At 43.3% G+C, this 144,179-nt stretch overlaps 1 protein-coding gene across 3 annotated transcripts; it reads left to right on the forward strand.

The window, feature by feature from the left end:
• The first annotated feature begins 18,863 nt into the window (after window positions 1-18,863).
• ZBTB40 (zinc finger and BTB domain containing 40) lies at window positions 18,864-119,844 on the forward strand. Of its 3 annotated transcripts, none has more exons than XR_008996921.1 (19): window positions 18,864-19,181; window positions 69,715-70,487; window positions 70,954-71,087; window positions 80,086-80,278; window positions 80,896-81,038; window positions 84,620-84,812; window positions 92,864-93,000; window positions 93,556-93,757; window positions 94,115-94,248; window positions 95,832-96,000; window positions 96,317-96,784; window positions 97,571-97,777; window positions 107,886-108,050; window positions 110,516-110,730; window positions 111,903-112,065; window positions 112,761-112,847; window positions 114,045-114,271; window positions 116,050-117,184; window positions 118,410-119,844. XR_008996921.1 is itself a non-coding variant. In XM_036914625.2 (19 exons), the coding sequence occupies exons 2-19, from the start codon at window positions 69,794-69,796 to the stop codon at window positions 117,053-117,055; spliced, it is 3,726 nt and encodes a 1,241-aa protein (XP_036770520.2). In that variant the 5' UTR covers window positions 18,864-19,181; window positions 69,715-69,793; the 3' UTR covers window positions 117,056-119,844. The 3 variants fall into 3 exon arrangements, 2 of the variants coding, with proteins under 2 accessions (XP_036770520.2, XP_036770518.2); XM_036914625.2 differs by having other exon boundaries at window positions 116,050-116,240; window positions 117,052-119,844; XM_036914623.2 differs by having other exon boundaries at window positions 116,050-119,844.
• The last annotated feature ends 24,335 nt before the right edge of the window (window positions 119,845-144,179 follow it).

Here is a 144,179-nt window from a genome sequence, read left to right on the forward strand (position 1 = left end):
TTAGGAGGGAAGAAGAAAAGCTATAGAAGTAGCAGGCGGAAGAAAACATGGGAAGATTGATTATTTCTTTGATATATCTTCTTGTAGAGTAACTTCAGCATGTATAGGTTTTAAGCTACTACTTAAATTGCACACACACATTAACATAATAGGAGTATAGTTACATAACCAAAGCATATCTGTAATTACCAGCCATCTGCAGTGAAACCAAGAAAACCAGTTAGGCACCTTAGGCATTTGTGAAAACTTATCTATGATATGGTGGATATTGTCCAAATGAACTTGAACAGTCTGAGAGAAATCAGACAAATTAAAACAACCCATTCCTGGGGACTGTTCACATTCCATATGTTCTTTTAACAATAAATAGTTTGTAGTTGTAAGACTTTGGAGCGCTACAATTTGCACTTCTCCAAATTCTTGGTTGAGTTCCAACAGTATAGATCCAGTCCAATTTTGTTGTTTTACTGTATGCACAGGCCAGCTTAGATATCTCCTTCCTCATTCCCATGGCAGGTCCAGGAACTGGTGGGATGAGTGCATCTACAGCTGTAGCAGTGCGTGGATCTTTGTTGGGGTTTTTTGATGATCATCTTCTGGCATGAGTCTTCCAGAGGGTGCAGATGTTGGAAGTTCTTTTTCATATCGTATCTTAGTTAATTTTCGGGGTAGCCCAATTAGGCTTTGATCCTCTGTATAAACACAAACAGACCCTTTGCCTACACTTTTATATGCCCTTTATACCCTTGTGTAGAACTCGTTGGAGGTTACCACACAGGAACTGCCCTTTTTTTTTTTTTTTTTTTTTGCTATCACTAATCTACACTTACATGACGAATATTATGTTTACTAGGCTCTCCCCTATACCAGGTCTCCCCTATAAACCCCTTTACAGTCACTGTCCATCAGCATAGCAAAATGTTGTAGAATCACTACTTGCCTTCTCTGTGTTGTACAGCCCTCCCTTTTCTCCTACCCCCCCATGCATGTTAATCTTAATACCCCCCTACTTCTCCCCCCCTTATCTCTCCCTACCCACCCATCCTCCCCAGTCCCTTTCCCTTTGGTACCTGTTAGTCCATTCTTGAGTTCTGTGATTCTGCTGCTGTTTTGTTCCTTCAGTTTTTCCTTTGTTCTTATATTCCACAGATAAGTGAAATCATTTGGTATTTCTCTTTCTCCGCTTGGCTTGTTTCACTGAGCATAATACCCTCCAGCTCCATCCATGTTGCTGCAAATGATTGGATTTGCCCTTTTCTTATAGCTGAGTAGTATTCCATTGTGTATATGTACCACATCTTCTTTATCCATTCATCTATTGATGGACATTTAGGTTGCTTCCAATTCTTGGCTATTGTGAATAGTGCTGCAATAAACATAGGGGTGCATCTGTCTTTCTCAAACTTGATTGCTGCATTCTTAGGGTAAATTCCTAGGAGTGGAATTCCTGGGTCAAATGGTAAGTCTGTTTTGAGCATTTTGATGTACCTCCATACTGCTTTCCACAATGGTTGAACTAACTTACATTCCCACCAGCAGTGTAGGAGGGTTCCCCTTTCTCCACAGCCTCGCCAACATTTGTTGTTGTTTGTCTTTTGGATGGCAGCCATCCTTACTGGTGTGAGGTGATACCTCATTGTAGTTTTAATTTGCATTTCTCTGATAATTAGCGATGTGGAGCATCTTTTCATGTGTCTGTTGGCCATCTGTATTTCTTTTTTGGAGAACTGTCTGTTCAGTTCCTCTGCCCATTTTTTAATTGGGTTATTTGTTTTTTGTTTGTTGAGGCGTGAGAGCTCCTTATATATTCTGGACGTCAAGCCTTTATCGGATGTGTCATTTTCAAATATATTCTCCCATACTGTAGGGATCCTTCTTGTTCTATTGATGGTGTCTTTTGCTGTACAGAAGCTTTTCAGCTTAATATAGTCCCACTTACTCATTTTTGCTGTTGTTTTCCTTGCCCGGGGAGATATGTTCAAGAAGAGGTCACTCATGTTTATGTCTAAGAGGTTTTCGCCTATGTTTTCTTCCAGGAGTTTAATGGTTTCCTGGCTTACATTCAGGTCTTTGATCCATTTTGAGTTTACTTTTGTATATGGGGTTAGACAATGGTCCAGTTTCATTCTCCTACATGTAGCTGTCCAGTTTTGCCAGCACCACCTGTTGAAGAGACTGTCATTTCGCCATTGTATGTCCATGGCTCCTTTATCAAATATTAATTGACCATATATGTCTGGGTTAATGTCTGGATTCTCTAGTCTGTTCCATTGGTCTGTGGCTCTGCTCTTGTGCCAGTACCAAATTGTCTTGATTACTATGGCTTTATAGTAGAGCTTGAAGTTGGGGAGTGAGATCCCCCCTACTTTATTCTTCTTTCTCAGGATTGCTTTGGCTATTCGGGGTCTTTGGTGTTTCCATATGAATTTTTGAATTATTTGTTCCAGTTCATTGAAGAATGTTGCTGGTAGTTTCATAGGGATTGCATCAAATCTGTATATTGCTTTGGGCAGGATGGCCATTTTAACGATATTAATTCTTCCTAGCCACGAGCATGGGATGAGTTTCCATCTGTTAGTGTCCCCTTTAATTTCTCTTAAGAGTGACTTGTAGTTTTCAGAGTATAAGTCTTTCACTTCTTTGGTTAGGTTTATTCCTAGGTATTTTATTTTTTTTGATGCAATTGTGAATGGAGTTGTTTTCCTGATTTCTCTCTCTGTTGGTTCATTGTTAGTATATAGGAAAGCCACAGATTTCTGTGTGTTGATTTTGTATCCTGCAACTTTGCTGTATTCCGATATCAGTTCTAGTAGTTTTGGGGTGGAGTCTTTAGGGTTTTTTATGTACAGTATCATGTCATCTGCAAATAGTGACAGTTTAACTTCTTCTTTACCAATCTGGATTCCTTGTATTTCTTTATTTTGTCTGATTGCCGTGGCTAGGACCTCCAGTACTATGTTAAATAACAGTGGAGAGAGTGGGCATCCCTGTCTAGTTCCCGATCTCAGAGGAAATGCTTTCAGCTTCTCGCTGTTCAATATAATGTTGGCTGTGGGTTTATCATAGATGGCCTTTATTATGTTGAGGTACTTGCCCTCTATTCCCATTTTGCTGAGAGTTTTTAACATGAATGGATGTTGAACTTTGTCAAATGCTTTTTCAGCATCTATGGAGATGATCATGTGGTTTTTGTCTTTCTTTTTGTTGATGTGGTGGATGATGTTGATGGACTTTCGAATGTTGTACCATCCTTGCATCCCTGGAATGAATCCCACTTGGTCATGGTGTATGATCCTTTTGATGTATTTTTGAATTCGGTTTGCTAATATTTTGTTGAGTATTTTTGCATCTACGTTCATCAGGGATATTGGTCTGTAGTTTTCTTTTTTGGTGGGGTCTTTGCCTGGTTTTGGTATTAGGGTGATGTTAGCTTCATAGAATGAGTTTGGGAGTATCCCCTCCTCCTCTATTTTTTGGAAGACTTTAAGGAGAATGGGTATTATGTCTTCCCTGTATGTCTGATAAAATTCCGAGGTAAATCCATCTGGCCCGGGGGTTTTGTTCTTTGGTAGTTTTTTGATTACCTCTTCAATTTCATTGCTGGTAATTGGTCTGTTTAGATTTTCTGTTTCTTCCTGGGTCAATCTTGGAAGGTTATATTTTTCTAGGAAGTTGTCCATTTCTCCTAGGTTTCCCAGCTTGTTAGCATATAGGTTTTCATAGTATTCTCCAATAATTCTTTGCATTTCCGTGGGGTCCGTCGTGATTTTTCCTTTCTCGTTTCTGATACTGTTGATTTGTGTTGACTCTCTTTTCTTCTTAATAAGTCTGGCTAGAGGCTTATCTATTTTGTTTATTTTCTCGAAGAACCAGCTCTTGGTTTCATTGATTTTTGCTATTGTTTTATTCTTCTCAATTTTATTTATTTCTTCTCTGATCTTTATTATGTCCCTCCTTCTGCTGACCTTAGGCCTCATCTGTTCTTCTTTTTCCAATTTCGATAATTGTGACATTAGACCATTCATTTGGGATTGCTCTTCCTTTTTTAAATATGCTTGGATTGCTATATACTTTCCTCTTAAGACTGCTTTTGCTGTGTCCCACAGAAGTTGGGGCTTAGTGTTGTTGTTGTCATTTGTTTCCATATATTGCTGGATCTCCATTTTGATTTGGTCATTGATCCATTGATTATTTAGGAGCGTGTTGTTAAGCCTCCATGTGTTTGTGAGCCTCTTTGCTTTCTTTGTACAGTTTATTTCTAGTTTTATGCCTTTGTGGTCTGAAAAGTTGGTTGGTAGGATTTCAATCTTTTGGAATTTTCTGAGGCTCTTTTTGTGGCCTAGTATGTGGTCTATTCTGGAGAATGTTCCATGTGCACTTGAGAAGAATGTATATCCCGCTGCTTTTGGATGTAGAGTTCTATAGATGTCTATTAGGTCCATCTGCTCTACTGTGTTGTTCAGTGCTTCCGTGTCCTTACTTATTTTCTGCCCAGTGGATCTATCCTTTGGGGTGAGTGGTGTGTTGAAGTCTCCTAGAATGAATGCATTGCAGTCTATATCCCCCTTTAGTTCTGTTAGTATTTGTTTCACATATGCTGGTGCTCCTGTGTTGGGTGCATATATATTTAGAATGGTTATATCCTCTTGTTTGACTGAGCCCTTTATCATTATGTAGTGTCCTTCTTTATCTCTTGTTACTTTCTTTGTTTTGAAGTCTATTTTGTCTGATATTAGTACTGCAACCCCTGCTTTCTTCTCACTGTTGTTTGCTTGAAATATGTTTTTCCATCCCTTGACTTTTAGTCTGTACATGTCTTTGGGTTTGAGGTGAGTTTCTTGTAAGCAGCATATAGATGGGTCTTGCTTTTTTATCCATTCTGTTACTCTGTGTCTTTTGATTGGTGCATTCAACCCATTAACATTTAGGGTGACTATTGAAAGATATGTACTTATTGCCATTGCAGGCTTTAAATTCGTGGTTACCAAAGGTTCAAGGTTAGCCTCTTTAGTATCTTACTGCCTAACTTAGCTCGCTTATTGAGCTGTTATATACACTGTCTGGAGATTCTTTTCTTCTCTCCCTTCTTGTTCCTCCTCCTCGATTCTTCATATGTTGGGTGTTTTGTGCTGTGCTCTTTCTAGGAGTGCTCCCATCTAGAGCAGTCCCTGTAAGATGTTCTGTAGAGGTGGTTTGTGGAAAGCAAATTCCCTCAGCTTTTGTTTGTCTGGGACTTGTTTAATCCCACCGTCATATTTGAATGATAGTCGTGCTGGATACAGTATCCTTGGTTCAAGGCCCTTCTGTTTCATTGTATTAAATATATCATGCCATTCTCTTCTGGCCTGTAGGGTTTCTGTTGAGAAATCTGACGTTAGCCTGATGGGTTTCCCTTTATAGGTGACCTTTTTCTCTCTAGCTGCCTTTAACACTCTTTCCTTGTCCTTGATCTTTGCCATTTTAATTATTATGTGTCTTGGTGTTGCCCTTCTTGGATCCTTTCTGTTGGGGGTTCTGTGTATTTCCATGGTCTGTTTGATTACTTCCTCCCCCAGTGTGGGGAAGTTTTCAGCAATTATTTCTTCTAAGATACTTTCCATCTCTTTGCCTCTCTCTTCTTCTTCTGGGACCCCTATAATACGGATATTGCTCCTTTTAGATTGGTCACACAGTTCTCTTAATATTGTTTCATTCCTGGAGATCCTTTTGTCTCTCTCTATGTCAGCTTCCATGCGTTCCTGTTCTCTGATTTCAATTCCATCAATGGCCTCTTGCATTCTATCCATTCTGCTTATAAACCCTTCCAGAGTTTGTTTCATTTCTGCGATCTCCTTTCTGGCATCTGTGATCTCTTTCCGGACTTCATCCCATTTTTCTTGCGTATTTCTCTGCATCTCTGTCAGCATGTTTATGATTCTTATTTTGAATTCTTTGTCAGGAAGACTGGTTAGGTCTGTCTCCTTCTCTGGTGTTGTCTCTGTGATCTTTGTCTGCCTGTAGCTTTGCCTTTTCATGGTGATAGGAATAGTCTGCAGAACTGGGACGAGTGACGGCTGGAAGGACTTCCTTTCTTGTTGGTTTGTGGCCCTCCTCTCCTGGGAGAACAGCGGCCTCTAGTGGCTTGTGCTGCGCAGCTGCGCGCAGACAGAGTTTCTGCTTCCTGCCCGGCTGCTATGGAGTTAATCTCCGCTGTTGCTGTGGGCGTGGCCTGGCTCGGGCAGCTACTCCAAAATGGTGGAGTCGCGTTGGAGCAGGAGCTGCTGGGAGGCTATTTATCTCCGTAAGGGGCCTCCCTGCTCCCTGCAGCCCAGGGGTTAGGGTGCCCAGAGGTCCCGGATTCCCTACCTCTGGATTAAGTGGCCCGCCCTGCCCCTTTAAGACTTCCAAAAAGCACCCGCCAAAACAAAACAACGACCACAAAAAAAAACAAGAAAAAAAATTTTTTTAATTAAAAAAAAAAATTTTTTTTAATTAAAAAAAAAAAGGTGGTCGTTCGTTTTTCTTTATTCTCCGGTGCCAGCCTCAGGCCTCTGCTCACCGGTCTTTCTGCCCTGTTTCCCTAATATTGGGGTCCCTGTCCCTTTAAGACTTCCAAACAGCGCTCGCCAAAACAGAGCAGCAAAAAAGCAAAAAAAAAAAAAATGGTCGCGCGCTTTTCTTATGTCCTCTGTCGCCCAGCCTCCAGTGCCTGCTCACTGTTCTTGCTGCCCTGTTTTCCCAGTATCGAGGGCCCTACACTCTGGCCCGGATGGCTGGGGCTGGGTGTTCGGCAGCCCTGGGCTCCGTCTCCCTCCCGCTCTGCCTGCTCTTCTCCCGCCGGGAGCTGGGGGGAGGGGCGCTCGGCTCCCGCGGGGCCGGGGCTTGTATCTTACCCCCTTCGCGAGGCGCTGGGTTCTCTCAGGTGCGGATGTGGTCTGGATATTGTCCTGTGTCCTCTGGTCTTTATTCTAGGAAGGGTTGTCTTTGTTATATTTTCATAGATATATGTTGTTTTGGGAGGAGATTTCCGCTGCTCTACTCACGCCGCCATCTTCCGCCCCCTCTGATCATGTTTTTTAACAGTACTTAGCACTTAATACTCACTCAGTAATTATTTATTGAATGAATAAGTGAATATTTTATGCAAAAGTGTTTCTTCTTGTGTCAATGGGAAAATTTCCTATTTTTCCATGAACTTACGTATTTTGCTTGTTTTCAAAAAATGTTTGGCATAAAGTTGTTCATAACAATAGCAGACACTCTTGACTGCCTCTCTATCAGTCATTTCACTATCCCTCTATTTTTCTCTGCTGGATCATAGATTTCAGGAGAGTACAGCCCATCCCAGCCTCAGAGAGTGATTTGTAGAGTGATCCAGATTTGGCCAGTGCCAAACATAGTGGTTCCCTTTTCCTTGTCACTGATTAACTTAGATGTGAGTATATGATGCAATTAGGCAGAAGAGCATATGGTAGAGGATGAGGGGCTTTGGGGAAAGATTTTTTTCTTTGACAAAATAGAAAACACAGAAAGAAACATTCTGCCTATAATTGTAGTTGTGATAATGTGAAGCCTGGGGCTGCTACAACTATCTTGTGTCTAGAAGGGGAGCTAGTCTGTGGATGAGTCTGATGCCCTGAGGATAAAAAAGTAGGGAGATAGAAAGAAACTTGACTTTGATGATTTAATGAAGGTACAGTTAACCAGTCCTTGATTTATCCTACATTTGTGCTTCTTGTTATGTTAAGATAATAAATTTCTTATTCTTAAAATTGGTTTCAGATAGATTTCTTTTTTACTGTTTGTAGCCCCAAACATCTTGATACAACAAAACTCTTTTATGTTTTTTTGTATTTTTAAAGTTGTATTTTAATAGCTTTAAAATTAAATTAAAATTTCTATTTTTGCTGTAGCTATGCTTATGTATTCTTTTTTTTTTTTTTTGCTTTTTTTTATTTTTTATTGAAGGGTAGTTGACACACAGTATTACATTAGTTTCAGGTGTACAACGCAGTGATTCAACATTTATATACATGATAATTCTAGGTACCAGCTATCACCATACCAAGTTGTTACAATATTTTGACTATATTCCTTATGCTATACATTACATCCTGGTTACTTATTTATTTTACAATTGGAAGTGTTTATATATATATATATATATATTTTTTTTTTTTTGTGAGGGCATCTCTCATATTATTGATCGAATAGTTGTTAACAACAATAAAATTCTGTATAGGGGGGTCAATACCCAATGCACAATCATTAATCCACCCCAAGCCTAATTTTCGTCAGTCTCCAATCTTCTGATGCATAACGAACAAGTTCTTACATGGAGTACAAATTCTTACATAGTGAATAAGTTACATGGTGAACATTACAAGGGCAGCCATCACAGAAGCTTTCGGTTTTGTTCATGCATTATGAACTATAAACAGTCAGTTCAAATATGAATATTCATTTGATTTTTATACTTGATTTATATGTGGATACCACATTTCTCTCTTTATTATTATTATTATTTTTAATAAAATGCTGAAGTGGTAGGTAGATACGAGATAAAGGTAGAAAACAGAGTTTAGTGTTGTAAGAGAGCAAATGTAGATGATCAGGTGTGTGCCTGTAGACTATGTGTTAATCCGAGCTAGACGAGGGCAATAAAACATCCACGTATGCAGAAGATTTCTCTCAGAACATAAGGGGGGAGGTTCTAAGCCTCACCTCTGCTGATGTATTCATTTTTATTATGTAATTTATTTGTTCTGTCTTTGCAAAGAGTTTGCCTATCTTTGTTTTAGGGTTCTTTTCTTTAAAAAGCAAATTTCAGTTTTGTTAATTGACTCCTTCCCTCATTTAATTGGCATTTGCTTTTGTATATGATTCCCTTTATTCTTCAGGGAGTTTACTCTGTTATTTATTTTTTTAGCTTCTTTAATATTTACCTCACTTTATTCGCACTTTCTTGTTTTCTAAGAAAGACATTCAAATATATTATTTTCCTAATAAGAAAGGCTTTAGCAGCATCTCACTGATTATATATATATATATATATCTGTCTTTAATATCAAGTATTTCTTAATTTCCCTTGTTATGTCATCTTTACTCCTTTAGTTATTTAGAGGTATGATTTTATTTTAAATTTTCAAACATGTGGACTTTTTTTTTCAGCTCTCCTTTTTGTTATTAATTTTATTTCTATTGCATTTGATTTAGATAACTGATCTTTATGATGTCAATTCTTAGGAACTTACTAATAATCCCTTTGTAGCTTAGTATGTTATCCATTTTATATTTCATGTGATTAGAATAATTTGTACTCTGTGTTTGTGGATGCATTTATTCATATTAGCCTATACTCATTAATTGTTCAAATGTTATATATGCTTGCTTTTGTTCTCTCTGCTTTATCAGTTTCTAAGAGAGGTGTATTAATATTTCCAACTACCACTGTAAATTTACCCACTTTGCCTTGTAAGTCTATCAGTACTTTAATGTATTTGTAGGTTACATTATTAGGTGCATATATGTTTTTAATTGTTATGTTTTCTCAGCATAAAGTTCTTTTTACTGATATATGTGGCCCTTTTTGTGGGTATGGATGTTTTGTTGTCCTAGCTTTCTTTGGATTTATATTTGCTTGGATTACATTTTTCATCTTGTTTTTAATTTGTTGAGTAATATGTTTACATGACTCAAACTCAAAATAATATTTAAAGATAAACAGTGAAAAGTTTTGCTCCTACCCAGTTACCATCCATCCTGGGCCAGTTATCATTTTTTGCCTCTCAGCTCCAAATTTGCTCTTCTTTATGTTGCTCTGTGACACCAGAACTTGACCCTATCAACATTTCTCCTTTAGCAGATGGAATAATGCTAGACCTTGGCAGTAGAGGGCAAGAAGAAGGGGCTTGTAAACTGCAAGAAGAAGGGGCTTGTCTTCTGGTATCGTGCTTTTCTTTCTGGCTTCTATAGTGTGGCTGCCAGCAGATGGCTTTCTTACTAGCAGGCAGCTTCTCTGTCAAAGGTATGCAGGAAACCCAGTGATACACACACTCCAGCATCCTATGGGCTACAGCCACACCCTCTCCAATGAGGTGGGCATCTTAGCTTTGAGGGATGAGGGGCCTTTCCAAGTTTGTTCCTCCCTGAGTACACTCCCTCAGCCTTAGTAGCAGCTACTCCCCAGATCGATGCCCAGTGTGGTAGCCACTAGCCGATTTAAATATATATTAATTAAAATAAACTAAAAAATTCAGTCCCTCAGTCACACTAGCTACATTTCAACAGTTTAATAGCCACATGTGGCAAACAACTACTGCACTGGGCAGTGCAGACACGGAAATGTGTCCATCATTGCAGAACATTCTATTGGACAACACTGCTTTAGAGGTTTCTCTATTCTTCTTAGGAGTTAATCTCCTTTATTAGTTAATAATTCTTTACGTTGTACTAGCTAATAAATCTTTATATTAAAGTTTCCCTGTTCAAATGTTCATTGTTTTGTCTCCTGATTGGCCCCTGACTGAAGCACACTCTGTTTTTCACATGTATCTTTCCAATGTTTTTATACAAATACAAGGAAAACCAAATATATATTCTTATCTCTCCCAACACATACATACACCCATTTAAACAAAAATAGCAAACTACATACACAGTGCAGAAGTTTGACAAACTACTGCCAGCAGGCCAAATCTGTCTGCACCCATTTGTTCACATGTTGTCTATGATTCCTTTCGTGCTACAATGGTTGCATGGCAAGTGGAGTAGTTGCAACAAAGGTTATATGGCCTAAAAAGCTGAAAATATTTAATGTGGCCCTACAAAAAAGGTTTGTTGAACCCTGTTCTAGACATGGCGTTTTCAATTTAGCCATATATATTATAGTTCTTTCCCTATTAGGATGTTAAAGCACCTCACTTAAAAAACTTTTAAGCTGCCTCATGTTTCACTGAATGGACACATCACAATATACCAAGGGTCCTTTGGTGTGAATTCCATTTTGTTCCTATTTTAAGAATTATTTCAGAATAACCTTATATAAGCATCATTTTGTACACATGAAGTACATATAGAAAATTAATGCCCAGAGTGAAATTATTGGGTCAATGGGAAAATGCATTTTTAAATCATTATAAATATTGTTAATCTACATAGGAATTGTACTAATTTGTATGCCAAAGAGCAAAGAATGAAAGTGCCTGTTTACCATCAGATCGTTGAATTTCTAGAATTTTCTCCAGTTTGATAGGTTAAAAAAATATATTTCAGGGTAGTTTTAATTTGCATTCCTCATGTTACAAATAGGTGTTCATGCATTTATAGACCATCTTCATGTCTGTGTGTGTGTGAAATACCTTTTCATGTCTCTGCCCGTTTTTCTAAGATTTCCAATAGACTTTTTTTGGTCTTGTTCTTATGAACTTCTAGGAGCTCTTAATGTATTAGGGAAATTAATCTTTTGTAATATGAATTGTAAGTATATTTTCCCAAGTTGTCATTTGTACTTAGACCTTGTTTATAGTTTTCTTAAATGTGGTTAAATTGATCATTCTTAAATTGATCAATCTTTTCTTGTTTGGTTTTTGGATTTTGACTCAATTAGAAAGAACTTTACTATTAATGTGTACAATTTTTTAGCTTTAAATCTTTGATCTATTTTTAATTTATCCTAGTATACGATGTGAGGTATAGATGAAACTTCTTTCTCAAATTATTATTCATTTATCCCTGAACTATGAATTATAAAGTTTATCTTTACTCTCAAACCTTTAGGGTAAACTAAATATCTATATGTATTTTAGTCTATTCCTGGACTTATTTTGTTTCTTTGGTTTGGTTGTTTATTCATGTGCTCATTACTCATATTAATTGTTGAGGTTTTTGAATACAATGTCTGATAAGGCTGCTTCTCCATATTCTTGGTTGTTTATTTTTTTATTTAAACTTTATAATCGGCTTCTTAGTTGCAGGGGGGAAAAAGCCTGTTGATGTGCTTGCTGAGAATTAGTATTTTTATGATGTTTAGTCTTCTTCTTTAAGAAATTGTATGTCTTTACAGATGGCCAACAGGCACATGCAAAGATGCTCCACATTGCTACTCATCAGGGAAATGCAAACCAAAATCACAATAAGGTGTTACTTCACACCAGTCAGAATGGCCACTATCCAAAAGACAAGAAATAACAAGTGTTGACAAGAATGTGGAGAAAAGGGAACCTTCCTACACTGTTGGTGGAAATGTCAATTGGTATAGTCAGTATGGAAAGCATTATGGAGGTTCCACAAAAAAACTAAAAATGGAAATACCATATGGCCCAACAACTCCACTTCTAGGAATTTACCCAAAAACAAAATCTCTGCTCTGAAAAAATTATGTTATATATACCTATGTTTATTGTCACATTATTTACAATAGCCAAGATATGGACAAAAGTGTCCATCAATAGATGATGGATAAAGAAGAGGTGGTACATATACACAATGGAATATTATTCAGCCCTAACAAGGAAAGAAATATTACCATTTGTGACAACATGGATGGACCTAGAGGGTATTGTGCTAAATGAAACAATCCAGGCAGAGAAAGACAAATGCCATATGATTTCACTTATAAGTAGAATCTAAAGACAAAACCAACAAAATAGCAATAGACTCATAGACACTGAGAAGTGACTGATGGTTGTCAAGGGGAGGGGGTTATTGGGGTGGGTGGGTGAAAAAGGTGAAGGGGATAAAGAGGCACAAAATGTCAATCATAATATGACATGTGGCAACTGAAATGTGGCAAAAGGAGCAAAAACAATACAACAGCAAAAATACCTTCAACAAATGGTGCTGGGACAACTGGGCATCTTTATGCAAAAGAATTCATCTAGACACAGACATTTCATCATGGGGATGAAAGTACAGCATAGAAAATATAGTCAATAATTCTCTAATATCTTTATATGCTGACAGTAACTACACTAGTTGGGGTAAGCATCTAATCATGTAGATAACTGTCATAACGCTTATGTTGTATACTTGACACCAATATAATTTGTATATCAACTATGTTTTAATAAAAAATATTAAATATTATACTGAAAAAATGAAATGGTATGTTTTACTGCTCAAGTTTTCTGTTGTATCTTTCACCAATATTTTAAGCTTATACATTGGTATTTTATCTTTTGTTGCTATTTTATATACAGTCATTCTTCCATTATTTCTTTTAATGGCTTCTGTATAAAACTTATATATTGATGCATTAGTCAGGGTTCTCCAGAGAAACAGAACCAATAGCATAGATATGGATATAGATATAGATATAGATACAGATATAGATATAGATAGATAGATAGATATGTAAGAAGAGATGTATTATAGGAATTGGCTCTTGCAATAACAGAGGCTGAGATATGCCATGATATGCCATTGGCAAAGCTGAAGACCCAGGAAAGCCAGTGGTATAATTCAGAGTCCGAAGGTCTGAGAACTGATTGGATGGAAGAAATAAAAATGCCTTTTTTACAAGTGACATGACTGTCTGTTTAGGAGCTCTGAAACAATCAACCAAAAAACACTAGAACTAGTAAGTAATTACAACAAGTTTGCAGGATACAAAGTTAATATACAGAAGTCAATTACTTTCCTATATGTCATCAATGACAGTTGAAATCTGAAATTTAAAATCCAATACCATTTACCTTTTATATGAGTACCCCCCAAGATGAAATATTTACATATAAACCTAACAGAACATTTACAAAATCTATATGAGGAAAACTGCAAGAGTCTGATAAAAGAAATCATGGAACTAAATAAATGGAGGGAAATTCCATATGAAGACTCAATATTTTCAAGATATCAGTTCTTACCAACTTGATCTATAGATTCAATGCAATACCAATGAAAAGCCCAGCAAGTTATTTTGTGAATTTTGAAAAACTGATTCAAAAGTTTACATAGAGAGGCAAAAGACCCAGAAAGAGCCAACACAATATTGCAGGAAAAGAATAGGGTTGGAGGGCTGACACTACTCAATTTCAAGACTTCTGTAAAGCTACAGTAATCAAGTCTGTGATATTAGCAAAAGAAGAGATCAATAGAACAGAATAGAGGGGCCAGAAAAATCCACATAGATAAAGTCAACTGACATGTGGCAAAAGGAGCAAAAACAATACAACGGAGCAAAAATACCTTCAACAAATGGTGCTGGAACAACTGAGCATCTTCATGCAAAAGAATTCATCTAGACATAGACATTACTCTTCACAAAATTAAGTCCAAATGAATCACAGACCTAAGTGTAAAATTGAAAGTGCAAAACTTTTGGAAAATAACATAGGAGAAAATCTAGATGAGCTTGGGTATAATGAAGCCTTTAAGACACAACAAAAAAGGCATAATTCATGAAAGAATCGATAAGCTGGGCTCATTAAAGTTAAACTTCTCTGCTCTATGAAAGACGCTATCTAAAGAATGAGAAGACAAACCACAGGCTGGGAGAAAATATTTGCAAAAGACAAACATAATAAAAGACCATTATACAAAAAATACAAAGAAATCTTGAAACTCAACAATAAGAAAACAAACAACCTGATTTAAAAATAAGCTGAAGACCTTAGCAGACCCCTCCCCAGAGGAGATATACAGATGGCAAGAAAGCACGTGAAAAGATGCTCCACATCATATGTTATCACAGAAATGCAAATTAAAGTAACAACGAGATATCACTACACACCTATTAGAATGGCCAAAATTCAAAACACTGACAACACTTAATGCTGGTGGGGATGTGGGCCAACAGAGTTCTCATTCACTGCTGGTGAGAATGCAAAATAGTTTTCTCTTGGAAGACTGTCAGTTTCTTACAAAACTAAATGTATTTGTACCATATGATCCAGCAGTTGTGCTTCTTGGTATTTACTCCAATGAATTAAAAACTTAAGTCCACACAATAGCCTGCACACAGATGTTTAAAGCAGCTCTATTTATAATTGCCCAAACTGGGAAGCAACCAAGATGTCCTTCAGTAGGTGAATGGATAACTATACTGGGGCACATCCAGACCCCCAGTAAATATCCCAGTAAATGGAATATTATTCAGGGCTAAAAAGAAATGAGCTATCAAGCCATTACGAGACATGGTAGAAACTAAATTGCTCATTACCAAGTGAGAGAAGCCCATCTGCAAAGGCTACATACTCTAAGACTCCAACTACGACATTTGGAAAAAGGCAAAACTATGGTGATGGTTAAAAAGTCAGTGCTTGCCAGGGGTTATGGGAAGGAAGATAAATAGGTGGGACATAGGACTTTTAGAGCAGTACATACTCTGCTCTAATAACTGCCAAAACTCCACTTTAAATGAATAAATTTTCTTGTATGTAAATTATATTTAACAAAGTTGATTCTAAATGATGTGAAAGACTATGCTGGCTTTCTGTCTGCAGAACAAAGTAAACGATTTCAAAAGAAGCTGCAGAAGGAGGATATTACAGGAAGTGAGAGGTAAAATTCAATTGGTTTTTTGCTATGGAAATGCAGAGAGTATATTAAAGTTAAAATCAACAGGCCCTGGTGACTGGTGAATGACAGAAGCATCAAGAACAACTCCCAGGTGTCTGACCTGAGCATTGGTAGGTGGACTGTCCTCTCTGAGCTAGGGAGCTGGACAGAAGTAGGTTTAGCTGGAAAATCATAGCTTCTGTGGCTTTTCCATCTCCATGGAGATATTGATTTCATCATTCTAAGTGCAAGAATGCTTTTTGTCTCAGGGGAAACTGAGGCAAGGGATTTATTCACATACAAGAAACTGGTAGGGCCAGACTTAGAGAAGTGCCCAAGACTCCAACGTCTGGGCGGCCCGTTGAAGTGAGGCAGTCTCCTCCTCCAGGTCTTTTGTCATCCCGAACAGATGAGCAGGCGGCAGACCTTTCTGAGCCATTCAGCAAATTCCAACGGCATTCTCGTCTGAGACTCTAGTCTCCACTGGGCAACATCTGAAGACCAAGCTTCATTTGGATTTGAGGAAAGGGTAGTGAAATTCTAGCACTTAGACAGCCAGGAAAAAGAATGCCAAGGCCCAGATCCTACCTAACAAATAAAAAGCATACGCTGAGCCTCTAGCAAACTTCACTTCTACAAATACCAGCACTGCCCTGGGGAACAGCAGAGACATTTGACCAGGCAGCAGCTGTGCAGAGGGTGCTATTTAAAGACTCCGTTTTTGCAGCCCAAGGACTCTGGGCTTAGGATTTGATTGGAAGGCGAAGAGAAGATAGCAAAGACTGAGGAAAGAACCAGAGTTGGGGAAAAACACCACCAGGTGGTTGGCTGTTGATGTGACCCCTGACTATGTTAAATGGGCTCATTTTAATAAAATTATGTCTTTCTATCTCTTTCTGAGTGAATGAAATGCGTTAATTCATGGAAAGCGCTTGGAATAATGTCCAGCACATAGTACTTACAGGGGGACTGTCATTATCATTATTATCTCTCCATCTACCTATCTACATATATATGCCCAGAGATGGAGAAACGCTCATCTATAATGACATGTTACTGCTAAGTGGTAGGATTTATAGTGATTCTGTTTTTAAATCTCCTTTGTATTTTTCTATAATCTCTGAATTCTTTATCATGAACGTGTTTTGTAAAAACTGCAAGACGTTATTACAGGGGAGAAAGTGAAGACTCAGGAGCCAGGCTTCTAGGTTTAAACCTCAATTCTGCGGCTTGTGTCACCTTGAGCAAATTATTTACCCTCTCTGAGTCTGTTTTCTCCTGTGTTAAAGAGAGTAATAATGTTACCTATCTCATTGGGTGGCTATCTGAATTAAATGAGATAATCTAGGTAGGGTTGGCATGATATCTGGCAGACAGAGCAAGATATATGATGCCCGTGTTATTAGCAGTAGAAGTTGTCGTGGCTGTGTTGTTTCCTCCTGGGGCAGGGGCCGTGTTCTAGTCACCCCAGTGGTCCCGGCACATAGTAGTTACTCCAGAAACAGTTGCTTGTTAAGCTGAAGCTACCTCAGGAATTAGTCTGGAAACATTCTCTGTCAAGGTAGGAAAAAGTAGAAAAAGTTCTCAAGTACCATTCCCCTGAAGATCAGGACTGAGTCTTTCTGGTGACTGGGAAGCACAACTTATTTCTCCAAGACCCTTGAGGGTCTCCTGAGAGATGAGATCCTTAGAGGATCCAGTCATTTTCTTGTTCTCCCAGATGATGGCCAGCCAAAAGTCAGAGCCATTGGTCCTATGACCCTATGCTGTTCTTCATGAATCACAGGCAAGTCAGTTCCTTGGGAATGCTTCATAATGCAAAACCTCAAGTAAACAATTATGGAGAAACTGCAGCCATTGACCCTTTGACTGTGTGTGTGTGTGTTTTGGGTGAGTGTTGAGGGTTGTCATTCCTTGTTATGTCTCAAACCACCCTCAGAAGGAAAGAGTTCTTCCTATATTTTCTGAATGCTTTGCAAGAAACATGTATTCCTTTTAAAATAAGAAATGCAGAATTTAAAAAATCCTATTCTTTGTAACCATGGTCCCAGGAATTCAGTGTATGTGGTAGCCACATTTCCCACACTTTGTCTTTCTCATCCTTATAGGGTATAGAGCCTTCTTAAGTGAAACAGGGAGGACAGATTGTGCCTGCCAACTTATTCCTATTGTTTGACACTGGTGAACCTCAAGCCACCCACATTTACATGCAGTATATTGGCAATAAAACTGTGTTTTAAAAGATCCATTAATGTGATAAATATTTTTTGAGCACCTACTGTGTGCCAAGCACCATTCTAGGTATTTGCTAAATTTGGCAGCCTCTCTAAAGGAGAATGCAGAGCTAATGGAAACAGCTGTGGTGTGGATCCATGACTACAAAAGAGACCCAACGTCAGCTACAGTGTCTGGCCCCGAATGTGACAGTGATGTGTGAGAATAGTGAAAGTGACTAATTGGGCAGCAACAAGGACAGCTGTGTACCCAGTAGGGGCCTGCTAAATATTGGCTTGACTATGTGGCAGTGAAAGTAGCTGAATGACAACGACAGTGAAAACAACCCAAAGGGTGACAGCTGGGCACAGAATCCAATTGCTACATTGTACAGAACTGTTTGAAGTTTGTGGTCATTGACAGTGGTCGCACATCAGACAGTGACAGTAAAAAATGATGGAACGAATGACAGTAACAATGCAAGTGACAGTTCTGCCCAGATTGAATTTGTGATTAAAAACGGTGACAGAGGGGGAGTCAGTCTGACGGTGACAGCTCTCAGAACGACTGAATGGTTGACACTGTGGATGTAACAGCTGTAACCACAGAGGGAATTCGGTGTTGTACCGAGACAACTGGATTTGGGCGGCATGACTGGCAGTGACAGAAAAAATTGGCTGCGTGTCAGTGACAGACTGACTGTGAGATTCAGTGGGCTAGCACTGATGTGACTTATTTTGTCTGATACTATCTGGATCTGACTTAATCTATTTGACTGTATAAAGGCTGCAAGAGGAGCTCCAATGCGCAACGCAGTGTGCTACCGACTGGGGGAGGAAAACTGAGCAAAAGGCTGCGAATCGTTTACGCCCCAAAACCTCTAAATCCTAAAAGTGGGAGGAGGGAAAGGCGGGATCAAAATGCCTTAAAGCATCACGATTGGCTGATATGAGTCTGTTAGCCTATCACTTCCGAGCGGCGCCAAACCTCCCCACCAATGAGAATGCTTCTGGGGACGCGGCTTCGGTCACGTCTCCGCTTTGCAGGTGAACATGGTTTGGGAGAAATGTGAAGAACGCTTTTGGGTCTTGTAACAAGAGCCTAACGCTAGGCTGCCCCGGAGAGGGGCCGTGGAACCCCATTAGAACTTTCCTAAGGGAGTGCGGGGAGCGGACGGAGTGCTAAGGGTCAGAGGTCAGAAAGCAGGCCAGCTCCCCGCTGCCCCAGCACCCTAACATGGGCGCAGAGAGCGCGGGACGTAGGGCCCACCCCCAAGGGCCACGCCCCCAGCACGTGACTTCGGCGCGCGGGGCAGGCCGGGCCACCGCCTCCCCTCTATAACCCTTCCGCGCCGGCCCCAAAATGGCCGCTTTCTGGCGTCTCTGGGGCTGTTGAATGGAGAAAGCTTTATTGTTCCCTTCGGGCAGGAGTGTTCGTGTCCTCTATGGCGCTGTCAATAAAGAACGGCAGTTTGAATCGGTGCTGAACAGGTAACCATAGAAACAGGGCTGGGACTCAACGTGGAGACCCTTTTTGTAGCTGAGGCCCGAGAGGCGCCCCAAATGAGGGGCGCGCGGAGACCCTCTGCGTGGCGAACTCTATAGGGCTCTCCCAGGTCCCAGCCGCCTCTCCCCGCCCCGGGACTAGGACCCCTAGGGACGGCCCCCACCCCTAGAGCGGTCTCGGCCGCTGTCTCTGGCGGGGAGAGGCCGCTGGGCCCCCACTGGGCCGCCCGGCCTGTTCCCTGCCTGGGGCCTGCGCTCGCCCCGCACCGCCTGCTCGGCGCGATCGGGGGCCAGTCCTCACGGCTGCTCGCGGTCTCCCTTCCCTGTCCTGCCAAAGCCCTACACCAGGCGTCGGTAAACTGGCCTTGGGCCACCCCCCGCACACCCCAACAACACGTTTTTTCTGCTGGGAACTAACAATGGTTTTTACATTTTTAAATGGTTGGGGTGAGGAGGGAACATTTCATGTAATTTGTGAAAATTGTAGGAACTCAAATTTCAGTGTCTACCGGTGAAGTTTTATTGGAACACAGCCACGTTCATTTTATGCATTGTCTACTTAAAAATAAGTAGGCTGCCTTCCTACCAAAGGGGCAAAGTGGAGTAGTTGCGACAGATATCTCATGGCTTGGATCGCATGGCCCACAAAGCCAAAAATATTTGGCTCTTCGCAGAAGTGTGCCGACCCCTGCTTTAGACCCAAGTAGACTAGGCCAGTGTTGTCCAGCGACTCTTCTGGTCACGTCTCACGGAATGGGGAACTCGAGTTACAAGTGCCCTGTGCGGCTAAAGTTCTTTAGTGACAAAACACTCTGGCTTTCATTGTCTCTTCTGGTCTTATTTATCTGTTACTCAAAGTGGGAATTGTTTCCCCTCTTTGAATAATAATAATGCCATCCACCCAATTCCTATACTAAGCCAGATGCTTTATTTGTATTTGGACCCAGCATATTCGTGCTGCTTACAACTGTATATAAATCACTGGTCTTGTTTCTTCTACTTAAGAGGAGGAAGCCCAGAGTCCCAGAGATTAAGCTGTTTAAGGGTGTACCAGATTATAAATCTGGCAAATTGTGCTCATTCCTGGGAACCCTCTGCCTGGTGACTGGGACTTTATTCTAAGTCTCAACTTGGGGCTTACTGGTTCTTCCTTGAAATTGTATCCAAATCTTTGTATGGTTTATGGAGATTGAATTACGACCCCAAAGTAAAATTTTTCTCTACTTGGCTAAGTCATCAAATTTCTACCACAGCCCACTTTCTAATTCAGGTGCCTTTCATCTCGGGCATTAGTTCACAAACCCGACTATTCGTCACTTTAACGAACAAGTGGTTTCTGAACACCCCATGCTTGCATGCATGCATTCAGAACCATTTAGTATTTGTTGAGCACTACTGGAATACTAGGGATGGTCCCTGGAAATACAGTGATGGATAAGATCAGCATGATTTTTGCCCTTCAACAGAATTTAAATTCCATAGGGCCTTGGGTGGATGGTATACAGGTAAACATCTTACTTAAGGGGCACTTGTCATTGCATCCCAATCATAAAATTAGTTAATATTTATGGAATGATTCCTACCTGCCAAGGACTGCACTCTGTGTTATTTACATGGGCTATCATTAAATCTTCAAACCAACACCGTGACGTACGTAGTACCCTGCCATTTAAAGATGAGGAACTGAAATGCAGGAGAGATGTCCAGAGTTACACAGTTAATGCATAAGGGAGCTGGGAATATGAACCTAAACGATTACACTTCCCTCCCTGTATTCCATCTTCATATTTTCTTTTCTACCTGATAAGGAGGTCCTAAAGGGCAGGAACCATACTTTACCTGTTTTTGTTTCAGCAGCTAGCCAGTGTCCACAATCTGGCATCTGGTAAACATTAAATAAACAAATCCAGGCCATTTATTGAGCAAATATTTGAGTGCCTGCTGTGTACCAGGCACCACTGTGCTAGGCTCTGTGATTACCAGGGTGAGCAAAATGGACCTAATATCTAGTGTCTTAAGACAGTAAAGAAATGACAGTCATTTCCAGTTGTGGCACCTGCTATGAAAGAAACAGTGCTAATCTGGGAGACCCCTTTTACCAGGATGGCCCTGACACACCTTCCTTTAGAAGGGTAGTTTAAAGCTAAAAAATTTTTTTGAGTGACAATAATCCAGCTCAGCAAGAAGGGGAAGGAGAGAGAAGTGGGGAGGAAGAACTCAGTTGGATCAGAGCCTGCGAAGTGGCAAGAATTGGGGGTGTTGGAGGACTGAAAGAAGCAAGTGCTTGTGCTGTGTTTCACAGCCCTGTGCTCTCGAGTCCCTGGCCCTGAACTTGGCTTTACTGCTGACAGAGCTGCATACTCTTGAACCAGTTACAGATTAACTGTCTAATCAGTGAGTGGTATCTCCTCAAAGCTTTGTTGTGTGGATTAAGTGAGACAAATGTAATAATAGCTTTGGTGTTTTCTTCTTGTTACACATGTTGCTGAATTCCAGTTAGAGAAAACTAAGTTTGGCTCCAAGTGGAAACTTATTTTCAGTGCTACATAGTAACAAAAACTCAGTGTTACAAAATTGAGGGTTCCTTTGTATATGTTTCCCTCTTTTGAGGGGAGAACAGATCTTCTTTTTTCTTAGTGTTTCTCTTAAGAGGGGAACTTTTCCAAACAGCTTTTAATTTTTCTACCGAATTATACAACTGTCTACTCAGAGCATTTTTCATCATTTTAAGTATTTTAAACTTGAAATCATATGTATTCCTCTAGCAGGCAATTGTACTTTTTTAAGGCATTCTAAGAAAATTACAGGGTTCTTCTAGTTAGTGGTCATTTCAAAATTTGTTTGCAAATAACTTTGGGTTTCCTCTAAAAGTTTTTAAAATAATATTGCATGCTTTAAGCAGGACACCAAATGCTCTAAAGCAAGCAGCAGACTTTTTGAATAGATAAAAATAAGATGACGTTTGGGCTCATGAACATGAAAAATTACAGAGGCAGTAATAAATCGAGCGAACTATATAAGATCAGCAATGTCAAGTTTTGCTTTAAACTGTATCCAGTAACCAGATTGCACATGTCATCAGAAGATGTAATCCAGCCCAGCAAATGGAGCAAAGAACTGGACAAAAAGTGGCATGTTAATGCAATGTTAAACAACAAGCCCTGAATTAAATAGCTATTTTAGGTTTGGGTGGGACCTTCACATTTAAAGTATTGCACTTTTACTCTGTGATTTGGGTCTGTTGGGTTCCAGTAAAGAGTAGGTGGTAACACTAGCTTTGAAGGATAATATAAAACTGCAGGAAGAGCCAGGGCATACCAATTTGTTTTCCAATCTATTTTATTTCAGTTCACAGCATCATTGCAGACAGGCAGCACAGGAAAGCGAGCCATACTTTGGCAATATTCAGCTGTTTTGGAGATTGAGGAAGACTGAATATAACCAAAGTGTGGCTTGTTTTCTTGGACTGTCTGCAAAGAAGCTTTGAACTGAAATAAAATAGATTGAAAAACAAATTGGTATGCCCTGTTGCCTCATACTGAGTATTTACATTAGCCTTCCGGAGTACTGCCTGTACCAGTGCCCTGGGGGAAGGCAGTGACCCCTCAGCCGTTTTCAACTCTTCAAGAGAGTGAGCTCTTTGATTTTCACAAGGAAATTGAATTGGAATTTATGGTTTTCTGGATCTCCAATAGCCTGCTTTCTAAAGCCATCATCTTGATAATGTGGAGAAAGCAAGCTATAACTACATAGAGAAAAGAATGAAATATTAAGGGCATTTAAATTCAGAGTGGAGATTGTCACTTTCTTTAACTCATGCAGAGGGTGCAATATTTCGTTTGCAGAAAGCATGCAGTTTTGAGACTTCTGTAACCCTCGACGGAGAGAAGGGTTAGGAAGGAAAGCTAACTTTCCTTACATTTCTCTAATGTTGTTACTTAACACAAAATCATGACACTGAGTATTTCATTGCCTTAGATGAAGTAACTACATTATAGCTGGTTCACGTAAGGCAGGGATTGTTAATCTAGGGTAAATGGTTGAGTTGCAGGGGATCCACGAATCTTTTGAATTTGCCTGCAAATTTGTGTGAATGTCATTTTTCTGGGGAGAGAGCTGATTTCTTTAATCAGATCTCAGAGGGGTCCTTGATCCTTAAAAAGATACAGAGGCAACAATGAAATGTCACATAATACCACTGACTCCAAGTAGTAATGAGAGTCCCCCTGAAATCAGTTATTCCTACTGCTCTGTGGCCTTGACCTCAGAGTTTTGAAAGTAAAGGCCTTGTGTCCTATCTGAAGTGGTCAAGCATAGTTGAATGTTCATGTATAACAGAGATACCTACCCAATGAGGTGCTTTCGAGATGCCTTAGAGATCTTTGTCATTATTTTACACGAGGCTGGTGAAATGGGGCATCTTGTCTCTGCAACCTGGTTAGCAGGTACCATATTTATTTCTTCTGACTGGTGGCAGGAAGAGTTCTAGAAGCCTAATTCTTTGGCTGTATGCACCAACTTCTTGCAGGTAGAGTCAGTTTTTCAGAGTTAGGAAAAAGGAGGAGAGGGATAGACTCAAGGAGGCAGAGACTGAGGAGTAAAGGAAAAGAGATGCTTCCCCTGCATTTGTCTTGGTCTCCCTGTATCTGTGAAAATAAAGAGCTTCTATTTTGAAACTACATTTATCTCAGAACTTATCTAATACTAGGAGCTCTGAAAAAGTCAATTTATAGATGTAATTTCTAGTTTTATTAGTGCCCAAAAGGAAATAAAAGGAAGGAAAGAAATAGCTTTTAAATCTTCATCTTAGAATATTTGTGGAAATGGGACTTCAGTAGAAAACCACTGCAGACCACAGTTTATTTGGCCCATATAGTGTTTAACAATTAGTTGCTTACATTTAAACATCAGAGATTTTATGTGTGTAATTGCATGAATGAACTCTGCTATAGACCCAGGAGTCTGGTTCTGGGAAAAACAATAGGGTGTATTATGAAGGAAAGGGCCAAGAAGGATGAAGGATATTAGAAACAAAGGATTGCAAGTGTAAGTAATGGCTTTTGAGGCTCCAAATATTAATTACTTGAATTTTTTAACTATAAAAGCAAAGTGAACAGTATGTGATTCTATTTCTGACTTTGAGAAAATATTTCAAGAGCTAATCTAACCCACTGATTTCATCTCTGTTTCTCAGCTTACTTGGGCTGCCGCCTGACCATTGGGTCTTCCTTCTTGATTCCTTTAGCTCCTTGTCCCTACTAGCTCTGAAAGATGATGTCAGGTGCTCTGGCAGCAGTCAGCTTGCCATTTTCCTTCCATCTGGTTCTTCTCTTAGGTTCTTAGTCTCACTGCACCATCCCACAGAGTTGCCAAAGGCAGAAACCTGAGAGTTGCTCCATGTTCTTCCCCTGCTCTCAACCTGCCACCCCTCTTCTACTCACTACCCACTAATAGCACACATTTATTTAGGCTACAAACCTGTTGATGTCCCCTTGCTCTTTTGGTTAAAGCTGCTATAATCTCCTGTCCTGGATTACTGCAACAGCATTGTAGCTGGCCAGCTGGCTTCTGGCTTTGCTCTTCTCCAATCTGTTTTCTACACTGTTGTCAGTGATCTTTATAAAGCCTGGATCTGAACATGTCACTCCCATGCTTTAAACTCCTGGATGGCTTGCCTGTCCTCAGGATAGTGCACTTGCTTGACTTGGCTTGTGCTGCTCTCAAGCTCTGACTGCTCCTGTCCCAGGCCTCACCTCTTAGCAGTCGCTCCTCTCCCTTCTCCCCCTTATACTGGAGCACCAGTCGGCAACACTCAGTGGGCCACAGAACTTCTTCCTTCCCAGGACAAGTGGGCCACACTCTTTGAGGCTGCTGGATTTCCCTGGCAGTGTTATTAACCACTCCAGTAGCAGTGCCATTCTACACATGGACCATTAGATTACTGAATGTTGTTTTAGTTTTCTAGGTTATTCTTTTGCCCTTAGACTGTATGCTACTTGAGATGTATAGTCAAATACTGTCCTTAAGGCACTTGATGTAATTATTTTCTCTGTGTAGTGATGCCACCAACTTGATAAACTTTTAAACAGGCTCACTGGTTTCCCATTCTCAGTACCGGGCTCTGTGTACTGTGTACATATTTGCTGAATGGACGAATAAAGCTGCAAGGGGAAAATGAAAGTGGATGAAAGAGTCAGAAGCCTGTAAGACCTGTATTTGGAAAGGCTGTCCTATTGTCCAGACATTGAGATATTATTCCCCAAGTCTTCCATCTGCAGCCATTTACTAGTTCATAGTATTTTGTTCTCTTCCTTATCCTCATCCCAGAACTTTAAAAAATACCGTGTAGATGATGATAGTTATCATTTATTGAATACCTAAAAAGTGCCAGGCACTGTCCTAGGTGTTTTACATAATTATTTCTTGTAATCCTCACAGCAGATATGCAATGGGTACTAGAATCCCCATTAAAAAAATTATTACGTAAATATCAAACATATAAAGTGGTCATACGTAGCATTATGACCTCCCATACACGTTATCTCCATTTTACATTTGAGAAAACAGATTTTGAAAGGTTAAGTGACTCAAGGTTACAAAGCTAAAGTCAGCCTTAGAACCCAACTCTTTTTAGCTCCTTATTAAGATTGTTTTTCAAATTTTAAACTCCTAACTGGCTAGGGAAAAACAGAAGCAAAAGAGACAGTCAGAAGCTACTCTTCAAAGCTCCAGCTGGTCGTAGTGTATTTGTCTTTTAGTTCACATCACAAATATTTTTTTCCCTTTACTATCTGCAAACAGTAAGCTCTCGTGTCCGCCTTTTTACTGTCTTTCTTACGTGCTCTGCTCTTGCTTTGCCTTCTCTGTCTAGTTTGATTAGAGCAATCCCATATTAGTTGTTTTTTAAAGGCCTGCCACTGCTTTGACTACCCAGCTCCTGGCATGATGTTGGGAACATAGTATGAACTTATGAACTTAAATAACAGTAAAATTTGCTGTTCTTACTCATTTAGCCACGGGTTTGGTGGGACAATCTAACTTTCAAATGATGCCTTGAAATCCTGGCAGTCATTAAATCTGACCACCCTGGTTACAAGCTGCTCGTGTAGCTGGCACTCTGCTGTCAGCTGTCTTCAGTTCCAGTCAGGTTCACACCAGAGGGAGACTTTCTAAGGTCAGAGTCCAAGACAGCAGAATAATTGGCCCCTAGAGTTCTAGATTTTTTTCCTGGGCAGCAGAACGTTCAGGATGAAATTTTCCTTTGAACATTTTTGAGCAAATAGTGTGGAATCCCATAGGCTCTTTCCCAAAGTTAAAGGCAATAGAAGAGTTATTATCCTCTTTTGCATTTTTTTTTTGTTAGCTCCTTAAATTAACCCACTTGTCCTACTCCCTGATGGTGGACGAAAGAAATAATAGAGATGAAAATAATTCCCCCTTCTTCAAAGATAGAAGAAAAAGCTTCAAGCAGTAGGAGGAAGGAGAATGGAGTTCATCTCTGAAATGTACACAGAGGTGGCCTCAAAGTTGGGTGATCTGAGTAGTGTAATAGAAGAGTAATGCAGCAAGTTGGAGGTCCATAGTGTCTGCAGTGCTTCTGCTACTTCACGGCAAAGGTATAGGAAAAGAAGGCTTTAAGCTGAAAGTCACCTCTTCTTCCTAGCTGTGCCATAAGCTCTTTGAAAGCTGGAATTTTGCTGAATTTTTCTCTGTGTAGTGCCAAGCCTCAGTTAAGGGCATTCAGCTGAGCTCAGTAAGACCTGCTAGACAGTCAAGCAGACACTGACTAGGCTGTGAAATGGAGCCTTGAAAACCATGCTAGGGCTGCATGGACTCTGCGTCCCCCAGGGCACCATTATTAGTTTCATGGTCTTGGACAAGTCGGGGAGCTTGAGGAATGTGTGTATGGTGCCTCATTTAGCATGGCATAAGTGGGTTCTAAATAAATGTCACCTGCTCTTACTTAAAAAACTTTTTTGTATCTTTGCCTCTGAATAGAGAAATTACAAAAATAAAGTAGGAGAAAGACTCAAGGATCAAGAGCTTCATTGCTTTTTAAAATCTCAAGCTTGGACGGTACCTAGTGGTAAGGGTTCTGGCTCTGTAGTCAGACAGTGTGGGTTCATTCATGGACTCTACCACTTACTGGCTTTGTGATCTGGGGCAAGTCATTTAATCGCTCTAGGCCTCCAGTTTCTCAGTTGAAAGTAGAATATAATAGTAACTACCTCACAGGTTTTGCAAAAATTATATAAGGCCACCATGCAAAGTGCTTGGCACAATGCCTGGCATATAATAAATATTCAGTTTATTCACTCAGTAATGTTACCTGCTGTTGTTAGGTCGCTCTCTTAACCCTTCTGAACTGTATCTCTTCCCCCTTTCCAAAATATCTTCCTCATTGCTTTCCACTAAAAAAAGATAATTAAGATGTAGGGAACAAACAGGAAGAGCCTCATTTCTGTCATTAGTGAACTGGAAGATCTTAAAACACTTAAGCTCTTAATGTCTCGGTTTTCTTGTCTACAAAAGTGGGAATTGGTCCAGGTGATTTCAAAAGTCCTTTATATCTCCTACTAATTTTCAATGAGTTTAAGGCTTTGTATGAATTCTCCCAGAATATAGTCCAGCACTCTGTTATGAGAGGCCTAACCCACCCTATTTTCTCTCCCTTTGCTAGCTGATTTCCACTCCAGACCAGCTCTGTGAAAAGGGGAATGCTGTTTTCTATAAACTCATTTCTTTTAAAAAAAATATGAAATATTTGACACATATAAGATACATATGTAACTTATAGAAGTGGAGAGGCAGAATGATTTTTTTAAATTCAGGTATCATTAATATACAATCTTATGAAGGTTTCACATGAGCAACATTGTGGTTACAACATTCACCCATATTATCAAGTCCCCCCACCATATACCCCATTACAGTCACTGTCCATCAGTGTAGAAAGATGCTATAGAGTCATTACTTGTCTTCTCCGTGCTGAACTGCCTTCCCCATGACCTAACTATATTGTGTGTGCTAATCATAATGCCCCTTAAACCCCTTCTCTCTCCCTCCCAACCCCTTCCCTTTGGGAACCGCTTGTCCCTTTTCAGAGTCTGTGATTCTGCTGCTGTTTTGTTCCTTCAGCTTTGCTTTGTTGTTATACTCCACAAATGAGTGAAATCATTTGGTACTTGTCTTTCTCTGCCTGGCTTATTTCACTGAGCATAATACCCTCTAGCTCCGTTCATGTTGCAAATCGTAGGATTTGTTTTCTTACGGCTGAATAATAATCTACTGTGTATATGTACCACATCTTTATCCATTCATCTACTGTTGGACACTTAGGTTTCTTCCATTTCTTGGCTATTGTAAATAGTGCTGTGATAAACAGGGGTGCATGTGTCATTTTGAATCAGGGAGCTTGTTTTCTTCAGGTAAATTGCTAGCAGTGGAATTCCTGGGTCAAATTGTATTTCTATTTTTAGGTTTTTGAGAAACCTCCATACTGCTTTCCACAATGGTTGAACTAATTTACATTCCCACCAGCAGTGTAGGAGGGTTCCCCTTTCTCCACATTCTCCCAGCGTTTGTTGTTCCTTGTCTTTTGGATGTTGGCAGTTCTAACTGTGTGAGGTGATATCTCATTGTGATTTTAATTTGCATTTCTCTGACAATTAGCAATGTGGAGCATCTTTTCGTGTGCCTGTTGGCCATCTGAATTTCTTCTTTGGAGAAGTGTCTGTTCATATCCTCCGCCCATTTTTAAATCAGATTATTTGTTTTTTGGGTGTTGAGGTGTGTGAGTTCTTTATATATTTTGGATGTTAACCTCTTGTCAAATATGTCATTTACAAATATATTCTCTCATACTGTAGGATGCCTTTCTGTTCTACTGATGGTGTCCTTCGCTACACAGAAGCTTATTAGTTTGATGTAGTCCCATTTGTTCGTTTTTGCTTTTGTTTCCCTTGCCCAAGGAGATGTGTTCAGGAAAAAGTTGCTCATGTTTATGTTCAAGAGAGTTTTGCCTATGTTCTCTTCTAAGAGTTTTATGGTTTCATGACTTACATTCAGGTCTTTGATCCATTTTGAGTTTACTTTTGTGTATGGAGTTAGACAGTAATCCAGTTTCATTCTCTTACATGTAGCTGTCCAGTTTTGCCAATACCAGTTGTTGAAGAGGCTGTCATTTCCCTATCGTATATCCATGGCTCCTTTATTTTATATTAATTGGCCATATATGTGTGGGTTTATATCTGGGCCCTCTAGTCTTTCCACTGATATATGGGTCTGTTCTTGTGGCAATACCAAATTGTTTTGATTACTGTGGCTTTGTAGTAGAGCTTGAAGTTGGGGAGCATAATCCCCCCAGCCTTATTCTTCCTTCTTAGGATTGCTTTGGCTCTTCGGGGTCTTTTGTGGTTCCATATGAACTTTAGAACTATTTGTTCTAGTTTGTTGAAGAATGTTGTTGGTATTTTGATAGAGATTGCATCAGTGATTTTGTGTGTGTGTGTGTGTGTGTGTGTGTGTGTGTATGTGTGTGTGTGTGTGTTCATTTATTTATTTATTTATTTTTTCCTCGATAATTATTTTTTATTGAAGGGTAGTTGACACACAGTATTACATTAGTTTCAGGTGTACAACACAGTGATTCAACATTTATATACATGATAATTCTAGGTACCAGCTATCACCATACTAAGTTGTTACAATATTTTGACTATATTCCTTATGCTATACATTACATCCCGGTTACTTACTTATTTTACAATTGGAAGTGTGTTTATATAAATATATATATATATATTTTTTTGTGAGGGCATCTCTCATATTTATTGATCAAATGGTTGTTAACAACAATAAAATTCTGTATAGGGGGGTCAATACTCAATGCACAATCATTAATCCACCCCAAGCCTAATTTTCGTCAGTCTCCAATCTTCTGATGCATCAGTGATTTTTAAAAAATCCGTCTGTGAACTGACTACCCAAACTAAGAACTGAGAAACACATATTTTGGGAGGTGTATTTTATGATACTTTTTAACATTTAATGAATGTTTACAGTGTTATAGGCAATGTCCTTTATATGTATTGACTCATTTACATGCAGTGGCTTATTTATGCATTCAAACTCCTCCATGAGATAAACACTAATATTATCCCCATTTTACAGTTGAGAAAACCTCCCCAGAGAATTAAGCAACTTGCTTCAAGTCGTACAGCTAATAAAAGGGGAAGAGCTGTGATTCACCCTCTAGGCTGTCTATCTCTAGAGCCTGTGCTCCAGACCTTTACTGTTAAGCTTACAGTCTCTGGAGTCAAAAGGCCTGGTTTGGTATTCTTTAGTTGCCTACCTCTTACATTTTTACATTAGATGGATATCTTTGAATTTGCTATTTGGTACTGTGTTACTATGTGGTCCAGATTTATGTCCTGTGGAAGAAAAGTGGATTCTTATAATCAAGTTGATGAAAACTCAGAACTCATCCATATTTTCAGGTCAGAGCAAAATGGCTATCGTAGCAGTGTCAAAGCCAAGGGTCCTTAAAGAGTTTGGATATGAAGGCACTGAAGTGATGATTGCTTGTTGAGACTCTTGGCTCTAGGATGGAAGAGTTGCATTAGGTGTAATGCAGTTACAATCGCCAGTCACTCATTAGATGAATGTGTTGCTTAGGAGATTTTGCGGTTTGGTCTGTGAAGAGTCATCTTGGATGAACTGCTGGATCAGAGCAGCATGGGCCGGAAAGGCAGAAAAGTCTCTCAAAGCCTCCTTCCATTATAATAACCTTGAAAAATCACTTGTTTCTATGAATTAGTCAGAAGATAAGAGGACACAGCAGTTTGTTGGGCCGAACATTTTGATGTTTTGCCTCATTGGATTTTATAGCACACCTTAAAAGGAGAGTTTCATTAGAAATTGAGAGATTCTGGAAAAAGAAATTAGTTTAATTTAATGGTTATTTTAGGCTTATTAAGAATCAGATGCTAGCTGCCACTTTTGAGATGTGGAAAACAGCCTAGTGGTCCTTACTCTGCTCCCTCTCTACCTTGAGAATCTGGTGGTGAGGTGATAGTAGTGGTGATGATGATGGCAGCTACATGTAATTAATTTATGGAGCATTTACTGTGTCCCTAGTGTATAGCACTGTTGGTTTAAATATGTTGACCGTTTAATCTTCCAACAACCCAATGAGAGAGGTTATTATTATCCTTATTTGTTGGATGAGGAAACTGCCTCACGCAGATTAGGTAATTTTCCCAAGATCACACCGTTTGCAATTAGACATTCAAGCTTCATACCCAGCTAGTCTGGCTCCAATGCCAGCCTTTAACCACTGAGCTACACGGCTGCTCATGACAGTTGTGGACCCTCTCCCCAAGAAATGTGCAGTTTGACAACATTGCATTTAATTTAAAGAGACTATGAGTCCTCTCCCCCTTCCCAGTACATGGACTCGGGTTCAAATCTCACCCTACACCTAAGATAAATCCCTTGTGGGCAGAGTTTATATCTTATTTAATTTTGCTTGGTACATAGTAGGAGCTAAATAAAACTTTAATGGGTGAATGGTATGGAAATTGGAAATGACACTAGTTTTGAAACCAGACAGACTTACTTAGGTTTCTATTTTTAAGTTTCCTGGTTAAAAATATATAGTGCATGTTTACTACAGAAAAATTTGAAATGTATGAAGAATCTAAGTCTCCTGTAATGATACCACCTAGAGATAACCACTATTAGCAATTTGATATATTTTCTGTCTTAAAATGTAAATGTATACATGCATGTACATATATTTTAAAACTAAATTGGAGTTATATATACACAGTTGCATGTTGTTTTTTTCCTCCTAGTATATTGAGAACTTTTCCCCATGTTATTAAAAATATTCAAGAGCCTAATTTAAAAAATTGAGATATAATTCACTGTTTTAAAGTATATAATTCAAATGTTACCATCACCACTTTCTAATTCTAGAACATTTCCATCACTCCAAAAAAAAAAAAGCTCTGTATGCATTAACATTCACTCCCAATCCCTGCCCCTCCCAGCCTCTGGCAACCACTGATCTACTTTCTATCTCTATGGATTTACCTATTCTGGACACTTCATATTAGTGCAGTCATCCTGTGTGGCCTTTTGTGTCAGACTTCTTTCACTTGTCATATTTTCAAGGTTCATCCATGTTGTAGCAGGTATTGCTACTTCATTCCTTTCTATGGCTGAATAATACTCTTTGTATGTATATATAACATTTTTGCCCATTTTCCAGTTCATGGACATTTGGATTGTTTCCCCTTTTTGACTGTTATGTGTAATGCTCCAATGGACATTTATGTACAAGTATTTGTGTGGACACATATTTTCATTTCTCGTGGGTGTATACCTAGGAATGGAATTGCTGGGTCATATGTATCTGTGTTTAACTTTTTGAAGAACTGCCAAGCTGTTTTCCATAGTGGCTGCACCATTTTACATTCCTACCAGCAGTGTATAAGGGTTCTAATTTCTCACATCCTCAGCAACACTTGTATTTCCTGTGTTTGTTTATTTTATTATAGCATCCTAATGGGTATGGAGGGTATCTCATTGTGGTTTTGATCTTCATTTCTCTAATGACTTCTGATGTGGAGCATCTTTCATGTGCTTATTGGCCATTTTGTATATCTTCTTTGGAAAGATGTCTATTCAAATTCTTTGCCCATTTTTTAATTGGTTTCTTTGTCCTTTTATTGTTGAGTTGTAAGAGTTCTGGATACCATATTCTTACATACTGTATATATTTGTTCTGGATATTAGACCCTTATCAGATATATGAGTCCAGTTAACTGTGAGACTTACAGGATAGGGTGTTGGTATCTGCAAGATTGACAACCAGACTAGACCTTTTGGTAACAAAGTTGAAGCCATCGAGGGAAGTCTCTTGGCAACTAGCTAGCCATCTGGCCTAACCCAACAGTTCTCTTTCCCAGATACATCTCCATCCATCTGCTGGGACCAACAGAGGAAACATGGTGCCTCAAATGCAGGGGTTACTATCAGGCCATCCAGCATGAGCACGTCTCTGTCTATGAGAGAGGTTGAGGAAGGATAGCATTGAGCCCACAAATCCTCTCAAGACTAAGGTAGTAGTTAAGAACAGGAAGCCAGAAAGATCTGCACTGGAACTCTGCTCAGACCTATTAGCTGTGTGGTCTTGGGCAAGTTGCATTACCTGTTGGACATAAATTTCCTCATCTGTACTTTAGAGATAATAGTGGTATCTGCCTCACAAGGATGTAAGGGAAATTATATGGGAAAGTATTTTGGACAGGGCTTAGCAGAAGCCTGGACATTATTACCATCACAGAGCAGTTGATGACCTTGCCAAAGGCATTCAAGAGATTCAAGAATATAGAAAAAAGCAGAGACCAATGGTGGATTGGGCAAAAAGATGTTTTAATCACCTCCTCTTCACCCTGTAGATGAGGGAGGGATTTCTACTCTGGGGGTACGGGAATGGCTGAACACATAACACTGAACTCTGGTGGATGAGATTGACAGCAGTTTATTAGTATACTCAACAGCCTGCCACTCAGTGCCACATGGGGTTGTACTCAGGAACAGAGCAAACAACCAGGGTCAGTGGGAGATAGGTTTTGTAGTATCAAGAGGATGGGGTGCCTCCTGGTTTCTGCCAGAGGGTATGATTGGTGCCTTGCCAGTGGGTTTCAGCCTTGGGCAAATTCTCTATGGATTCAGTAAGACTGAGTAATGACAGTGGAACATTCTTGCAGTGAAAGGTTTATTACCTGGTTTGTTCACCCTGCGATAGGTCAAGCACTAGAATTACATCTGTACCCAACAGTCTGCAGGTCTGTAATCCTCCGTTGTCTCTGCCTCCACACAGAGCTTCATATAGTGACTCAGTCAATAATAGCTAATTGCCTACAGGTGTGGAAGCAGTCGCCTAGCAGCAGGCCCAGTTACATCATCAAGTAGTTTAGGTTCAAGTGAGGATCCTGGCCATAGGAACCTTCACTTTATCCACAATTGGCTCGTGTTGGAATAATTTGAGGGGCCAGCAGGAAACTGAAACCCACTAAGGGATAAGCAGGAGCTGTACCTGGTTCCTTTGATAAGTAGGATTGTCTGGCTAGGGGACCTTGTCCACAGGAGCAGAGTGGGTAGTGGAATTTACGGTTAGTCCATATAAGGCCCTCCTGATTTTACCAGATGTCAAGGCAACATATAATACTGAGTCTTAATTTTAGACTTTATACCACAAAAAAGAATTCAAGCCTTACAATGGTGTTTAATACAACTTCAGGGGATCTGAGTGGAAGGCTTTGGAAGATAAGTGGAGTCTGATTCTATGGGAGAAGATAAATGGTGTAGTGACTAGAAAGGAAATGTCACAGTAGGTCATATACAGTGTTATGAGCCAAGATCTCTTCACTGTATTCAGTTCAGCATGCAATTATTGATTGACTGTATCATGGTAGGCCCTTTCAAGCTTAACCAGATGCAGTTGACCACATCACTATGGAAGCAGTTTGACCTCTAGTTACTTTGGCAGCAGCCAGGAAAGCTGAGCAAGCCTGGGAAGAGCAGGTTGCTGAAATGCATTCTAAAAGAGTTTGGCTTGGTGCCAGGCCATTCACGTAAGGCCTGGTTATTAGGATTCTCTATGTTTTGTAGGTTTTATTCCCAGAGCTATTATGAAGTTGGTATTTCTGACTGGAGCTAAGACAAGTGCAAAAGGGAAGGATTTGAGGATGACTTGAGACTTTATAGAGGTGAAGAGTTGCTTAAAACATTTTGAATAATAATTAGGTGTAAAAATATGTGATTTGAGAATAGTGTCATACTGGGCTTTGCAGAGAGGGTTCCTTGGACCAACAGCATCTGTATCACCTGGAGCTTAGAAATGCAGACTTTAGGCCCAACCTCAGAGCTTTTGGATCAGAATCTTTTCTTTGACAAGATCCCCAAGATGATTCTGATTCTTATGCTTGTTAAAATTGGAAAATGAGTTCTAGTAAATAGAAAGGCATCAGATTTAGGTCCAGGAAGATTGGATTAAACTTTCAGCTCCTCTGCTGATTTGCTGTGGGATTCTGGGTCTGCCACTTTACTTCTCCATTATTGGGACTTATTTATAAATTGGGTTTAACTATTTTGCTGGGTTGTTAATATTTGTCTTGCCAATGCGTTTCAGCCCTGGGCAAGTTCGCTATGGATTCAATGTGACCAAAGAAAATGACAGCAAATATTCTTTGGGGTGGAAGGGTTTATTACCCGGCCTGTTCTCCTGGCAGTAGGTTGAGCAACTATCGTCTCTGCCTCTGCCCAGAGCACTGGGCCAAGCTCTCATATAGTGCAGTAATAGCTTATTGCCTAAAGATGTGGAAGTGGTAGCCTACCAGCAGGCCAGTTACATCATCAGGTGGTTTAAGTTCAGTGAGGATCCTGGCCATAGGAACCCCAACTTCCCCACACTCCACCTGTGGATAAAATGAGAGTTCCTGTGGCCAGGATTCTCACCTGGCCCTGGTTGACTAGGTCACTGCACACCTGTTGGCAATATATTGCTGTTAACTCTACATAAAGAGCTCTGCCCAGTGCTCTGGGCATGACACTGTGGCAGGGCTGCAAGGCTGCAGGAGAGCAGAGCAGAGGCTGGAGTGGTGGCAGCGCCGAGGACAGAGGCCCAGAGGACGGCTGTGTGGGACGGCTGTGCAGGCAGAGAGGCCCAGAGGATGGCTGTGCAGACAGAGGGGCCCAGAGGATGGCTGTGTGGGATGACTGTGCAGAGAGGCCCAGAGGATGGCTGTGTGGGCGGCTGTGCAGGCAGAGAGGCCCAGAGGATGGCTGTGCAGACAGAGGGGCCCAGAGGCAGAGACCGGCTTGCTGCATGCAGGCTTGCTCTGAGTGAACAGGATTTTAGTGACTGACCTGCCACCTGGAAATAAAGTTGGGTATAACCCTTTCACCCCAAGAACATTTTGCTATCAATTTCTTTGGTCATATTGAATCCATAGTGAACTTGCCCAGGGCTGAAACCCATTGGCAAGACACCACCTCTCCAGGATTCTGGCCTTGCAATCTACACACTTTCAGTCTTCCACATGATCCCTGTGCAAGAAAGCTGGAGCATTGTAACCAGATTCCACAACAGCAACAGAGGATAACAACAACTTAGAGATAATTACAAAAATTAAGATACAACAAGATTTTGATACAAGTAACAAAAATTATAATAATCCTCAAGCCAGAGGAAGTTCCCAATACACAAAGACCTTAGGGACGATAAGACACATGTTTTAATGACAGCAACATAGGCAAATCTTGTCCTTCAGGTAGGATGCATGCAAGAGAGTGGTCCTGTGATAGGACTGTAGCAGGAACAGGGTCCCTTCCAGGTTTAGTATACCATACTTTTACTCCTTTCCCCATGGGGGTTACTGAAGGGTCTATGTATAGTGCTACTGGAGGTGCATGCACTGGCCATAATGATAAAACAAAACTCCCTGGTAAGATGCTCCTACCTTCTCGCCATTCAGGATATACTACTGTAACCTTTGGGGGCCACTCTGCTGTTATTCCAGGAATACACAGAAGGCCAGCTTCCAGGCCTTGTCCCCAAGGTGCCAGGAGAGCCAGCCATTGTTGGTCCATGTGTCAAAAGGTCTAAGGCCACGTCTACTCAATGGAGTCTCCCAGGGTTCAGTGCAGTTGGTGCTGGCAGCAAGATATTATTCTGATGGCCAAACCTTGATTTCAGTGATTCTTCCTTGGTTTGTACTTGCAGTTGTATAGGGGAGGCAGCCATATGTGTTAACATGTCTCTGGGGCTCTGGGCTCCCTTTCAGGGTTTCTCATCCAAATGCCATAGCACGGTCCATAAGCAGACTGACCATCACCGCAGACTATTGGTATCTGACTTTAGTCAGAATTTTAACAATCCATTGTGCTTCTCTATCATGCCTGCTGTGGTAGGATTGTATGGCACATGAAACTTCCATTTGATTCCCAGCTGTTGCACCCGTTCTTGCAGTGTATGTCCAGTAAAATGGGTGCCCTGATCACTCTCAATTACCTGTGGTCAGCCATAGGTGGCAAAGAGATGCTCCAGGCCTCTTTTGGTCATCTGCTGGTTTGCACAACGGGTAGAAAAAACAACCAGAGTTCAGTAGCTGTGTCCACACAAGTCAATGCATACCAATATCCTCTGACACAGGTAGAGGCCCAATATAGTCTATCTGCCACCTGATGAGGGGTATAGACCCCTTAGCTATTGTCCCATGTTGCTGTGGAACTCAGTGTAAGTCCCTTTTGGAGCACATGACACATTCCTGCTGGGCTCTACTAACTTCTTCAAAGGTCAAAGGCAAGCCCCACCGACAGGCTACAGCCCACATTGTCTTTTGCCCTGCATGCAACAAACGCTGATGTAACCATTGGGCTATATCAGAGGCAGGCTTTTCTTCTAACCAATGCATCTGGGCCAATTTATCTGCTGCATCATTTCCTGGGGATGCCAATGGCAAATGACCTGTCACATTGTATACTGTAATTATTTTAGTCTGACCACAGGCCCATAAGTCTTGCCATAGTTCTTGCCCCCAAAGGGGTCAGTGACCAACCAGCCAGTTGACACAGTACCAGGTTGGTATCCACAGGGACAAGCCCTGATAGATAGCCTAGCTGTCAGTACAGACAACTATAGGGGTGGGCTCCTGGTTGATCACAAGCCACACGGCCCACAACTCTGCTCATTGGCTACTCTTTCCCTCACCATCTTCCATCCATATTGTCTCAGTTCTTGGATGGAAAGCTATGGCCCTCCATTTTGGGGGCTGCCCATGGCTGGAGCCATCTGTGTACCATGCATCTTCAGGTATAAGGGCTCTTCCCTCCCAATAGGGAGTCTCTGCTACTAATGGTTCAAAAGCAGGTTCTTCCTGCTTTTCACTAGTATATGTCACTGGCCCCAATAAGCATTGGAGTTCTTCACTGAAGAGGCTACTAGAGAGGGCACTACACTGCTGTAGGTAAGCACCCCATTGGCCAGTGTGGGTGTTTGTGCCACACCACTCCTTGGCTTTTGGGTCCAGTCTCGTACCCACCCCAAGATGGGATAGGTGGTTATTACGTTTTTCGGGGCCATTCCAGTGATGGGTTCTGTAGCCAGCAAGGTGTGATACATGGCAGCCAGTTGTTTTTCTATCAGCGTGTATTGTACCTCTGCCCCTTTCCAGAGTTGTGACCAGAATCTCAATAGGTTGGCGAGTTCCTTCAAGCTGCTGCCAGAAACCTCAGCCATAACCGTCTTCAGTCACATAAACATCCAGCTCACAGGGCCTTGATGGGTCTGTCACACTCAAGGCCTGCACGGCCTTGACTGCCCATTTTGCTGTAGTAAAGGCAGATGCACATGTCTCATCCCAGTCCCACCTGATACCCTTTTGTACTAACCAGTATAAGGGCTTCAGAATTTGTGCCAAGTGTGGGATAAACACTCTCCAATAGCCTAGAAGACCCAGAAACTCCTGTAGCAATGCTACAGTTGTAGGGGTAGGAAAGGCCTGGACTTTACCTATAACTGCTTCTGGTATAACTTTGGCCTTACCCGACCAGATGACCCGCAAGAATTTGACAGGCAAACCAGGTCCCTGAACCTTGGTACTGTTCACAGCCCATCCTTTCTCCTGCAAATGTTGCAGCAGTCTAGGTGCTGCACCTTCTAGATCTGAAAGAGAATTGGATGTGAGCATGACATCATCAATATAACGGTACAGCTGCACCATTGGTGGTTTATCCCCTGTAGCCAAGTCCTGGGCTGCAAGTCCATGACAGATGGTGGGGCTGTGGAGGTATCCCTGTGGGAGGACGGTGAAAGTCCATTGCCGTCCTTCCCACGTGAAGGCAAACTGTTGCTGACTTTCCTGCTCAATGTCAATGGAAAAGAAGGCATTAGCAAGATCTATCACATAATGGTATGTTCCTAGTTCATGGCTGAGGGTATCCATCAGGCCTGCAATAGAGGGGACAGCAGCATGCATAGGGGGTATGACTTTATTCAATTCTCTGTAATCCACAGTCATATGCCAGGAGCCATCTGGCTTTTTTACTGGCCACACTGGAGAATTGAAAGGACTATGGGTGAGCTTTATAATACCCACCTTTTCCAGCTCCTGGAGAGTTTCTCCAATCTCTTTATGCCCTCCAGGCAGTTTGTATTGTTTGGTATTAGTTACCCGCTGAGGCACAGGCAAAGCTGTGGGCAGCTGCCTCGCATGTCCCCTCAGAACTGCCTTCACCACACATACTCTCAGTCTGAACTCACCTGCAGTGGTCTGCAACCATAGACCCTGCGGGATATCAATCCCCAAAATATACTCAGGGATAGGAGATATATACACAGTATATTCTTTTGGGGGTAGATGCCCTATTCCCAAAGGGATTTGGGCTTGTTTCACTCTGATAGCCTTACCCCCGTATCCATCTATGATAGTGGGGTTCCCGGGGAACTGCCCAGGGTTACCATGAATCAGTGAACATTCGGCCCCTATGTCCACCAGAGCCAGGACATATTGTATGTTCACTGGGGACCAAGGGATAGCTATTTCAACATGTGGCCTCTGGTCCCCTCTCCCCCACCCCACCCCGGTCCCTCAGGTCAGATACCTTGACCTTCCCCTCAGTCAAACCATGTTCCCCGATCATCTTCCTGTGTGGGCTCAAGTGAGGTTGACTCACTCTCCAGCAGGAAGGAAGTCTTGCAAACAAACAGACTGGACTATGGCTCTGTCTCTGACCTCTGCCTCTTTGGTCTTAATGGCTGGAACTACTGCTCTGGTTTCAGGTGTTGCCATAGCTCTAGTAAGTTCCTATTTGACTTCCTGTCTAATTTCCTTCCATTTGCTCCTGCCTGTATTAAATCAACCCACATCTGGATGCTCGTAACCTTCATGGGGTCCTTTAAATTCTTCTTGTGAGTAGCAGACCTTATTTCTTTCCGTGTTCTCATTGCTTCAGCCTCTCCTAAGTCTGCTACTGTATGTGTCACCTCACTTATGGGCTGCCCTAAGTGAGGGGAAAGAATGGCCACTAGAGACCCAAAGAGGGATGTGGGAGCTGTTTGAAGCACAATATTTCTCATCCCAGTAGTGAAAATCTCTTCATCTGGACCATAATTCTCTGGACTATAGATGGCATTTTTTATGCCTAGCTCTCATAACACCTGTTGGAGCTCAGCATAGGTCTGCCATCTAACAGGAGAGGATGGTAGATCACCCTGATTGAACCACACAGCACGAAATGCAGCCATAAGCCAGGCGAGGAGGGAGTGACTCCCTGGGGTCTGATGTGAATTTTGTAATTGCTGCCTCAAGGCAGGCTGCACTGTCAGGGAAGCCAGCTGTCCCATCTCTGATCCCAGCAGAACAATTCCATCCACCCCTAAGTCCCACAGATGCAGGAGCCAAGCTGATCTTGACTCCAAGGGCTTCTGCCTAAACCAGGAGCCCAAATCCACCAGCTCAGCCTGAGTATAGAGTGCTCCATGACCTGGGGAGGGGGCTGCTCTTCTCCTTGGGGAACTTTGAGCTGCTGGGTCTTTATTTTCTTTACAATCACTGGGTGTGCTTTCAATACAGGAGGGCTCAGTGCCTCTGGCACCGCCCCTTCATCCTTCCCCAGCTCCCCCATTTCCAGGACTGATGGCAGCTTTCTCTCCCCTCTCCTGTGCCTCCTCTGCCACAACCTTTACCTCTTCTATCATGCCTTGCAGTGATGCCAGCTCAGTCTTCAGCAGCTCTCTTACCTTCACCTCAGTGCTTCGCAGCTGGCGTTCTTGTGCCATCTCCACCTGTGCTTCCCTCAGGAGTTCGTCTTTTTCCTTGATGGCCTTTCCTCCTCCAAAGCACCTGGTAGCGCTGCCTTCTTGTTCTGTAAGGAATCTTTTACCTCTTCAATGGTACCTCTCTACCAGTGTTCTTGTGCTCCCTCCCCTCACGTCAATGCCATTTTCTTCTTCAGGGAATCCGCAGAAGTTTGCAGCTTGCGTTCTCGTGCTGCCATTTCTTGGGTCTTTTTCAGGAGCATGTCCTTCTCTTCTGTAGACTTTTTCAGTACTGTGAGAAGCAGCCAAACCACAGTCCCCGCTGCCTCACAGGCACTCTATCTCTCAAAAGACCTACTTACTATACCAAGGGCCACCCCTACTGCCTCAGGTATCACCTCCACTTGCTTCCAGTCCTGGCGTGGGGCCCAGTCCTCTAGGAGGCAAGCCACCTCAAACCACATACCCATTGGGGGACAATCCACTGTCTCCCCATTCACAGGGGCAGCCCGCTGAAGTGCCCCTCCCATAAGGGCAGCCTGTCTTTTTCCTTGGTCAACAATGAACCCTGCTGACTTCTGCCAATTGTCTTGCCAGTGGGTTTCAGCCCCGGGCAAGTTCCCTATGGATTCAATTTGACCAAAGAAAATGACAGTAAAATTCTTTGGGGTGAAAGGGTTCATTACCCGGGCTGTTATTCCAGTGGTAGGTCGAGCACTAGCATCTCTGCCTCTGCCTAGAGCACTGGGCCGAACTCTCTATATAGCGCAATAATAGCTTATTGCCTGAAGGTGTGGAAGTGGTAGCCTAGCAACAGGCCAGTTACATCATCAGGTGGTTTAAGTTCAATGAGAATCCTGGCTATAGGAACCCCAACTTCCCCACAATATTAAAAGAGGTAACATGTAAAAAGTGCTTAGAAACACAATAAGGTATTTAATTCTTAGTAGCTTTTATTAGTGGTTATTTGATAAATAATATCCTTATATAATTTGATGGAATATGAAAAGAGAGCAGAGGGCTACTCTGTCATAAGATGTGAATTGGTAGTTGAGAAAAATATGGTCTCCTCAGCCAGTGGCGCAGTGGATGTGGTTGGCTCACTAACCAGTTCCCTCAGGGTGAGACCATAAGTTTACTTGTTAAGTAACCAAGAGTTGACAGCAATACTTCTTAATGGCTGTTGAGCTCTGGGAAGGGAGAATTATCTGCAGAAGTGGGAGCTGAGTCTTGGCATTCATTGAGAGCTTTGCATTATAGAGGAAGGAACCAAGTCTCGAGAATTGAGACACAGACTCAGTTCTGTCCCTTATTAGCTTCTGGCCCTTAACAAGGCACTTAACATCTGTGAGTCTTAGTCATCATCTGTAAAATATGGATAAGTGGGATGATGAGGTATAAGTCCCAGTACACAAGCAAGTCCCAGCATCATCCCTACTTGGTATCTACCATAAAGCTCACTAGACAGCCTTCTGAATGGCCAAAGGTGTATTTTATGCCCCATTCAGCAGCTTTAGAAGCTTTAGTACTGGAGTTCTTTACAGCTGTTCTGGCTACCCAGATTTCCTAATGACCAGAATGTACCTTAGGAAAGCACAGAGACCATTCAAGTATTGCCACAAATCTCAAAGACTGAACAGTAGTAGACCAGCATTTGGGTTGGAATGATGATGATGATGGTAATGATAGCTTTAGAAAAACAATGTCAATACGTATGAAAAGATACTACCATGAACCCAGGAATGTCAAATATGTAATTCTCCATCCCTTACACTATACGTTGCTGCCTTTCAGCCTTTAGTGTTAAGAGACCATATGACTGCTGCTTTTGAACTTGAGAAATCTGGGCCCGCTAAAAGCTATAGTCACCCTTTTCTAACCTCACCAATCCTCCTTGCATTCTCAGAAATAATTGCTAGTGGTTCTCTTTTAACTTAGCCAATTCCTTAGATACCTTACATTTTAAATCATCTTTTTGTGTGTAACAAGCGCCCCATTTCTTGTTTCTGAATGTGTGATCTTTGCTCTAATTATGTTGAGAGTGCCTGTTATTTCACCTGACTCTGGTTGTTTGTGAGATACTAAATAGCCATGGGGTTAAAGCCGACTCAGATCAAAGAGCAACTCAGCCTCTCAGGACCTCAGTTTCCTCCCTTAAAAGGGAAGAGATTGGACTAAGGTCATTTGGTCATGCGACAAGAGTATGTGATAGATAAAGTAATGAACTTCTGTTTGCTGAAAGCAATGAATAGGGCTCTCCAAGGTCTCTTCCAGCTCTCTGGCTCCAGCAGAGCCCAGGCATCAAGACAGAAGTAAAGATTTTATTCAGGAGATAGGGATTTCCAATAGCAACTGTAAAAAAAAAAAAAATACTTTCAGCAGATAAAGTTACATTGAACCTGACCTTAAAGAGAGATGTTTCAGACCATAAGATAGATGGGCCCATAGGAGATGTTCGGGGAACCAGAATAGAGGACCCTTGATCAAGTAGTTGAATGGCTTTTCTCTCTTGGATATTGGAATACAGAAATCCAGGCACAGGTGGGTCCAGTGTCTCCATAGAACTCCAATTGTTAACTGGTAGACAATACGTATAGGATACCTGTTCTTCCCATTGCTAGTCACTTTTCTTGATTAGTCTATCACCTGTCACTGGTGAAGCTCTGCTTTAATTGTGCTATTTCTATTTCAGAAGCTCCTTCCTCAAAGCAGGTGTAAATTCCTCTACTCATTTTCTGGCCTACCTAACCTTAGGCAGCCTTGCGCTCTACTTCCTCTTACATGGGTGTTTTCAGAGACTCACCCTAGCCAGCCCAGCATCCATAATAATGAGGGCAGCTACTTCTTGGATATCTTTCCAGGGCTAGGTGCAGTGCCAGTTGCCTACACACATACATTATTTCCAGCATACATACCAGGTATACCTCTTCTGCAACTGGGTTCACAGTTCTCCCTATCTGAAATTCTTTCCCTTTTCAACCTTGCCTGTTGAAATTATACATAACTTGCACCTACCAGCTACAGCCTTTTCCCTTTCCATGTCACTTAATGGAATTGGTCTGTTTTCCTCCCCTCCTTTCTCTTCTTTTCCTTCTTCTTGTCTCTTGTGGATTGAGTCCTTTTAAGAGTTCTTTTTTCCATCCTTCCAGTGTTGGGTCAGTTTTATCACAAATTTCCTATGGACAAGGATCTTGTTTTATATTTCACTTGGTTCCCACACAGCACCTAGCAGTGTGCTGAGTAAATAGTACCCAGATTGACCCATAAATAGTTATTGGTTGACATGTGTGCATTGCTGGCTGAAGACTTACAGGAAAATAAGTACAGTAAATTGGGGAATGGCAGGTCTAGTTCTTTTTTTTTTTTTTAAGGTATGATTGATATGTACTCTTATGAAGGTTTCACATGAAAAAACAATGTGGTTACTACATTTACCCATACTATCAAGTCCCCACCCATACCCCAATGCAGTCACTGTCCATCAGTGCAGCAAGTTGGCAGGTCTAGTTCTTCAGGAATTGAACAGAGCCTCTCACTTTCCAGTAGTGGCAGCAAAGGCCTTTGTTTGACTGCTTTGCTGAGAACATTGCCAACAGTTGTGGATTTCAGAGCATCTATTCTATTTAATTAATAATGCATATTGAGACTGTAGGTCTGTGTGTCTAATTTCTCCTCGTTCATGAAAGGGATTCCATGTTTCCTACCAATATGACTTAGTTCTTACTTTTCTTTTTCTGGTTTTCCTCCCACGTGTGACTCTTGTTTCTTTGTAATTTAAGAATCTTCAAACTTTCAAATCCTTTTTGGAAATAGACAGTGAAAATGTAAATAAATAAATAAATATTCTTGTGCTCCTTTTAGAAAGCTGGCCTAGTTTCCACTTTGTGTTGAATTCCCATTTGTGTTGTGGGTCGTTATGCAGTACTTGGTTCAGCCAATTAAGTTTTTTCTTCTTAAGTATCTTTATTCTATATAAGTATAGTCTTTTCTTGAGGCTTTCATATAGTTCCTTTGAGGGACATCCATCTTTCTCATGCTCTTTTGTTGCTTAAATGTTCTTCCTTCAGGACCTTTAGCAGTTCTCCAAAGCCTAGTGATTTCAGTAAGTGCTTAATAACATAATTTAGATAGTCTCTATACAGAAATCTGCAGGACTTAACTCTGAGATTCCAGCATGCAATGTTCCACTATAGTTTCTTAACTCTGAAAAGCGCTGCACTTTCATGACATTATACCTACTGCTATATTCTGTCTCCTTGATTGAACTTCCTTGCAAAGAGACTTAGGGGGAAACACAGTAAAAATAGATACTAGAGGCCTTTACATTTTAGTTGTGAGATCAGCAAAGTATAGTTTAGCTTCTCTGTATAGTACATTTCAAGGCCCCCAAATCACTAGTGTTTCCCTCGTGATTATATATTAGATTTATTTAATAACAGTATTTCTGTACCTGAAAGTTGTCTACAAAGATTATATGGTTTAATTGTTTCTTCACAGATACTTCAGCTGTCATGTCAGATAGCTAGTTTCAAAACAGAGTGATTCACAGTTTCTCTTGGTAGTAACAGCTAACACATGTAGTGTTCACTATGTGCTAGGCACTGTTTTAGGTGTAAACACACCCACACATTAATCCTCTTACAAGCAACATATAGCTGTTTTTTAAAAATACCTGATCAGAGAATCTCTACCTTTTAACGAGAAAGTTTAATCTGCTTCTTTATTGTGATTGCTAATACATTTGGATTTATTTCTACCATCTTATGTTGTTTTCAGTGTACTATGCCTTCTTTGTCTTCCTTTTTCCACTTGCTATTTAATAACGTTTTCTTTATTGCCTTTTATATCTGGTTGGCAGGTATTTATTTAGCTTCTTTTCCCGTACATCCTTACCTATTAACATACATACTTCACTTGGGCTAAAAAGGCTAAAGTTAGTCATTATTCTTGTCATCCTCTTGACTCTTAGACACCCTAACTCTAGTTTGCCTTTTCTCATATTCCATGTCGTTGTTGATTTTTAATTTCAGAGGGGCAGTGAATTTTTAAACACAGACCTCAGAGCCAGACTGTCTTGAGTTTGGACCCCAGCTCTGCCACACACTAATTGTGTAACCTTCGGTATGTTATGTACCTCTCCGTGTCACAATATTCTTATCTGTAATTGGGTTGATAAGAGTACCTACTTCATAGAGTTGTTGAAAGGATTAAATGAGTTAATATATACAAAGCATTTAGAACAGTGCCTGGCACATAGTAAACATTCAATAAAATGGTTCTCATTATTCTGCTTTATTTTTAACCTCCCCTTCCCATACCATTTTTTTAAACAGTCAGTGCATTGTAGGTATACCAATGTATTCCTTAATTCCTTTTTTATTGAGATATAATTAACATACAATACAATGAGCTTAGGTACTCAATTTGAAGAGTTTTGACAAATGTCTACTGTTTAACCACCACAGAAAATAAGCTTAGAATATTTCCCTTCACCCAGAAAGTTCTTGTTTCTCTTTCCATTCATTTTCTGTCCCCACACCACTCCCACAATCTCTATAACCATTATTTTATTTTTATCACAGTAGATTAGTTTTGCCTGTATTTCTGTATAAATTGAGTCATATATATGTACAATTTTGTGCCTTTTTTGACTTGACATAATAGTTTTAAGGTATATCCATATTGTTGCATGTATCACTAGTTCATTCTTTTATCATAAGAACTTCCATATAATTCTCCCAAGTAGTTGTACCATTTTACACTTACACCAGCAGTGTATGAGACTCCTAGTCACTCCATATCTTTAGCAACATTTGGTGTTATCAGTCCTTTTGATTTTAACTTTTCTGGTGTATATGTGTAGCAATTTCTTTGTTTGCTGCTTGCTATTTTTTCTTACATCCTATCCCTTTTTTCTTGTTCAATTTCCTCTTGCAGTAATTCTTTCAGTGACAGTCTCTGTTTTCTTTGTTAGAAGATGATTTTACTTCAGCCTAGATATAGATACTTAGTTGATTGTTATTTTCCTTAATATTTGAAAACTGTTACTCCATTTTCTTCTAACATCTGTTGTGATTAAATAGGAACTCTATCAGTCCAGTTGTTCTCTTGTAATATTTTTTCTTGTGTTTCTTACAATTTATTTTTCTCTGTGTTGTTACTTGAAGTTTTCATTCTGAGGATTCATGTCTGTCTACAATTCTAGAAAATTCTCAGAAATTATACCTTCTAATTGCTTCTCCCATATGTTCTCCATCGTCTCTATCTGGAACACCTATTAGATGCATGTGCAGTCTTCTCATTCTGTCTTCCAGGCCCTTTAACCTCTCATATTTCTGTTGTTTTAAATACTCTGTTACCTTCTGAGTAATTTTCTCAGTATTCTCTTCTTAGTCACTAATTTTCTCTTTAGCTCTATCTAGTCTAATTCATCAATGAATGAATTTCAGTGACTTAATTTTTTATTCCTAGAAGTTCTCTTGGTTCTTTTTCACATCTGCCTATCCTTTTTTCACATTATCTTGTTTTTTCATCATGACTTCTCTTCACATTTCTCATAGTATTCTGCAATTTTTATGGTTTTCAATTCTTGGGGATGCTCTTTGTGCTGTTTCCTACATCTATTGTCTTGTCTTCATAGTGATTCATTGCCTCATGTGGCTTTATTTTTACTTTTTGCCTTTTTGGGGTGGTTTAGGGAGCCTCTTCATCTGTGGCACATTAGCGTTTCTTGGGGTAAGGTCCACTTTTTTTGTTTAATTTTATTTTTTTCTCCTATACCACCAACTCCTATTTCCATCTTCCACTAGGCACCCACTCCCATATATTTGATAAAGTATCTTTGGCTACATATAATGTTTTATTTTATTTATATTATCTAATATATAATATTGTTTTGATTAAGTGTTTTTAACTTATGTAAATGGTATGCTCTGGATCTTATTCTGGTTGTTATTTTTTCATTCAACACTCCATATTAAGATCTATCCATGTTTCTGACTGAAGAGCCAGTTATTGCTTCTTTCCAATACACTCTATTCCTGAGTATACATCCTATACATTTACATACATTCTTTTAGTGATAGCATCTAAATTGCCTCTTACCTTTCTAGTACCAAAAATAATGCCCAGTGATCATGTGGGCCATACTTCCCTATGGATTTATGTGAGAAATTTTCTAGGATATGTACCCAGGAGTATGATTCCTGGGTCACAAGGTATATGTGCACAGAATATTTCACTAAATATTACAGAATGTTTTTTCAAAACAGCTGTATCTATTTATATACCCCACAGTGGTACCCTAGATTCAAATTCATGTTCTACCACATGTTACTGTGAGACTTTGGAGAAATTGTACAACCTCTCTGGGCCTTAGTCTCATTAGTAAAAAGGGGATAATAACAGCATCTGCCTTATTATCAGCTTGTTAAGAGGATAAAATGAGTTAATATATGTAAAGCATATGCCTGAATATAATAAGTACTTCATTAATACAATAGCCATTAAATAAGTGTTAGTTGATTTTACTGGCATTATAAGAACTACTGTTACTACTTGTTAGCAATTGTAAGCTTCTCCTTGGAATTGCCTAGTTATATCATTTGCCCATTCTCCCCCTGCCCCCACCTCCACCTTGGATTTTTTTTTCCCCCCTAAGATTTGCTGGAATTTCTTACTTATTCTTGATATTAATCCTTTTGCCTTTAAACTGCAAATATTATCTCCTGGTTCTACCATTTGTCCATTGTCTGTTAATCATGTCTAGAGCTCTTTGACAGAAACCTTTAATGTAAGTATAGTGAAACTCATTCCCTCTGCCCTTTTTTTTGTGGCGGGGGGCTCTTAGAGCATTGTTTAAGAAATTTCCCTACCTCTGCTTGAAAGATCCCCTCTGATATTTTCTACTGTAAGCTTTTATAGGTTTACCTTTCATATTTGGATCTTCCTCATATGATTTGCAATACTGAGCTCTTTTCTGTGTTTTCCTTTTTCCCTGTGTGAATCTCTGTGCCTTGGGTTATGAAAGTATCCTGTTTTTTTTCTTCTGCATGTCAAAGACCAGTTTTTATGTTAATTTCTCAGCTTAGGATTCCTATAAGATAGAGAGAATGAATTTGGATCCTACCACCCCTGTATGGTAGGCCTACATTTTAGACTTCTTGTGGGTACCCTTGGCCTTTTTCAAGGCCTATCTATCCCTGAGCTAGTGGATAGAGATTTTCAGACTGCATATCAAGGACAGATAGGTATTCTAGGCTTTGTACAAGGGTCTTAGTTCCAACTCCCCCACTTTCTACCTGTCTGAAGATATTTTCAGTCTCCAAGTAAGGATTAATGCTTTCTCCTCCAAGCCCATGGCCTGTATTGGAGTTTGAAACCCATTTAGGCCATCATGGTCTCAATTCCCACTTACAGTTACAGCTTTAATATTGATGTCTTTCATTTCAGGTATGTGGAATTCCCTTTTTTTTTTTTTTAACTTGACTATATATTTTTAATGCATTTTTATTGTATTTAATTTTTATCCAGCATTTCTACGTGGGTAAAGTGGGAGAAACGGTCTATTTACATCAGCTCTGTGTACCATTTGCCAAAAGTCTGTTTTTTAATTAGCATTCCTATCAGTCAGTAAAATTTCAACTTTCAGCATTGTCAACTTATATTCATTAAGTAGCCCTTGATCATCCTTGAATATTTTCTGCCTTAACTACCCCAAGTCTTCTTTTATTGCTCAAGTTTATAAGCATGTTTTTAGTATCTATTCGTAAGCCATATAGTTTGGTTCAATTTTTTAACCTTGTTCAGTTGCTTATTTTGCTACCGTTATTTTATTATTTTCTTATCTAATTTAGTTGTTACCAAAAATATAAAAAAGTTCTGACCACAAGGTCCTGTAGTTGATGCTCAAATACTCCCCTCTGGATCATTGATGAATTTTCTTATTTATTTATTTAGTTTATTATTATTATTATTATTATTAAGGTATTATTGATATACACTCTTATGAAGGTTTCACATGAAAAACAATGTGGTTACTACATTCACCCATATTATTGAGTCCCCCCCACACCACATTGCAGTCACTGTCCATCAGTGTAGTAAGATGCCACAGAGGCACTACTTGTCTTCTCTGTGCTACGCTGTCTTCCCCATGAACCCCCCACACCATGTGTACCAGTCATAATACCCCTCAATCCACTTCTCCCTCTCTCCCCACCCGCCCTCCTCCACCCCTCCACTTTGGTAACTGTTAGTCCCTTCTTAGAGTCTCTGAGTCTGCTGCTGTTTTGTTCCTTCAGTTTTGCTTCGTTGTTACACTCTACAAATGAGGGAATCATTTGGTACTTGTCTTTCTCTGCCTGGCTTATTTCACTGAGCATAATACCCTCCAGCTCCATCCATGTTGTTGCAAATGGTAACATTCGTTTCTTTCTTATGGCTGAATAGTATTCCATTGTGTATATGTACCACACCTTCTTTATCCATTCATCTACTGATGGACACTTAGGTTGCTTCCATTTCTTGGCTATTGTAAATAGTGCTGTGATAAACATAGGGGTGCATCTGTCTTTGAATCTGAGAACTTGTACTCTTTGGGTAAATTCCTAGGAGTAGAATTCCTGGGTCGAATGGTAATTCTATTTTTTAGTTTTTTGAGAAACCCCCATACTGCTTTCCACAATGGTTGAACTAATTTACATTCCCACCAGCAGCGTAGGGGGGTTCCCCCTTCCCTGCATCCTCACCAGCATTTGTTGTTCCTTGTCTTTTCAATGCTGGCCATCCTAACTGGTGTGAGGTGATACCTCGTTGTGGTTTTAATTTGTATTTCCCTGATAATTAGTGATGTGAAGCATCTTTTCATGTGCCTCTTGACCATCTGTATTTCTTCTTTGGAGAATTGTCTGTTCATATCCTCCTCCCATTTTTTAATTGGGTTATTTGCTGTTTGGTTGTTGAGGCATGTGAGTTCTTTATATATTTTGAATGTTAACCCCTTGTTGAATATATCATTTACAAATATATTCTCCCATACTGTAGGATGCCTTTTTGTTCTGCTGATGGTGTCCTTTGCTGTACAGAAGCTTTTTAACTTGATGTAGGAACCTTATTTTTTAATTTGATGAAAGATTGTGGGTATTCTTTCCAGAAAACTGACTGAAAAACATTTTAAGTAAGTTTTAGTTTGTCCTGAAAATATAATCACAATCACTTGTTTCTTACTACTAAGAAGGTTTAAAAAGATCTAATGTATGTCCAGATAAGTATTTTGATTTACTATAATGTATTATAAGGCCTATATCTTAGGAAAAATAACATATTCTGTTGATCTAATTTGTTCTTTAGAAAAACCACATCAATGCCTGGTTAGTAGTTTATACTTTGTGTTATTTGTAAGTTGAATTCTTGTTTTCATTTTTTCTCAGCTGTTAATTTACATATTTTCAGAATTATCTCCTTTTTCTAAAGCTGCCTCCTACTTTTGCCTGTTTTAAAGTTAAAGGATTTTTTTTTCTTTCTGCTTTCCACAAATATCAGGAGGTACAGCTTTCAGTCCTGCTCCAGTTGTTACTGCTATTGCAACAAGTCAACTAGCTCCTAGGCTACAGTTTATCTGTTTTAAAAAGTATGCATTTTTATAATACAGTTATTAAAACAAACTGTACTCAAATAGTAGGGCTAGATGTACTCAAAGATATTATTTGAGTAAACTAAAAAAATTATATGAATTCATGAATGCCCCACAGTGTTAGATATCATGGTATAGATAGCATTTGAGGTGAATAGAACTGAAAACTACATTCATTTTAGGAATTTTTTTTTTTTTACATAAATGAGCTTTATTTTTAGAGCAGTTCTAGGTTCACAGCAAATTGGTAATGGAGAGTTCCTGTATAACCCTGTCCCCATACAACCTCCCCCACTATCCCACAAGCCAAAACAATACTGAATTGTCACAATAAGTGAACCTGTGTTGATAAATCATTATCACCCAGAGTCCATAGTTTTTATTAGGGTTCACTTTTGGTATTTACATTCTGTGAGTTTTGACAAATGTATAATACAAGCACCCACCCTTGTTTTATCATACAGAATAGTTTCAGTGCCCCAAAAACCTTTTGTGCTTTCTTTGCCTGTCACTCCCCCCTCCTCCTAGCCATTGGCGACCACTCATCTTTTGACTGACTGCATTGTTTTGCCCCTTCCAGAATTTCATGTAGTTGGATTCATATGTACCCTTTTCATATTGGCTTCTTTCACTTAGTAATATTAATATGTATTTAAGTTTACACCATGTCTTCTCATGGCTTGATAGCTTATTTCTTTGGTAGCTAATTTCTTTTTTTTTTTTAATTAATTAATTAATTAATTAATTTTGTTGTCATTAATCTACAATTACATGAAGAATATTATGTTTATTAGGGTCCCCCCTTCACCAAATCCCCCCCCCACAAGCCCCATTACAGTACTGTCCATCAGCGTAGTAAGATGCTGTAAAATCACTACTTGTCTTCTCTGTGTTGCACAGCCCTCCCCATGCACCACCCCCACATTATACATGCTAATCGTAATGTCCCCTTTCTTTTTCTCCACCCTTATCCCTCCCTTCCCTCCCTTTCTCTCCAGTCCCTTTCCCTTTGATAACTGTTAGTCCATTCTTAGGTTCTATGATTCTGCTGCTATTTTGTTCCTTCAGTCTTTCTTCTTTCCTATAGTCTTTGGGTTTGAGGTGAGTCTCTTGTAAGCAGCATAGAGATGGGTCTTACTTTTTTATCCATTCTACTATTCTGTGTCTTTTGATTGGTGCATTCAGTCCATTTACATTTAGGGTGATTCTTGAAAGATATGTACTTATTGCCATTGCAGGCTTTAGATTCGTGGTTGCCAAAGGTTCAAGGTTAGCTTCTTTAGTATCTTACTGTCTAACTTAACTTACTTATTGAGCTATTTTAAACACAGTCTGGTCATTCTTTATTTTTCTCCCTTCTTATTCCTCCTCCTCCGTTCTTTATATGTTGGTTGTTTTATTCTGTGCTCTTTTGTGCTTCCTTTATCTGCTTTTGTGGGTAGTTGATTTTATTTTTTGTCTTTAGTTAGTATTTGGTTGGTCTGCTTTCTTTGCTGTGATTTTATTTTCTCTGGTGACATCTATTTAGTCTTAGGAGTGCTCCCATCTAGAGCAGTCCCTCTAAAATACCCTGTAGAAGAGGTTAGTGGGAGGCAAATTCCCTCAACTTTTGCTTGTCTGGGAATTGTTTAATCCTTCCTTCATATTTAAATGATAGTCGTGCTGGATACAGTATTCTTGGTTCAAGGCCCTTCTCTTTCATTGCATTAAATATATCATGCCATTCTCTTCTGGCCTGTAAGGTTTCGGTTGAGAAGTCTGATGATAGCCTGATGGGTTTTCCTTTGTAGGTGACCATTTTCCTCTCTCTAGCTGTCTTTAAAACTCTGTCCTTGTCTTTGATCTTTGCCATTTTAATTATTATGTGTCTTGGTGTTGTCCTCCTTGGGTCCTTTCTGTTGGGAGTTCTGTACATTTCCATGGTCTGTTCGATTATTTCCTCCCCCAGTTTGGGGAAGTTTTCAGCAATTATTTCTTCAAAGACACTTTCTATCCCTTTTTCTCTCTCTTCTTCTTCTGGTACCCCTAAAATGCAGATATTGTTCCTTTTGAATTGGTCACACAGTTCTCTTAATATTGTTTCATTCCTGGAGATCCTTTTATCTCTCTCTGCGTCAGCTTCTATGTGTTCCTGTTCTCTGGTTTCTATTCCATCAATGGCCTCTTGCATCTTATCCATTCTGTTTATAAATCCTTCCAGAGATTGTTTCATTTCTGTAATGTCCTTCCAGACATCATCCCTTAGCTCTTACATATTTCTCTGCAGCTCCATCAGCATGGTTATGAGCTTCATTTTTAATTCTTTTTCAGGAAGACTGGTTAGGTCTATCTCCTTCTCAGGGCTTGCCTCTGTGATCTTGGTCTGTATCAATTTCTTCTGCCTTTTCATGGTGATAGATATATTTGTGGGGAGCTGGTGCGTGTGTTGGGTAAGAGAAAGTCCCTTCTTGCCAGTTTGTGGCCTTCTTCTCCTGGGAGAACAGCAGCCTCTAGCGGCTTATGCTGGGCAGCTGCGTGCAGACAGAGCTTCTGATCTTGCCCGGCCGCTATGGAGTTTATTTAGCTCTGCAGTTGCTGTGGGCGTGGCCTGCCTCAGGCTGCTTCTCCAATATGGCGGAGCTGCGTCGGAGGGGAAACAGGGGGAGGCTGTTTATCACGGTGAGGGGCCTCCAAGCTGCGCTGCGGGGGTACGGGCGCCCAGAGTTCCCCGGGATTCCCAGCTGCTGGGCTAAGTGTCCTGGGGCACTTCCGTCCAGCTGTGCGGTCCCTGTCCCTTTAAGACTTTCAAAAAGCACTTGCTTTTCTTTGTCCCGGGTGCGCCGGCTGCGGGGACCCACTCACAGGTCTTACTGTCCTGTTTCCCTTGTTTCCAGCACCCCACGCACACACTGTTGTGTCTGCGGTCCGGTGCGGATGGCTGGGGCTGGGTGTTCAGCAGTCCTGGGCTCCCTCTCCCTCCCCGCTCCGACTCCTCTCCTCCCGCCAGGAGCTGGGGTGAGGGGTGCTCAGGTCCTGCCGGGCCGGGGCTTGTATCTTACCCCCTTCACGAGGGCGCTGGGTTCTCGTGGGTGTGGACATAGTCTGGCTGTTGTCCTATGTCTTCTGGTCTCTCTTTTAGGATTAGTTGTATTTGTTGTATTTTCAAAAATATATATGGTTTTGGGAGGAGATTTCCGCTGCTCTACTCATGCCGCCATCTTGGTTCTCTCCGGTAGCTAATTTCTTATATTCTGTTGTCTGGATGTGCCACCGTGTATCCATTTGCCTACTGAAAGACATTTTGATTCTTTCCAAGTTTTAAAAGTTATAAATAGAGCCACTCAAATAGCTAAATGTGTGTTTTTATGTGGACAGAAGTTTTCAGTTCATTTGGGTAAATACTGAGGAGCACGATTGTTGGATTTTGTGATAAGGGTACAGTTAGTCTTTATAAGAAACTGCTAATCTGTCCTCCAGAGTGGCTGTACCATGTATGGTTTTGCATTCTCACCAGCAGTAAATAGGAGTTCCTATTGCAGTGCTTCCTCACTATGTTAGGTGTTGTCGGTGTTGTGGATTTTGGCCATTCTGATAGGTTGCTTTAATTTGCAATTCCCTTAGAACATATGATGTTGGGCATATTTTCATATGCTTACTTGCTATGTGTATCTCTTCTTTGGTGAGATGTCTGTTAAGGTCTTTGGCTCATTTTTAAATCAGGTTGGCTGTTTTCTTGCTGAGTTTTAAATTTTTTGTGTATTTTGGATGATAGTTCTTTAACATATATGTCTTTTGCAAATATTTTCACCTAGTCTGTGGTTTGTCTTCTCAAATCCTTTACATCATCTTTCACAGCATAAGGGTTGTTTTGTTTTGTTTTTCTTTTTTAATGAAGTCCATCTCGTCAGTTATTTCTTTCAGGGATTATGCCTTTGGTGTTGTATCTAAAAACTCATACCCAAGTTTATCTAGGTTTTCTCTTATGTTATTTGCAAGGAGATTTATAGTTGTTTGTTTTACATTTAGGTCTGTGATCCGTTTTCAGTTAAATTTGTAAAGGCTCTGAGCTCTGTGTCTAGATTTATTTTTTTACATGTGGATATACAGATGTGCCAGCAGCATTTGTTGGAAATACTCTTTGCTCCATTGTATTGTCTTTGCTCCTTTGTCAAAGATCAGGTGACTCTATTTTTGTGGGTTTATTTATCTATTTCACCAATATACTTTATTGGTTACTGTAGCTTTGTAACAGGTCTTTAAGTTGAGTAGTGTCAGTCCTCCAACTTTGTTCTTCTCCTTCAATATTTAGTTAGCTAATCTAGGTCTTTTGCCTCTCCATATAAACTTTAGAATCAGTTTGTCAATGTCCACAAAAAGTCTTGCTGAGATTTTTATCAGGATTGTGTTGACTCAATAGATCAAGTTGAGAAGACCTGAAATCTTAACAGTACTAAATCTTCCTATCCATGAATGTAGAATATTTCTCTATTTACTTAATCTTCCTTTGCTATCACTCCTCAGAGTTTTGTGGATTTCCTCATATACATCTTGTACATATTTTGCTAGGCTTATCCCAAAGTATTTCATTTTTTGGGGTGCTAATTAAATGGTAACGTTTTAATTTCCACTTGTTCATTGCTGATATATAGGAGAGTGATTAACTTTTGTATATTTACCTCCTGTTCTGCAACATTGCTGTAATAACTTAGTAGGTTCTTTTGTTGTTGATTTTGGATTTTCAACACAAACTATCATATCATCTGTCAACAAAGGCTGTTTTATTCCTTTCTTCCCAATCTGTGTGTCTTTTGTTTCCTGTCTTATTAATTAGCTAACACTTCAGTACAATGTTGTAAAGAAGATATGAGAGGGGATATACTTGGCTTGTTCCTGATCTTAGAAAGAATGCTTTAGATTTTTCACTATTAACTATAGTGTTAGCTGTTGGTTTTTTGTAGATGTTCATCATCACATTGAGGAACTCCTCTTCTATTTTTAGTTTACTGAGAGTTTTTTATCATGAATGGATATTGGATTTTGTTAAGTACCTTTCCTACATCTATTGATACTCATGTGGTTTTGTTTTCTTTAGCCTGTTTATGTGATGCATTACATCGTTAATTTTCAAATATTGAACCAGCTCTACATAGTGAAATAAATTCTGCTTCATCATGGTGTATAATTCTTTTTATGTACTGTTGAATTTAATTTGCAAATATTTTTTTAAGGACTTTTGTATCAATGTTCATGAGGGTTCTGTAGTTTTCTTGTAATCTGTTTGTCTGGTTTTGGTATTACTGTAATGCTGGCCTTATAGAATGAATTAAGAAGTATTTCCTTTGCTTCTATGTCCTGGAAGAGACTGTAGATGCTTGGTATAATTTCCTCCTCAAATGTTTGGTAGAATTCACCAGTGAACCCATCTGTGCATGGTACTTAGAGTGTTGGGAAGTTATTAATTGACTCAGTATCTTTGATAGATATAGGCCTATTCATACTGTCTATTTCTTGTGTGAGTTTTGGCAGATCGTATCTTTGAAGGAATTGATGCATTTCATCATATTTATCAGATTTGTGGGCATAAAGTTATTCATAATATTTCTTTATTATCCTTTTACTGTAAGTATTTTTGTGCTGATATCCCCTCTTTAATTTCTGATATTAGTAATTTGTGTCCTTTCTTTTTTCTTAGCCTGACTGGAGGCTTATCAGTTTTATTGATCTTTTCAAAGAGACTACTTTGAGTTTTGTTGATTTTTCTCTGTTGATTTACTCTTTGCAGTTTCATTTATTTCTCCTCTAATTATTTTTTTCTACTGCTTAATTGGATTAGTTCTTCATCTTCTTCTAGTATCCCAAGGTGGAGGCTTAAATTATTAGTTTTAGAACTTTGTTCTTTTCTAATATATGCATATAATACTGTAAATGTCCCTGTAAGCACTGTTGTTGCTGCATCCCACACATTTTGGTAAGTTGTATTTACATTTTCATTTAGTTTTGAGTATTTTTAAATTCCTCTTGAGATTTCTTCCTTGACCTATGTGTTATTTAGAAGTGTGTTATTTAATCTCCAAATATTTTGGGATTTTCCACCTGTCTTTTTGCCATTGATTTCTAGTTTAATTCCACTGTGGTCTGAGAGCAGAGATTGTATGATTTCTATTCTTTTCAATTTGTTGAGGCTGTTTTGTGACTCAGAATGTGGTCAGTCTTGGTGAATGTTCCATGTGACCTGAGAAGAATGTGTAAGCTATTGTTGGATGAAGTAGTCTACATAGATGCCTATTATGTCCAGTTGATTGATGGTGCTGTTGACTTCAACTGTGTCCTTACTGATTTTTCTGCCTGATGAATCTGTCCATTTCTGACATAGGGATGTTTAAAGTCTCCAACTATAACAGTTGTTTCTTGGTTCATCTGTTTCTCTTTGCAGTTTCTTTCAGTTTGTCTTACATATTTTCATGCTCTTTTGTTAGGCACATAAACATTGAGAATTATTATGTCTTCTTGAGGTATTAACCCCTTTTTCATTATGTAATGCCCCTCTTCATCCCTGATAATCTTCGTTACTTGCAAGTCTGCTTTGTCTGAAATTTATAGAGCTACCCTTGCTTTCTTTTGATTAGTATTAGCATGGTGTATCTTTCTCCATGCATTTACTTTTATCTATCTGTGTCTTAATAGGTAAAGTTGTGTCTTATAGACAACAGAGTTGGACCCTGTTATTTGATCTACTCTAACAATCTGTCTTTTAATTGGCATATTTAGACCATTGATATTTGATGTGATTATTGAGATAGGTGGAATAATAGCTACTGTATTTGTTAATGTTGTCTACACTTTGCCCTTGTTTTTTGTTTCTGTTTTTGTCTTCCACACTTTTTCATTCTTTTGTGGTTTTAATGAGTATTTGACATGATTCAATTTTCACTCCTTTCTTATTAGGATATCAGTTATACTTAAAACTTTTTTTAGTGGTTCTGTAGTTCACAATAAACATTTACAAGTAATCAGAGTCCACTTTCAAATGACACTGTACTTTTTTTCTTGCTTTTCTTATTCTTTATTTTCTTTTCGGTGAATATAAGTTAACATGTCAATAGAATAGTTACGACATTTAGACCACATCTCCAGTTGTGTTAATTAACATTTGCACTCAAACAGTTGTTTGCTTGAAGTATAATATAGCCTACATTTTTTTTTTGTTTTGATATCTTTAATATAAAATCACATGGACAACATTGTGGTTACTAGATTCCCCCCATTATCAAGTCCCCACCACATACCCCATTACAGTCACTGTCCATCAGTGTAATAAGATGCTATAGAGTCATTACTTGTGTTCTCTGATCAAATGACACTATACTATTTTGCAGGTAGTGCAAATCCCTTATGGTAACAAAATGATCCTAATTTTTCCCTTCCATCCTTTGTGTCATTGCTGTCACTCATTTCACCTACACATTTGTATAAACTTAAGCATACATACCAAATATTTTGTTACTGTTATTATTTTGAACAAATGGTTATCTGTTGTATCAATTACGAATGAAGAAAAATTATTTTACCTTTCCCTATTTATTCTCCAAAGCTCTTTCTTTCTTTATATGGATCCAAATCTCTGTACTTTATCATTCTCCTATCTGAAGAACTTCTTTAACGTTTCTTGCAAGTCAGGTCTACTGGTAACCAAGTCTCTCGGTTTTCCTTGTCTGAGAAAGTATTCATTTCTCCTTCACTTTTGAAGGATAATTTTGAAAGGTACAGAATTCTAGGTTTGGTAGGTTTCTTTTTTCTCTCACTTTAAATATTTTCCTCCACTTTCTTCTTGCTTGCATGGTTTCTGAGGACAAATCAGATATAATTCTTACCTTTCTTTATAGGTAAGGCATTTTTTTCGGCTGACTTTTTTTTTTTTTGGTATCATTAATCTACAATTACATGAGGAACATTATGTTTACTAGACTCCCCCCATCACCAAGTCCCCCCCACAAACCCCATTACAGTCACTGTCCATCAGCGCAGTAAGATGCTGTAGAATCTCCCCTGACTTTTTTCAAAAAATTTTTTAACTTTGAATATGCCCAAGTGTTTTATTTGGCATTTATCCTGCTTAGTCTTCTCTAAGCTTCCTAGACCTGTCGTTTGGTATCTGACATTAATTTGGGGCATTTCTCAAAATTAATTGGCTCAAATAATGCTTCTGTTCCTTTCTTCTCCATCAGATATTCTCATTATGTGAATGTTTCACCTTTTGTAGTTGTCTTACAGTTCTTAGATATTCTGTTCTGTGTTTTTCAGTCTTTTCACTTTTCATTTTGTAAGTTTCTATTTTACTCTCAAGCTCAGAGATTCCTTCTTCAACTGTTTTCAGTCTACTAATGAGCACAACCAAGGCATTCTTCATTTCTGTTAATCTTTTTGACCTCTAACATTTCTTTTTCACTCTTTCTTAGAATTTTCACCCTCTTCTTACATTGTCCATCTGTTCTTGCATGTTGTCTACATTTACCATTAAAGCCCTTAGCATATTAATCATATTTTTAAACATTTCCGGTCTGAGAATTCCTGACATACCTGACTGTGGTTCTGATGCTTGCTCAGTCTCTTCAAACTGTGTTTTTTGTCTTGACATAAAGTACTTCATGAAAGGAACTGTGGTAAATAGGCCTATAGTGAGGGGGTAGTAAGGTATGGGGGGAGGAAGTGTTTTATAGAACTATGGTTAGTTCTCAGGCTTTTGGTGAGCCTGTGCTCTAGGACTGTGAACTCTACCAGTGCTTTTCAGTGCCCACCCTCTACCTTAGGTGGTATAGAATAGCTATATAGTGGGTTGAAATTGGGCATTCTCTTTACCCCAGTTAGGTTAGACCCTGGTAAAATAGTTTTTCCTGATGTTGGGCCTTGTTAAGAAGAACAGAATGCTCTGGTATATTTCAAACTGATTATTGCCCTCTTCTCATTGCCAGATGCAGGAGGGAATTTTTTTCCATATTTACTGTTAACTGTGAGAACCCGGTAGAGCTCCCAGAGGGGAAAACTAAAAAAATTATGACTTGGTCCCTCTGGAGTTTTTAATTCTCAGACTTGTCCACCCAGAGCCTCCAGTAATTCATCAGTTTTAGTTTAGTTGTCCTGCTCTGGTGCTGGTTCCTGTGGAGGTTTCCCTTGGTGGGTTTCTGCTCTGAGAAGTTGTGATTCTCTGTGTCTGCCTGTCTATTTCTCCAATTTTGGGGGCAGCAGTTTTGCCCTATGATGTCACTTCTCTGATGGATCATAAAAGTTGTTGATTTTTCCATTCAGTTTTTTACTTGTTGTCACGATAGAATGGTGACTTCTGAGCTCCTTACATGCCAGACCAAGAATCAGAACTTGGAAATATTTTTATTTCTGTTGGTAACTGTTGATTTCAAATGTGGGAAAATAAAGAAATAGTGGTGGAGTGGAAAGGGGATCGCCCATAATCTCGCTTATGAATGTAGCCAGTGTTATTTTGACATATTCTGCCCTCTTCTTAGTGTATTTTTTTCTTTCTACAAGTGACTTATAAGATTCTCAAACCCAGAACTGATCTAGGTATCTCCTTACCTAAGCTATCTATTTCTTGTATTATCTGGATCATCTCTTTATCTACCCCCACTCACCAAACCAAGAACCAGAGTTGTCTCTCTCTCTTCTCTCACATCCATTCAGACTCTAAATCATGACAGTTACAGTTTTGAAATATTTTTGGTTATCTCTTCCTCTGTTCTATTACCGTTTCTCCTCACTGAAGCCCTCCTTGATTTTCCCCCAAATACCTGCAATAATACAGTCTGTTTCTATCATTATCTGCCTCAAATTCTGTACAAATGTCACTTAGATTATATATTTAAAATGTGTATCTGACCATGTGATTTTCCTTCTTAAAGCCCTTGAGACTCTCCAGTGGCTCTTCATTGCCTTTATAATAAATCCAGGCTCCTAAGCATGGCCTCTCTCTCTCTCTCTCTCTGTGGCCAGAACCCCTGTTTGTCTCTCCAGATTCATCTCCAACACTCCTTGTCCCCTACTTTATGTTCCAGTATCACTGAACTGCTTATAAACCACCTCCTAATCCCCCTACCTCCCCTATCTGATGTTTTCTTATCTGTGTGCCTCATGCAGCCTTCCTTGCCTGGGATGACTCTTTTCTCCCACTCTTTCCACCTTGTCAGTGCCCTCTGATTTATTCAGACAGGTCAGCTGTTAGCTCTTCTGGGAAACCTTACTCTAACTTCTGGACACCCTATTCCTCAAACTGGGTTTCTAGGTGAAAATTTCCATCATTACATTTCCTTCCATTCATTTGGAAAGAACTAATTTTTGTGTTAGGCCCAGATAGGATTAAAGATGGCAGCATGAGAGGTGAGACAGAGGCTTTCTCCTAAAACCACAGATAATATGAAAATATAATTAATACAACTAATCCTGAAAGAGCAACAGGAAAGAGGACTGCACCAAACTGCATATACCTAGAGAAAAGAATAAACCTCACAGAACAGGGTAACATACCAAAGCCGTGGCATGGTAGGACCCAAGCCCCTCTCCCACCCCAGCTCACCAACAGGAGGAAGAGAAATGGAGCGGGGAGGGAGTGAAGGCCTGGGACTGCTGAATACCTAGCTCCAGAGATCTGCTCTGGGAGCACAAACCTACATTTCATGGTGCTTTCATGGTACTCTCATGATTAGGGGGTTGGAAAGCTAAGAAAGGCAGAATACCTGGAGAGACTGAGTATCCAGCCGCTTGTGGAAAGCACAGATCCATATCCAGCTGCTCTGGGACAAAAGAAAGGCGGGCAGTCTGAGAGACTTCCTAACAGCGAGAGGGCTGCTAAAGGGGCAAGAATTGCACAGAGCTTACTGCTCAGGAGAAAGGATAGGTAGACAAAATTGTCCAGGTGCACTCTGCCCAGCAGGTTGGGAACTTTCATGATCTTCAGGCCCTCCAGCTCCCTGGCTGGCTACACAGCTCCAAGGACCCCCTGCATGATATGCAGCCTACTGCGTATTTCTCCTGGCCAGCCCCACCTGGCTCACAAACTGGCAAACCCTACCCTGGCCTTAGGCTAGCCAGAGGGAAGCACCATCTACAGCAACTACAAACACAAAGTATAGAGGCTTATACCTGTGTGCTCGGCCCACTTGTTCTGGCAGTGGAGGCAGGCATAGCAGCCGGAAGCAGGAAACAGCTCTCTCCTCCCCCCAGGCACCAATACCGCTCCCCAGTGACCCCTGACATTGCTTATGGGCACTAGAGGGCGCCATATACAGATATGAAATGCCAAAGGAACCTGGTTCAAAGGAAAATTATGAATACAACACCTGAGAAAGATTCAAATAAAATAGACCTCATGAATCTTCCTGAAAGGGATTTCAAAATAAAAATCATTAACATGCTCATGGAGGTACAGAAAAATATTCAGGAACTCAGGAATGAATTCTGGTCGGAGATCCAGTCATTGAAGAGCACAATGGAGGGTATAAAAAGCAGATACGGTGGAGGAGATGATGAATGAAACAGAAATTAGAGAAGAGGAATACAAAGAAGCTGAGGCACAGAGAGTAAAAAGAATCTCTAAGAATGAAAGAATATTGAGAGAACGGTGTGAACAATCCAAACGGAACAATATTCGCATTATAGGGGTACCAGAAGAAGAAGAGAGAGAAAAGGATAGAAAGTGTCTTTGAGGAGGTAGTTGCTGAAAACTTCCCCAAGCTGGGGAAGGAGATAGTCTCTCAGGCCATGGAGGTGCACAGATCTCCCAACACAAGGGACCCAAGGAAGACAACACCAAGACATAGAGTAATTAAAATGGCAAAGATCAAGGATAAGGACAGACTATTAAAAGCAGCCAGAGAGAGAAATAAGATCACATACAAAGGAAAGCCCATTAGGCTATCATCAGACTTCTCAGCAAGCAGAAACCTTACAGGCCAGAAGGGAGTGGCATGATGTATTTAATGCAATGAAGCAGAAGGGCCTCGAACCAATAATACTTTATTCGGTAAGATTATCATTTAAATTTGAAGGAGAGATTAAACAGTTCCCAATAAGCAAAAGCTGAGAGAATTTACTTCCCACAAACCGTCTCTACAGTGTATTTTGGAGGGACTGCTATAGATGGAAGTGTTCCTAAGGTTTAATAGCTGTCAGCAGAGGTAATAAAACCACAGTAAAGAAAGTAAAACAGTTGATTACTAACCAAAAGCAAAATTAAATCAACTATCCCCAAAGTCAAATCAAGGAATAGAGAAAGAGTACAGAATATGATACCTAATATATAAAGAATGGAGGAGGAAGAAAAAGGGGGAGAAAAAAAGAATCTTTAGAATGTGTAATAGCATATTAAGTGAGTTAAGTTAGACTCTTAGATAGTAAGGAAGTTAACCTTGAACCTCTGGTACCACGAATCTAAAGCCTGCAATGGCAATAAGTACATAACTATTGGTAATCACCCTAAATGTAAACGTTCTGAATGCACCAATCAAAAAACATAGAGTCACTGAATGGATAAAAATACAGGATCCATCTATATGCTGCCTACAAGAGACTCACTTTAAACTCAAAGACATACACAGACTAAAAGTGAAGGGATGGAAAAGATATTTCATGCAACTAATAGGGAGAAAAAAGCAGGAGTTGCAGCACTTGTATCAGACAAAATAGACTTCAAAACAAAGAAAGTCACAAGAGACAAGGAAGGACATTACATAACGATTAAGGGGTCAATCCAACAAGAAGATATAACCATTGTAAATATCTATGCACAGGAGCACCTACATATGTGAAACAAATACTAACAGGATTAAAAGGGGAAATAGAATGCAATGCATTCATTCTAGGAGACTTCAACACTCCAGTCACTCCAAAGGACAGATCAACCAGACAGAAAATAAGTAAGGAGACAGAGGCACTGAACAACACCTTAGAACAGATGGACCTAGCAGATATCTACAGAACTCTGCACCCAAAAGCAGCAGGATACACATTCTTTTCAAGTGCACATGGAACATTTTGAAGAGTAGATCATATACTAGGCCACAAAAAGAGCCTCGGTAAATTCAAAAGATTGAAACTGTACCAACCAGTTTCTCAGACCACATAGGTATGAAACTAGAAATAAATTACGCAAAAAAAAGAGAAAAACCCCACAAACACATGGAGTCTTCAAAACATGCTCCTAAATAACCAATGGATCAATGACCAAATAAAAATAGAGATCAAGCAATATATGGAGACAAATGATAACAATAATTCAACACCGCAAAATCTGTGGGATGCAGCGAAGGCCGTGCTAAGAGGAAAGATATTGCAATACAGGCCTACCTCAGGAAAGAAGAAGAATACAATATAAGCAGTCTAAACTCACAATTAATGAAACTAGAAAAAGAAGAACAAATAAGGCCCAAAGTCAGTAGAAGGAGTGACATAATAAAGATCAGAGCATAAATAAATAAAATCGAGAAAAATAATACAATAGAAAGAATCAATGAAAGTAAGAGCTGGTTCTTTGAGAAAATTAACAAAATAGATAAACCCCTAGCCAGACTTACCAAGAAAAAAAGAGAGTCTACACACATAAACAGAATCAGAAATGAGAAAGGAAAAATCACTATGAACACCACAGAAATACAAAGAATTATTAGAGAATACTATGAAAAATTATATGGTAACAAACTGGATAACCTAGAAGAAATGGACAACTTTCTAGAAAAATACAACCTTCCAAGGCTGACCCAGAAAGAAACAGAAAATCTGAACCGACGAATTACCAGCAATGAAATTGAATTGATAATCAAAAAACTACCTAAGAACAAAACCCCTGGACAAGATGGCTTCACCTCTGAATTTTATCACATTTAGTGAAGACCTAAAACCCATCCTCCTTAAAGTTTTCCAAAGAGTAGAAGAGAAGGGAATAGTTCCAAACTCATTCTTTGAGGCTAGCATCACTCTAATATCAAAACCAGGCAAAGACACCACAAAAAGAGAAAACTACAGACCAATATCACTGAAGTACAAAGATGCAAAAATACTCAACAAAATATTAGCAAACCGAATTCAAAAATACATGAAAAAGATCATCATCATGATCAAGTAGGATTTATTCCAGGGATGCAAGGATGGTACAACGTTTGAAAATCCATCAACAACATCCACCACATCAACAAAAAGAAGGACAAAAACCACATGATCATCTCCACAGATGCTGAAAAAGCATTTGACAAATTTCAACATCCATTCATGATAAAAACTCTCAGCCAAATGGGTATAGAGGGCAACTGTCTCAACATAATAAAGGCCATATGTGACAAACCCACCACCAACATTATACTTAACAGCAAGAAACTGAAAGCTTTTTCTTTAAAATCAGGAACAAGACAAGGATGCCCACTCTCCCCACTTCTATTCAACATAGTACTGGAGGTCCTAGCCATGGCAATCAGACAGCAAAGAAATAAAAGGCATCCAGATTGGCAAGGAGGAAGTTAAAGTGTCCCTGTTTGCAGATGACATGATATTGTACATAAAAAACCCGAAAGAATCCACTCCAAAACTACTAGATCTAATATTTGAATTCAGCAAAGTTGCAGGATACCAAATATGCAGAAATCCTTAGCATTCCTATACACTAATGATTAACTAGCAGAAGGAGAAATCAGGAAAACAATTCCATTCACAATTGCATCAAAATGAATAAAATGCCTAGGAATAAACCTAACCAAGGAAGTAAAAGACCAATAGCCTGAAAACTACAAGACACTCTTAAGAGAAATTAAAGAGGACACTAACAAATGGAAATTCATCCCATGCTCTTGGATAAGCAGAATTAATATTGTCAAAATGGCCAGCCTGCCTAGAGCAAACTACAGATCCAATGCAATGCCTATCAAAATACCAACAGCATTCTTCAACGAACTGAAACAAATAGTTCTAAAATTCATATGGAACCACAAATACCCTGAATAGCCAAAGCAATCCTGAGAAGGAAGAACAAAGCAGGGGGGATCTCGCTTCCCAACCTCAAGCTCTACTCCAAAGCCACAGTAATCAAGGCAATTTGGTACTGGCACAAGAACAGACCCATAGACCAGTGGAACAGAATGGAGAGTCCAGATATTAACCCAAGCATATATGGTCAATTAATGTACAATAAAGGAGCCATGGATATACAATGGGGAAATGACAGCCTCTTCAACAGCTGATGTTGGCAAAACTGGAGACTTGCATGTAAGAGAATGAAACTGGATTACCGCCTAGCTCCATACAGAAAAGTAAGCTTGAAATGGATCAAAGACCTGAATGTAAGTCATGAAACCATAAAACTCTTAGAAGAAAGCATAGGCAAAACTCCCTTGGACATAAACATGAGCAACTTCTTCATGAACATATCTCCCCAGGCAAGGGAAACAAAAGCAAAAATGAACAAGTGGGACTATATCAAACTAAAAAGCTTCTTACAGCAAAGGACATCATCAATAGAACAAAAACGCTTCCTACAGTATGGGAGAATATATTCATGAATGACATGTCTGATAAAGGGTTGACATCCAAAATATATAAAGAGCTCATGCACCCAACAAACAAAAACCAAATAAGCCAATTAAAAAATGGGCAGAGGATCTGAACAGACACTTCTCCAAAGAAGAAATTCAGATGGCCAACAGGCACATGAAAAGATGCTCAATGTCACTAATAATCAGAGAAATGCAAATTAAACCACAATGAGATATCACCTCACTCCAGTAAGGATCGCCACCAATTAAAAGACAGACAACAACAAATGTTGGCGAGGTTGTAGAGAAACAGGAACCCTCCTACACTGCTGGTGGGAATGTAAATTAGTTCAACCATTGTGGAAAGCAGTATAGAGATTCCTCAAAAAACTCAAAATAGAAATACCATTTGACCCAGGAATCCCACTCCTAGGAATTTACCCTAAGAATGTAGGATCCCAATTTCAAAAAGACATATGCACCCCTATGTTTATCGCTGCACTATTTACAATAGCCAAGAAATGGAAGCAACCTAAGTGTCCTTCAGTAGATGAATGGATAAAGAAGATGTGGTACATATACACAATGGAATATTATTCAGGCATAAGAAGAAAATAAATCCTACCATTTGCAACAACATGGATGGAGCTAGAGGGTATTATGCTCAGTGAAATAAGCCAGGCGGAGAGAGACAAGTATCAAATGATTTCACTCATATGTGGAGTATAAGAACAAAGAAAAACTCAGGGAACAAAACAGCAGCAGAATCACAGAACCCAAGAATGGACTAACAGTTACCAAAGGGAAAGGGACTGAGAGGCTGCATGGGATGGAAGGGATAAGGGCAGGGAAAAAGGGGCATTACGATTAGCACACATAATGTAGCGGGGTATCATGGGGAAGGCAGTATAGCACAGAGAAGACAAGTAGTGATTCTATAGCATCTTATTACCCTGATGGACAGTGAATGTAATGGGGTATGTGGTGGGGACTTGATAATGGGGGGAGTCTAGTAACCATTATGTTGCTCATGTAGTTGTATATTAACGATACCAAAATAATAAATAAATAAAAATAAAAGAACATAGAGAAGGCCTCACTGATCATGTGGCCTTTGAACAGAGTCCTGATGGAAGTGAGACCCTGCATACACATATGTGAAGAAGTCTTGAGGATGAGCATGCTTAGTGTGTTCCACAATCAGCAAGGCAGGCAGTGTGCCAGGAGCAGAGTGGGTGAGGGTCAGAGTGAGAGAAGAGGTTCGTGAGCTAGTGATAGCCGGATTACGAGGAGACTGTAGACCATGGTAAGAACTTTGGCTTTTACTTTGAGACCAGAAGCCACAGAGGATTTAGTACAAAGAGGTGACAAAGTCTGGCTGTGTGCTAAAAAGACTATTGGCAAGTTAGTAAGGTGGGGTATGGGTAGTGCTAGGAAGAGGTGGAGGCATGGAGACCAGTGAGGCAATTGTTGCAGGAATCCAGATATAAGGTGATGGTGGCTTGGACTGACCAGAGTAGAATCTGTGGAAGTGGTAATAAGTAATTGGATTTTGGATATATTTTGAAGGCAGAGCCTACAGGATTTATAAAGGGTTGGATAAGTGGTATGAGGAAAAAAAAAAAAACAGGAGTCAAGGACGCCTTCTAGGTTTTTGGGCTGAACATCTGGAAGGGTAGAATTGCTGTGAAGTGGCAGGATGGCAGGAGAGTTTTGAATATAAACTTAGGAAATCTATCAGGCCTCTAACTGGAGATGTTGAGTAGGTAGTTGGAGATGTGCATCTTGAGTTCAGAGAGATTTTGAGCTGGAGTTATAAATCTGAAAGCTGTTGGCGTCGACTGGCATTTCCAAGGTATGGAATCAGATGAGAGAGAAGATAAGAAGTGAGATGACTGAGTCCTAGAGCATTCCAAACTTTATAGGCCAGCGTGATGCAGAGGTCCCAGTAAAGGAAACTGAGAAAGCATGGCCAATGACGTAGTAGGAGGAAAAAAAGCAGGAAGAGGGGAAAATGCATTTTAAGAGGAAGGGAATGGTGGCTGGTATCCAATGCTGCAGATAGGTCGAATGAGGTGAGGACGTTGTATTACAAATCTCTGTGTATGTATCTGTCTCCTTCAGTTGGCTGAGAACTCACTGGGAACGGGAACACATACAACACTGTGGTGACGTACAGCTTTGAAATCAGTGATATGGGCATGCCATCTGATGGCTATTTATCCTTAGGCTGGTTCTCTCCATCGCTCGTAGCTTCAGTCTCATCTGTGAAATGGGGAAGATAGAGTATCTTTTCCCTGAGTCACTGTGAGGATCAAATGAGACCATCTAGATGAAGCACTAAGCATAATCCCATTCACATAGTTAAACACATGACAATTATTATCATTGTTACTGATTTAGTATACCTGGCACAGTGCCTCTCCCTACTGACCAACATTTACTGAGAGAACGAGTGAACTGCCTTTTTGTTTGTTTGTTTTTGTATTTCATTAAAGGTGTTTCCCTGTGTGTCTGTGAAGTATTAACATGGTCTTTTTTGGGTTTCTCTAGAATCTTGTGCTGATTCTCACAAAGTGGATTCTGGAAGGAGAGAGAAAGAGAAGTCCTCAGGGCAGTGCTGATCAGGGCGATGGAGCTGCCCAACTATAGCCGGCAGCTGCTGCAGCAGCTCTACACTCTGTGCAAGGAGCAGCAGTTCTGTGACTGCACCATTTCCATTGGCACCATTTACTTCAGGGCCCACAAGCTTGTCCTGGCTGCTGCCAGCCTCCTATTCAAAACCCTGCTGGACAACACAGACACTATCTCCATTGATGCATCTGTGGTGAGCCCTGAGGAATTTGCCCTCTTGTTAGAAATTATGTACACTGGCAAACTACCTGTGGGCAAGCACAACTTCTCCAAGATCATCTCTTTAGCCGACAGCCTACAGATGTTTGATGTGGCCGTTAGTTGTAAAAATCTTCTGACCAACCTCATAAACTGCTCTGTTCAGGGTCAGGTGGTGAGAGATATCTCCATACCATCCTCAGAGTCATTCAGGAAGGAATCAGAGAAGCCAGAAGAGGAAATCCTTTCCTCTGAGGGTGCTGGAGAGCCTCATTCTTCCCCAGAGGGCTCCACCCCTCCAGGGGTCCCTGTGAAAGCTGAGACGGAGGAAGCAGTCCATCGGGTAGCACAAGACATGAGTGTGGACCCTTCCACTGCCCGGGAGGTGCACAGGAACGCAGATCCAGTGGAGATACCTCGTGCAGCTGAAGTTTGTTCCCCCTCCCCTGTTGCACAAACCTTCAGTGAGGCAAAGGAGGCAAGCCCAGAACCAGGTAATATGCACTCAATAGTTGTTTAGTAAACTGTTCTTCTGTTGTCAATTACTAGATTCAGTGATTTTCATGAATTTTTTTGTTTCACTGATAAATTTACCAAAAACCACCAAAGAAACAAAATCTAGGCCAATCCCACGCAAAATCCAATGCAGCACTCCTCTGGGGCTTTTTATTTTAAAAGTGTCTGTGTTTTTGAATGTTGGAAGTCTGAAGGTGAACTACAGAGCAGAAAAGTAGTTTTGAAGTAACAGGGTGCTATGTTTGATACTTACTGTTTTGACCAGGATGAGGATGGCACAGAGGAGGAAGCTGCTCAGAGACACTGTCCTCTGTTACTCATAATGATGTGCCAGGTACCAGTTATAAACACAGTGGATGATGGAAAGGTTCTCAGACAACTTAAACTTTAAAAAATCATTTTGAGTAATGAATCACATTTTTTTTGGTTTTGTTTTACATTCAGAGTATGAGAGGCAACAGTACCAGCTAAGTTTTCTTCTAGAAAATGAAAATATCTTCTCAGATGCACTCTTGATTTCCCAGGATGTCTTAAAAAGACTAGAAGAATGTTCAGAAATTAAAGGTGCACAGAAGGAGGTAGGTCCTGTTTTATTTGTTTGCTAGTTTAGTATTCTCAGGATACCAGATCAGCTTCCCATATCGGGCAAAAATATGAAAATGCAAAATTCCCCAGGGTCTCAATTATTTCAAACTTAATTATATGTATTTTTTACATTTATTCCTTAAAGGGAAATCTCGCATAAGTACTAGGAAAGATATTTTCAATAAGAAGCTGTATTTTGATTGCCAGGTGAACCCCAGCTTACAACTGGTTCTGATCCAGGATCATAATGATCACACCATTCCCTCCTGATTACTGAAGGGTAAAACGAGGCAGAAGGTAGTCATGCTTAACCCCACATCAGAGATTGAGTAATAAAAACAAAAACAGCAAATACTCAAAACATAATACAAAAAGGATTTACTATAAACTTATATACTTATATAGTAAATCTCATCCAATGTTTAGGAATGCAATGGTCATTTTCAGACATAAACCAATAATGGTGAACATTTATTGAATACTTATACTTGGTACATGTTATTTAGTCCTCACAAAAATTATTAAGGCAGATACTATGTTACTCTTTTTTATCACCGTTTTATGGATGAGAAAACTGTCTCAAAGAGGTGATGTAACTTGGCCAAGGTCACAGAGCTTGTGAGACTCTGAGCAAGAATTCAAACCTAACATTCTGACTGTAGAGCTGTTCTGTTACACACTGAGTTATACTGCCTCCCAGTGTGTATGTATAAATGTTTAGGAATTGCCTGACAGAAAACTGCCATGTGGTTATCATGCTCTATTTCTTAGCTGACCTTTTCTTTATTCAGTGCATCAGGGAGGTGCATTACCAACAGTAGGCTGTCTTATTACCTAGTGGCTCACACCTTGACCCTGAGGGATTGACTCCACCTTGTCCCTGTGCTTCCTGTTCTGGGAGGGACTGAGGGGGTAAGAGGGCACCGTCCCTGCAGGATTGCTCATCTGATGGGGCCGGAGTGGGGATGACTCCCATGTTGCCGTAGGCAATTTAGTATCTCTTAGTTAATGTTATCCAAGCAATAAATGCTTTTTACTATTTAAATATTTCCATGATTCGTAGAAAGTCACTTAAAAAAAAAAACTCAAGGTCAAGTATTTGTTTTAACCATGGTTAATTGGCAGGTGGCTATAAATTGTTTTCCTGAGAGAGAAGATGTTTACAAGACGGCTAACCCTGAAGACTCTAGGGGAGTTTTCAAGTTGGAAATCCTTGGTGCTCTTTGAGCTGATTATGCTGAAGGCCATTATGGTTTTATATTTTTGCACTTGGATGTTCTCTTAACTGTTCAATCCATCATTTTTGTCACTAGTTTGTTACCTTGATAGCTTACAGACACACCTCTTCATTTTCTCTCTTCAGACTTCCTCTCCACTTAACTTTGGTTACAGAGAGGAAGCATTCTTCTTTAGATCAACAATACTCAAATTATTAGTGTCACCTGTGTATTTAATTGAACTGTCTTATGCATTGTTTTTCTAACATTGGTATATACCTGAAAGTGTCTGGCACATAACAGGTCCTCAAGAAATGTTTGCTGTACATGGATTCATTCAACATTCTCCCCCACCCTATAGCTGCCGCCAGTTCTTGTACTAATCTTTTGATAGCAATAACATTAATAGTACCTTAAAAGAAACTGATTCACGGTTGGTGATCATTATAGGCTTATGTTATTTCTTCCCTGGTTTTAGAGTCCAGAGTAAGAAAGAGCTCTATAAATCACTTGGTAGCTGTATTTAAAATGGATTCTGTTATATTCCATAATAAATCTTTCAGCTGCAGAAAGAAAAAGAGAAAAAATACTTTAAGAACATGAGATTATTTCAAACAATAAGGCTTCTCTCTCACTTACCAACTTTACATTTCCCTGTATGGCTCCGGAAGATGACTGGTTAGCCAGAGACGGGTAAGATTCCTCAAGGGAGGAACAACCTAAGACAGGCACAGTCACAGAGGGGCCATCAGGTGAGAAATTGGGAATCAACAGAGGTGAGGCTTAGAACCTCACCCCCCCTGTTCTGAGAGAAATCTTCTGCATACGTGGATGTTTTATTGCCCTTGTCTAGCTTGGATTAACACATAGTCTAGAGGCACACACCTGATCATCTACATTTGCTCTCTTACAACACTAAACTATGTTTTCTACCTTTATCTTGTATCTACCTACCACTTCAGCATTTTATTAAAAATAATAATAATAAAGAGAGAAATGTGGTATCCACATATAAGTCAAGTATAAAAATCAAATGAGTATGCATATTTGAACTGACTGTTTATAGTTCATAATGCAGGAGCAAAACCAAAAGTTTCTGGGATGACTGCCCTTGTACTGTTCACCATGTAACTTATTCACTATGTAAGAATTTGTTCTCCATGTAAGAACTTGTTTGTTACGCTTCAGAAGATTGGAGACTGACGAAAATTAGGCTTGGGGTGGATTAATGATTGTGCATTGAGCATTGACTCCCCTATACAGAATTTTATTGTTGTTAACAACCATTTGATCAATAAATATGAGAGATGCCCTCACAAAAAAAAAAAAAAAAAAAAAAGTACACACTTCCAATTGTAAAATAAATAAGTAACCGGGATGTAATGTATAGCATAAGGAATATAGTCAAAATATTGTAACAACTTGGTATGGTGATAGCTGGTACCTAGAATTATCATGTATATAAATGTTGAATCACTGTGTTGTACACCTGAAACTAATGTAATACTGTGTGTCAACTACCCTTCAATAAAAAATAATTATCTACAAAAAAAAAATAATAATAATAATAATATAAAGGAAAGGCCGTTAGCAGAACCATAAAAAAAAAAGAAAAAAAAGAACATGAGATTAAATTAAAGTACAAAGTTGGGAGATCCCTGCACCTCTCTCTTTTCTTTCTGTTAGACAGTTTTATTGAGGTATGATTGATGTACAGCAAACCATACATATTTAAAGTATACAGTTTGATAAGTTTTGAAACCTGAAACCATCCCCACAACCAAAATAATGATCATGTCATCCATCACCCCTAACATTTTCTTCATGCCCCTCTGTAATCTTTCCCTCCTGCCCCTCTCCACTCACTCATCCCCATGTAGTACTGATCTCAGTTTGCATTTTCCACAGCATTATAAAAACAGATCCATGTAAGTCTGTATTCTTTTTGGTCTGGCTTCTTGCATTCAGCTTAATTATTTTGAGGTTTATCCATATTGTTGCATGTTTATTCCTTTTTATTGATGAGCAGTGTTCCAAGGTGGGATATACAATTTATCCATCTCTATCATTTAATCTGTGTAGGCCTTAATTTCCTAATTTATAAAATGGGGATGTCATCACCTGCATTGTAGGATAATTGTGAGATTAAGATTATTTATGTGAAATTCATACTAAAATGCCAGGCATACAGAGGAGGCTCAATAGGTGGCAATTGCTATTGTTTTTGTTTATACACTAACTCAGTATTTTTAGACTTACTTGACCTTAAAACCCCTTTTTTACTTAATGCCTTATGATTTCCTAGTGCCATGGTCGTTTACTCTGACATAGAAGATGGTTTGCTGTTACTTTAAGTTTAATTTTGCAAGTCATCCTTCATATAGGTACATTCCCATTTAGGAGTACCTTCCTGAACTATAGATACAATGTCTCACGCAAAGCCCTCAGTCTCTACGGCTTTGTTAAAATGTAAGATGTACACCTGCAGACCTCATTTCCAGAGAGTCCGATTCTTAGTTTGTGGAACTTCGGAATCTACATTTTTAGCAGATTCCCCATTTGCTGTTTAAGTATCTGTAAGCTATATTTCTGAGAAGCACTGCTGGAGAATTTGTTGGCTTAGAAAATTCTTAGTACATGATGGCAAATGTCACCAGTCTGTGCTGATGCAGATCAGTGTTTTGAGGGGCCACCGACTCCTCATTTTTTCCCAAGTGTTACTCCTTGTTTACTCCTTGATTCAGCGCATATTTACTGAGCAACTTGCATGTGCCAGGCATTGAGCTAGTTGCTAGGAAAATAAATGTAAAGACTGGATCCCTATTCTTATAAAGTGTCGTGACAGCAAAGAAATCCTGCCACACACGTAATTATTTTTTGGAGTCACCAAACTACAGCAAATCACCCAAAGGCCTCGGTGTTGAAAGCATGTAAGAAGTGCTCACTTGGAACATCATTCTACAGTTCATCTACAGTTGTTCAGGTTGTTTGGGTTTTGTTGTTTGTTGTTTGTCTGTTTATGTATGTTTGTCTCCCAAGGAGCTTGGAATGCTTTCTGTCGCTAGTTGTTGTTATTTAGCTAATCATCATAGCATTAAAAAGACAGCTTAACATTAAAAATTATCTATGCTTAGATGTCTAATTGTGAGGCTTGTTACAGCTTGTGAATGATGTTCTTGTTGAGATGGGCTGGCCTGTTGCTTTTCTGAAGGGCAGCCATGGGTGTGAATCTGGCCTGGGCTGAGTTGAGGAAGGACACCCCAAAACACTGTCCTGATTATTTTATTTCCTGAGATAAATGATGAACGGTGGCAAAGCCATTCCCTGAGCAGTGATTGCGGCAGCATGAGAAGAGGCTGGGCGGCTTGGCTTGTGTGAAACCAAAGCCAAAACTGATCAAGGAGAAACAACCTGGGTGCTGGGAGGGGAAAGTGTCTTCTCCCTGTCTTTATCTCGTGTAATATCTCCTGCCCGTGAGAAGAAGCAGGTGCTGACCTAAGAGGCTTTCCGGCTGAACTGAGTAAAACCTGTATTTAAAGGCAGACTCCTACTTTTTCTCAGCTCTTAACGCTAGAACTTTTAATTATCTTTCTTTATTTCTAGCCATGTCCCTGCTTTTAATTAATTGTGTATATAGTCAAGTGTATCTTTGACTTGAAAAAGGAGGTAACTTTTTCTACTATTGATTTCCTTCCTGTTTGATCCACTTTTCCCCTTAAGTTCTAGAAAGACTCCCAAAGCTGAAGACCTTGCAGCATTTTTTTTTCTACTTCAACTTTGTTTCAAAGGCAAACAAGTCTCCTCTCCTACGTGAATCTGATGTTTTCAACTGAGTCAGTACTGTGGAGATTTATAGGCTGTGTTTTGTGGACTGTGTTCCCTGACAGTGTAGGGTAACCCTCTTGAGAAGAGAGTTAATAAGATTCATTTTAGAGGCCTGTGAGAGATGAAAATAAGTTGCTGTTTTTTCAAATCTCTTTTCTGCTAATTTTAAGTTTAAGATATGGAAACATACCCTGTTTTGAGAGAAATCTTCTGCATCCGTGGATGTTTTGTTGCCCTTGTCTAGCTTGGATTAACACATAGTCTACAGGTACACACCTGATCATCTACATTTGCTCTCTTACAACACTAAACTATGTTTTCTACCTTTATCTTGCATCTACCTACCACTTCAGCATTTTATTTAAAAAATAATAATAATAATAATAAAGGGAGAAATGTGGGATCCACATATAAATCAAGTATATTCATATTTGACCTGATTGTTTATAGTTCATAATGCTTGATCAAAACCAAAAGTTTCTGTGATGACTGCCCTTGTACTGTTCACCATGTAAGAACTTACTCACTATGTAAGAATTTGTTCACCATGTAAGAACTTGTTCATTATGCTTCAGAAGATTGGAGACTGACGAGAATTAGGCCTGGGGTGGATTAATGATTGTGCATTGAGCATTGACTCCCCTATACAGAATTTTATTGTTGTTAACAACCATTTGATCAATAAATATGAGAGATGCAAAAAAAAAAAAAAAGATATGGAGCCATAGATAGAAGGGCTTGTGGTTCTATGGCAAGGGATTTTATTCAGTTAAACATTTATTAAGCACCTATTATGTACCAATGTCTGTAATCATTGAGACCAGGAAGAATGGTACAGATTGTCTAAATACTTACTACTCAGTGCTCACAAGGATGTTGATTCAATAAGTCCAGTAGAATCGGTATAAATAGATTTGGTTACACTCCAGATTTGGAAGTTGCAGCTAGTAAAAGGGGTGCCAGGTAGGTGGGATAAGCTCAGTGTTTCATCCAGGGACTTTTGTTTACTAGCCATGCAACCTTGGGCGGGTTATTTCCCCTCTCTGACTCTCACTGAAGTAGTTGTAATAATGCTTCCTAGGACTGATGTGAGGAATAAAGTAGATGGCACATAGCACAGTGTCTGGCATAGGGTTGAACTGTTGTGGTCTGTATCATTATTGCCATCATCTGGCCCTTGGTATTCGGGGAAGCATGAGCAAATGAGTATAGTAGAACCCAAACAAACCCGAAGGCAATGGGAAAGTAAGTAAATTTAATTAAAAGAGCTGAGTGTAAGTGAAAAAGTAAATGGTTTTTCCTATAGAACAGTGGGAAAGGAAACCGTCCCATCTTTAAATACATGGTTTGTAGTTCACTCATAAAGTACTTTGATTACACGTGTGACCATGAATTGGTATGAATTTTTTTGAAGTACCTTTAACTCTTGAGAATCAGAAGAGTTCCATATGTATGGTTAAAGAACAGAACTGTTTCAGTCCATCTCTTAAGAGTTCTGTTATGTGACAGCAGTCAGTGAACCTCAGCCTGTTGCAATATGTGACACCCTTCTGTTTAGGCAGATAACACTATTTCAGAAAAGGGCTTCCTCCGCTGCGAAGCCCCAGGCAGCTTAAGGGGCTGATGGAGTAACAGTTAAAACATGGGCTCTGGTGCAGGTCCCCGTTAGGTTCTAGAAGAAAGAGCAGAGAGCAGGGCTGTCCTAGCAGCTTACTGCTCCGTCCTGGCCTTTGATCAGCCCACCCCAGCTTGTCATCCCAGATGGTCACACCCTGGTGTCACTGCTGAGCAAGGGAGTTAACAAATGTTTTAATTTCACTGCTGAGCAGTTCTGCAGAGGAGGAGACAGCAGAGAGGATAATGAGAAGCACATCAGATGCCAGCATTGATGAAAGCTTCTCTTCCCCACTGGCTCAAATGATAACTAGACAAATTGGATACTGAGAAAGGTGGATTTGGGCTATTCAGAGAGCTTCAGGTGAAAAAACCACTGGTCTGGACTAGCATGAGATGGCTATATGCATTATTAGTTAAGATGCATAAAAGGAAGAAAGGAAAGGCAAGATAAAGCAGAAGAAACATGTTAACAATGAGTGGGGTCTGTATTAGGGGTCTATTGATATGTAACAAGTTACTCTAAGTTTAGCAGTTTAAAAGAACAAACATTTATTACATCACAATTTTTGGGGTCAGGAGTCCAGGCATGCTTAGCTGAGTCCCTGGCTCAGCGTCCCTGGCAGCACTGCAGTTAAGGTATCGGCCAGACTGCAGATGTCTCGAGTCTCAGTTAGGGGACTGTCTCTTTCTAAGCTCGCTCACGTGGCTGTCGGCAGGCTTCAGAAGATCACTTCCAAGCTCACTCACTGACTGCTGGCTGGAGACATTTAGCTCCTTGCCACATGGGCCTCTCTGTAGGGCCACTCAAAACATGGCAGCTTGCATCCAGAGCAGAGACAGAGAGCACACATAGACAAGACGGAAGCCGTGGTGACCTGGAAGAGACATCCTATTACTTTTGCCATATTCTCTTCCTTAGAAGCACGTCATTAGGGTCAGCCCAAGGGCATGAATCCCTGGGATATTGGGAACCAATTTAGGGGCTACTTACCTCAGGTCCCTACTGTTGTCAGGGAAAAGGCATTCTAAACAGATTTTAGGTCACTAACAAAAACATGAAGGTTGAATAAATGTGACCGAAGGGGATTAAGTATTCAGTGGATGTCATTACCCCATTTGTTTTATTAATAGAGACAAGAGATAATTGTTTTTAAAATAGAGACAAGATGAGTTAACTTTAGGTTCATGGAAGTTATTTAATCCATTATAATCTGTGTCGATTACTAAACTGTGTTTTATCTAAGTTTACTTTGTAGATGACTAAAAATCATAGGAACCTTTTTCCCCCCCCTTTAAGTTTAATTTAGCTTTATAAAGCCATTCTGTGATCAGGAAACAAGCTAAAGCAAAGCCAAGTAACAGAGAATCTAACTTATTTATAATTCCTGTTTATTTGGGAGGAGATGGGAAAGATAAAAATCTTTCTATACAAAAATTTTAAACGTATGATTGCCGCCAGAATTTATAATAACTGTGTAGCTGAATTTTGCAACTGAACTCTGCATGTTCATGAAATCCTTCGTGCTGTGTATTTGGGATGTGGGGTTGTGTGTGTGTAGAAACTATAACTTTTTGCTCTTTAAAGACTTGTGAGATAACTTATTTAAATAGTATTAACACACAAGAAAAATTAAAGGTAGGCTGTAGTTTTGCCAAGCAGAAATATACAGACTTATATGCATGAAATTAAGTTTTGGCTCTAGATTTTTTTCAAATTATTTCATGTCATTCATCATATTCAAATCACTTCAAATTATTTAATAAACTAGAAATATTAATCTTGCCCTCCAGTTGGCCTTCCTCCCATTTGTGTGAGAGATACTATTTTTGTTTATTTCATCACTGGAGTTGTTGATGTTTTATACTCTAGTGGAGTCTAGATGGTGACATGTGGTGCTGAGACCTCTGAAGGATGAGGCACTTCTAGTAGAAACTGTGTGGCTCTAAACAGAAAGGATTAGAGAGCTGGTTTGCAGCATTATCTGTGTAAAGGTGATAGTTAAAACTATATATCTGAGAGCTTTTCACAACAGAGAGAATAAAGGGGGAAAAAATGAGTTGAGACCAGTCTGAAGTATTGCCTATGGTTATGGATTTGGAAGGATTAGTGAGGAATGCTGAAAAGGAGTGGTCAGAAAGGTGAGTGCTTATCTAAAGTGCCTCTATATTGGGAAATGAGATTGTGACACAGAGGCAAAAGTAATGCCAGATACCACAGAAAAGCCAAGAAGGCGGGTGGCGATCAGATTTTGAGGATCTTACTTGCTGAATCTAAGGAGAGTGTGGTTCTTCCGGCTAGTAATCTCTCTTTCTGGTTACTTGTGTTCCACAGGCCATAATGGGATGTCTTGAGGGTGAAGAAGGACATTCAGCATTCCAGAGAATCCTGAGTAAAGTAAGAGCTAAGAGCCTGGATGTTCAGACTGTTGTGTCCCTGTTGCGGCTGTACCAAGATTCGAATCCTGCGGTAAAGGCAGCCTTGCTGGGCAGAAAGCTGGAAGAGGTAGCAGCAGTGCAGCCACAAGGTAGGAGATTCTACCCTCCTGAGCTGACTGAGTTTTATTCTGGGAAGAAGCTGTAAAGTTTGCTCCAGTGGTAAGTTTCTTCAGTGGCTTTGTTACTGTTAAGTGAATTTCACATAAACTCTACGTGTAATAACAGAAGCTGCATGTTAACTAGACACGAATTAAATTTAAGTCTCTATTTCTAGCTCCTAGCTAACTAGTCTGACACCTTGAAGTTGGAGAATATCATCAATGCTCTCCTGCCCTTCAAAAAACCACATGCCCAAATCAATGTTACGAGTGCCCAGGGTGAACTGGTTGGCTGACAGCACTTAAAGGCTGACGTCTCTCTCGTTTGGGTTAGGTACAAAGCAGTGGCCTTGCCAACCAGAAAGTTAACCTCTGGCTGGCTCTGCAGCTTTTGTGTTTCGACAGATAAATGAAACATTTTTCCTTTCATAGAGTTTAAACGGAATAATAAAGTATTTTCCTCTCCAAAAAGAGATTCTGCATTTGGGTGCTCAAAATAGGCTGAGAATCACTTTCCTATTCTGTTAGATCTCTCTTGACAAACCATGCTGTCATTTTCTTCAAATTGACTAGCTTCTGTTGTGTGTCTCTAACTCTTTCTCCCCCAGGGAGCACCGAGGAGGGAAAGACCTTGTCTGTTCTGTTACTAGAACACAAAGAGGACCTGATCCGGTGTGTGACACAGCTGAGACCTATTGTGGAGTTCCTGGAGACCGCCAAGGAGGAGTTCCTGACTGGCCCTGAGAAACGGGTAACTGTGTTGAGCATCTCTTCCTCCCTTCTGATTTCATACAGCACTTTTTAAAGCCTCTTTGGTGGCACATAGCACTTTCTACCTTGCAGTAATTTTGTGCGTACTGCATAGTAAGCTCCTTGAAGCTCAGATTCTTGATTCATGCCTCTTTGCATCCCTTGCAGCAGCTTGTTGAGGGTCTTGCACATTGTAGTCATACATGAAATGCTCAGATATGGCGATGGGTGGATATTCCTGCTCTGATTCAAAGAGTTTTTAACAAAAAATAGTTGCCTCAAGAGTTAACATCATTAGGTGCATTTGTAATTATTATGATACTTTTCCTCTTTACATTAAGGACACACTGTTCATCTGTAGAAAATTGGGGAAAACAAACAAGAAGACAAAAAAATTCAAATCTCCTGCCATCTCGCCTCTCAGAGATGATGACTACCAACATTGTGGAGCATGTAGTCCTACTTTTTCTCATTTGGATCATCCTGGAATAGGGATGAACAGAATGTACAATTTTATGACTTGGGGTTTTTATTTGATACATTATGAATACATTTCCATCCCTATAATATGGATTTGGGGACCTATGTTGTATTCTGGCTGATGGACATACCATAACTCATTAATTCTTTATTGTTGGGCATTTGTTTCCAGTTTTTTCCTTTTTAAGTGATGTTGCAGAAAACATCCTTGCACACAAATTTGCATAATTCTCAAATTATTCCCTCAGTATAATTTTTAGGAGATGTAATTTTGGAATAGAGAGTATAAAAATTTTCAAGTGTTTGATATATATTGCCAAATTGCCCTTCAGGAAGGTTGTACCAATTTACTCTCCCACCAGCGAGCAAAATCCTCATAAAACTGCTAGCATGACTTCTCAAGTCAACTAGATAACTGTATTTGTTGGTGTTACTGATTTCAAGTTTGTGCTAAAAATATTTTTATATCTGGAAGGAAGGAATAGGGGCAGAGAACTTCTGTGGCATCAATTCCTGAAACTGGAATTGGCTGGGAAGTGGCTTAAATACTCAGGAGAAAAAATGTTTAGAAACCACTGGTAAAATGGCTAAGCACTAGATGAGTAGTAAGGACTGGATCCTAGATTTTCTTTTTCTCAGTGATCTTATATTGCTATTTTTTCGTAGAAAATGGGAACAATCTTTAATCTCAGAGTTGTATTTTGCAAGTTAATTATGTTTAAAATTTTTTAAATTCCTTTGACCTTCTTAAAGAAAGTTAATATACAAAGTCAGGTTAAACCTCTGCTTTTTTCTTATATTTCAGATTATAGGTAATGTCAGGCACTCAGTTTAAGTAAGTTGCTTATAGCTCAAGAAGTACCTGATTCCTTGTCTACAGATTTCATTCGATTATTCATACCAACCTTTTCCTTAGCTAGATTGAATATGTCCCTTGAACTGTTTCATTACCTTGGTAAAACAAGGGAAGAGCCCAGACAGCTTCATTCTCTGCAGCAAGGCAAACCATGCTGTCATTTTCTTATGTCACTTTCAGTTTACTGGACAGAAAGGGCTGAAGCAGAAGAACTTAAATTAGTTATAAATCACAACAACTTCTTTGGATTGGGGTTCAACTAGAACCTCATTAAGTTACTCCTTCTCACAAAAATTGAAGCAAAATAATACAGTGGGAGTGGAGAGGTGAATGCTGTTTAATAGCTGCAGCATCTGGGCGTCCTGTGGAGCACTCACCCAGGCCTGTAGAGCTGCTCCTCGTAGGGAGTGATGCTCATCCAGGCCCCGTGGTCCTGAGGTATATATGCCTTGGATTCTGCACCACATGGTAAGTAGGAATATCTTCACTTCAGGATTGGAAACAAATAGAAAAGTAGTAATTACTCCAGGTGCTTTCTCTGTGCCATGCCGCATGCTGAGGACCTGTCAGATGTTACTAAATTCTACCCTCGCAACAACTTTATGAATCCTGGACATTTATCCTGATTTTAAAGATGATGAAACAGACACTTAAGAATGCTAAGCAGCTCACCCAGAGACACCCCTGCTTGGAGCCAGTACTGGAACTCAGACTTCTAAACAAAGAACGTTCCTTTAACCACTATGCATACTGCTTCCTAATAATATCAATGACCACCATTATTTAAAGATAACACATGTCCCAGAAGCTGTGTTAGGCTCTACAAGTAACAACTTCATTTTATAGACTCTTCATAAACAACTGTGCAAGAGTTGATATTATTATTTTGCAGATGAGGAAAATAAGTTTCAAATAATTAAATAACTTGCCCAAGATCACATAGGCAGTAGATCCTGGAACTGGGGTTCAAACTAGGTCTATCCTCTGGCTTTAAAGCCCATACCCACTCTTAACAGTATCTAGCAGCCTCATTATGTGTTAGGTATGATAGCACTGACATCAGTATGTTTTTAGTACAAGCTCTTAAATGTTAAAATATGATTCACTTAGTAGAAATCGAATATATTTTAGACTTTAAACAAAGAGAATGACTATGTTCTGTACCGACAGGGAATATGACAACTTAATTTATAATATGTACATTCCTTTCATATATATAATGTAGATATTCCTTTCATATTTATAAAATTAATTTGGTTTTAGAGCTGAATTCTTGATTTTCAGTGGGGGTTAATGTGATAATGGCAGTCCTCTGTCATGCTAACCATGGCTGATCCGCCTCACTGTTTCTCTTGAGAGCTGGCAGTTTCCCAAAGGAAAGCTCAAAATTCAGTTCCTATTGAGTCTGTAGAGTGTATGTACTGAAGTAATCCCCTGCATTATCAGTTCTGTCAGAGTCAAGTTATGCATATGAGTCACAGTCCATTCAGAAATATTTCTTTTGTAATAGGGAAATATCTGTAAAATAACTGTACCATGTTTTGTTTTTTCAACCTTTTGCTGAACATTTGCTGGTACCCTCTGGCCCAGAAAATCCTCTAGTACACCAAGAAAAAGGAATTGTGGGATGGGATGATGACTGGAGCAGATAATACATGGCCAGTGAGAAAGAGATGGATAAGAAAGAATCCACAAGAAAATTAATCCAGAAATGCACTTCACATTTGTTATTTTGGAGGCCACAGACTAATGTGTAAATTATCTGGGCATTCAAATTGCTGTGCAAATATCGTACAAGGAAGTAAAATAACAGAATTGCTCTGTAATTGCAGGCTCTACCACTGCCGTATACTTTCTTGAACAGAGATTGATAAACACTATCACTGTATTAATTAATTGTCAGTCTGTTTCTCACGCTTAGTATCTGAACAAACCAAATCTAAAGAACTAGATGTTAGCTTGCCGCTCTGCCATATAGGCCTAGTGTAAGTATATTTTCACAAAATGCAAATTGTTGGAGGCAAAGAATATATACAGACCAGCAGGTGAGAAAGAATTTCATAGAACTGTTTGTTTGGAGACTGTTTTAGATTTTTACTGAGACAGAATAAGGAGGAGATGATGAAAATGTGATAGAGACCAGTAGAGGAGCAGGGCACATAATGCCATCTTGCTGGGTTCCAGTGGTGTGTCCGAAGCACTTAGATGGCTGGTGACTGGTGTCTGCTTGGTTGCTTGCCATGCAGGTGGTACTGAACTGCTGTGAGAGCGGGACACCCAAGGAGACAATAGAAAATCTGTTGCAGAGAATGTCTGAAGAGAAAACCCTGACAGCCGAGAGTTTGGTAAAACTCCTTCAGGCTGTGAAGATGACGTTCCCAAACTTGGGCCTGCTGCTGGAGAATTTGCAGAAATTAGCCATTTTGCCGAACACCACAGGTATTAGTTAATTATTGACTCTCTGGACTAGAACCACTCCTACAGAAAATTATAGCTTAGAACAAACACCCTTTTGGCTCCATGCTGGGGAGATGAGATAATGTTAAGAGATACAGTTTCACAACAGAAACTAGCTGCCACAAGTCAGTGATTCTCAGTGCTTCTCAGGCTAAGCTCAGAAATCAAGAATTGCTCTTCTCCATGTAGCCGCCTCATGATGTTCCTATGGTGCAGGGTTGGTTTGTGTGGCTTTCCCTGTGCTATCATGTGTCACCTGTGACTGCTTGAGGAGCAAATGAGCTTACAGAGCTCAGGATTTTATTTTATTTTATTAATTTTTTATTAAGGTGTCGCTGATATACACTGTTATGAAGGTTTCACTTGAAAAACATTGTGTTTACTACATTCACCCATATTATCAAGTCCCCTTCATACCCCATAGAAGTCACTGTTCATCAGCCTAGTAAGATGCCACAGAGTCACTACTTGTCTTCTAGATTCTACACGTTCTTCCCTGTGATCCCCCCTACACCATGTGTACCAATCATAATATCCCTCAATCCCCTTCTCCCTCCCTTCCCACCCACCTTCCCACACTCCTCCCCTTTGGTAATCACTAGTGCCTTCTTGGAGTCTGTGAGTCTGCTGCTGTTTTGTTCCTTCAGTTTTGCTTTGCTGTTATAACAACAACTCTACAAATAAAGGAAATCATTTGGTACTTGTCTTTCTCTGCCTGGCTTATTTCACTGAGCATAATACCCTCTAGCTCCATCCATGTAGTTGCAAATGGTAGGATTTGTTTTCTTCTTATGGCTGAATAATATTCCATTGTGTATATGGACCACATCTTCTTTATCTGTTAATCTACTGATGGACACTTAGGTTGCTTCCATATCTTGGCTATTGTAAATAGTGCTGCAGTAAACATAGGGGTGCATATGTCTTTTTGAATCAGGGATCTTGTTTTCTTTGGGTAAATTCTTAGGAGTGGAATTCCTGGGTCAAATTGTATTTCTATTTTTAGTTTTTTGAGGAACCTCCATATTGCTTTCCACAATGGTTGAACTAATTTACATTCCCACCAGCAGTGTAGGAGGGTTCCCCTTTCTCTGCATCCTTGCCAGCATTTGTTGTTCCATGTCTTTTCGATGTTGGCTATCCTAACTGGTGTGAGGTGATATCTCATTGTGGTTTCAATGTGCATTTCCCTGATAATTAGTGATGAGGAGCATCTTTCCATGTGCCTGTTGGCCATCTGAATTTCTTCTCTGGAGAATTGTCTGTTCATATCCTCTGCCCATTTTTTAATTGGGTTATTTGGTTTTTTGTTGTTAAGGCATGTGAGTTCTTTATATATTTTGGATATTAACCCCTTGTCCGATATTTTGTTTACAAATATATTCTCCCATACTATAGGATGTCTTTTTGTTCTACTGATGGTGTCCTTTACTGTACAGAAACTTTTTAGCTTGATGCAGTCTCATGTGTTCATTTTGCTTTTGTTTCTCTTGCCCGAGAAGATGTGTTCAGAATGCCTTAGAAGATGTGTTCAGAAAAAAGTTACTCGTGTTTATATTCAAGAGATTTTTGCCTATATTTTCTTCTAAGAGTTTTATGGTTTCATGACTTACATTCAGGTCTTTGATCCATTTTGAGTTTTATTTTTGTGTATGGAGTTAAACAATAACCCAGTTTCATTCTCTTACACATAGCTGTCGAGTTTTGCCAACACCAGCTGTTGAGGAGGCTGTCATTTCCCCATTGTATATCCATGGATCCTTTATCATATATTAATTGACCATATATGCTTGGGTTTATATCTGGGCTCTCAGTTCTGTTCCACTGATCTATGGGTCTGTTCTTGTGCCAGTACCAAATTATCTTGATTTCTGTGGCTTTGTAGTAGAGCTTGAAGTCGGGGAGGGTAATCCCCCCTGCTTTATTCTTTCTTAGGATTGCTTTGGCTATTTGGGGTCTTTGGGGTTCCATATGAATTTTAGAACTATTTTCTCTAGCTTGTTGAAGAATGCTGTTGGTATTTTGATAGGGATTGCATTGAATCTGTAGATTTCTTTAGGCAGGATAGCCATTTTGACAATATTTATTCTTCCTATCCATGAGTACAGGGTGTATTTCCATTTATTGGTGTCTTCTTTAATTTCTCTCATGAGTGTCTTGTAGTTTTCAGGGTATAGATCTTTCACCTCCTTGGTTAGGTTTATTCCTAGGTATTTTGTTCCTTTTGATACAATTGTGAATGGAATTGTTTTTCTGATTTCTCTTTCTGCTAGTTCATCATTAGTATATAGGAATGCTACAGCTTTCTGTGTATGGATTTTGTATCTTGCAACTTTGCTGAATTCAGTTATTAGTTCTAGTAGTTTTGGGGTGGATTCTTTAGGGTTTTTTATGTACAATATCATGTCATCTGCAAACAGGGACAGTTTAAATTCTTCCTTACCAATCTGGATGCCTTTTATTTCTTTGTGTTTTCTGATTGCCATGGCTAGGACCTCCAGAACTATGCTGAATGAAAGTGGGGAGAGTAGGCATCTTAAGATGTTCCCTATCTTAAAGGAAAGGCTTTCAGCTTCTCACTGTTAAGTATAATGTTGGCTGTGGGTTTGTCATATATGGTCTTTAGTATTTTGAGGTACTTGCCCTCTATACCCATTTTGTTGTGAGTTTTTATCATGAATGGATGTTGAATTTTGTCGAATACTTTTTTGGCATCTATGGAGATGATGATGTGCTTTTTTTCCTTCTTTTTGTTAATGTGGTGGATGGTGTTGATGAATTTTCTAATATTGTGCCATCCTTGCATACCTGGAATAAATCTGACTTAATCATGATGGATGATCTTTTTCATGTATTTTTGAATTTGATTTGCTAATATTTTGTTGAATATTTTTTACATCTATGTTCATCAGGGATATTGGTCTGTAGTTTTCTTTTTTTGTGGTGTCTTTGCCAGGTTTTGGTATTAGAATGATGCTGGCCTCATAGAATGAGTTTGGAAGTATTCCCTTCTCTTCTACTTTTTGGAAAACTTTAAGGAGGATAGGTATTAGGTCTTCATGAAATGTTTGATAAAATTCAGTGGTGAAGCCATCTTGTCCAGGGGTTTTATTCTTAGGTAGTGTTTTAACTACTATTCTATTTCATTGCTGGTAATTCATCTGTTCAGATTTTGTGTTTCTTCTGGAGTCTGCCTTGCAAGGTTGTATTTTTCTAGAAAGTTGTTCATTTCTTCTAGGTTATCCTGTTTTTTACCATATAATTTTTCATAGTATTCGCTCTAATTCTTTGTATTTCTGTGGTGTCTGTAGTGATTTTTCCTTTTTCATTTCTGATTCTGTTCATGTGTGTAGAGTCTTTTTTTCTTGATAAGTCTGGCTAGTGGTTTATCTATTTTGTTTATTTTCTCGAAGAACCAACTTCTGCTTTCATTGATTCTTTCTATTGTTTTATTCTTGATTTTATTTATTTATGCCCTTATCTTTATTATGACCCTCCTTTTACTGACTTTGGGTCTCATTTGTTCTTCTTTTTCTAGTTTCGTTAATTGTGAGTTTAGACTGTTCATATGGGATTGTTCTTGTTTCCTGAGGTAGGCCTGTTTTGCAATATACTTCCCTCTTAGCACGGCCTTCGCTGCATCCCACAGATTTTTGCGGTATTGAATTATTGTTGTCATTTGTGTTCATATATTGCTTGATCTCTGTTTTTATTTGGTCATTAATCCATTGATTATTTAGGAGTGTGTTATTAAGCCTCCATATGTTTGTGGAGTTTTTTGTTTTCTTTGTGTAATTTATTTCTAGTTTCATACCTTTGTGGTCTGAGAAACTGATTGGTACAATTTCAATCTTTTTTAATTTACTGAGGCTCTTTTTGTGGCCTAGTATATGATCTAATCTTGAAAATGTTCCATGTGCACTTGAAAAGAATGTGTATCCTGCTGCTTTGGGGTGTAGAGTTCTGTAGGTGGCTGTTAGGTCCTTCTGTTCTAATGTGTTGTTCAGTGCCTCTGTCTCCTTACTTATTTTCTGTTTGGTTGATCTGTCCTTTGGAGTGAGTGGAGTGTGAAGTCTCCTAAAATGAATGCATTGTATTTTATTTCCTCCTTTAATTCTGTTAGTATTTGTTTCACATATGTAGGTGCTCCTGTGTTGGGTGCATAGATATTTATAATGGTTATATCCTCTTGTTGGACTGACCCCTTTATCATGCCCTTTTTGTCTCTTGTTACTTTCTTTTGTTTTCGAGTCTACTTTGTCTGATACAAGTACTGCAACTCCTGCTTTTTTCTCCCTATTAGTTGCATGAAATATCATTTTCCATCCTTTTACTTTCAGTCTGTGTATGTCTTTGGGTTTGAAGTGAGTCTCTTGTAGGCAGCATTGGTGCATTCAGACCATTTACATTTAGGGTGATTATCGATAGGTATGTACTTATTGCCATTGCAGGCTTTAGATTTGTGGTTATCAAAGGTTCAAGGGTAACTTCCTTACTATCTAACAGTCCATCTTAACTCACTTAGTACACTATTACAAACACAATCCAGAGGTTCTTTTTTCTTTTTCCTTCCTTCTCCATTCTTTATGTACTTGGTATTATATTCTGTATTCTTTGTCTATTCTTTGACTGACTTTGGGGGTAGTTGATTTGATTTTGCATCTGCATTGTAATTAATTGGTCTACTTTCTTTACTGTGGTTTTATTTCCTCTGCTGACAGCTATTTAGCCTTAGGAACACTTCCATCTATAGCAGCCCCTCCAGAATACACTGTAGAGACAGTTTGTGGGAGGTAAATTGTCTCAGTTTTTGCTTCTCTGGAAATTGTTTAATCCTTCCTTCAAATTTAAATGATACTCTTGCTGCATAGAGTTTTCTTGGTTTGAGGCCCTTCTGCTTCATTGCATTAAATATATCATGCCAGCCCTTTTGGCCTGAAAAGTCTGATGATAGCCTGATGGGTTTTCCTTTGTATGTGATCTTTTTTCTCCTCTGGCTGCTTTTAATAGTCTGTCCTTATCCTTGATCTTTGCCATTTTAATTATTATATGTCTTGGTGTCTTCTTGGGTCCCTTGTGTTGGGAGATTTGTGTACCTCCATGGACTGACAGCCTATCTACTTCCTGAGATTGAGGAAAGTCTTAGAAATTACCTTCTCAAAGATACTTTCTACCCCTTTTTCTCTCTTCATTCTTCTGGTACCCTTATAATGTGAATATTGTTCCATTTGGATTGGTCGCACCATTCTCTTAATATTCTTTCATTCCTAGAGAGCTTTTTTTCTCTCTGTGCCTCAGCTTCTCTTTATTCCTGTTTTCTAATTTCTATTTCATTTACCATCTCATCTACTTCATCTAATCTGCTTTTAAATCCTTCCATTGTATGTTTCATTTCAGATACTAAATTCATCAACATTTGTATCTCATTCTTGAATTCCTGCCTGAGTTGTTGAATATTTTTCTGTAGCTCCATGAGCATGTTTATGATTTGTATTTTGAAATCTCTTTCAGAAAGATTGATGAGGTCAGTTTCACTTGGCCCTCTTTCTTGTGTTTGTGGGATTTTGGCTTGAACTAGGTTCCTTTTGACATTTCATATTTGAAGGTGGCACCCGCTAGTGCCCAAAAGCTCTACTCTGTGGAGCTGCTTAGCCCCTGAAGTGATGGCAGGGGTCACAGGTGAGCAGCGCTGTGGCCTGTTGGGAGAAAAGAGCTCTTTCCTGATTGCTGGCTGCAGTGCCTGCCTCCACTGCCAGGGCCAGTGGGCTGAATGCGCAGGGAGGAGCCTCTGCTATACACTTGTAGCTGCCGTAGGCAGGGCCACCCTATGACTGGCGTGACACAATGGCAGGGGCATCTGGTTTGCGAGACTGTGCCAGCCGGAAGGAAGGAGTGGCAGGCTGCAAATCTCAGTGGTGGGGTGGTGGTGCCCATAGCTGCGTAGCCAGCCAGGGGGATGGAACACCTGAAGCTCCTGAAAGTTCCCAACCCGCTGGGCTGAGTGCGCCGGGACAATTTCATTCACCTGTCCTTTCTCCTGAGAAGCAAGCTCTGTGCAATCCTTGCCCTTTTAGCAGCCCTCTTGCTGTTGGGAGGTCTCTCAGAGTGCCTGCCTTTCTTTTGTCCCAGAGCAGCCAGTTGTGGGTACCTGTTCCCCACAAGTGACTAGAATCTCAGTCTCTCCAAGTATTCTGCCTCTCTTAGCTTTCCAACCGCACTAATCTCCAGAGCACCATGTAATGTAGGTTTGTGCTCCCAGAGCAGATCTCCAAGGCTGGGTGTTCAGCAGTCCTAGGCCTCCCATCCCCTCCCTGCTCCATTTCTCTTCCTCCTGCCAGTGAACTGTGTTTGGCGAAGGGCTTGGTCCTGCTGGGTCACGGCTTTGGTACTTTATCCTTTTCCTTGAGGTCTGCTCTGTTCCCTAGGTGTAGGCAGTATGGCACAGCCTTCTTTCCTGTTGCTCTTTCAGGATTAGTTGCGTTTGCTATATTTTCATACTATATGTAGTTTTGGGAGGAGGTTTCTGTCTTACCGCTCATGCTGCCATCGTTAATCCCTGTTCTTCCAGAGCTCAAGATTTTCACAAGCTCTGTTGACAAATATGAGCAGTCAACATTCAAATCTTGATTACCCCATTCCCATTTGATTGCTTTATGGTTCCTGTAACAGTTTCCAGAAACTACCCTTCGTGTCCATTCAGTTTGGGGAAATGAGTCCATATCCCATTCCTTAGAAAAACAAGCCAACTAGGCAATTCTCCCTGTCCTGCAGCATTGGAGAATGAGATGGTTTTTATAAAAAGAACATTTGGGAACCAGAGAACTTCTTTTCTAGTTTATCAAAATAGTAAACACTTAAATTTGAACAATTAAAAAAATAAGACAACCTAAAATCCTACCTCTTTATTATTACAGTATTAACGTGTTCACATATCTATCACTTTGTTTTTACAATGTTGGGATACTCTACCATATTTTATAATTCCACAACTTTCCCCATTTAACACAGTAACATAAACATTCTCTGCCACATTTCAAAAAAGTCCTCATAATCCTGTTTTTTGAAGGCTATGCAGTTTTCCATCATAAAGGGTATATGATGATGTATTACTCATTGCCCTGTTTAGGGCACATGTAGCATAATCATTAAGCCTTAAGACTCCCTGGGTTACATCCTGACTTACTTTGTGGCTGTGTGACTCTGAGCAAGGGACCTAACTTTCCTGAACCTCATTCTCTCCTCTGTGAGATGGGGATAAGTTTGTTTTTGTGGCTACTAGGAGATAAAATATGTAAAAACATTTAGCACAGTGCTAACATGTTAGGCTCTCAGTAAATATTATTTGTTATCTTCATCATTATCACAAATTATGCAGTGTCAATATCTTTGTACATAGATGTTTTTGCCTTCAGGTCCTTTCTTAAGACTAGATTCCCAGAAGTAGTGTCACTGGGCCAGAGGATAAGCTTTTAAATAGCTGCAAAACTAAGGGAAATGCATGATAGTTTTGATTTTTCTTTACTTTCAAATACATATGACCTCTTAAAAGAGAGGACATAATGGATTGGCCCAAAGGGCTTATGAACAGAAGAAGATGGGTCAGCTTCATTACCACAGTCTTGCCTCATGCCTGCTTGTATTTTGCATCACCGCACGGAGCCTTTACCTCAGGCTTGACAAATAATGCCCCTTGAATCTGTGCATCTGAACCTCTTACAAGTGCAGCCTTCTAATTACCCCCCTGTTGAGTAGCTGCTAGCTTTTACCACTGGGCGCTAACTTTCAAAGTGTCAGTGGTTTTGTGACCCTGAATCACTGGGTGATTAAGTACAGACCAAACGAGATCTGAACACATGTGCGTGAGGCCTCAAGCCAGGAGCCGCACTTGCTCTCCAGAGGAGACTGAGCTCTTGTGCTGGCACTTCTCTTCCCCTCTCACGAGTCACTGCCCTAGTCCTCTGTAAGAGAAGCCCTCGTGGAGGTTTTGTTGTATCAAATGTTGTTGTTTTGTTAATCCTTTGCTATCTTTGCAGTCCAAGCAAGCCCCGCTGATTATGGGACTGAGCTGTTGAGACGGTATCAGGAAAACCTCTCTGAGATTTTCACAGACAACCAGATGCTGCTAAAAATGATCACTCACATGAAGAGTTTAGTCCCTGGAGAAAGAGAGGTAAGAGAGAAAGAAAGAGAAGGCAGAAGGGAGAGAGGGAGGGAGGGTGGAAAATGAGAGAGAAGGAAAAAAGATGAACATAAATGTATTTTTTTAATATATTTATATATTATATAAATATATATACGCAGCCATGCTGAAAAATGTTCAGGGGTTATCAGAGAAGGAGAAATAAAAGGTGATCCCATTTCTAAGGCAAAATGATAAGTAGGATGGTTATAATTTCTGCAGTAATAAGGAAAGACATTCAAAAGGAGGAATGAAGAGCTTTGTCATGTATAAAAATCTCTCAGGTTAAGAGAGGTGAAGGATGTTGTAAAACTCCTCCCCAGAAATACTATAACCCAGTACTCAGTCTGCTGTGAAGCCAGTACTCAGTCTGCTATGACCCAGTACTCATCCATATGACCCAGTACTCAGTCTGCTATGAGCCAGTGCTCAGTCCACTATGACCCAGTACTCAGTGCGCTATGACTCAGTACTCAGATTTGCAGCTTTGCAGCTAGGCCAGTGGCTAGAAAGTCCCTTACTGTATGTTTGTGCTGCTTCTTGAAGGTCATGGAGAAGCTTTTGAAATGTGACCCTGGTTCAGGTGGTTTCAGTTCTCTGATTTCAGCAGCTCTAGAAAAGCAGACTCTCTCTGCAACAGCCATTTGGCAACTGCTGCTGGCAGCTCAGGAGACAAAGACCTGCCCGTTGAACCTGCTCATGGAGGAAATACGAAGGGAGCCTGGCGCCAATGCTTTCTTCCAGGCAGGTAGGTTACCTAACCTCTGTCATGGCTTTGCCCCTCTAGAGGTTATTGTCGGTCTTGCTAGAAGATAGTACTTTCTTCTGGTAGTTAGTCTTCCACATCCCACTGGAATAAGGACTGGCAATTTTGTTCAAGGACATGGAGTTTGTAAATCTTTTACGATAAAATACACCATGAATATTCTAAGCTTATTCTAATAATTGTCCTCTCAATTCAGTGCTGTTTGCCATTTTCCTCACTCCCAACCCTAGGTAGGATATAGGTGAAATGTATTCTCATTATGAAGAGCTGAGAAAAGGTGAAAGGAAGAAATGGTGGTCATAGTTTAACTAAGGAGTTTTCAATCTACCTTTCTTTCAGTGACCAGTCAAGAAAGTGCTGCCTTAGAAACCATCCTGAGGCATCACAAATTGATCCTGGAGGCCATCCAACAAAGGACTGAACTCAGGTGTTTTACCTCAGAGGAAGAGCACCTGGCAGAGACTGTGAAAGAGGTGTGGTGGGAATAAAAGTCACATTGCTTTGGAGAGTTTTACAGAGTTGATGCCCGGGATGTTCCTAAGGGAGGGACCAACTTCTGTAGAGTGCCTGCTGTGTGCAGAACCCCTTGCTAAGCTGACACTTTTGCTCTTTTAATCCTCCAAACCCTGAGTGGCAGGTGACGTCATACACATTTTAAAATGGGAACTCAGGCTCCAGGGGGTTCAATAGTATGTCTAGGATGCTCCAGCTGGTCAGTGGTAAAGCTAGGATTTGAGCCCAGGTTCATATGACTCAAAGCTAGGTGTTTTCCATTTGTCTAAACCTAGGTAAACTCAAAGGGAACCACAATACCACTCTCTAGCATGTCCTAAGAAACACCTTCTTTCACAGGAAGGAAAGTAAAATTGGTCTTTTACACACTCTATCCTGGCATCTAGAAAGAGCCAAGACAAACATAGATAGAACAAAGTTTTTGCCCATATGGGGTAGCAAATAGTGCCAACTCATTTTCTGTAAGGCTTCACAGTGTGGCCAGAATCCCAGAAAAACCAGGTGGGGACTTGGTGGGGTGGGGGGGTGGATTTGTGGATGTCCGGCCCAGGACCACGTATATCAAGTGGCAAGAATGATAAAGGCCCATAAAATTAAACTAGAGATTCACCTGTAGTGCTTTTATGTCCAAGTAGGTGTGGAAGGTTTCTAACTCTCCATTCAGGTGGCAGCTCCACCTTGGTCTGACTCAGATGGTGAGAAGATGGCACCGTTTCTGTGGCGCTTCAGAGGAAAGATGCATCTAGCTAGACTCTCTCCAGTATGCCATGTACTTCAGAGATGGGGCTTCTGCAGTTGATGAGTTTTAGCCTCACTAATTAGTCTCATGCCTGCCTCAAGGGACATCAGGTTTATTCAGACTTGAAAAGAGCAGAAATAAAATATCTTTCAAAATGAAAATTCCATTTGGCCATCTGTAGATGGTTTAGCTTCATTTTCTGTGCACTGACTCTTTCTGCTGATAGTTCTAACACTCTAAAAGATGACGGCTTTGAAATAATATTCTTGGCCTCTTTAAAGCCCCTATTTGAACCTTCTTTAAAAAGCTGAGTTTCTTTATGAAAGGAAATGATGTTTAAAAGGGTACATTTAAGTATCTAAAAATGTGAAGCCACTGATCATGCACAATTACTTCCAGGCATTGAGACAATTATATATTATGAAAAACTGTCTCTGTCTCCAAGACAGAAGCACCACCAGCCAAATCCTATGGCTTCCCGAGCTTCTACTGTTGAGACCTGAAACAATTATTTTAGAGACTCCTAGTTTCTGAGAAGATACTCATGTAGAAAACACAATGCTTCCTTGCTTGTACCTTCTTTGTATTGATGAATTTATCTTGACATGTACCTTTTTTTTAAATTTTCTTAATTTCCCTGTTGTTTGGAATGAAGGCTCTCCACTACATTTATTGCAAGAAATGAAAACTTGTTATAACTGGAGCGATGCCTTTCTGAAATTAGCTTTTTTTCCCTAAGTTGAAAACCATGGTGAAACTCTGCTGATATGAACTGCAAACCTTTGTCTCATGGTATTCATTTAGATTCTGAGCATTTCCTCTGAGACCGCCAGTCCTGGAGCTTCCCTGAGAGCAGTGCTGAGCAGAGCCATGGAAAAATCTGTCTCAGCCATTGAAATATGTCACCTCTTGTGCAGCATCCACAGATCTTTCCCAGGCTTGCAGCCTGTCATGCAGGAGTTAGCACACACTGGTAAGCAATAGGGTGGGTGGGGGCCCTGTCAGACCCCCAGCTTGTTTCCTTATTGCAGAGAGGAGGCAGTAGTTCCTCTAAGAGTTCGTACATTACTACCTTACTGATTTTATGTGCTCTCAATATCTAATAGAAAAGTTGTAGACGTAGATGTAAAATGATGCTCTTTGTGTATATTGGACAGTAAAGATGACAATGATGTTACTTCAGAGCTGTATGAGGGACCCAACTAGTCTCCAGTCCCCTCTGAGAAGAAAGCTAGAAAAGCAAAATAGAAACAGAATTCCGAGAGCCATGAGAGTTCTCTCCTATGCAGGTTTCCTTACTCAGGACAATGGAGAGAAGGAAGGGTGGAAGGTGAGTAATAAATTTCACCATGAAGCCAACGACAAAGCAGACGGAAAGGCAGCCAAGCCCGCTGAGGAGGACTGCCAGTCTGGGAAACAGAGTGAGCAGGGGCAGACAGGCGCCTTGCCAGAACAGCAAGAGAAGGATATACCTGCCTCCCCGGACACTGCCAAGAAAAGCTTCATCTGTAAGGCCTGTGACAAAAGCTTCCATTTCTACTGCCGCCTCAAGGTGCACATGAAGCGCTGCCGGGTGGCCAAGAGCAAACAGGTGCAGTGTAATGAGTGCAGTGAGACCAAGGATTCTAAGAAAGAGCTGGAGAAACATCAGCTGGAGGCCCATGGTGCAGGCGGAGAGCCCAACGTCCCCAAGAAGAAGAAGAAGAGGCTTCCGGTGACGTGTGACCTCTGTGGCAGAGAATTTGCCCATGCCTCAGGTACATTCCAAAGGCGAAGTAATAGAGGGTGGTAACCTGGATATTGTAGTTTGGATCCCAGGCTCCACTCTAGCTGAATGCAGTAAGGGCTGTGGATGGGCTTAGAAACCAGGGCAGGTTCCCCTGCAGGCAGGGTAATGTTTTGAGAAGTGCTCTTTGAGAAGTGACCTTTGGAATCAGCTGTCTGAGCTTTAAGTTGCCCATCTGTTAAATAGGCACTCTGATTCCACCTGCTTCTCTAGATTGTTATAAAGATTGATGATAGTATAGTTCCACACCTAGTATAGTGCCTACAGTAGAGCTCGTACTCCCCAAGTTAGTACTCAGTAAGTCATGATAACAACCAGCTATGTAACACCTGACTCTTAGGTTTCCATGAATCCCTTGGTTCTTGATAAAAAACATGAATCATGGAAACTATGGGATGTAAAGAGAATAGGTTCCCCTTACCTCAGATGGTAGATAAACCTAATGAAAGAAGTGAGTTTGTTTCACTTTTTCTGGGTAGCTGGGTCCTATTTAGGAGAGAGAGGGTATGGTAAAGATAAACCCAGAATACCTCCATGCCTGCTCCATCCAGGAGTAGGACCATGGTGACTATGGGCTGCTCGGTGGTGACAGTGAGCAGCCTGGCTTTGTGAAGTCAGGGTGAGCGTGGCTGGTGTCCCATACTTTGTGTTGTGCTTCCTCTTGGGGCCCAACCTGAGGTAAGGTTGCTGTCATCCTCATGCTGGATTCATAACATTGATTGCTAGTGTCCCTCTGGCCCCTGACACGGCTCCCTAGGCATGCAGTACCACAAGCTGACAGAGCACTTTGATGAGAAGCCTTTCTCCTGTGAAGAGTGTGGGGCAAAGTTTGCAGCCAACTCTACCCTGAAGAACCACCTTCGCCTGCATACTGGTGACCGCCCGTTCATGTGCAAGCACTGCCTCATGACCTTCACCCAGGCTTCTGCCCTGGCCTACCACACCAAGAAGAAGCACTCAGAGGGTAAGGCGTGCACACTTCCTTCATTTTCCTATGAAATTTAACTGTGCGAGCTGCCTAAAACCCACTTGGAATTAGGCATGATCTGTATCTCACATAGATTAAAAACAAAACAACAGAAAATCCCAAGGCACACAGATGCCTAGGAACAGGAACACATATGTGCACAGACATGTAAAATGCTATGGTGAGAATTTCTGAAGTGAGGCTGGCTAACATAGTATTATGATTATACTTATGGAATTTACATAAAGCCAGGAATTCCTTTATTTACATAAAACCAAGAAAAACCTTGGTTGAGCACCTGCTGTGGATCGAGCACGGCAGATGCTGACGACTAAGCTGGAGTCCTGTGCTCCCCTAGCTGGCGGTTGCAGTGCCCCTAGTATAGAGGCAGTTACAGCGCAGAGCCATCAGCAGGATATGACGGAGTCACACCAGGGAGGCAGGCAAGATTGAAGGAGGTTTCTAGGCCAGTCAGAGGGGAAGAAGGTCATTTCCAGGGAAGGCCTGCTGGAGAATTCTATGCATTGTTTGGAGCATTTATGTGTAGGAACTAACCGTCATCTCACTGGGATTGTTGTAGTGGCTTCCTAACTGGTGTTCTTGTGCTCATCCTTTCCATGGATGGTGTTCTCAACACACAGCCTGAGTGACCCTTTCACAACTAAACTCTATCTCATCACTTCTCGGCTCGAAACCTTGCAAAAGGTTCTCTTGTCCCACAGTGTGAAATCCAAGGGCCTTAGGATAGCCCACCAGGACCCATGTGACTAAGTCCCCTGACAGCTGAGCATGTCTCTTACTACTCTCCCCACCTCGCACTCATCTGCCCAGGGCAGCCTCCTTTTGAAGCCTCAGACCTGCAGGTGCCAGCGCAGGACCTGTGTTCATGCTCTGCCCTCAGCTTGGAATGCTTTCCTCTCAGACACCTCCAGGTTCCGCTTCCTCATCTCCTTCAAGTTTTTGATCACACTTGCCATCTCCTCCAGTCCTTTCCTGACCACCCTGTGTAGCCTCAGGCCCACCCCAGTCCCCTGCATTATTTTCCTCCATAGTACTTATCATCTGATATATTATCTACCTCATTAACCTGTTGTGTTGCTAATTAGTCTCCTCCTGTTAGAATGCAAGCTCCATGAGGGTAGAGCTCTTAGCCTGTTTCTTCCACTCCAGGATCTGTGGAACTTAGAATGGTACTTAGCAGTAATAGGCCCTCGATAAGCAGTCATTGAGTGAATTAATTTCTTGGGCACTACTACAGTCTTTGGGGATAGCATGACTGTACACACCTGGTTGTCATGGAGCCTACATCCTAGGGGGTGAAACAGACCATAGACAAGTACATGTGTAAGGTAAGTTCCAGTAGCAGTAATTGCTGGGAAGAAAAACAAGGCAGGATAAGTGGCAAGAAAATGACGGGTGGGGATGGAGTGCTACTTGTCCCGTCAGAGGTGGCCTCTGAGACTTGGCATTGAGCAGCAGCCTGAATGAAGTGAAAGATGGAGCCATGGAAGACGAAGGACAGGAGTATCACAAGTGCAGAGACCCCCTCCCCGTGTGGGAAGGAGAGACCACAGGGAAACTGGAAGGGGTTCAGGCAGAGTAAATGAGGGAAGAGTGCTGAGAGATAAAGCCAGAGAGGTCACCAAAGGCCAGATCTTGTAGCATTTTAGAAGCCAAAGTAGGGACTTCAGTTTCTGTGCAGTGTGTTAGTTTCTATTGCTACTATAACATTACCACAAACAGTGGCTTAATGCAAAGGTACTCTCTTACTGCTTTGGAGGTTAAAGGTCCAAAATGGGTCTTAGGAGGCTGCAATCAAAATTATGGCCAAGTGTGTACCTGGTGGAGGCTCTAGGGGAGAATTCATTGCCCTTGCCATTTCCAGCCTCGAGAGGTTGTCTGCATCCTGTGGCTGCTGGCTGCATGGCTGCCACCTGTCCTCCCACCATCATGCCTCCTCCTCTGACTCCCCTTCCACCTCACACAACGACCCTTGGGATTGCACCGGGCCTAATTGTACAATCCAGGATAATCCTACCATCTCAGGACCCTGAACTTAATCAAACCTTCAGAATCCTTTGGCCTGATTTCCTCACTTCCCTGTTGGCCCATTCACAAGTTTTAATGATAAGGATATAGGCATCTTTGGGGGCCACTATGCCTGTCTACCATAGGAAGCCATACGAGAATTTTGAGCAGAGGAGTGATAGGATCTGATTTCCTTTTTTTTAAGGTAATTCTGGTCAGTCTCAACAATAAATTGTAAAAGGTTGGCGATTTTCTCAAGATGGCAGTGTGAGTAGGGCAGCAGAAATCTCCCCAAACCATATATGTTTGGAAAATACAGCAAATACAACTATTTCTAAAAGAGAGACCAGAAGATACAGTACAACAGCCAGGCTACATCTACATCTGCGAGAACTCGGCATCTCATGAAAAGGGTAAGATACAAATCTGTGACGCGGTGGGAGCAGAGCACTCCCCCCACCCCAGCTCACTGGCAGGAGGAAAAGAATCAGAGTGGGGAGGGAGTGGAAGCACAGGACTGCTAAATAACCAACCCTAGTAATCTGCACTGGGAGCACAGATACACATTGCATGGTGTGCTGGGTAATAGAGAAATGGAAAAGTAAAATCCAAGACTGAGACTGCAAACGGGTCCCCACAGCCGGCTGCCCTGGGACAAAAGAAAAGAAGGCACTTTAAAAATCTTAAAGGGACAAGGGTTTAACAGGTAGACAAAATCATCCTGGCACATACAGCCCAGCAGGTTAGGAATTTTAAGGAAATTCAGGCGCCCTAACCCCCTGGGTGGCAACGCAGCTCTGAAGCCCCTCACAGCAATAAGCAGCCTGCCGTTCATTCCCCTCCACCGACACTGCAAGCAGACTGGCTGACATGCCATGGCTGCAGACCAGCTGGGGAGCAGCCCCACCCACAACAACCACACAGAGTCTTCTCCCAGCGTGCAGCTAACTGTGCCAGATCCAGAGGCTGCCCCCTGCGCATAGCTGCCAGGCACAGGCAGAGGAAGCTGGCACAAAGTCCAGAAGGCACAAAGGGGTGCCATTCTTGCAGGAAAACACACACTGCATGCCTGCGACCCCCAGCAGTGCCCTAGGCTATCCCAAGGGCCGACCCACCCACAGCAGCTCAGGGGATTAACCCAGAGACTGCTGCTCCCTGTGTGCGGTTAACTGGCATAGGCAGCAGAGAAGGGCAAGGTGACCAACAAGCAGGAAGGGACTTTGTTCTACCAGCTGACACATGCGCCACTTGCTGGCAATCACTTCTATTGCCATGAAAAGGCAGAAGAACCTGGTCCAGTCCAAAATCATTCAAACGCAAGAGAGAGGGCCTAGTGAGACCAATATGACCAATCTTCCTAAAAAAAGAATTCAAATTAAAAATAACCATGTTGATGGAGCTGCACAGAAATATGCAAGAGCTAAGGGATGAATTCTGGTGAGAGATAACAGAAATGAAACAAACTGGGAAGATTTAAGAGCAGACGATGAGGTGAAAGAGACTGTTAAAGGAATAGAAATCAGACAACAGGAATACAGAGAAGTGAGGCAGAGAGAGATAAAAGGATCTCTAGGAATGAAAGAATATTAAGAGAACTGTGTGACCAATCCAAACAGAACAATATTTGCATCATAGGGGTACCAGAAGAAGAAGAAGAGATAAAAAGGGATAGAAAGTGTCTTTGAAGAAATAATTGCTGAAAACTTCCCCAAGCTGGGGAAGGAAATAACCTCTCAGACCATGGAAGCCCACACATCTCCCAACACAAGGGATCCAAGGAGGACAACACCAAGACATATAATAAAATGGCAAAGATCAAAGACAAGGACAGGGTACTAAAAGCAGCCAGAGAGAAAGAAGATCACCTACAAAGGAAAACCCATCAGGCTATCATCAGACTTCTCAACAGAAACCTTACAGGCCAGAAGAGAATGCCACGATATATTTAATGCAATGAAACAGAAGGGCCTTGAACCAAGAATACTGTATCCAGCAAGATTATCATTTAAATTTGAAGGAGGGAATTCAGCAATTCCCAGATAAGCAAAAGTTGAGGGAATTTACCTCCCACAAATCACCTCTACAGTGTATTTTAAAGGGACTGCTCTAGATGGAAGTAATCCTAAGGCAAAATAGATGTCACCAGAGAAAATAAAATCACACCAAAGAAAGCAGACCAACCAAATACTAACTAAAGGCAAAAAATAAAATCAGCTATCCATAAAAGCAGTCAAGGGAAACAAAAAAGAGTATAGAATAAAACACCTAACATATAAAGAGTGGAGGAAGAAGAATAAGAAGGGAGAGAAATAAAGAATCATTAGACTGTGTTTATAATAGCATAATAAGTAAGTTAAAGTTAGATGGTTAGCTGGTAATGAAGCTACACTTGAACCATTGGTAACCACAAATCCAAAGCCTGCAATGGCAATAAGTACATATCTATTGATAATCACCCCAAATGTAAATGGACTGAATGCACCAATCAAAAGACACAGAGTAACAGAATGGATAAAAAAGCAAGACCCATCTATATGCTGCATACAAGAGACTCACCTCAAACCCAAAGACATACACAGACTAAAAGTGAAGGGATGGAAAAAGATAGTTCATGCAAACATTAGGGAGAAAAAAGCAGGTGTTGCAGTACTTGTATCAGACAAAATAGATTTCAAAACAAAGAAAGTAATGAGATAAAGAAGGACATTACATAATGATAAAGGGGTCAGTCCAACAAGAGGATATAACCATTATAAATATCTATGCACCCAACACAGGAGCACCTACATATGTGAAAAAAATACTAACAGAATGAAAGGAGGAAATAGAATGCAATGCATTCAGTTTAGGAGACTTCAACACACCAGTTATGGCAAAGGACAGATCCACCAGACAGAAAATAAGTAAGGACACATAGCACCGAACAACACACTAGAACAGGTGGACCTAACGAACATTTACAGAACTCTACACCCAAAAGCAGCAGGATACACATTCTTCTCAAGTGCACATGGAACATTTTCCAGAATAGACTACATACTAGGCCACAAAAAGAACCTCAGTAAATGCAAATAGATTGAAATTCTACCAACCAACTTCTCAGATCACAAAGGTATAAAACTAGAAATAAATTGTACAAAGAAAACAAAAAGGCTCACAAACACATGGAGGCTTAATAACATGCTCTTAAATAATCAATGGATCAATGACCAAATAAAAACAGAGATCAAGCAATATATGGATACAAATGACAACAACAGCACGACACTCCAACTTCTGTGGGATGCAGCAAAGGCAGTTCTAAGAGGAAAGTATATAGCAATCCAGGCCTATTTAAAGAAGGAATAACAATCCCAAATGAGTAGTCTAAATCCACAATTATTGAAACTGGAAAAAGAAGAACAAAAGAGGCCCAAAGTCAGCAGAAGGAGGGACATATTAAAGATCAGAGATGAAATAAAATTGAAAAGAATAAAACAGCAGAAAAAATCAATGAAAACAAGAGCTGGTTCTTTGAGAAAATAAACAAAATAGATAAATCCCTAGCCAGACTTATTAAGAGAAAAAGAGAATCTACACAGATTAACAGAATCAGAAATGTGAAAGGAAAAATCATGACGGACACCACAGAAATACAAAGAATTATTAGAGAATACTAGGAAAATCTATATGCTAACAAACTGGATAACCTAGAAGAAATGGACAACTTTCTAGAAAAATACAACCTTCCAAGACTGACCAAGGAAGAAAGAGAAAATCTAAACAGACCAATTACCAGCAAAGAAATTGAATTGGTAATCAAAAAACTGCCCAAGAACAAAGCGCCCGGGCCAGATGGACTCACCACTCAATTTTATCAGACATTTAGAGAAGACATAATACCCATTCTCCTTAAAGTTTTCCAAAAAATAGAAGATGAAGGAATACTTCCAAACTCTTTCTGTGAAGCCAACATCACTCTAATACCAAAACCAGGCAAAGACACCACAAAAAAAGGAAATAACAGATCAATATCCCTGATGAACATAGATGCGAAAATACTCAACAATATTAGCAAACCAAATTTAAAAATACATCAAGAGGATCATATACCATGATCAAGTGGGATTCATCTCAGGGATGCAAGGATGGTACAACATTTGAAAATCCATCAACATCATCCACCACATCAACAAATGAAGGACAAAAACCACATAATCATCTCCATAGATGCTGAAAAAGCATTCGACAACATTCAATAACCATTCATGATAAAAACTCTCAACAAAATGGGTATAGAGGGCAAGTACCTCAACATAATAAAGGCCATATATGACAAACCACTGCCAACATCACACTTAACAGTGAGAAGCTGAAAGCTTTTCCCCCAAGATCAGGTACCAGGCAGGGATGGCCACTCTTCCTACTTTTATTCAACATAGTACTGGAGGTCCTAGCCACAGCAATCAGACAAAACAAAGAAATAAAAAGCATCCAGATTGGTAAGAAAGAAGTCACACTGTCACTATTTGCAGATGACATGATATTGCACATAAAAAAACCTAAAGAATCCACTCCAAGACTACTAGAACTGATGTCAGAATTCAGCAAAGTTGTAGGATACAAAATTAACACACAGAAATCTGTTGCATACCTATACACTAATGATGAACTAGCAGAAAGAGAAATCGGGAAAATAATTCCATTCATAATTGCATCAAAAAGAATAAAATACCTAGGAATAAACCTAACCAAGGAACTGAAAGACCTATACCCTGAAAACTACAAGACACTCTTAAGAGAAATTAAAGAGGACACCAACAAATGGAAATTCATCCCATGCTCTTGGCTAGGAAGAATTAATATTGTCAAATGGCCATCCTGCCTAAAGCAATCTACAGATTCAGTGCAGTCCCTATCAAAATACCAACAGCATTCTTCAGTGAACTAGAACAGATAGTTCTAAAATTCATATGGAACCACAGAAGACCCCAAAAAGCCAAAGCAATCCTGAGAAGGAAGAATAAAGCAGGGGGGATCTTGCTTCCCAACTTCAAGCTCTACTACAAAGCCACAGTAATCAAGACAATTTGGTACTGGCAGAAGAACAGACCCATAGACCAGTGGAACAGAATAGAGAGTCCAGATATTAACCCAAACATATATGGTCAATTAATATACAATAAAGGAGCCATGGATATACAGTGGGGAAATGACAGCCTCTTCAACAGCTGGTGTTGGCAAAACTGGACAGCTACATGTAAGAGAATGAAACCGGGATCATTGTCTAAACCCACACACAAAAGTAAACTCAAAATGAATCAAAGACCTGAATGTAAGTCATGAAACCATAAAACTCTTAGAAAAAAACATAGGTAAAAATCTCTTGGACGTAAACATAAGCAACTTCTTCATGAACATATATCCCCAGGCAAGGGAAACAAAAGCAAAACTGAACAAGTGGGACTGTATCAGGCTGAAAAGCTTCTGTACAGCAAAGGACACCATCAGTAGAACAAAAAGGCATCCTACAGTATGGGAGAATATATTCATAAATGACAGATCCGATAAAGGGTTAACATCCAAAATATATAAAGAGCTCACGCACCTCAACAAACAAAAAACAAATAAGCCAATTAAAACATGGGCAGAGGATCTGAACAGACACTTCTCCAAAGAAGAAATTCAGATGGTCAACAGGCACATGAAAACATGCTCCACATTGCTAATCATCAGAGAAATGCAAATTAAAACCACAATGAGATATCACCTCACACCAGTTAGGATGGCCAACATCCAAAAGACAAACAACAACAAATGTTGGTAAGGATGTGGAGAAAGGGGAACCCTCCTACACTGCTGGTGGGAATGTAAATTAGTTCAACCATTAAGGAAAGCAATATGAGGTTCCTCAAAAAACTCAAAATAGAAATACCATTTGACCCAGGAATTCCACTCCTAGGAATTTACCCTAAGAATGCAGGAGCCCAGTTTCAAAGAGACATATGCACCCCTATGTTTATTATAGCACTATTTACAATAGCCAAGAAATGGAAGCAACCTAAGTGTCCGTCAGTAGATGAATGGATAAAGAAGAGGTGGTACATATACACAATGCAATATTATTCAGCCGTAAGAAGAAAGTAAATCCTACCATTTACAACAATATGGATGGAACTAGAGGGTATTATGCTCAGTGAAACAAGCCAGTTGGAGAAAGACAAGTATCAGATGATTTCACTCATCTGTGGAGCATAAGAACAAAGAAAAAACTGAAGGAACAAAGCAGCAGCAGACTCACAGAACCCAAGAATGGACTAACAGTTACCAAAGGGAAAGGGACTGGGGAGGATGGGTGGGAAGGGAGGGATGAAGGGAAGAAGGGGACATTAACAATTAGCACACATAATGAAGGGGGGGCACGGTGAAGGCAGTAGAACACAGAGAAGACAAGTAGTGATTCTGTACCATCTTACTACACTGATGGACAGTGACTGTAATGGGGTATGTGGTGGGAACTTGATAATGGGGGTTGTCTAGTAACCATAATGTTGCTCATGTAATTGTACATTAATGACACCAAAAAAAAAAAAAAACAACCCTGTAGAAGATGAGTTCACAATACAAAATGACAACACATGAGGAACAATTCTCCAGGAGGGAGAGTCAGCAGGCATAACAAACTGCAAGATTAGAAACCCAAGAACATCAAATAATTATCAGATTACAGATTCCCTGTCCCCCTCAGATATGGGGGGAAAAGAATTGTAAAAGGTCAATAGTGCAATATAAACGGAGAGGCACTGCAGTAGTCCTATGTGGAAATGATGGGGTTTTCAACCAGAGTTGTGTTAAGGGCAGTTGTAAAAAATGTTCAAGTTTGGGAATGTATTGTTGAAAGTGGACATTACAGGACTAATGGTAGATTGCATGTGGAATGTGTGAGAAGGAAGAATTAAGGATGGCTCTGGGTTTTGGAGCATAAGCAGCTGAGTAAATGGTGCTGCCGTTTAGTGAAATGGCGGAGACTGGGGCTTCTGTGTGTGTATATGGATGGGTAGGTGGGTGGGTGGTGGGCATGGTAGGATAGAGAATTAGGAGCTCTGTTTTAGATATGATAAATTGGAGCCCCAAGTGGAGAAGTAGAGTACCAGGCATGTGACTATACAAGTAAAGGTCTGGGGAAAGCTGGGAGCTAGAGTTATGAATGAAGCTGTCAGTGTATAGATGGTATATAAGGCTCTGAGATGAGATCACCTGGAGAGTGAGGGTGAAGAAGGTGGCCAAGGACTGAGTCTCTGGCTCCTCAGTAACTTCAACTCTTGATTCAAGAAACCCTTGTTTTCTCTCAAGATCTTATTCAAATCCCACTACGTAGAAAATGAAAGTGAAGTTGATTTCTTTAGTTGAATTAGGCCCTGGGATATGAGGGGTCTGAGACCCTTACCTCACTGATTTCCTCCCTTCCCTGTTGACCCATAAGGGAGCTTGGAGGTACAGTTGGTCTAGTATGTTTTACAAAAGCCAATTTTTTTTTTCCAGACTTGCTCTTTACCTGTATTTTCTGATATCTTTCATTTTATTCTGGTCATTATATTCTCATGATGTGCATGAGAAAATAGAGAGGCCAAGTTATTTATAGTAATTTATAGCAAGTCACTGAGAGAAGGGTTTCATTTTTCTCTGAATCCACGTCTGTCACCTTTATGTTGCACTTGCAGTTCTACACTGTGAAGTTGTAAGGGATGTGGACTAGGGTATTTCCAGGCACAAGACTGTATCTGTTTCCCGGGAGTGGAATGAACTCTTCCATCCTCATGGTGGCCTGGTTAACAGATGGGTAGTCTTATATGATGAGAACTCCATCCTTATTCCTCAGGATAGGGAGACCACATGACACCCTCTCTGTGTGATGGCTTGTTTGCGAGATGCCATCTGATAGAGTGGCTCAGATCTCTCCCTCGGTATATTACAAATTACCTTGTTTTTATATCATCTCCCAGATTATATTTCCCTGATACATGCTTTAGAATGTGACATTTTTAGGAATGCCAAAAATATTTAGTGCTGTCTCTAACAAAAGCATGTATATTTCCAGGGAAAATGTATGCATGCCAGTACTGCGATGCCGTGTTTGCCCAGTCCATTGAGCTCTCCCGCCACGTGAGGACTCACACTGGAGACAAGCCATATGTCTGCAGGGACTGTGGCAAAGGCTTCCGGCAAGCCAATGGCCTCTCCATCCACCTGCACACGTTTCACAGTATGTACTGAGGTTGTGGACGAGGCGCTTGGTGCCAGGCCTGGCCCTGAGAACGCATGTAACAATCATAACAGAAGTTGTCACTCCGCCAGACCTGGGCCCATTTGGTGCCTTCACCTCCCCTATCCTGCAAAACCCACATAGCTCATTCCTATTTCAAGAAAAATCGCATTTTAATGTGTCACTGTGTGATGCCCAGTTCTCTGTTCAGGCTGTTTCCTTGTCTTCCTCTTTAGCTCACCTGGTGGTATTTGGCTGACAGGCAAATTAGGCTTGAAGGAGAGAGCCTCTGTAACAGACAGACTCACAAAGCGCAGAATACTCCCATCAGTCCACTGAGCTTCTGTTTGCTGCCCCCACTGTCCTTCCCCTACTCTCATCTTATAATCATACCTGCCTTCCCCAAGGCCTCTCCGAGCAAATGTCTACCATTGTGAGTGGTCCCTAGGCACGCTCCTTTCAAAGCCCACCCAGCATTCTCCCCCAAATGCCATCGCATTCACTCAGTTTGTAGGGTCTGCCCCCATCTTTCTCCCCTTCTGCTAGAACTGATACAGACAAAAACACAGTTCTAGTCAGCACACACAGGAAGGGAAAGGTAATTCTGTGACTCCCCATTACATCATCAGGAAGTCGCCAGTGTGGCATCTGGCCGGCACATCCCGTCTTCAGCTGCTCTTGTTGCAGCAGGAATGTAATCAGCACAGCACGGTGGGGGGAGAGCTGGGCTCTGAATTCACACATCTTGACCCTGCCCTTTACTTCCTTGAGACCTTAAACAAATATCCTACCTTTCTATGTCTCTTATGCCTCTTCTGTAAACTAGAGAAAATAAGTATGCTACCACCTCGGGTTACAGTGAGAACTAGTGAGCCATCAGGTGTAAATCACGAAGCTCCCTGCCTGACACCTAGAAAACGCTCGATAAATGCCAGATATTATTATTGGTGACAAGAGCAACCCTCTCAGATGCCATTTCTCACCATCAAAGCCTGTTTTGAATGCTGTGCACCTTGCATACCCTTCTCCCCTCCCCAGCCCTGTTTCCCACACATCAGTTTCTAGCTGGCAAATACAGTGACTCACAAACATGCTTTATATCAGCACATTCAAGTCTGTCACCAGCCAGCCAGCAAAGGACTTTGCTAGAGCTTCTGTGTGTGCTCAGCATGTGGCTGGACCCTGGACATTGTTGGAAGAAGAGCAAATGCTGCCCCTTCCCCCCAAGGAGGTTACAAGTCCAAAAAATCCAGTTGCAATAGACTTCCAGATGAATGAGATTGGCTTGAATGCAGTGCCATAATTTTGACATCCTCTGGACCTTTTAAATGACATTCTGCTTCAGTTTCCTTCTCCCAGTTTACAGGGGGGTCAGGGAAGGGGAAGACTCAATTTTCAGAATGGAGAAGACCCAGAAGACCTGCCGTGCCTTAGAGTGTATCATTGGTGGCAGGCCCAGCATCCAGGCCCCGCTCTCAGAGACCGTTCCTTGTAAACTGAGATCGCCAGAGCTCGTGCCCACGGGAAAGTCGTCAGTCAGTGGTACTGAGCGCTGCTGCACGGCGGAGTTCTGAGTTAGTCTGGGTCGGTGCACACCTAAGATTGGCCTGTGTGCTGGCCTTCTTCTGGGCAAAGGATTTTACTATTAAAACATTTTGCTTTCTGTTGCTTTCAGAAAAAGCCTGAAGTTTCCTGTCATGGGGACAGCAAGTGTATTCTTTATCCGTGCCAGGTTTTACTTTTGAGGTCTCACTGAAGAGTTGGTGTGTCCAATTAAGTATGTAGCTCAGAGCATACTTGGCAGTGAACACTGGGATTGTTACCCAGTCCAGCCATTTCCTACTGTGTCACTGGGCACTCTCAGCCTTGCTTTTCCTAATTTCTAAAATAGGGACTGACAATGGAACCTACTACAGTGTTACAGGAAGGATAAAGTGAGTTAATATATGTAAGGCACTTAAAACCTGCCTGTCATCTAGCACTCACTGAATGCCACCTATGAAAATGTTATTTTTGAATCTAAAGTGGGAGCAAGGAAGCATTCTTCCTGTCAGTCATACTACTGACAACAAAGGAAATAGTGATGCTCTGGGGAGTATGTGGGAATCTCTATAGAAAATTTGGAAAACTCACAAATGCCCACTGCAAGCAGGGGAGGAGCAAGGGCATTGCTCCCTGGAAAGTAGCAAAATAGAACTTCACTTGTAAGATAGCACATAAGGAATCGAGGTGAACTCCTTGGTGCTGCAGAGGTGGTTCATCCAGAAGCCTGGGAGGGATCCCCCTCCCTGGAGGAAGCTAGGAGGTAATCAGGTGATCACCACACTGACTTCTGGGTGTCGGAGTCTGCGACCTTGCATTACATCTAAACAGAGTCTTGCGTCTGGAGCTGTTACAACCACCCACATCTCACTGATAGCTGCCTGTGGTATTTCCCCCTCTCCTTCTTCCTCCCATGGAACCAGACATAGAAGATCCCTATGACTGCAAGAAATGCAGGATGAGCTTCCCCACTCTGCAGGATCACCGCAAGCACATCCACGAGGTACACTCCAAGGAGTACCACCCCTGCCCCACGTGCGGGAAGATCTTCAGTGCCCCTTCCATGCTGGAGCGGCACATGGTGACCCATGTTGGAGGGAAGCCCTTCAGCTGTGGGATCTGCAACAAGGCCTACCAGGTGAGCTCAGGTTCCGTGGGAGCTCTGCCCCCAGCCCCTGGCCTGCTCTCCCTTTGATCTTCCTTGATTCCCATGTTTATAGCATGCAGAGCACATCTTGTCTCCAGGATATGATGATAGCTGGTTCTTGTGAAGAATGCAGCCTGTAAATATTCCGATTATTGAAGGTGACATGGTCAGAGTAATATGGTGGAAGAGCTTTAATTGGAGCCAAGCACCCTTATACCACTTGTCTTAGATTTCAGCCTTGTCATGAACTGAATACTGCTTTTCCCCATGGATACTCACATTCTGTAGAACCTATTGACCCCATGTGTTGAGGGAAATGACCATGACAGTGGGGTATGTAACTCTGCCTGAAATTACCTTGTTTAGCATAATTATTGTTTGTGTTTAACTCCCAGGGAAGGGCTCTGCTTCTTTACCTTAGAATTTGGTATGTAATTAAGGTGAAACCCCATATGCAACTAGAAAGAAACCACATCTATGAGAAACTCAACTCTAATGCCACAGAGAAAAGAATGGTTTTTGCATCTGTCAGATTTGGGTATGTAGAGACAAGCACCATGGCTAATTTCAGCACAACAAATACTGAGAGTTAATTTGGGGTCGTGTCTTGTGCTGTGACTCCGTCTCTAGGAAACCGTGAAATTTTAGGGAGTGTCCCAAAGCTGCTCTGGAACCTGGGAGGGAGGGGGACAGTTGCTTATAGAGCAGGGACAGCACACACCCCTGCTCCAGCACGCTTCTCTGCTGCTTCCCCTGGGCCTCTGGGAAGAGGTGCGATATGGGTCAGTGGAGAACAGGTGCTTCAATTGGAAGGCCAGGGTTTGAATCCTGGTCCTGCTGTTTGCTAATCTGTGTGACCTTGGACAAGTCATGTAACCCCTTTGTGCCTTAGCTTGTACCTCATAGGCTTGTTGTGACGACTGAGAGTTTCTGAAGGACTCAGCTGAGCCCTGTCCTCTAGTGGCCTCTCAGCAAATATATAAATGCCTTGTTCCCACAAACACCAGCCTCTCATGTTGACAACACTTAGTTTGATAGGTAAGCGTTGATTCTAGAGCCATAAGCTTAACTGAGAATGTTTTCCTCTCTCTCTCATGAGGATTTCGTGAACTCTCCAGCTACTGGAACATTCTAAGACCTAACATTTGCCAAATTCCTTGCAGCAATTGTCTGGTTTGTGGTACCACAATCGGACCCACCACCCTGACGTATTTGCTGCTCAGAACCATCGATCTTCCAAGTTCGCATCACTCCAGTGCAGCTCCTGTGACAAAACCTTTCCCAACACTATTGAACACAAGAAGCACATCAAAGCAGAGCACGCAGGTGACGTTTGGGCGTCATAGACAGAGTAGGGCCTGCTGATGAATAGCATCCTGGGTTCCAAATCTCCTGGCTTCCAGTGCTAGCCAGGTGTGCTACGGTAATTCCTGCCTTCGGCCTCAGCGTGCCTGAAGGATGCCACACCAGTCCGTGGGCCATCAGTAACATAGCTTGAGTGGCAGCAGTTCTCAAGCCCAGAGACTCAGAGCACTGTGAGCTCCTACCAGCCTGAGTGATGATCAGTTGGGGCACGTGGGCAAGGGTGGCAGCCGTGGGGGCAGACAAGCTTGGGTGGAGACCCTGACTCCAGCACTGATCAGCGGTATGACCTTGACAGGTGACTTCTGTTTCTGAGCCTGTTTCCTTGTCTTCAGAAAGTTATTAATACTTCCATTGCCTATCAATTTGGAGATAATTACGACAGCTGGCAGTCATGAAGCATTTCCTGTGGGCAGGCTACATGCAGGGCACTCTGGATGTGCTTTCTCATTTCACTCTCACAACAACCCTGTTTGCATCTAGCTGGTCTGCATCCAGCCTTGGTGCTCTAGGCCACTAGATCGCACTCATACACCACAGGCATGAGGTAGATGCTTGCTAGGAGTTACCCATCAGCTCCTCTCCCCCGGCCTGTTACTCTCCAGCCTTAGAGAGCCATCCTTTTGTTCTTTCCCACCACTTCTTCTTGTCCTTCGCAGATATGAAGTTCCACGAATGCGACCAGTGTAAGGAGCTCTTCCCCACACCAGCTTTGCTGCAGGTTCACATCAAGTGCCAGCATTCAGGTCAGTGGCCCTTCTGAATGCTGCTGGGCTGGACCATCTGGAGTGAGTCTTATCCCCACCATTCATAGCTGTGCCAACCAGGCTAAGTAAACTAACTTGTGCCTCAGTTTCCCCATCTATAAAACAGTGACAATTGTAGTGCCTACCTCCTAGGAAAACTGAAAATGAGTATGTTAGTATATAGAAAATACATAAAGCTTGGAACCAGTGAGCATCTCTGAAGCATTTCCTGTGAAATCATTGTTACTGCTATGTCTCATCACTCAAAATGCTAGTTGTGAGATGCACTGTTTTTAAAAAACCATTAAGAAAGAAAAACTGCCAATTAAACTACACTTTCTTCTCACTTAGAACTTACAGGTAATTCTGAGGGTTGTTTTGGACTTAATTTGATGTAGATTATGTGCACTCTTGTATGCAGTATAAAAAGGAAAACAGAAATAAATGAAGGTGATCTAGCTTCTCAGAGTCCTTTCAGCTGTGACTGTTGACCTGGTGTCATTCCACATGGCAGTGCACTCTGCCATCAGGAGCCTTGGTGATGGAGCACAGTAAGGCCGTTGGTTTTGGTCTCTTGAGGATTATATAAGACTGGGCTACTTCTCATTCCTGCTTTGGGAATGTAGCTGAACATCCACCTCTTACCTTCTCCCCAAGACCAGTTGGTCCCTGTAAGTTAAAAATGTGCCCCACTCTTGTCATAGGGATTTCCTTCCAAGCCACGAACACACAATCTGCAAGTCTTGATGCTGCCCCCTCAGGTGTTCGTAAATGTGCAGTCATTGGCAGTCTGCACCCACCTGCTGCCTTGTCCGGAGCAGTCCTAAGATACCACGAACCCATTTCAGAGATGTTAAAATGTTCCTCTTGGAATTGGTGAAATACAGCATCATCAGCATCATTGTCTACACCTGAGTGGATTATGGGCTCCAGCACAGGCACATTTAGCCTGAATCTAATACTAATGAGAATGAAGCTGTGGCTTTAGGGCGCCTCACTTACACAGGACCCGTCCAAAACTTCCAAAGAATCCTGTATTTGGAATGTTGTATTGTTTTCCTAAAGAGGGTTCCCCAAATCGTATAAGCTTCAGTTCTCACAGAACCTGGATCTGCCTCTGCTCCTTCCTCTCCCCTCTTTCTGCTGATTTCTCTGTCATTCCACCAGAGCCCATCCCCTCTGTCTCCCCTTCTGCAGGGTCGCAGCCATTCAGGTGCTTGTACTGCGTGGCTACCTTCCGCTTCCCCGGAGCCCTGCAGCACCACGTCAGCACGGAGCACTTCAAGCAGTCAGAGAACACCTTCCCCTGTGAGCTCTGTGGTGAGCTCTTCACCTCCCAGGCCCAGCTGGATGGTCACCTGGAATCTGAACACCCAAAGGTGACGGGCACTGATGCCCCAGCAGCAGCCTCACCGATGGCGCAGGTGATTCTGGGGCCATCAGATGCCAGGGCGCTAATTCGGGGTTCCTAAGGCTCCTCTGGAGGCAGTTCTGTCACAACACCCATCTTTCTGGGGCTCTCAAAGGGTCCCACAAGTAATACATTCAGGACCAAGAGGACCTGGTAGAAGAGTCTCTCTGGATCTCTTACCAAATAGAATAGAAAATTCTAATCTGCTGGTGACCACACTTGAAATCGTCCCTGGGTAGAGGGAGCCTGAAACAAGAATTTCTGAAAGCAGACCAACCTTGGTTTCCCCTCCTCATTCACACACTTCCCGCCTTCTGCAAAACACTGCGGGATATGGTGAGGGTGGCAGGGGGCCCCAGGGAGCTCTTGGGTGGCTGAGCTCTCTGTTGAGACCTTCGCTTGAAGCACTTTGAGAGCCCCTCGGGCTGACCGTCCCCTCTCCCGGGTGAGGAGCCTGCCTCTTCTGATGTTTCGGGACTGAGCTGCTCCAGCCCCTCTGTAGTTCCCGGGCCTCTTACTGCTCCTCTGTCTTCTCCAACAAGGAGGACAAAGGAAAGGAAAGGAAACTTAGTTCTGTCTATTGGCAGTAATTTGTCCAAGGACTGGAGAGGAACTCTTAACTGACTGGGATGTCCTGCTGTCCAGTCCCGTAGGCGAGGCCTTCCTAAACATGCTCTTAGGGGCGTCTGTGGGGAGCTGAGGGCAGGTCAGGCACACTGGCGCCAGGTGACTCCCCTGCCGCCATATCAACTAGAGCAGCTCTGCTTTGATCTTTTTTACATATTCTTGGTAAGCTGTCCTTTGGGAGAAAAAGGGGAGGGGTGAAGTGGGAGGATCCCATTGCTAAAAGAAAAGCAGTTTTGAAAACTATCCTAGATGGATTTAGATTGAACACCACAATTGCTCTGTTCAGCCCCACAGAACAGAGACATGGCTGAGCTTGGCTTCCTTCCTTCTGCCCACTCAGGTCTAGTGCCCTGCTCCCCACTTCTGGCTGTTCCCAAGAGCCAGGGTGGCACTGTGCCCTCTGTGGGTACTCAGGTCTGAAAATAACAGGGCGCATCAAGCTGTCCTGAGCTCTGTGGATCAGAAGCATCAGCTTGGAGGTTCAGGCAGGAACTGATGTACTTCACAACCACAGACTAGCTGTCCCTGAGCTGGGAAGATCATCTTTACCAGGTGGTGGACATTTGGAAGGGGTATGTGTGACCTGTGGAGGACAGAAGGTGTCTGCCCTGCCGGCTGGTGAACCAAACGAATGAGGTGATAGAAGTCACATTTCCTCTACCCATTCTTCCAAGCTCTGTAGCCGTGTAGCCTCCAAGGAAGGCTTTTAGCCTGGTTGAGGTCCAGAGATGCCACCTTTGGCAAACCAAGGCTTCTGGTAACTCATTCCTGTTTCCATGGTTCAAGCATGAGACCGACTACCTTCCGTGTCATTCCTTTCATATGGCACTTACCTCTGCAGTGTAATCTCAAGACAGAAAAACCCAGTGTGAGAAACTGAGCCAGTGTTCGCTGGTGTGTAATCATAGAGTCCGGGCACCCCGAGATGGCATACTGAGCTAAATTACAGCAATTTTGCTCACAGAGTTATTTAAATTATTTGCCTGCCTTCTCTTTTGCATCACTGGTGTGTTAGACTTGCCTCTTCCCATTAGGCACATGTAATTGCTCTCCTCAGGTGAAAACATAAATATCATCATTCCAGCACAAGATGAAAACCATGTAAATTCTGGGGTGCTAACTGTGGACACTGCCCAGAGCAGCCTCATGGTCTTTCCCTTTCAGGTGATCCAAACCCCAGAGCCAGCAACCCCGACAGAGCAGGTGATCACTTTGGAGGAGACCCAGCTTGCTGGGTCGCAGGTGTTTGTGACATTGCCTAATTCTCAGACATCTCAGACCAGCTCGGAGCTCGTGGCGGTGACTATGGAGGATTTGCTGGATGGCACCGTGACCCTGATCTGTGGTGAGGCCAAGTGAGTGGCTCCTCGTCCAGTGGAGGGCCGAGAGAATGCAGCTTGCCCTCTCCCCTCCATCCTGACTGTCCTGAGTGGTTAGCATCTTAGCCTAGCACAGCCCAAACGGCTGCACTGAGAAGCATCATTGTTCTCATAGAACCAACAGTGTCCGAGTCAGTGATGCCAACTCCACTGCCCTCCAAGGAGGCAGGCCTGCATCCCCACAGGCCTGCTGCTGTGGCTTCGGGGACCCTGTGCATCCCCAAGTGCAGTGTAGCTTCTGACAGTCTGAAGGAGCAGTGGGCTGGGGGCTGGTGATGGGCAGCCAGAGAAGTACAACATGCTGGCAGCCTCAGGGTGCAGAGTGGCAGTTAGATGTGGGCTACAGATGCTGCCGGTGACTTCTGGCCTCTGGAAAACCTGAGGAAAGTGCCAGCAGATCATCCAGAGACCCCCAACCTCGAGCACACTTGGCCCCTTCCTCACTCTATCGTCGCCGCAACCGCTTGGGTTGCCCAGCCCTCTTCATAGTGGCAGTAGGGTAGGTGGCAGCGTGGTCACACAGGAGGCCTCATTTCCGTGCCCAGTCCCACCATGTCAGTAGTCAGCCCTGCCCCAAACGCCACTGTTGGAAGGTTTCTGCTGGAAGTGTTCAGTGTGAGGCTGCCCAGCCCCGAAGAACAGCCTCTGCCTTTCCGGGATATTCTCCATGGTGGTCTGTACCCGAAGGCTTGTTCCTGAGCCTTTCCATGTTACCCTCATCACCTCTCCCGTCAGAATCCTAGAACTTCTCCGTGACCTGGAGGCCTTGCCCCTCCCTCTGGAGCAGGTGATGCAGCCAGGGGACCAGCGCCGGGCTGGCGGCGCCGCGGTTGCCCCCGGCTCTTCCTCGCGCCAGGTTCTGCCATGCCTTGCGAGTGGCCTCTTGTCTGAGCTCTGCCAGGCTGCCACTGTTGCTGCAGGTTAGTGATCCTTTAGAGCCTGAATTTCTTGAAGCTTTTTTATCTTCAGTTCCTAAAATATAATCTGATAATTAATGGTTTGTGGAATCCATTATGAAGTGCAATTAGATGGATGTAGGTTCCTGCCGTTTGGAGGGAAATGACTAGAATTTATCTTCCTTTCCTGGATGCCAGAAGGTTGAAGTCTGCTGGTGCAGTGTTTACACAGCAAGCAGGGCTCCCTGCCACACTGTGTGGCTTTGCCCCCACGGAGGGCGGTGCCCGTTTGGTCACCTGCCCTCAAGCTACAGGCAAGCGCACCCCTTCTCTCCGAGCTCATTTCACATAACTAGGTAAGGAGGGTGGGGGGTCACTCATGGACACGGTCGGGGCCTTTACTGTCACATTGCTGAAAGGCCATGCTTGCTGGCCGGCCGTGGGCTTTGTGCAGGTAGGAGTTCTGGTGTGGGCCGGCTCCCCTCAGGCACTACTCCTGCCATCATTTTGATATGCAAATTGCTTGAGCTTGTCTGCTCAGGGATCTTCTCATTCTGAAGTAAATGAAGTTTTCAAAGGCAAGTGGACCTCAGAAGCCAAAAACTGACCAGAAGATGGTGCTCAAACCTTTAAGACCACCCGCGCGCGCCGTCCCTTGGCGGCCAAGGCTCTCTCTCTTCTTAAGGTTTTTCAGTGCTGTGAGCTGTCAGACCCGAGAGCTCTTGGTCTACAAGTGGTGAAGTGACACTGAATCTCCCCTTGGCACCAGATAAAACCCACTGGAAGAGAATGGAGTGGCCCATGCTTGCAGAGGGGAGTCCCAGCCCTCACAAGCCATGGGCTGTGGTTGGAAATTGCAGTGTCATCAAAACTTCTTCCAACCAAAAAACAAAATAAAAAATTAATTGCTGAGGGCCTGTAGGAGAAGGTGATTTTTCTTTTTAAAGAGTCTCTGAATAAAGAAAGGTCTAAGTTTTAAACTCGCTGTACTGAGAGCAAACAGAGAATTTGGACTTGCTGTGATAAATGCTCTAAGCCCTTGACACACTCGCCCTGAGGCATGAACCCTGTACTGGCCAAGAATGAGAAAAGGTCTATCCTGAATTTAGTCTTTAAGTGGCCCTCTCTGCAAGATGCTGCATTGGCAGTGAATTTTAGTGTCACTCCCTAGAGACACCCAAGCTGGATTTTATTGCTGGAAGACTTCTAGTACCCTGGCCGTTTTACTCCTTCTCCCCCTTCTGCCCAGGAGACCTTCTGAACTGCTGCCGCAGAGGATGTTACACGGTCTCCTCCGTCTCCATCACTCACTCTCATTTTGGCTGTGGTGTTCTCTTTGCCTCTCTGCCATGGGTGCTGTCCTGGTGGCTTCCGGGCTGACCTCTGGGGCATTCACTGTGCTGTGGAGTCTGTGGGCTTCTTGGAACACTTGAATTTGTTCGGTGGGACGCCAAGCCTTCTCTGCTCCCACAGCTCATACACAGCTGGTGAGGAGGGAAACGCAGAGTCTAGGCTGGAGTTCAATTCTGTGGGAGTAATGGGGTCACCTGAGGAGCAGGGTTTTCCCATCCCAGGGAAGTGAGAAGACAGCACGTAGATGATTCGAGAGCAAAGACTGCCGTAGGAAGATGGGGCTGTCCACATATGTGAGCAGATCCTGGGACCAGGGGGGCAGCAAAAGGGCAGAGACAAAGGTGTTCACTCGTTTATTCAATAAAGCCTCTCTCATGTCTCAAAAGCTTTATGTTTGGAAAACAATCCAGTGAGCACCAAGGTCTGCCTTTCAAATACTGCTCCTTGGTGATGCCAGTCCTCTGTGAGGAAGTGTTCTGACGCTCCTCTCCCACCAGCCACGGGACACCGACCAGCCGCCTCCTGAGGGGTAATATGAGGGCCAGTCTGACTGGAGGAATGGAAAGACAAAGCCCCTGTTCTGTCTCATGGTCTAAACCAGGTATCCTCCCGGAAAGATGAGATGGGCCCTAAAAGTTTCTCTCCGCAGCTAATGCTGCGGTCGCCACAGGCTGATGGCATATACGATGGGAGGGCTGTGCCTTTAAATCCCATGTGCCTGAGATCTATGAACTAAGGGATGGAGGAAATTGCCAACCTTACAGAGAATGGTTCTAGGGAATAGGCAATGTTTCTATTAAGTTGAGGCTAGAAAGTTGAACAGTGATGGAGAGAATGCTGGGATGCTTTAGTCAGTCCTCCCAGTGGAAGGATTCAGACCCCAGCGCTGGTCTGCTTTGCCCAGTGTATCCCCGCGACACTTGGGAGGTAGGGAGAAAATGGAATAAAAGGAAGAAGGGGGTTGAAGGGAGTATTGACAGCAAGTTGATAATCGTGTTGTTGCCATGGAAAATCTTGGGGTTGGTAGGACTTGGGCCAAAAGCTTGGAAGCACAGCCAGAGCACAGAAACTTGCTATACCTACAACAGCTTATAGGGAAGGGAGAAGCTGTCTGTGCTCAGGGGATTACATTGTTGAGAAAGAAAATATCCCCCAGGCTAATCAGTGGATTGCGGCCAAATCGTTCCTTGTCCTTCTAAGGCCAGCCATACCAGCTGCCACTGTGGGCAGGACAGCCACCAGCATGTGATGCTGTATGAGTCGGATGACAAACCATTATCCATTTCCAACTTGCACTATTCTGTATAAATAAAGTATGTACTTTGAAAAAACTTATGCTGCATGAGTTTCAAATGGATTGTGTGATACAGACCTGTTTTCTCTTTGGTTCTGGCTGGCTGTCAGATGGGCACAGGCTGGATAGGCCTGGTTTCCTAGGGACGACCGTGTACCTGCAGGCTTGGGATGGGTCAGGGGGAAGCTCTCCTGTCATGTGCAGTCTCATTTCCAAACCCTTCTTTCCCAGGGGGCAAGTATGGTGCAGTGTCACAGAGACAGGCTTTGGGTACATCCCAGCTCTGCCACTTTCTAACTGTGTGTCCTTGAGTCAGATATTTACCCTCTCTGAGTTCTTGGCTCTCATTTATAAATGGGGGGTATTGTATTTACCTGACAGAATTATAGTACAAATTATCAGCCTGGTTTTAATGAATTTAGTGTTGAAAATTTAAATTGTCACCAATAAAATCTTTCACATACAGGTCAGCCATTCCCTGCAATTGCTAGCACGGAGGAGACTGTTCATTTTGACACCCTTATGTGTCTCTTTTCTTCCTCTCTCATTGAGTCTTTAGGGATCCTTATAACACCCACTACTTTTCATTTATGTCTTAAATCTCAACTTCCCCTAAAGCACAAAGTGCTGAGCAGATAAGTGTAAAATAAGCAGAAACCTTTTGTGGTGAATGGCTGAAAATGACACGTTGCTGACAGCCAACAAAGAAATAAGAGGCAGACACACAGATAGGATGTATGTAATTTCTGCAGTAAAAATCCAGCATGCAAGGCAAGGGGAGGCTCAGTTCCTACCCTGCAGCCCTCTAGGCTCAGGTCAGCCCTGTGCTAGGAAAGCTGTGGTCGGGGTGGCTCTGTGCTGACCTCTCCTGGGACAGTTCTCAAGTAGCACGAATTGACCTTGTCCAGAACGCACAGGGCCTCTGTGAAGGAATGCCCCTCTGCCTAAGCTGTGTCTTTGGAGAGGTGGGAGCTGGAACTGCTCTTTGGAGCATTAATCCTGGGTGTCTCAGTCAGCTGTGAGTGCCTGTAACACACAGTGGCCCCAGCCATGAGGGTAAATGTGCACAGAGGTGACGTGCTGCTGTGGGTCAGGAGGAATAGAGCAGAGGTAGAAAATGGGCTGGTGATTTCCCTGGTGATCCAGTTATCTCAGGCCTGGGCAGAGGGTCCAGCTGTCAGAAGCTAAGCAGTCCAGTGGAAAGGGCACAGACTCCGAGCTCCCCAACTCCACCTCTGACTAGGCCTATGACCTTGGGCCAGATCTCTGACAGTGCCTGTGAGGAGGTAAGTTAAAACTTCTTTTTAAAACTTCTCACAGCATAGGTGCTTCCCAATTGATATCTGTTAATGTTTCTAGCACTTTAAAGTGCCTGGGGGAAGAGGACCAAGAAGTAGGGGACAGGGAGGAAGATGCCTGACAAACCTAAGGTAGAGGGCCCAGAATGGAGTGTAGGGCTGTGCCAGACCAAGGTTAAGATTTCCTCTCTGGGCTGTGCTGTAGTAACCCCAGAACCTCTATCCCAGACCAGAGTGAATGTGTTAAGGGGACACAGGACCTCCCTGAGTTGGAGCAAGGACTGCCAGAGCCCCTTGGCACCCCAGCTGAGGGATCTTATCTGAGTAAAGGCCGACTATGAATGTCAGGTGGGAACACATTCATCGAGCACGGGAACTGGAAACAGTATGTCATGATCCCGGAGTTTTCATAAACATTGTTTTGTCTTGGTGAACAAAGAAGTGTATGGTTCCGTGTGTTGTCCTAGACCAAGGGTCTTCACCCATCATTTGGAAGTGCCCCAGGACTCCAGATTTCTCCCAGAAGAGGGTCTGGGACATGAGCATAGAAACCATGCTCATTTTCTTCTTTAGACTTTTTCACTTGCATCTGTCTCATCTTCTGCCCCGTCCCTCAGGGCTACCAGAGTATAGGTGCCATGTCCACGAAGTCACTTGTATCTCCCCTACATACCTGGCAACAAGAGGTGCACCCCAGGTGCGTAGCAGATGCTGCTGTTCAGCTAGGACCAAGCAGTGCTCCCCTCTCCTCTCCCCATCGTGGCTGCTCAGGAAGAACCCAGCCCCACATCTCACCTCTACCAGCAAGGCTCTTTGGCACGTTACCTGTGGGCTGATCCATCAGAACATCCTCCTTTCTTCATCCTCTGAGGAGAGATTAGCAGGAGACTAAGAGCAGCTAGGCAGGCCTGGAGCTCCCCAGCTGCTCTGATCAAACACCGCTCCTGCCAGCTCTTCTTGCACTGGTTCCCCCAGCAAAGGCCAGAAACAGCTGATCAAACACATCAGCACAAGGTCAGTCCAGGGACACACAGTCCCCTCCAGGGGAGATTTCACAGACCTGCCATCAGGAAGGTCTGATAAAAGTGGGCAGGGGGTAGAGAAGCAGGCCCATGGGGCTGGCGTAAGATGGAGCGGCTTTTCATTCCCTTCAAGGCTGAAACCTCTGCCGCACACAGGGTCCAGACCAAAGCCAGCATTTCCAGAGAGGCCAGGGCTAGAGCTGTGAGCCCAGGGAGCCCAAGCAGAATGAGGGAAAGGGTAGCTATGTGCACACGTGGCTGTGGGGGGAGAGATGTCAGGTAGGAGCGAGTGTGGGTTGGGAGCATGGGATTATTAGACTGTCACAGGACTTCAGATCCTCCTTTGCTAAACTGTGACCCCTTCAAGGGCAACAGCTGTGCATTATCCTTTTTGTTCACACACACACAAACACACATACACACACAGAGGTAGCCTGGCACATCAGGTGTCTGATAGCACACATCTCTTAGCCCTGAAGTTCTGGACTCTGAAGTCCTAGTATGTGCTCAGCCCCACGCCACATGCCTTAGAGGTTGGGGCCGTATCAGGCTGAAATGGTGTGTGGTTCTAGCTCCTAGGAAACTGATAACCTGGTTGGCCAAGCAAGATTATACATGAGAAGCAAGTACCAAAAACACCTGTGCCAGTCCGGACTCAGGACCTAAAATACCTGCAAATGCTGTGTTTCTCTCTTTTTTTTTTTGTCTTTTTCATTGGGTGGGAGGAAATTAGTATTATTAGAGGTATTCTCATAACTAATAATTACTGTTATTAAGCTCTTACCTCACATTGGACACTGGATGAAGCACTTCATGTTACTCTTCTTTCAGGAGCGCCGTGATGTGCGTGCTGCTCTTGTCCCACGTTACAGATGAGGAAGCCAGCACCAGAGAAGTGGCTTGACAGGCCACCCAGCTGGTAACAGCACAGCTGGGATTTGACCCAGGCTGTCTGACTCCAGAGCTGGCTCTTCAGCAACGGGCGACATGCAGGCATTTCTTGCTTAACACCTAGCCAGCCATACTCCTGGTCCTCCAGCAGCCCAGTCTGTCACACTTGGGCTGTCTCCTTAGGTCCTACCATGCCTCCCCACCTGCTCTGTCCTTTCTCTTCCCTTCTATCCATGCTGCCTGACACAGGCCTAAAACTCTGCTTTTATCAGCTGGAAATGGAGTGACCAGTAGCAATAAGTCACCGCCTTCTTGCCCTGAGACTAGATCACCTATAGCCTAGGACCCACCCTCAGTTTCCCCAGTCCTCAGCCAGGCTCTTCTTGGGGGGCAGCAGGGCCACGGGTTCTGTCTGGGCTCCTGTGGGGGTGGCTGAGCCCCGCACAGTGCCTGCACAAGTGTGCCAGAGGGGTTCCTCGATCCAGGCTGTCTGAGAAGCGTCAGGTCTCTGGCCTCCCTCTCTCTCCCCAAATCCTGGGTTCCTAGAGGGAAAATGTTTTCCAGAACAGCAACCATTTTACTGGAGAGTGTCGGCACAGAACACTATAAAATGCAATGGTTCAGAACCCTGCTTTACAGTCACTCAGGAGTTCAGATGCCCACTCTGGTTAGATGTAACTTCAGTTTTTTTTTTTAACCTTGATTCTTTTTTTATATCTAAAATGGAGGTAATAAAACTCATAGTATAATTGTGGAGATTAAAAGTAGTGCATGTAAGACTTTGTTAGAGGTCCTGGCATGTAGCAAATGCTCAATAAAAAAACATGTTATCAGGGGACCCAAAGCTCCGGATTGGTCTCTGCTCCATTGCAGAGACCCTGCTGGGTGTGCTGAAGCTCAGGTAGGGTGCGCTTCTGGCAGGGAGAAGATGAAAAAAGAGGGCAAGCTGGACAGAGTCCCTGGAGGGCAGGGCCTTGTCTTCGCTGTCTCACCCAGTTTCCCCAGTGTCTGGCACAGGGATGGGTCTTAGGGAACACCTGTTGTAGAACTAGGTGCGCAGCCAAACCAGGAGCTGAGTGAGGTCTGTGGATGCCTGGGACCCGTGCCCCTCTGCTGCTCTTCACTGCACTGCAGAGCCCCCAAGAGCAGGATCTTCAGCCCAAGGGGTGTCCCAAATGCAAGTGGACTTCCAGATCTGACAGTGCCCCAAGGTCCTGGCCGTGTGGACCCAGTGGGGCTCGTGTCTTGTTCTGGCATTGGCAGAATAAGTTGTCTTGGTCCACGTGGTTGGTGTCCCCGTTTCTGTCCCAACCTGGGCCATTGACCTGGAGCAGGAAAAGGCCTCACCCAGTAGAGCAGGGCTCTCGGCACAGAACGGAGAGGAGATGGCAAGTACTTGGCACAACGTGGCGCTCCTGGGTTTGGCACAGGCAATGTGCTCCCGTAACTCCTTGCTCTCACTGCTGTCCTCAGACCAGCACTGAACCCCACACTAGTGTGACAGTTTAGACTAGTTATCTTCCCTGTTACCCTTTTCACACTGAAGGAATTTAGAGGTGGCCTCTCCGTGGATTTAAGGTCCTCAGCTTGTGAGCAGTGGCACTGCAGGCCAGGGTTCTGGCGCCGATGCAAGCTCTTCCCACCGGCTGTGCTGCCCCTTTCGTCTCCGTGGCCCTGTTTCAGAGCGCTTTCACTCATTCACTTGCTTGACTCTGGCAGCAGTGTCTGAGGCCAGGGTGGGGGGCATGGAGTTTTACTTTGCAAATGAAAAAACTGAGCATCAGGAGGCAGCACAGCTCCATCACACAGTAAGTCAGGGGAACTATAGTCAGGGCAGCTGAACAGCATTACCTCCATTTGACAAGGAAAAGCCCAACTTAGGCCAGGTGACTACGGTGACTCAGGGCTCAGCCAGAGTCCTCAGGGCAGGGTGGGCTGAGTGCCCCCATTTGTTACCATATGCGTCCCCCCAGCGCGGGCACTACATCTGCAGCCAGGCCTCCAGAGGAGCACTGTCCAGTAGCGTCCTCTGTGACCAGGGAATGGGTCTTTTCTGCACTGCCCGATAGGGGAGCCACTAGTCACATGTGACATTAAGCACTTGACACTGTGGCTAGTGGGACTGAGAAGCTGAATTTTGAATTTTAATTTAAATGGTCATATGTGGCCAGTTGCTATGATATTGGAAGAAAGTTGTACAGGAAGTGGCAGAGCCCAGATTCAAACCCAGGTCTGTCAGACTCCAAAGCTTATGACATGTCCACTGGAGCCCAGTGTCAGGAAGGAAATGCAGTGGAGCAGAGAACATCGGCTGCAGGGTTCAGAGACTCAGTGTCATTCGTTAAGGCTCTCCTTTGCTTTATGCTGAACAGTTAGTCCGTCCCTGCTCTGCGCCCGCCTCCATCCTCCTCATCCTCCTCATGCTCATCATCTATACCATTTACCGTGCCAGTGGCTCTACCTCATTGTGACTCATCCTCAGACTGATGACAATGACAGTACTGTTTTCCCACTTTACTGATGTGTACACTGAAGCTCAGAAGGGTGGAGGAACTTGTCCAAGACCTTGATAAGTTTGTCCAAGTTCACCCAGTTTTTGCTGGAAGGGTCACAGTGGCATAAATACAAAATGCCTAATTCTCGCTCCTCTTCTCTCCAGCTGCAGACCAGAGCTAAATGGGAATTAGAAGGGGCCACAGACACAGGCAGGCAGTCCTCTCCCTCCCCCTCTCAGGGCAGGCTGACCTTTGTGTGTCTGTCGCTTTCTGACAACTATTATAGTAGAAGGTACTTGCCTCAATTAATACATTTTAAAAAGGTAACTATAATCTTAAATGAAATTTTCATTTATCTTAATTTGCAGCAATGAGCAAGCACATTTATAATGGAAGTCTGAGGAAAACAGAAAGCATTGTCCCTCCTGAGCTGCATGACCTTGGATAAGTCTTTTCAGCCCCACCCCAGTCAGTGGATTAGGTAACCTCTAAGGGCCCTTCTCCAGTATTCTACGATTCCACATGTAGCACAGGTTGTAGAGGAATCAGGGTCCTGTGCCTGACTCTGCCTCTTGAACATTTACCTCTACGCTTCGGTTTCCTAGCCTGTAAGGGTGCTGCCCCCAGAGCATACCACATGGCAGGAGCATAGGGAAGGCCCTGGCAGGTGTGTGTCCTGCATGCACAGGACCCTCGCAGGACCTCATCACCCACGCTCCAGGGAGAGGCTGGGAGAACTCCCTGCCCTCGAGTGGAAGGGGAACCGTGGCTTCTTTCTGAGTGCCAGCACGGGTGCTGAGTGCGGCGCAATGAGAGCCTCCTGTGGCAGCTCCCCCTGGTACAGCCCTGCCTCCCCCTCATCTTAGTGGGGGCTGGGGGGGCTGGGGGGGCTGGGGCCCCGCCCACCGCCGCACAGCTGGAGGGGCTGGTGGGGACAGCAACGAAGACATCTCGGCCTGCAAGAGAAGCTTTTTCCAGAGTGGGGCCCAGGGTAGCCCAAGGGCTGGGAGTCGGGGCTACAGAGGCAGATGATCAAATGTCAACCCAGCTACTGCCCAGTGCTCTGAGCCCTATTTTCCTTGTCAGTGAAATGGGAGGATAATAGCACTTGTCTGCCCCTTGGGATTATAAAATAATACCCATGAAGACCCTTGTCTGGCATGAGGCGGAGAAGAGACTCAACAAGTGGTTAGTATTAGCTTCCCTGGGCCTGGTCCCAGAAAGGCCGGCTGGGGCAGGAGGCTGTGCTTTGTAGTCTGGACTCTGGTGCCCACGGGGCAGCAGGGAGGAAGAACTTCATGCTACGTGTCCTAGCCCCGCCTTGTTGAGACTGGCCTCTGCACTAACTGGGAGAGTCCAGGCCTGTGGCTTGGTGCTTCTGTGCCCAGAGTCTAACAGGCCTGGCTAGCTGAGTGATCAAGACCACACCCCAGGTTTGTGGTGGTGGTGGTGGGGTGGGGGGAACTTCCTAGCCCTCTGGACCGCTCAGGAAGCCTGAGGGGATAGAACCCCTGGGCACCACAGGCCACTCCCTATTTCCTGATCAAAACTTCCCCACAAGCCTCCCTGGGGGCTCAGAGCCAGGCAGCCTGGAAGGTGACAGGGCTTCAAGGTTCCCAGTGTGGGGCCATGTATGCCCCACCCAAGCACATGTACTCAGGGCCTTCCCTCCAGGCCTTAGCCCAGACCGTCCGCCCCTGCCCTCTGCCAGCCTTTTCCCACCAGCTTCTCCCCATCCTTCCAGGCTCAGCCCAAATATCTCCCACTCCAGAAGGATGCCCCCAGGCACTTCAGCCAAAAGTGTCTTCCCCTGGTCTCCTCTGATACCTCATATATATGACCCATACCATTGAGCATGTGGTAATTTGTTCTCATGGTTTATTTAACCTCTTTTTATGATAAAAGTTACCATTTTGGCCATTTTTAATGTAAAGTTCAGTGGCATCAAGTACAAGTACATTCACATTGCTGTGCAACCATCACCACCATCTTCCAGAACTTTCTCCCCATTTTATACTAAAACTCTGCCCCAGTAAGCATTCTCATCAGCCTGAAAGAAGGCCCCTATCTGTTAGCGTCACTCCCTGTTGCGTCCTCCTCCCAGGCGCTGGAAACCACCATTCTACTCCTCTTCTCTGTGAATGTGACTGGGCTAGGTTTGTCACAGAGGTAGAATTATACAGTATTTGTCTGTGTTCATGTCTTAACCCTCCACAGAGCTCTGTGCCCCTACTGAGTGGGTAATAGGGGCAAATGAAAGGGCAAAAGAACAAAGATAATGTCACACCTAAGATTTCCTGAAACAGGCATAGTCCTTCACCATGCCACTCTCACACAGCTCTAAACCAGAAGTCATTCATTCAGCAGGTAGCTGTTGAGTACTAGTGAATGCCAGTCGTGTTCTAAGCAGTAGAGATACCACAGTGAACAGCACGGAATAAAACCCCTGCTCTCGTGGAGCTCATATTTTTAGTGTGGGACACAGACAGTGAATAAGTGAAGTTTAGAGTCTGCTAGATAATACTGAGTGCCGAGGGTGGTGCTGGGGGCAGGGGAGGGGCAGGGCTTCAGCTTTAGTAGGGTGGCCAGGAGAGGCCTCGCAGATTAAATGATTTCAGCAAAGACGCTTTGAGGGAGTGGCCATGTGAGTGTCTAGGGGAGACCGCCTGGGCACAGGGGTCGGCCAGTGCAAGGGCCCTGAGGCAGGAGTACACATGGCCTGTGTGAGGAGTCCTGACGAGGCCAGCATGGCTGGCGCAGAGTGGGCAAGGGAGAGAGGAGTAGGAGGTCAAGTTAGAAAACTAATTCCAGCCCCAATTATGTAGACTGTGTAGGTCATTTTAAGGACTTGGCCAGCAGCAGGTTTCGAGCCGGGTGCTATGGCTGCCATGTGGGGCATATAGGGGGAAAGAGACGATTACTTAGGGGCTACTGCAGTTCTCTCATCTCAGCAGAATTTCCCCAAAATTAAAAAATGAAGATGAGGCTGCAACCAAAGTAAGTCAGTGGCTCCTTTGTCAGTCAACCATGGAGAAATGATGACTGCTTGGACCAAGGTGGTGGTGAGGAGTGGTCAGAGCTCAAGGAGAGCAGGCAGGGTTTGCTGGTGGATTGGACGTGGGATCTGAGAAACAAGTGAGAATGCAAGGATGACTCAAAGTTTTTTTGGTCTAAAAGTGAGAGCATGAAGTTGCCACGCGCTAGGATGGGGAGAATGATGAGAAGCAGTTTGGGGGCAAAGGGTGCAGAGTTTACTTTGGAGCACATGCCCTGAGATCTGGTCAGACATCCACATAGAATGTAGTGCAGGCAGCTGAAGTCCAAGTCCGGGGTCAGGGCTGTTAGAGATCAGCATGGCCGGCTTTCCTAGATCACCATGGCCGGCTTTCCTATTTTGTTTCTGAGGCCTAACTGGCACCTGCCGTCAGAGTTTCCCAGAGACCCCGGCTGCACTGTGGACTCCACCTCAGCGTGGGGAAGAGACCAGGTGTCATCATCCATCCATCCACCCGTTTATCCACCATTCCCTGCACATCTGACCTGTGTCAGTCATGGTCTCAGGCACTGGGGCTGAAGGAATAAGGCATATCCTCCCCTCAGCAGGATCATAGTCTGGCTGCAACTTCTCCAAGCACCACCCCTCCCAGGGCCTCCCTTGACCTCAGCCTCTCCATCAGTACCAGACAATCTTTAAGGGCCCCAACCAGCTCAGACCTCCCATAACCTCATGAGGCCATCTTGCCCTTGCGCTCCTCTGAGCTGGGCCCCCACAGCCTGGGTGGAGCTGGGGGAGGGATCTATGTCAGCTTCCCGCTCCTAGAACACCCATCAGCCCTGCAAATGTGCCCCGACATCAATGTTGCCATCATCTTCCACCAAGAAGTGATTAACTGTGGTGAGGCAATCAGGTCAATCTAGCAAGTGCAAGGTTTGCAGTCCAGAGGACTCACAAGTGCCCTGGGTTAGGGCCTGCATTCTCGAGGGGCATGACAATAGGCCATTGGAGGGAGAAAACTTATTCTTTCTACATATAAAGTGCAGATACACATACAGTACAAACACAGATATACAGTAAATCTATAGTAGTAAATTTACATGGGGGTGGAGATTAGGAGAGAAATGTCTTAAAAGGCTCTGTGGGGAGCAACACTGAGAAAAAGGTGAGAAGCACTAAATTAAGGAAAGGAGGAGAAGGTCAGGGCTTGGAGCACACACTCATTGGGCCCCAAATAGCAGGGCTCTGTCCTGGTTCTGGGGACAGAGGAGACCCAGCTCAGGGGCACTGCCTGTAAGTGTGCAATCTAGTGAGGGGCAGGCAAGAAATCACATCCACTGGGTGGGTGGGGGTGGGTGGGGGTGGGTGGGGGCGGGGCCCTAGCATCCGGGGACTGGAGCATGGCAGGGGAGCAGAGAGTTCTGGATGAGGCCAGCCTTCTGGATCCCAGTCCCCCGTCTGAGGCAGAGTAAGCAGATACCCGCCTACAGCGATTCCTTTGGGTAGGTGGGATACAGAGTGGGCTGAGGATTTCCTTCTTTCATGTCCTCAGCTCAAAAATCACATCTTGCCACTGGAAGATGCCTGCAATCCCCCCATTAGAGCCTAAAATACTGCTCTCAATGGCACCTGATAGAGTGGAAGGAATTCCAGACCAAGTGCCAAAATACCCGAATCCTGGTCCCAGCTGTGCCGCTGACACTGAGTATCCTCGGACAACCACCTCCCCTTCAGTCTCAACTGTCCTCTCTGTAGGCTGGGGGAGGAGCAGTTTGCCTGCCCCCACTTCCTTCACACGGGCGCTGGATGTGGGGAGGCAGAGAGAAGCCGCCAGCCACGGCCTACAGATCCACCAGCCCATCCTCGCACACCTGCACCCCTACCTGTGGCAGGAGACTCCTCCCCACTTCATAGGTGAGACAGGCACAGAGAAGTTCCTCACTTGGTAAGGCCACCCAGGAAGCCATTGGGGAGCCAGGATTTGAACCCAGTGGCTGAAAGCAAGCATGGGTGGGGTGAGAAGGCACAGGCGGGGGTGGGCGAGGGAGGCAAATGCACAAGCCCTGCCGTTCCTCTGTGCTTATTTTTCCCATAGGTGACCCTGGACTGTCTGTCTGAGAGCCACAATCTCTCACTCTTGTGAGCACCATTTACAAGCAGAGCACGTACTATGAAGATGGGCTGGAGACCCCAAACGGGAAACCCCAGGGGCTCCAACACTCTTCACAGACCTCTCAACTGCCAGAGGGACCTGCTTAGGAACAAATCCGACCACGTGGTGCCCTGGCTCGGCCCCCCACAGTGCCTGAGATGATGTCCTGGCAGCTGAGATGGCCAGACAGGGCTGTCCAAGATCTGACCCCCGCCAGCCTCCCCGGCCTCATTGCTCACAGTTCTCTGCCTCATACTTCACTCTCCAGGTTATCAAACTGCCAGTAGCCCTCTTCCACTATACACACTCTCCCTGCCGGCCCCCCACCCCCCGCCCACTCCCTGAGCCTCTGCTTGTGCTGTCCCCAGGCCCGAATGCTGTCCTTCCTCTTTTCCCAGGCAACTCCTGCCTGCCCTTGAAGACATCGGAGCTGTGACTCAGATGTCACCTCTTTCAGAAGTCCTCCTTTGTGCTTCTGTTGCTCCATACCCTTTCCCGATCCTGGAACGTGCGCTGTCCTGCAGCTGTCTCTGTGTCTGCCTCGCCAGCACAGGGCCAGGCGGGAGTCGGATCTGTGGGTGGACTGCCTGCCTGATCAATCACCAGGAGGCCAGCGTGGCCTCGTTATGTGCTGTTATCCCCTCTGCACAGGGGACGTGGAGACTCGGCGAAGTACAGGAACTTACCCAGGGTCACACAGCTGCTGGAAGGCAGACCTTGGACTGAAGCCTGTAAGTCCATGTCTTGGTGGAAGAGCGTGATGGAAGAGTACTCCGGGGGCTGGGGGAGCTGGAGGCGGCAGGGCAGGGCAGGGAAGTGCAGGGCTGCAGGGTGGGTGGCCTTTGTAGACCTTCCCAGCACAGGATTCTCGTTTTGCAAATAACATTAACAATGGTTCCCGTGTCACCTTCTCAGAGAGCCTTCCCTGCCCTCACTGCCTGGACACTACACCCTCCTTTCATTGTTTCCACACCACTTAACCACAATCTAAACTTTTATCAGTTACTCTTTGGTCTGTCTCCTCACCTACACCAGAGGCACTGCAGGGGTGGATTCCCAGTGCCTAGGACAGTGCAGGAGCCCAGCCAGTGTTCTCTGAACATATGAATACTTGCCATGCACCTAGCAAGGGCTAAGAACCTCACGTCTGTCATCCGCTGGTCCTCCCAGCAATCCTTTGGAGTAGGAAGTAGGCACATTTCTCAGATGAGGGAGTGGAGCTCCAGAGAGGTTAAGCAACTGCTCAGGGTCACTGGTAAGTGGCCAAGCCAGTGGCCAGGTTTGTCTGATTCCAAATCCTGCACTCTTATTAGATGCCAGGCCACAAACAAGGAAGCTGGCACCCCTACCAGCTAATGGGCTGGCTGAGGTCACCTGGCCAGCTTCAGTGGAAGCTGGCTTTGTCCTTCACAGCCCTCTGCTGGTCCCCTGAGGGCCCTGAGTGCACAGCGGGTCCTGTTTTCAGTACTCCAAATCTGCCTTTTGTTAAGTGTGGAAGGGCTGCAGCCTTTGTATTTGTCCACAGTTCAGCTCCCCCTCCCCCGCTGTAAATGAGCACACCCCTTCAGTGGCTATGTGGCATTCTCTGGCCCTCATCCTGGGCAAGGGCAAGGGCTGAGGCTGGGATCTTCAGACAGCCCTGGTAGGAGACGTTCCAAGCTCCTAATCCACCTCACAGCTGTCAGGACTCCCAGAAATTATACCTTCTCATCCCATCCTAATGAATTAATGGTCCGAGTCACACCTGAGGAGACTAGTGTTTATCTTCCCAACTCTGTCCCTGAGACCTAAGTTGGAATCTTCCAGATGCTCCTTTCTGGCTCTCTGACCTGGAGCAAGTCCCTTCCCTTCTGGGCCTCAGTCTCCCAATTTGTGTAACAGAGGTTCAGAGTCTTGTACATCTAATGGCCCTTCCAGCTCAGATGTTCTAGATTTTTCTATTAGCCACATGAAAGAAGTATAAAAGGAAACAGGTGGAACTGGTAATATATTTTATTTACCCCAGCACACCCAAATTATTTTCATTTTAACACGTTATCAATATAAAAATTAATGAGGTAGTTTACCTTTTATTCATATGAAATCATCTCAGTTCAGTCACCTACATTTCAAGTGCTCAGCCACCACACATGGCGGCTGTCTTGGCCGGTGCCAGGTGGGAATTCTCATCTTGTCCTGCCCCCAGCCCTCACTGTCCCCCACCCAGGAGAGCTGCAGCTCCAGCCCGGGCTGGGGCTGCCCTCTCACTTCCCACCCGGCCGAGCGCCAGCGCGGACGACAGTTACAGGGACTGTGACACCCAGCGTTCTGCTCTGAGGCTGGTGGAGGCCTGTGTGGCCTTGAAGGTATGTGCAGCCCCAAAAGGCTTCCCTCCCTGGCCAGCTGGGGAGCCGATGGGGAGTCATGGGGAAAAGAGATCCCAGAACCACGGACCTGTAGTTTTGGAGGTGTGTGCTTCAGCTCGGATTCAACTGGGCCAGGCGTTGGGTGAACCCTCTATGTGACCCTCTCACGTTACCTTCCCTAGAACCCTTTGAGGTGTGTGATTCCCTGCCCTGATTTTTCACAGAGGAAGAAACTGCAGCTCCGAAAGACGGAAGTGACTCTTTTCCTTGCTCTTTCATTCTCTCTCCCTCCGTTTCACAGCCGGTGTGTAAGTGTGCACGGGTGTGTGTGGTGGAGGGCTACACGGGAGATAAGCCCCTTCCCGCACAGCGTTGGGACTGGGCAGCAGAGCTCCTGCTGGCACACTGCCCTGTAGCTGGGGGTCAGGCTCGGAGCAGGACCCCAGGATGGGGAGACACAGGACTCTGCCCCTTCCCCCCTGGAACAGCTATCCCAGCCAGGGGTAGAGGGGCTGTGGGAGGAGGAGGGTACTGGAAGACGGAATTCTCTTCTCCACCCCACCCAATACCCCGAGCCCAGGCTTCTCCACACCTGCCTGGATCCTGCCAGTCTTGTTCCCTGCTGGGACCCCAGGGCTCCATGCCCACCAGGCCTGGCACTGAGTGGGTGCTCAGCAAATGTGGGTTGGCTGAATGGGCCTCTCCTTGCCCCCCTCCGTCCTTCTGTTTGTCTGAATCCCCTGCCCCCTGTCTTTTCCTGCCCTCTGCTGTCTTCCATGTGCCCCTGTCCTCGGCTCCCTGTCCGCGGTTTCTTGCTCGCTCCCTCAGGCTGCATTCTGGCCTGTCAGTCTGTCTCTCTGGGTCTCCCTCCCGCACTCTCTCACCTTCCCCTCCGGCCTCTGCTAGGGCGCTGCACCCCTAACCTCACCCTCAGCCTCCTGCCCTCTCCCACCTTCTCGCTGTTCCTCTGTCTCTGCCCTCGGGTCCCACCCCACCCCCCACTTTTCCCCATCACTTGTTTGTGCTGCTCCTCCCCCAGCTCCTCTCAGCCTCCAGTCTCTCCTCCTCGGCAAGGCAGGCTGCGTTTGAGGCAGCAGCCAGCAAGAGCCCCACGGGGTGACAGCCGAGCCCAGCTCCCCTCGGAGCTGTCACTGAGGAAATCACACACCAGTGCCTGAAATTCAAATGAGAGTTTTGCTGAAGCTGCTAAAACTCATCAAATACTATCTTTGAAGTCCCTTAGCAAGCTGGTCACTGCTCTTAAACAAGTCTTTATTGGAAATGAGATAGTGGGCAGAAGGTTTGGGCAAGGCCACTGTCCCGAGCTCCCCACATGCCCCACATGCCCAGTCACCAAAGGCCACCATCTGGGGGCTCCCTCTGAGCATGCTCACTGGGTCAGCCACCAGCCTCACCAGGCCCCACAGGTTCCCTGCCTCTCCCCAGGAGATCACCAAACTGTGGGCTCCTGGGAAACTGTGGCCTATGAAGCAGAGGATGGAGCCATGGGCAGGGAACCTGAGGCCTTGGGAGAGGTCTGAGCATGGGCTCTCTGCACTCTGCTTCCAGGTCCTCCTCTCTCTGCTGCTCCCCAGCTGTGTGCGACCCAGGGCAACTGGTCCTACCCCTCTGCCCCCTCTGCAGGCAGTCTGAGAGTATTTACCTACCGGGTGTGGTGAAGTCTGAATGAGTAATCACGTAAGTGGTGCAGCTACACTGTTGCTGGTCAATAAACGATTGCATTACTATGATAATAGCAATAGTAAAGCCACGTACAGTCAATATCATCACCGTCATCGAAGCAAACACACATTTACGTGGGCTTTATCTGGGGTAACTCACCTCATCCCCAGAACCCCCTATGGCGAAGCCACCATTATTATCCCCGCGTCATAGGTGAGGAAGTGGACCAGAGCTTGCTTGCGGTTCCTTCCCAGTGACCGTCCTGTCCTCTTCTCCTCGCACTCCACAGGGACTGCAGCTCTGCCCTGAGCCTGCCCTTTGCCAACTGCCTGTACTTAAATTCTCCCTGGCAACCCTCTGCCTGCTCCATCGTCACCCATCGCCGTTCCCTCTGCTGGCCTGGAGGCGCCATCCCTTCCAGCCAGGCCTGCCTGCCCTGCTTTTCCACCATTACTAGTCCCCCAACCAGTCTGACCTTTTCCACCACAGATAATCCTTTGGAGTTTGGTCTCATTACAACCTACCACAAGGCAAGGACAGGCAGTTTCCCGTTCATGAACTTTAACGTAAAAATCCTTGGCACCCTGCTTCCTATTATCTGTGACAGATGACCCCTGGGAAAGGTGAAAGTTACTGAGACTGAGATGGGAAGACTGGGCTCTGAGGCTCTAGGGAACATGGGAGAAGGGCCCACTGTGTTTGGAAAAGGTGCCCAGGAGGGCAAGGCTGGCATTTGTCTCACTGGCCCTGTGCCTGGCACTTCAGGATAGTCCTCAGCTGAGCGTGCCTGTGGCACGATGGGTGGAGCCCATTGCGTGAGCAGCTGGCCCTAGGCCGTCCAGAACAGGCAGCCCAGAGGAGGGGTCCTGGCCTCAGAAATGGCCACATGTGAAAGGCCCTCTGATGCCTGTGGGCCAGGTAGGCACTAAAATCATGAGGTGGGCACCTGCGGGAGCCACAGGAGTGTATGCCAGAACCTGCCACCCCTGAGCTGCCCTTGGATCATCCGTTCATTCAGCAAGTCCTTGTTGGTGCTCACCATGTGCCAGGCCCAGCCCTGGAGAAGACACCACCCTGGCCCTCCCAAGCTCGCAGGTGCCTGGGGAAGAGAGACATGGCCCAGCATGGAACTGTCACTGTGAAAACTTCTGTAACAGTAGCCTGAGGACGCACCCAACCCAGACATGGGGAACCAGGGAAGGCTTTCTGAAGAACAGAAGTTTGAGCAGTTTGAGGCTGAGTTCACCAGGCAAAGGGATAAAGCAAGGGGAAGCAGGGTGTACCAGCTGGGGACTGGCAGAGGGGAGCCAGAGAGACCAGAGTAGATGGGGGAAACTGGAAGTTCAGAATGGTTGCTGCTTGATTGGGAAGTAGGAGCAGTGAGCCCCTTGGCTGGAGAGGTAAGCAAGAGCCAGGACCTAGAACTCTTTTGGTGGGAATTGACACAGAAGAAGAGATTCCCAAATGCTTCCTGAAAATTCTCTTACAGGATTTGGTGGCTAAATTCAGACTAGCCCCCCTTCTCTGAGTATATACTACATGCCTTTGCTAAGTGCCATGTGGACAAAAGTGACTGCCCCCACAGGAAACTCCCATAACAGAGCCCCCTCGGCCCTGGGTGCCCAGCAGGATGTGAGCTCCAACAGCTTCCAGGTCACCATCCCTGGCCAGGCTGCGGGGCCCTGTTATTCAGACAACTCTGGTTACTGGATGCTCTGATGACAAGGGCTGGATGGGAACTTTCCAGATAAGAAAATGGGTGTCACAGACAGGGAGGCCTTGGTCACACAGGCCAATGGCACAGAGGAGTTGATGGCAAGGCCAGAACTCAGAGCCTAGACTCCCCATCCAGGGCCTTCAACTCGATTAGGGGGACCTCAGGAAAAGCCCAAAGGTTCTTGTGGATTTTCCTTGATGGCTGATGCGACAAATGTGTTCAGTCTACACTTCCTCCCAGTGCTGCTGTGTGCCAGGCGCTGCGCTGCACACTTGGAGGCTGTGCTGCGGCTGACAGGAGAGGCAAATGCTAAATAACATGGCCCACCTCGGATCCTTTTGGAAAGGCACAGGGTGCCACCCCGGCCACAAGGGATGCAGACCAGAAGGATGGCTGGGCGCCCACCCTGGTGCCCAGACTCACCATCCTTAGGCCAAGGGGCTGCTGGAACCATCTCCCAGGACCCTCCATCCTCCCTTTCAGCACTGCTCGCTGAGCCTGTGTGCGGGCCTGAGTTTGCGCGCGTGTGCACAGCCCGGGTGCGCACGTGTGATGACTGGGAGCTGAGGACAAGTGCCCCAGGGGTATTTTGGGGGCTGTGAAAGCTTCATGTTTAATGGCTGGAGCCAGAGCGGTCACGGCTGTCACTGGGAATTTCACGGGCTCCTTTACATCTTTAGCTTCCTCCTCCTCCTAAGACGACTTCATCCTCCCCAGCCCCCCAGCCCTTCCTCGGCTATGGGGAGAGGAGGTGGGGCCAGAGCTCCGAGCTCCCACGTTGGGGTTCAGAGCTCTGGTGGGGGGACAGGCGGTCAGAATAAGCCCAAGCCCAGACTGAGGAAATGCCTTGGAAATGCCTATCCCCAGCCACCACAAGGAGCCAGCGAGCTGGAGGCAGGGTGGGGCCGAGGAGCTGATAGGATGTGTGGCAGCGGGGAACTGAGGACAAGCAGGAGGAGGGATCCAGAAGCCAGGGGGTCACAACTGGGTGAGGGCAGGAACTCTGGGAGTCACCTAGGGGGGCTGCAGAAACGGGGCCGGGAGAGCCAGACAGGAAAGGGTGTGGATTCCTGGCTGCACTGGAAGGAGCAGCCCCTCTGTGCCCCCACTGGGAAGCTACTCAGAAATGTCAGGGGCCAGAGGCCCAGGGCTGCTGGGAGGGGTGGTCCTGGCTCAAGTCTGGCTAAAGGGAGCTGACATTCAGCCAGAACTCAGAACAGCTCCCAGAAAAAACCAAGATATCAAGGGTGGCATGCGGGAGAGTGCAGATAGGATCCTTGACTTCTCGGCTCACAGCAGCCACTTTGAGCACATCGCTCCCCATCAAAGCCCCCATTTCCTTCTTTAAAAGTGGATAATTGTAAGGCACTCTCAGTTTAGTGGATGAGATGGGCAAACAGGTGTTTAGCATACTGTGGTGGGTGCCAGGATGGAATGAGGCAACGTGGGCACAACACTTAGCCCACGCCTAGCACGCCTTGAGCATCTGCCCCAGCAAGCTGTTAGGGTGATGAGGATGATCAAGGGGTGAGTGCCGGCTGGCACGGGGGGTACCCAACCCAGATTGCAGGGCTTTAATTCAGGGAAGGCTTCAAGGAGGAGGTGATGTCCAAGCAGAGGCCTGTGGAAGAATCAGGAGCTAGGCCCCATGGGGAGGCGGCAGGGCAAGGGGTGGGTGCGGGGGGAAGATGCTGCATGTGCAAAGGCCCAGAGCGCAGAGAGAAAGAAGCACAGCCAGACCATGAAGGGCTTTGCTCCTCAGGCTGCGGAGTGGGGCCCATTCCTGGGATGGCAGGGTCACTGCAGGTGGTAGCAGGGGAGTTGTGCCTTAGACAGATGACCCTGGCTGTGGGTGGAAGCAGGACTGGAGGTGGGGCACCTGGAGGCTGTGGCCGGGAGAGGGGGAGGGGATGAAGTTAAAGAGGACTCAGGTGCAGTGGATGGTCCCTCGCTGGAGGAATTCCTGGGGCTTCTCAGGAGGAGACATAAGAGAGGCTGAGCCCCTGCCCATGAGGCCACCACAAGGGGGGATTGCTGTCTCCAGCCACGGGGCCCAGCTGTCTGCACCTCATCAGCACTCTCGCCACAGCCCGGGGCCTGTCACCAGCAGCCCCAGGAAACATCCCCTCGGAGAGGTGCCTGATGGACCTGTCACCACCGTGCCATCCCGCCCAGCCGGCCCTCACCCTCTCCAGGTAGTCTGCTTGCACCAGGAACGTTGTCCTTCAGCCTCCCCCGGCTCCCAGCTCAGAGCGGGGAGGGTGGGCACACAGGGCTGGGAAGCTGCTCTCGTCCCCGGACAAATGACCTTGGGCCAGCGACAGGGAAGAGCTTGGCTAGAATTCAAACAGGCCGGGCCCCCAGCAGCCTGGACTCTCACCTCCTCTTCCACTCACATCCCGGGGAATAAATCTGCATTTGGGACAATTCCAAGTTAAACTGGACTTTAGGAAGCTCCTTCTAGGTGACCCTGAGCCACTGATGGGTCTCCAGCTTCTGAGTTACATTCCGTCTCCTTCCCAAAAAACTGCCCCAGGGGGGTGTCTGGGCAAAGGGGACAGACACAGGTTTGAGGGTCAGATAGTCTTGGGTTCCCATCTCAGTTCGGCCACTTCCTGGCTGGGTGACCTTGGACAGCTTGCTCTCCCCTCTGAGCCTTCAAGGAGCCTAAGGGAAGCAGCATGATACCCTGCAGCCTTAGTGTGGAGTCGCTGCAGAGCGGACCCAACTGCGAAGCATCCGGCCCACAGCGGGCACCTCAGAAGTGACGACCCCTTCCAGCTGCTTATGTCCCCCTGCCATGCGGGGGAGCAGGGGAGATTCCTCACCCCAAGGCCGGAGGGCTGCAGACCCACAGCCCCACCCCCATGATCCGGCTGCTCCGTGGTGAGAGGGCCTTGCACAGGGGCCAGAGCACCGGGCGAGGGGCCAGGAGGGTGGGCTCTGGTGCCATCCTTGGCTGTGGGCTGTGTGTGCTCTCTGTGCCGATGACTCCCTCTCCCCATGTGCACACTGTCCCCACACCGCTGAGCGTTCCCGCCCTTTGACCATTCAGTAGGGTCTTGGCGCTCCCACCCGGCTGCCATGGAATGATCTACGCTGGGGCTGTCTGCACCACCAGAGGACACGTTCCTGGAGGATGGCTGATGTGTCCCCCACACTCAGTCCCCACCACAGCCCCCTCCCAGTTCCCTGCCTGGACGCTGTTAGGCCTCAGATGGGATGGGATGGAAGTGGGACAGGGTTCTTTGCCCATATGACAGAGAAGCAAGGGGGCCCAGGAGGCAGGGAAAGGGGGTTTGCCCATGTGGAGCGCTGGGTGGCGGCCCTCGGTCTGCTGCCACAGCAACAGAAGCTGCTCAGTGACCAAGATGGCTGAACGCAGGGCCAGGGTTTCCTCTGGGCTGTGGGACTGTGACGGCGAGGGTGGTAGTGGCTGGGAAGGTGGCAGCGGTGGTGTGCTGTGGGCAGCCTCGGGGCTGGTCCTGACCCTGACCAGACCCCCCAGGCAGGGATGGAGCTGCTGGCCCTGCCATCATCCCATCACCCTCTGCCTCAGCAGCTTTAATGAATATCAGACACAGATCTTCAGAGCTGCTTAGCATTCCAATGCATTCAATAATGGGCGTCCCAAAGTCCCCCTCCCAGATCTAATCCGCGGTCCTGCAGAGGCAAGTCTCCAGCACCCCGCACCCCCCCCACCCCTCCGCGCCCACACACTCACCCACACTATACCCCCCAGGTCCTGTCTCACACACACCCATGTGCTCTCCCCCTCCCTCTCTCTCCACTGTCTGTCTGTCTCTCTCCCACAAACACCCGCAAACACAGAGAGCTGCTCCCATCTGTCAGAACGCTGATGTGGGCTCATCTCCTCCCGACAAGGCAGAATGATAATAAGGTTATTTTCTAATATCAGGATATTAATGCTCCTCTTGCTGAAATGAGCCACGGCAGGGCCACAGCCAGATTCCTCCAGCTCCTTGGGGACTGGGTGGGACCGGTGGGCAAAGGGCTGTGATATATAAGGACCTACTGTGTGCAGGGAGCCCTTTTAATCTTTGCAACCCAAAAGGGCAGGGGGTGGTGTCCACCTTTCACAGATTCGGAACTGAGGCTCAGAGAGGTGGAGTGAGCCTCCCAATGCCACACAGCACCCGGAAAGGGTCAGGCCTGGGATTTAAAGCAAGTCTGACTCCAGAGCCCAGCCCTTTGCTGCCTCCCGATAAACACAGAGACTTCCCCCCACACACCAGGGCAGAGCACTGCTGCCCAGGAGCCCTATTGTCCTGACACTCCACAGGAAGGGCCCCTGCACCAGCCAAGCTGAGAAGTCAGGCCAAGCTCTGGCCTTGGCCTTAGGCCTGACTCAATAATCCATCTTTCCTACAGGGGCCAGGTGAGGCACCGGAGACCCCAGACTAGGCAGGACCTCCCTGCCCCATCCCCTGTGGCTGCCCAGCAGTGAACTCCCCTTGAGGTCATTAGCTCCCCTTCCTTGCCAGGAAGGCTGAGGGCTCAGGGAGAGTCAGCAACCTACCAGTAATCCACAAATCAATAGCCCAATGGGGCATCTGGTCTCCCCAAGTCCCAGACTTTCCACACATCTAAGCACTCACCTCTGTCCCCACTCCCAGGTGCCAAATGACTGAGCTGTGGGCTCTGGAGCCACGGATGTGAGTTTGAACCCCAAGCCTGCCACTTAATAGCCGTGGCATCATGGACAAATCATGTCACCCACTCCCACCTGGTTCTCTTCGTTTATAAAGTGTAGATAATAATAGAACTTACTTCAAAGAGCTGTTATTAATAAGAAGAGTGAATATTCTGCCATATTATCCTAGATGTTGAGAGCCCTCAGAGGCTTTCCCCCACACTGAGCAGTGCCCCAAGGAGGCAATGAGATTTGCCAAAAGTCACACAGGCAGTTAGTGGCAAAGGCAGTGTAGCCCCAGTGCCAGGTCTGGGCCCGGCCTCAAAAGAGAGCCAGGGACAAGGCAAAAAGTCTTTATGGAGGGCTGCCTGCATGCCGGATATTGAGGATCAGCGGCCCAGCAGGAGCAGAAATGGTCCCTGCTCTCTTAGGAAGGTGGTGTCGGATCAAGGATCACACGCATGCAGGAGGGACTCCAGATGGAGCCAAGGTTGCTGAGGGAGCCCTGCAAGGCTCTGTGAGAGTGCTGACCTAGGCCAGGGAGGGGTCAGGCTTGGCTTCCTGAAGAAAGTGCAGAGAGGGAGGAGGGGGTGATGGAAGAGGTGGCAGGCCCCAGACCACTTGGGCCAGGGCTTGCAGGTGTGATTAAGATTTGGGTCTTTATCCAGAAAGAGCCCTGGAAGTCTGAAACGGTTCTAATCACGGGAGGGGAGGGCATGGGGCAGGGGCCAGCCGTGACCCTCTGCACTACATGGCCTTTCTGGCTGCTGTGGGTGCATCACTGAAGGGACCCAGAGGCGTGCACGGAGGCCAGTGATATGGCCGCTGCAGTTGTCCTGGTGAGAGGTGGGCTGGGGGCTTAGACCAGGCTGGTGGTGGTGATGAGAAGCAGATGAATTTAAGATATGTTTTGGTGCTAAGAAACCGAAGAACTTCACATGTCCTAGATATACAACTGATGGAGAAGGAGGTATGGGACACCATTCAGGGTCCTGACTGGCAGGTGGCAGTGCAGGGAACCAAGTCTTGTCAGTCTGATGCAGGGGGTGGGTGAAGGCCGTGAGGGCCATTCTGAGAGAGAGAGAAATGAGTCCAAATGGACTGAGAACAGCTGAAGCCTTCAACAAGTTTGCTGGGAAGGGGAGGAGAGAGGGAGACGGGCAAGGAGAACAAGGGATGAAGGATGGTTTAGTTTGTTTTTTTCAGGATAGCAAAGACTTGTATATGAGGATGGAGCAGCCCCAACCTCTGAGGCCCATCGCAACCCAGGCATCCTTCGCTCCATTCTGCTGCTTGCCAGTGGTTCCAAACACGGAAGTGATTGATTATATGTAAACAGGAGGAAGCAATTAGTCTGTGCATGCCCGGCCATTAATAAGCTGCTTACATATTTTTTTTTTTAGATAATTATTTTTTATTGAAGGGTAGTTGACACACAGTATTACATTACATTAGTTTCAGGTGTACAACACAGTGATTCAACATTTATATACATGATAATTCTAGGTACCAGCTATCACCATACCAAGCTGTTACAATATTTTGACTATATTCCTTATGCTATACATTACATCCCGGTTACTTATTTATTTTACAATTGGAAGTGTGTACTTTTTTTGTTGTTGTTTTTGTGAGGGCATCTCTCATATTTCTTGATCAAATGGTTGTTAACAACAATAAAATTCTGTATAGGGGAGTCAATGCTCAATGCACAATCATTAATCCACCCCAAGTCTAATTTTCGTCAGTCTCCAATCTTCTGAAGCATAATGAACAAGTTCTTACATGGAGAACAAATTCTTACATAGTGAATAAGTTACATGGTGAACAGTACAAGGGCAGTCATCATAGAAACCTTCGGTTTTGCTCATGCATTATAAACTCTAAACAGTCAGTTCAAATATGAATACTCATTTGATTTTTATACTTGATTTATATGTGGATACCACATTTCTCTCTTTATTATTATTATTTTTAATAAAATGCTGAAGTGGTAGGTAGATACAAGATAAAGGTAGAAAACATAGTTTAGTGTTGTAAGAGAGCAAATGTAGATGATCAGGTGTGTGCCTGTAGACTATGTGTTAATCCAAGCTAGACAAGGGCAATAAAACATCCACGTGTGCAGAAGATTTCTCTCAGAACGGGGGGGTGAGGTTCTAAGCCTCACCTCTGTTGATCCCCAATTTCTCACCTGATGGCCCCCCTGCGACTGTGCCTGTCTTAGGTTGTTCCTCCCTTGAGGAATCTTACCCGTCTCTGGCTAACCAGTCATCTTCCGGGGCCATACAGGGAAATGTAAAGTTGGTAAGTGAGAGAGAAGCCTTGTTGTTTGAAAAGGTTAGCTTTTTACTTCTTTGCATATTTATACCCTGTGGCTTCTATGCTCAGCATTTGTCTTGAGGTATCTTTACCACTTGGAAAAATTATGATACTTGGTCAATTTGATATGAGACACGAATTCTATTTAAGGGTTGTAGTTAGGAAGGAAGAAGAAAAGCTATAGAAGTAGCAGGCGGAAGAAAACATGGGAAGATTGATTATTTCTTTGACATATCTTCTTGTAGAGTAACTTCAGCATGTATAGGTTTTAAACTACTAATTAAATTGCGCACACACATTAACATAATAGGAGTATAGTTACATAACCTAAGCATACCTGTAATTACCAGCCATCTCCAGTGAAACCAAGAAAACCAGTTAGGCACCTTAGGCATTTGTGAAAACTTATCTATGATATGGTGGATATTGTCCAACTGAGCTTGAACAGTCTGAGAGAAATCAGACAAATTAAAACAACACATTCCTGGGGACTGTTCACATCCCATATGTTCTTTTAACAGTAAATAGTCTGTAGTTGTAAGATTTTGGAGCGCTACAATTTGCACTTCTCCTAATTCTTGTTTGAGTTCCAACAATATAGATCCAGTCAAATTTGTTGTTTTACTGTCTGCACAGGCCAGCTTAGATATCTCCTTCCTCATTCCCATGGCAAGTCCAGGAACTGGTGGGATGAGTGCATCTACAGCTGTAGCAGTGCGTGGATCTTTGTTGGGGTTTTTTGATGATCATCTTCTGGCATGAGTCTTCCAGAGAGTGCTGATGTTGGAAGTTCTTTTT

Source organism: Manis pentadactyla, chromosome 4 (assembly GCF_030020395.1).
Source record: "Manis pentadactyla isolate mManPen7 chromosome 4, mManPen7.hap1, whole genome shotgun sequence".
NCBI classification, from domain to species: domain Eukaryota; kingdom Metazoa; phylum Chordata; class Mammalia; order Pholidota; family Manidae; genus Manis; species Manis pentadactyla.

Bases quoted from the DNA above. Each gene is read 5' to 3' on its own strand.
- ZBTB40 (XM_036914623.2), top strand. From the start codon at position 69,794: ATGGAGCTGCCCAACTATAGCCGGCAGCTGCTGCAGCAGCTCTACACT. The intron at 94,249-95,831 runs GTGTGGTGGGAA...GTATTCATTTAG, and splicing joins TGGCAGAGACTGTGAAAGAG to ATTCTGAGCATTTCCTCTGA. The intron at 108,051-110,515 runs GTATGTACTGAG...CCATGGAACCAG, and splicing joins CCACCTGCACACGTTTCACA to ACATAGAAGATCCCTATGAC.